At 46.7% G+C, this 144,179-nt stretch overlaps 1 long non-coding RNA gene across 1 annotated transcript; it reads right to left on the reverse strand.

The window, feature by feature from the left end:
• Positions 1–23,879: 23,879 nt before the first annotated feature.
• On the reverse strand, positions 23,880–83,327 carry LOC148538996 (uncharacterized). Its single transcript, XR_015871291.1, has 7 exons — positions 83,069–83,327; positions 60,047–60,158; positions 57,131–57,233; positions 52,505–52,632; positions 28,791–28,850; positions 26,573–26,672; positions 23,880–24,145 (listed from the first exon to the last, which is right to left on the reverse strand). It is a non-coding gene; the product is annotated as an uncharacterized LOC148538996 (long non-coding RNA).
• Positions 83,328–144,179: the final 60,852 nt, after the last annotated feature.

Below are 144,179 nucleotides of genomic sequence, written 5' to 3' on the forward strand. Positions count from 1 at the left end.
CAGGGTTGTGGATGGACACAGCAGCAGCCACTGGAGACAGAGAGAGGATGGACACAGCAGCAGCCACTGGAGACAGGGAGTGGATGGACCCAGCAGCAGTCACTGGACACAGGGAGTGGATGGACACAGCAGCAGCCACTGGAGGCAGGGAGTGGATGGACACAGCAGCAGCCACTGGACACAGGGAATGGATGGACACAGCAGCAGCCACTGGACACAGGGAATGGATGGACACAGCAGCAGCCACTGGAGACAGGGAGTGGATGGAACCAGCAGCAGTCACTGGACACAGGGAGTGGATGGACACAGCAGCAGCCACTGGAGGCAGGGAGTGGATGGACACAGCAGCAGCCACTGGACACAGGGAATGGATGGACACAGCAGCAGCCACTGGACACAGGGAATGGATGGACACAGCAGCAGCCACTGGACACAGGGAGTGGATGGACACAGCAGCAGCCACTGGACACAGGGAGTGGATGGACCCAGCAGCAGCCACTGGAGACAGGGAGTGGATGGACCCAGCAGCAGTCACTGGACATAGGGGTGGATGGACACAGCAGCAGCCACTGGACACAGGGAATGGATGGACACAGCAGCAGCCACTGTAGACAGGGAGTGGATGGACACAGCAGCAGCCACTGGAGACAGGGAGTGGATGGACCCAGCAGCAGTCACTGGACACAGGGTTGTGGATGGACACAGCAGCAGCCACTGGACACAGGGAGCAGATGGACACAGCAGTAGCCACTAGACACAGGGAGCAGATGGACACAGCAGCAGCCGCTGGACACAGGGAGTGGATGGACACAGCAGCAGTCACTGAACACAGGGAGTGGATGGACACAGCAGCAACCATTGGACACAGGGAATGGATGGACACAGCAGCAGCCAATGGAGACAGGGAGTGGATGGACACAGCAGCAGCCACTGGAGACAGGGAGTGGATGGACACAGCAGCAGCCACTGGAGACAGGGAGTGGATGGACCCAGCAGCAGTCACTGGACACAGGGAGTGGATGGACACAGCAGCCGCCACTGGAGACAGGGAGTGGATGGACACAGCAGCAGCCACTGGACACAGGGAGTGGATGGACACAGCAGCAGTCACTGGACACAGGGAGTGGATGGACCCAGCAGCCGCCACTGGAGACAGGGAGTGGATGGACACAGCAGCAGCCACTGGACACAGGGAATGGATGGACACAGCAGCAGCCACTGGACACAGAGAATGGATGGACACAGCAGCAGCCACTGGACACAAGGAGTGGATGGACACAGCAGCAGCCACTGGACACAGGGAGTGGATGAACACAGCAGCAGCCACTGGAGACAGGGACTGGATGGACCCAGCAGCAGTCACTGGACATAGGGGTGGATGGATACAGCAGCAGCCACTGGACACAGGGAATGGATGGACACAGCAGCAGCCACTGTAGACAGGGAGTGGATGGACACAGCAGCAGCCACTGGAGACAGGAAGTGGATGGACCCAGCAGCAGTCACTGGACACATGGTTGTGGATGGACACAGCAGCAGCCACTGGAGACAGAGAGTGGATGGACACAGCAGCAGCCACTGGAGACAGGGAGTGGATGGACCCAGCAGCAGTCACTGGACACAGGGAGTGGATGGACACAGCAGCAGCCACTGGACACAGGGAATGGATGGACACAGCAGCAGCCACTGGACACAGGGAGTGGATGGACACAGCAGCAGCCACTGGACACAGGGAGTGGATGGACCCAGCAGCAGCCACTGGAGACATGGAGTGGATGGACCCAGCAGCAGTCACTGGACATAGGGGTGGATGGACACAGCAGCAGCCACTGGACACAGGGAATGGATGGACACAGCAGCAGCCACTGTAGACAGGGAGTGGATGGACCCAGCAGCAGTCACTGGACACAGGGTAGTGGATGGACACAGCAGCAGCCACTGGACACAGGGAATGGATGGACACAGCAGTAGCCACTAGACACAAGGAGCAGATGGACACAGCAGCAGCCACTGGACACAGGGAGTGGATGGACACAGCAGCAGTCACTGAACACAGGGAGTGGATGGACACAGCAGCAGTCACTGAACACAGGGAGTGGATGGACACAGCAGCAGCCAGTGGACACAGGGAATGGATGGACACAGCAGCAGCCAATGGAGACAGGGAGTGGATGGACACAGCAGCAGCCACTGGAGACAGGGAGTGGATGGACACAGCAGCAGCCACTGGAGACAGGGAGTGGATGGACCCAGCAGCAGTCACTGGACACAGGGAGTGGATGGACACAGCAGCCGCCACTGGAGACAGGGAGAGGATGGACACAGCAGCAGCCACTGGACACAGGGAGTGGATGGACACAGCAGCAGTCACTGGACACAGGGAGTGGATGGACACAGCAGCCGCCACTGGAGACAGGGAGTGGATGGACACAGCAGCAGCCACTGGACACAGAAAATGGATGGACACAGCAGCAGCCACTGGACACAGAGAATGGATGGACACAGCAGCAGCCACTAGACACAGGAAGTGGATGGACACAGCAGCAGCCACTGGACACAGGGAGTGGATGGACACAGCAGCAGCCACTGGACACAGAGAATGGATGGACACAGCAGCAGCCACTGGACACAGGGAGTGGATGGACCCAGCAGCAGTCACTGGACACAGGGTTGTGGATGGACACAGCAGCAGCCACTGGACACAGGGAATGGATGGACACAGCAGTAGCCACTAGACACAGGGAGCAGATGGACACAGCAGCAGCCACTGGACACAGGGATTGGATGGACACAGCAGCAGTCACTGAACACAGGGAGTGGATGGACACAGCAGCAGCCAGTGGACACAGGGAATGGATGGACACAGCAGCAGCCAATGGAGACAGGGAGTGGATGGACACAGCAGCAGCCACTGGAGACAGGGAGTGGATGGACACAGCAGCAGCCACTGGAGACAGGGAGTGGATGGACCCAGCAGCAGTCACTTGACACAGGGAGTGGATGGACACAGCAGCCGCCACTGGATACAGGGAGAGGATGGACACAGCAGCAGCCACTGGACACAGGGAGTGGATGGACACAGCAGCAGTCACTGGACACAGGGAGTGGATGGACACAGCAGCCGCCACTGGAGACAGGGAGTGGATGGACACAGCAGCAGCCACTGGACACAGGGAATGGATGGACACAGCAGCAGCCACTGGACACAGAGAATGGATGGACACAGCAGCAGCCACTGGACACAGGGAGTGGATGGACACAGCAGCAGCCACTGGACACAGGGAGTGGATGGACACAGCAGCAGCCACTGGAGACAGGGAGTGGATGGACCCAGCAGCAGTCACTGGACATAGGGGTGGATGGACACAGCAGCAGCCACTGGACACAGGGAATGGATGGACACAGCAGCAGCCACTGTAGACAGGGAGTGGATGGACACAGCAGCAGCCACTGGAGACAGGGAGTGGATGGACCCAGCAGCAGTCACTGGACACAGGGTTGTGGATGGACACAGCAGCAGCCACTGGACACAGGGAATGGATGGACACAGCAGCAGCCACTAGACACAGGGAGCAGATGGACACAGCAGCAGCCACTGGACACAGGGAGTGGATGGACTCAGCAGCAGCCACTGGACACAGGGAATGGATGGACACAGCAGCAGCCACTGGAGACAGGGAGTGGATGGACACAGCAGCAGCCACTGGAGACAGGGAGTGGATGGAAACAGCAGCAGCCACTGGAGACAGGGAGTGGATGGACCCAGCAGCAGTCACTGGACACAGGGGTGGATGGACACAGCAGCAGCCACTGGACACAGAGAATGGATGGACACAGCAGCAGCCACTGGAGACAGGGACTGGATGGACCCAGCAGCAGTCACTGGACACAGGGGTGGATGGACACAGCAGCAGCCACTGGACACAGGGAATGGATGGACACAGCAGCAGCCACTGGAGACAGGGAGTGGATGGACCCAGCAGCAGTCACTGGACACAGGGGTGGATGGACACAGCAGCAGCCACTGGACACAGGGAATGGATGGACACAGCAGCAGCCACTGGAGACATGGACTGGATGGACCCAGCAGCAGTCACTGGACACAGGGGTGGATGGACACAGCAGCAGCCACTGGTCACAGGGAATGGATGGACACAGCAGCAGCCACTGGAGACAGGGAGTGGATGGACACAGCAGCAGCCACTGGAGATAGGGAGTGGATGGACTCAGCAGCAGTCACTGGACACAGGGTTGTGGATAGACACAGCAGCAGCCACTGGACACAGGGAGCAGATGGACACAGCAGCAGCCACTGGACACAGGAATTGGATGGATACAGCGCAGCAGGCACTGGAGGTGGAGAGGATGGACACAGCACAGCAGCCACTGGACACGTTAGCACACAGCACAGCACAGACTGTAGTCAGTGTGAAATGGCGCTCAAATCACCACAGGAGGAACTTATATGGAATCAGAAACCCGCAAGAATCCGACACTGGGATGATGACGTTTTGCCTCAATTTGGAAACTGAGCAAGGCGGGAAAACCTGAGCCACCGCTTGGGTTCACTTGGATCCAGGAAATTTGGCTGGGCTCGGTTGTCAGAAAACCGAGACTGCACATCTCTAATTTTTAATAACCAATAAAACTAAGGCCCATATTCAATTAGAACCGAAAAGCCGAGATCCGCGAAAAAGTATTGCCGATTGCGACTTTTCGCCAGGCGGAAACTTATCTCCGTATTCGATTCCATCCACTTTTCATGTATGTGAAAACGCAATGCACTGTAATAGGCAAAAAAGATTCACCTATGAATAGGTGGTGAAAGAAGTGCAAAATCGCTATTTTCGGGTGCAAAGGTAGGAAAACCACTCAGCACCCTTGGGACAGCCCCCCAAAGGATAACTACTGTACGTCAAAAAAAAAAACCCAAAAAGTGAGGAACATCCCAAAAAACCTCTTTGAAAAAGAGGGCAAAAAAGTGCAAAGTAGGGGCACAAATGAAAAAAGTAGCAAAATAAACTTTGGGGGGTCTGCAAGTATGGGGGAGGTGTTTTTTTGATTGCAGGTGTTTGCTGAAGGTGCGTTTTTTACGTTTCTTATAACTTCACAATAGCACTTTTAAATATGCTTGCACCCATTTTCAAGTACCCCAAATTTGACAGGAATACTTATTTTCTCCTAAAAATACTGCTTTATGCCATTCTTCACCATTTGTGCAAAGACGCTAAATAGTGGCAATTGTGGGAACTTAAATACCCCAGATTGTTTCATTACGGCTAATTGGGCACTACTACATTGATCCTAAATGTTTCCACAATCTTTTTTGGGGGTTCAGGCTGATTTCCCCGATTCTTACAACACTTTTGCCTGTTCTGACATCACGTGTCGCTGTTTTCGTGTCTTTTGAAATTGAATAGGACGAATTGCGGGTACCCGCGTGATAAGTTTCCGCGGCTAAAATACGTGATGTAGGCTAAAAGTCCAGCAGGTGAAAAAGTATCGCAGGTGCGAAACTAATTGAATACGGGCCTAAATGTTTATTTATCAAACTAACTCCGGGCCTGATTCAGATAGGTACATTAACTTCATCTCCAATGGAATGAGATCTACGCATGTGCAAATGCCTCACTGAGCAGGTGCAGATCTCTTTCTGCGACATCGCTCGCAGTTTCTTGGATACTGCAGCCTGATTAACAGGCTGTGGCCATTTGGGGTTGGGGGCGGCAATGGGGAGTGTTAGTCAAAAATGAGGGCGCATCAGCCCCTCTTTGTAGGCGTCCTTAGGCCAGGTTCTATGTCTTCCATCGCAGATTTACTGGGCTCTGCCGTGTGTATACACCGGACATCCTGAGTAACCTGATGGCCACGCAGGTGTTCAGATGCAGCAGTGGATGGCACAAGCGGATTACACAGGAGGCCTGCGGCTTTTGCATATTTAGCTTATTGTGTCTATCTCTGAATCTGGCCCGCTGTCCCTAAAACAGCCATTACCACATGCTTATGGCTGAATTAGGTTTTACACTGATTCATCAAAACTGTAAAGCAGGAGATACCAGAGTGCTCACAGCAACCAATTCCATAGTTTCTATGTCTATGTCTATTTACCAAGCTTAGCTTTTCAGAACTTGACTGCGGTAGCTTCAGTAATGCCATCTGCAGATGGTGTTAGCCCATTATTCCCTACAGGCAAGCCCTGCCGTTGTGGGATTTTGTGACCCCCCCACTCCCTTCGGTGGGCTGGAGTTACCGCGATGTCCATCACAACTTTTCCGCTCTGTATATGCGCAGTTGCATGGCTGGGCCTGCCCCATGAAAGTAAAGCGGTAGCATGTTGGACTTCATATTGGCATTTTTACTATTTCCACCAATGTACAGTTTACAAAATGATACACAAAATGGAAGTTACTCACATCAACTTATATATAGGAAGGGTTATCTAGACAGGAAAAACAAACACAAAAAAATCTTCGAGCACACCAGTCTAAAAATCTAGCATTCCATACTTTAATAAAATGTAGAAGTCTAAGGGCCTGATTCAGAGCCGGACGCTCTGACCAGAGCGCTCGCTCTGAATCAGGGCCCTCCTCCATTAAAATGGAGCGTCCTCCTGGACGCTCGTATAGCTGTGGGTGACCACCCACAGCATATACGAGCATCCAAAAAGATGGTCGCGATGGTCCTGACCATCGCGACCATCGGACTTGCGACGGAGACCCTGCGGTAGGGTCTCCCTGCCACAAGCCCTGGAGTGATTTTGGCTCTATCAGAGCCGAAATCACTCCCACTGACATCACTAGTGATGTCAGTGGGGCCGGCTTCAGACGGTAGGCGTTCCCATGGGAACGCCTCCGTCTGGCAGGCACGCCCCCGGCACGCCCACCAAAGGGGGCGTGCTGTCAGTCACCATCGACAGCACGCCCCCTTTGGTGCGAGACCCGGAGCGACAGCTTGGCTGTCGCAGTCCGGGTCTCGCGCATGCACACGACGGAGCTCCCTCCGTCGTGCGCATGCGCAGTGGGGAACATTGACCCACTTGCGAGCGTACTGCCGCTTGCGAGTGGGTCTGAATGACCCCCTAAGTACTGTATATGTCAGAGGTTCCCAAACTCGGTCCTCAACCGTTCAGGTAGTAGAGATATCCATGCTTGACCACAGGTGACTTAATTAGTACCTCAGTCAATTTGATTTAACACTTGTGCTCAACTATGGATATCTTTAAAACCTGAACTGTTGGAGAGCCTTGAGGACTGCGTTTGGGAGCCTCTGGTATATATAATATATCTGATACATAATATATCTGGAAGTCCACTTATGTAGACTTAACCCCGTGTTACAGGTGGTTACCAAGATATGGTAGAGTGTGCACCTTGGGTGGCATAACATATGATAAAAGTAATTATAAAAGTATTATCGTACATTTTAAAAGTGATGCTACAATTTAGGGCAATACATATCGCCCAACTTTTGGGATCTTCAAAGCGGGAACTCGCTATTGAATTAAAGTGTTGAATTTATAAATATGGAAAAAACTTTGTGTGAGGGATACAAACTTTGGTTTGTCTATTGGTGAATGTGGGGAATAATAAATCACGGATAAGATCATTCATTAATCTAATGCCCCCCTTCTGCCACTGTATAAAGGAAGTTGGACTACATCCTGGCCAGAAGTCAGGGTTGTCAAATAGAGGGATTATTGGGCTCAGGTGAGGGGCAATATGAAAACGACAGTTAGCAAAGTCCCAAACATGTAAGGTGTGGGATATAGCGGGATGATGCAAAGAAGCATTTGGTCGGATCAATTGAGGGAGCCACAGCAAGGAGGAGAACGAGTGTAATTTATGCGTTTCTGATTCAATTGACAACCAGACCCTCTCTGACTGTGGCTGGTTCCATAGTATGCATTAAGTGAGTTAGGCCACCAAATAATAAGACTTAAAGTTTGGGACACTTAAACCACCATTGGATGTACGCTTCTGCAAGATATACCGTCTTACCCTAGGACATTTTTTCGACAAAAAAAATTGTGAACTGATGTGTTGCAGATATTTAAAGACATATGGGGGAACCCTTTTGGGTAGAGTTTGAAATAAGTATAGGAGTCGTGGCAATACATTCATTTTAATTGCATTGATCAGGCCAATCCACGAGCTATAACAGCCACTCCAGTTGTCAATATCAGTTTTAAATTGTGCTAACAGCCAGAGCCGGCCCTAAGCAATTTGATGCCCTAGGCAAGATTTTTGTTGGTGCTCCCTAGCAAATAATCCCACCACCAAGCTTTGTGTTTATACATAGACACCAAAAACAACACTTTGGTTTATTGTATTTTGTTAAAGAAACACGTGCTAAACGCACATAATATACAACTATCCAGACATCCTCCATTTTTATGGCCTGCGGCACTGAGGTGAACGGCGTGAAATGAATCAGTCAGACTCATTATTATACTGCTGCCTGCTGCGGGTCCCTTTATTGCGACGGTCCTAGGTCTGTGCAATGTACCGGCTGCACCGCCACTAGTTCCGCCTCTGACCGAGCACCTTCTCCCTGTCTCCCAGCACAGCACCCATCACCCATCAAGCGCATATCACAGAGGCAGCCAACAACACCCATCACCCCTCTCCCACACAGCAATCCTCATCCAGCACACCACCCTTCACATAGAACCCCCCTGCCCTCTCCCAGTACAGCACACCTCACCCAGCAGCACAGATCACAGCCTCACCCATCACCCCTCACCGGCCAGCACATAGCACCAGCTCTCCTCACTACATGCTGAGCTGACTTTAATCAAAAGATTTTAAAACACAGTTATAGTGCTGTTTTGCAGCTCCAGCTGAATCCTCCTCACTGCGCTATGTGGGGGTGTCACTGGCAGACTACAGGGAGTCAGTGCAGTCTCAGCCTGCTGGACTCCAGAGACCAGCTGCCACTTTTGTTGATGCCCAGTGCCCACTGCCCCCACTGTGCAGAGCCTGCTAGTCTGCTCCAGCCTCCCTGGACCTGCTTGCTGGATGTGAGCTGCCTGCTGCAGCCCATTCAAAGCTGACAGCTCTGATCGCGGTCTACTAACAACTAGCAGAGCCCTGCCAATTAGGTGTGGCGCCTCCGCAGTCGCCGCTGGCTGTTCCGCTGCAGCCTGCCCGCTCACTCTTTGTTGCTGTTGGGCCAGATCGGAGCTCAACTGACAGCTCCGATCCGGCCCAGCAGGAGCAGACAGTGAACACTGTGAGCAACAGCTGCCCCAGCCGGCAGCAGGTGCCGCAGTGCCTGCCACAAACCACAGCTAATCACCAGCCCATGGCAATTGTTTAGTTTGTCTATGCCTAGGGCCGGCTCTGACTGACAGTGGGCATCTCAGTCCTTATCTCACAAGCGCTGGCATCCCCACAGTAAGTATTGGGGTTAGGGGGAGGGTTAGGGTTAGGCTGCAGGGGGGAGGGTTAGGTTTAGGGGTAGGATACTTACCAACAGGCTGGGCCGCCATCAGGGGGGGAACAGGGGCCCAGGTGGTAGCGGTGTAAAACTGCAGATATACACTGTAGACAGGGAGAAACAGTGCCAGCGGCGGCATTTCAAATATGGCAATGGCCACGAGCCTATCGCAGCTCGCAGACCGGCAGCCAATGAGGATTTGCTGATTGGCTGCCAGTCCGCGAGCTGTGTTTGGCTCACGGACGGTGTCATATTTGAAATGCCACTGCTGCTGAGGCTCACCTATCTCTTCATATTCATGTACAGCGGTCTGCAGCTACTTACCCCCATTTGGACCCGACCTGCCGCACCAAACTGCCGCACATTGGGAACCACATACAGGGATATTACATCATCTAGCCCTCTCCCACACCAGCGGACTAGAGGCCCCACCCATGAAATGCCGCAAGTGCTGTTACTAGCTGACTTCTGGTGCATATCTGCACCGCCACCCGGGCCCGCTCTCTCCAGACCAGCTGAAGAAACCAGATAGCATGGTAAGTACCACGGGAACTGAGACCACCCTGTGACTCTCCCCTACTCCAACCAAGCCTTCCCTGCCCTGTACCTCCCCCACTATTCCAGCCTTCCCCTCCCTGTGCCCCCCCACCCCCCAGGGGGCCCCACAATTTCTGGTGGCAGCCCTGCCAGCAGGTGCCAGTATCCTAACCCTGTCGGGATATTGGCGTCGGGATTCTGACCGCCAGGATCCTGAGCGCAACCAACCATACCCAACCCCCCAACAGACCCCACCTCCATTAGGGCTGCTTCCATAAATTTCCCGGGCTGGTTTTCCATCCCAATCAGCCCCTGGGTGGAAAGTATTCACTTGTGGTTATATAAAGAGACCTGGAATATAGCACTGTTAGGCTTCCCTGAGAACTAGAGTTGTAAAACACTATCCCCATATGTAGATGCAAGAAAATGGTTATTGTATGTTGACCAGCAGAAGCATCTAGCACAAACACAAAGGGTAGCCAGGGCCATAGAGAGCGGTTCTGGGCCTGGGTACTGTATGGCATGGCCACGCCATCTACAAAAAAAAGAACAAGAAAAAAAAATGGTGGCGCTGCAAAGAAGTGCCGCATGCCACACAGGAGGGCACATTGCACCCTTCACAGCCCAGCACACAGAAGCGTCCATGAATGATGATGTTTGTCCATGAAATATGATATTTTGCCTCTTTCTGAGACCCAATTTTTGGCGGAAAATCCGAATTTGGCAGGAAAATCCAAACTAATCCAAGTCTGCTCATCCCTAATTTTAACTACTACACTATACGCGCCTTTCTGTTTGTCGTCTTATTATTATATAACAGCAAATAATAAAGGCGGCCCTCGCAGAATCCAAACGTTGCAAAAAAGACAATTTGTTTTATTCCAACGTTTCAATAAATATAAGCTATTTTCATCAGGGACCAGCATACAAATAAGAATACCAGTTACAACTACCCAATTTCTCCACACATGAGAACAGAGAGTGGAAGTCATGGTGGCACTCCGGAACACAGAACACTACCCTTAAACTGGGAACACACTACATGATTTATTGTTCAATATATTGTACACATCATATAGTGCATATGCCCAATCCGTTGTTCCCACCCGTCGCTCACCGCATCATTCCATCTGCTGTGCTGCACGTCAGACTTGATGATGCGATATACAATGTGGTGCACATCGTGTATTGTGTATGCAGGACCGCACATAGGGCCTGATTCAGGGCTGTATGCTAATTTTACCACTTAGCAAATGCTAAAATGCTAATGCATCAACCGTCGGAATTCATATCGAGACGCCCACCGGAGCCCTCGCAGCTGCCTCCAACTGTGTACACATACGTAGCATCGGACGCAGATCCTGAAAACATTGACTCCTTGGGTGAGTCTATGGTCACTCAGAATGACTGCAGTGAGACGCTGGAGCTTTGCTCTCTGAGTGCCCAATTGCAGTTGTTGGCTAGTACATGCCCAGGAAACGGCCCAACGCGCCTTCATGGGCAATGCAGCTGTGGCACAAGCGCTGATCACCAATAATCGTTCAGCTGCTTGAAAATCGGGATATCGTCCATCTCTGAATCAGGCCCATAGTGTACGTGAGACATTATTTGGATACAATAGTGCCATCGTTTGGAAGATTACATAGTGTGTACACTCATTGGGGCCCATTTATCAAAGTGCATTTGAGGTAAATTCCCCGAAAACACCTGTTTTCAGGGGTTTACCTCAAATACTTAGTATCCCCCGAATGTATGAAGGAGGGACGCAGCAGGTATCGGAGATACCTGCTGCGATCCCTCCATTGCCGCCGGCAGCCGCCTCGCCCATAGGTTTCTATGGGGGATGCGATGCTGCCAAATGTATCAATATCAGGAATGTGAAGCATTCCCGATATTGGCCCCAGCAGCTAACGCTATCTAAAGATAGCGTTAGCCGCTGTTTCCTATGGGCACTTACTGCATATCAGCCGGTGGAGGGATCTGCCAGATCCCTCCGCCGGCAATGGGCGCCGCTCATGTGCAGTCCGCGGGACTGCGCATGCGCAGAAGCCCCGACTGCCCTCCGGAGACATCGCAGGGACGGGCTCTTTTCGGAGCCAGTCTCCCTGCATGTCCCGGATAATACATCCGGCAGATAGGATCGCATTTTGCAATGCGATCAGGGGCGATACTGCATGCCCTGATCGCATTGCAAAATGCGATCATTAATAAATGGGCCCCTATATCATGTGTTGTGGGATTTAGGGGTCTATTTACTAAGCTGTGTTAGGAGATAAAGTGAACGGTGATAAGGTACCAGCCAATCAGCTCCTAACTGCCATTTTTCAAACACAGCCTGTGACATGGCAATTAGGAGCTGATTGGCTGGTACCTTATCACAGTTCACTTTATCTCCTAACACAGCTTAGTAAATAGACCCCTTAGTGACATTCGGACTGCATCGTTTGTTACAGTGTATAGTGTGTCCCCAGCTTATATTAAGTAAGCAGCTATAACCCTGTAGGAAGAAAAAATAAACAAAAACAAAGTATAAGAAGGACACTGGGCCTGATTCAGTACGGATTGCAACTGTGATAGCGGATGCAATTACACACGCAGTCTCACCGCGATGACATGCTAATTCCCTGTGATCGCTGTGCCATCACAGCACAACATAAGGACGCCCACCTTACCTTACACACATCGGTAACATCGAGAACCATCGCAGCCTCACACACACTTGCACAAGCTTTGACCTTACTCAGGAATGGCTAAACTCATCACACGCTGCGTATGGCATCACAGCGGATAATTAATGCACACCCCTGCAACACCATTCAAACACACTGGCACACCTGCATTTCACTGACCACTGCCCGTCACCTCCTACAAACGGTACTTCCTGTCAATCACTCTGTCATGGGTCTGCGTAGTCACTGAGATCGCAGTCCCGCAACAATCACCCAGTTGCATGCGTAATTGCAATTGCGATCCTTGCTGAATCAGTCCCAGAGACAGTAGTTGTTATACAACATGAACAATCTGTAACACAATCCCAATATTACATTTACGTAAGAATGCAAGCACCAAAATCTAAACAATTAAAAAAATGACACATTATTATATTAAGTTGCAACTTTCTAGTTAAGTGCAAATTGATTAAAGTGAGAGTTTTTAGAAGTGGAGATGTTGCCCATAACAACCAATCAGATTCTACTTAACATTTAACTAGCACCTCCTAGAATATAATAGCTAGAATCTGACTGGTTGTTATGGGCAACATCTTCACTTCTACAAACTCTGACTTTGTACATTTACCCCTAGGTCTTTTCACCTTGAGAGAAGGAAGTGTATGTTAGGGTATATAGATCCCAGCGATAATCATCCTGACTGTTTATAATACTGGAAGCAGATTACCGGTGGTCAAAATGTCAACAAATCTCGATGGTGAGTATTTGGGTTATGCTGTGGGAGGGGGTGTGGTTAGTGTTAGGCTGTGGGAGGGGGCGGTTAGGGTTAGGCTGCGGGAGGGGGTGGTTAGGGTTAGAATACTCAAATTCATCATCTGCATTTTCACTGTCTGGAATCTGCTGCCGGTATTGTACCCAACCAGTATGTTAGTTAGAGCCAGCAGGTTAGGCTCAGTTCCTGCATGCACTGCCATTATTACTTCAGTCACCTTCTTACTGGTTATCAACACAACAAAACAAGGTGCCTTATTCTGAGCCGTACCTAATGCGTTTGCTATTTCATCTGCTTTATGCAATCAGAAATCTATGAGAACATCCACCTGTATTCTGTGTCATAGGCATCTATGCAACCACCATGAGCACCCTGCCCCCAGACCTCTACTTGTGAAAGCAGTTGTGTCCTTATGCAGGGGATTCAACAGAAGTTGGACAGAACCAGCACATGCTCACCTCCCGCAATTCCGTCTACATACCCACAGCAAACTTGTCCAATGTGCAAATGCCCTATTACTATCATGACGCCACCCACTAATGTCCACCCAGGACCGTAACTAGGGTGGTGGCACCTGTGCCATGACACAGGGCACCGCAGGGCAGGGGGTGCTGTTTGGGTCTGTCAATTTTCGTTCTAACTTGTAGCCTCCTCTTCTTTTAACCCCAGCATCCCCTGGCCTCCGCTATCTCTTCCCTTGTATTTCCCCATGGGCTCATGATCCCTTTTTGGGTATCCCTATTTGAAAAATGGGAGGGGGGGGGGCAATGCTCTTTCTGGCACAGGGCACCAAAAAGTCTAGTTACGGCTCTGTGTCCACCCAGCCACAAGTTAGACTTGTCGGCAGACCCCAATGTTTGCACAGTTTGATAAAATCATGAGATCCATATGCAGACAGAGCTGCGAGAGACTCCAAATCATCCCCAAGATGGAGATTAATGGTTAATGATTGGAAGAGCGCAATTATCTTTTTGTACATAACCTAATCACTAAGTAATTACAAAAGAAAGAGAGAGATAGAGAATTGTGATTGTAAGGTCTGTACTAAATGCTGTTTTGTTATTTTGTTAGTTGGACTCTAGGGGTTATATTTACTAAAGTGTGGGTTTTTATATGTGGAGATGTTTCCTATAGCAACCAATCAAATTCTACTTAACATTTTTCTAGCACCTTCTAGGAGATAATAGCTACAATCTAATTGATTGCTATTGGCAACATCTCCACTTCTAAAAACCCGCCCTTTGGTAATATACCCTCAAGTCCTTCTAGTTTGAGAGAGGGAATTGTATGTTACAGCCAGACAAGCTAGGATTATTTATGTTTTGTTTATCTTGTGCTGTCATATAAAACTATGTGTGGATACTTGTACCAAGACACTGGACGGGTGTGCAACTAATTGGCTGCTTCCTGCAAGGTACTGCCATTCACTCCAGGAAATGGCAACACACACCTAATATTGCGACAATATATACAATATACTGTATATACACGGTGCTCCATAAGTGTGGAAATACCCTTATAAAAAGGAAATGAGTAAGGAAATATTATTCCAGTGTCTACACATATGATATGGGAGTGGGGGAAAACTTTTTAGGTGTCACCAGTATGGTGGCCATCTTGTAGTCGGCCATCTTTGATGCAAATGTAATTTTTTAAATGGTAAGGTAGTCATGTGACATATCATGCAGATGCAGAACTTTATAAGAAAAACAATGCTGTTCTTCATTTTAACGTATATTAATTAATTCATGAGTTTTAACATAAAGGTTATAGGATGTTCGAAGTGCTGTCCTCCATGTTGCAGTGTAAGGCTATTCTCTTTTCCCATTCCTGATGAATGTTAACCAACATCTCTGGCTAAATCTGAACACAAGCAAAAACTTGAATATCGAGGCAATACTTACTAAGGGGGTCATTCAGACCCACTCGCGAGCGGCAGTATGCATCTGAAGCCGGCCCCACTGACATCACTAGTGATGTCAGTGGGAGTGATTTTGGCTCTGATAGAGCCAAAATCACTCCAGGGCTTGTGGCAGGGCGACCTACCGCAGGGTCTCCGTCGCAAGTCCGATGGTCGCGATGGTCAAGACCATCGCGACCATCTTTTTGGCCGCTCGCATATGCTGTGGGTGGTCACCCACAGCTATACGAGCGGCCAGGAGGCCGCTCCATTTTCATGGAGGAGGGCCCTGATTCAGAGCGAGCGCTCTGGTCAGAGCGTTCGGCTCTGAATCAGGCCCTAAGTACGCAATGACAGATTCCAAACTAGACAGTACTCCCAAAGGCACAAAAATAGCAAAAGCTATACCACCAATAAGCGAAGTAGAGATAGAGGATTCACCATATCAGAGTGCTGTTGGACATCTAATGTATGCAAGCATTGGAGTTTATCTAGACATCACACATGCTGTGAGCCAGTGAGCTAATTAACACCTGGAAACAGCCACTTAATGGCCAATTAACTCTTGGAAACAACACTAGACTCTAGTTAAAATAATCTTGAAATACTTATAGGGTTCAGCTTCCTTGAAATTAGAGTTTCCAAAGTCTGGAAATTTTGTATTGAAACTAGGGGTGAGCGGGTTCGGATTTCTGAAATCCGAACCCCCCGAGCCCCCCCGATCCGAGTCCGATCCGAGTCAGGCTCGACTTTTCCCGCCTGACTCGGATCTGACATCGAGGCAAAACGTCATCATCCCGCCTTCCGAGTCTCGCGGGTTTTGGATCCTATATAAGGTACCCGCGTCGGCGCCATTTTCTCACTCGGCTGTGGACAGTGAAGAGGGAGGGTGGGAGTTAGTGCTGTGTAGTGTAGTGTAGTGTAGTGCTGCTGTTGTCCACTACTTCAAAGTCCATAGGGGCTGGCTGTGTTGTGCTGTGCTGCTGTTGTTAATAGGGGCTGTGTCCACTACTTCAAAGTCCATAGGGGCTGGCTGGACTGTGTTGTGCAGTCAGTTCCAAAGTCCTGTGCAGTGTCCCAGTCCTAAAGGGGTGCTGTAGTGTTGTCCAGGGGGTGCTCTGTCCATCAGGGGTGCTCCCCCCAAGTGCTAAAAAAATAATATATTTTCTGTGTTTGTGAATTGTGTGCGCAGTAGCCGCACGTGCATCAACAAAGTAGTGCCAAGCGTGCGCCTGTGTCATAAGTAAAGGGCCGGCTGGCTTGACCGTTAAGGGTGCTGTAACCCCCGAAAGTACACTCCAGTCCAAACCAAAAAAAAAATTATTTTCTGTGTTTGTGAATTGTGTGCGCAGTAGCCGCACGTGCATCAACAAAGTAGTGCCAAGCGTGCGCCTGTGTCATAAGTAAAGGGCCGGCTGGCTTGACCGTTAAGGGTGCTGTAACCCCCGAAAGTACACTCCAGTCCAAACCTAAAAAAAAATTATTTTCTGTGTTTGTGAATTGTGTGCGCAGTAGCCGCACGTGCATCAACAAAGTAGTGCCAAGCGTGCGCCTGTGTCATAAGTAAAGGGCCGGCTGGCTTGACCGTTAAAGGGTGCTGTAACCCCCGAAAGTACACTCCAGTCCAAACCAAAAAAAAATTATTTTCTGTGTTTGTGAATTGTGTGCGCAGTAGCCGCACGTGCATCAACAAAGTAGTGCCAAGCGTGCGCCTGTGTCATAAGTAAAGGGCCGGCTGGCTTGACCGTTAAGGGTGCTGTAACCCCCGAAAGTACACTCCAGTCCAAACCTAAAAAAAAATTATTTTCTGTGTTTGTGAATTGTGTGCGCAGTAGCCGCACGTGCATCAACAAAGTAGTGCCAAGAGTGCCCCTGTGTCATAAGTAAAGGGCCGGCTGGCTTGACCGTTAAAGGGTGCTGTAACCCCCGAAAGTACACTCCAGTCCAAACCAAAAAAAAATTATTTTCTGTGTTTGTGAATTGTGTGCGCAGTAGCCGCACGTGCATCAACAAAGTAGTGCCAAGCGTGCGCCTGTGTCATAAGTAAAGGGCCGGCTGGCTTGACCGTTAAAGGGTGCTGTAACCCCTGAAAGTACACTCCAGTCCAAACCAAAAAAAAATTATTTTCTGTGTTTGTGAATTGTGTGCGCAGTAGCCGCACGTGCATCAACAAAGTAGTGTCAAGCGTTCGCCTGTGTCATAAGTAAAGGGCCGGCTGGCTTGACCGTTAAGGGTGCTGTAACCCCCGAAAGTACACTCCAGTCCAAACCAAAAAAAAAATTATTTTCTGTGTTTGTGAATTGTGTGCGCAGTAGCCGCACGTGCATCAACAAAGTAGTGCCAAGCGTGCGCCTGTGTCATAAGTAAAGGGCCGGCTGGCTTGACCGTTAAGGGTGCTGTAACCCCCGAAAGTACACTCCAGTCCAAACCTAAAAAAAAATTATTTTCTGTGTTTGTGAATTGTGTGCGCAGTAGCCGCACGTGCATCAACAAAGTAGTGCCAAGCGTGCGCCTGTGTCATAAGTAAAGGGCCGGCTGGCTTGACCGTTAAAGGGTGCTGTAACCCCCGAAAGTACACTCCAGTCCAAACCAAAAAAAAATTATTTTCTGTGGTTGTGAATTGTGTGCGCAGTAGCCGCACGTGCATCAACAAAGTAGTGCCAAGCGTGCGCCTGTGTCATAAGTAAAGGGCCGGCTGGCTTGACCGTTAAGGGTGCTGTAACCCCCGAAAGTACACTCCAGTCCAAACCTAAAAAAAAATTATTTTCTGTGTTTGTGAATTGTGTGCGCAGTAGCCGCACGTGCATCAACAAAGTAGTGCCAAGAGTGCGCCTGTGTCATAAGTAAAGGGCCGGCTGGCTTGACCGTTAAAGGGTGCTGTAACCCCCGAAAGTACACTCCAGTCCAAACCAAAAAAAAATTATTTTCTGTGTTTGTGAATTGTGTGCGCAGTAGCCGCACGTGCATCAACAAAGTAGTGCCAAGCGTGCGCCTGTGTCATAAGTAAAGGGCCGGCTGGCTTGACCGTTAAAGGGTGCTGTAACCCCTGAAAGTACACTCCAGTCCAAACCAAAAAAAAATTATTTTCTGTGTTTGTGAATTGTGTGCGCAGTAGCCGCACGTGCATCAACAAAGTAGTGCCAAGCGTGCGCCTGTGTCATAAGTAAAGGGCCGGCTGGCTTGACCGTTAAGGGTGCTGTAACTCCCGAAAGTACACTCCAGTCCAAACCAAAAAAAAATTTATTTTCTGTGTTTGTGAATTGTGTGCGCAGTAGCCGCACGTGCATCAACAAAGTAGTGCCAAGCGTGCGCCTGTGTCATAAGTAAAGGGCCGGCTGGCTTGACCGTTAAGGGTGCTGTAACCCCCGAAAGTACACTCCAGTCCAAACCAAAAAAAAAATTATTTTCTGTGTTTGTGAATTGTGTGCGCAGTAGCCGCACGTGCATCAACAAAGTAGTGCCAAGCGTGCGCCTGTGTCATAAGTAAAGGGCCGGCTGGCTTGACCGTTAAGGGTGCTGTAACCCCCGAAAGTACACTCCAGTCCAAACCTAAAAAAAAATTATTTTCTGTGTTTGTGAATTGTGTGCGCAGTAGCCGCACGTGCATCAACAAAGTAGTGCCAAGCGTGCGCCTGTGTCATAAGTAAAGGGCCGGCTGGCTTGACCGTTAAAGGGTGCTGTAACCCCCGAAAGTACACTCCAGTCCAAACCAAAAAAAAATTATTTTCTGTGTTTGTGAATTGTGTGCGCAGTAGCCGCACGTGCATCAACAAAGTAGTGCCAAGCGTGCGCCTGTGTCATAAGTAAAGGGCCGGCTGGCTTGACCGTTAAAGGGTGCTGTAACCCCCAAAGTACACTCCAGTCCAAACCAAAAAAAAATTATTTTCTGTGTTTGTGAATTGTGTGCGCAGTAGCCGCACGTGCATCAACAAAGTAGTGCCAAGAGTGCGCCTGTGTCATAAGTAAAGGGCCGGCTGGCTTGACCGTTAAAGGGTGCTGTAACCCACAAAGTACACTCCAGTCCGAACCAAAAAAAAATTTATTTTCTGTGTTTAGCCGCACGTATATATCAAATCGATATAACATAAATGGAGGACCAAACTTTCTCCGATAAAAATAAAATAGAGAAAGATCAAGAACCACTTCCTCCTAGTGCTGAAGCTGCTGCCACTAGTCATGACATAGACGATAACATGCCATCAACGTCGTCTGCCAAGGCCGATGCCCAATGTCATAGTAGAGGGCACATACAATCCCAAATGGCAAAGTTCAGGAAAATGACCTTGAAAAAGACATTTAAATCAGCTGAAGAGAAACGTAAACTTGCCAATATGCCATTTACGACACGGAGTGGCAAGGAACGGCTAAGGTCGATCCCTAGTATGTTCATGACTAGTGGTTCAGCTTCACATGACGATGGAAGCACTCCTCCCACTAAAAAAATCAAAAGAGTTAAGCTGGCAAAAGCACAGCGAAGAACTGTGCTTTCTAAGAAGATATCACAAATCCCCAAAGAGAGTCCAAGTGTGGTGGTGGTTGCGATGCCTGACCTTCCCAGCACTGGACGGGAAGAGGTGGCTCTTTCCACCATTTGCACGCCCCCTGCAAGTGCTGAAAGGAGCACCCACAGTCCACTTGCTGATATGCAAATTGAAGATGTCACTGTTGAAGTACAACAGGATGAGGATACTGGTGTAGCTGGCGCTGAGGAGGAAGTTGGCGAGGAGGATTCTGATGGTGATGTGGTTTGTTTAAATCAGGCTCCGGGGGAGACAGTTGTTGTCCGTGGGATGAAAAAGCCCATCACGGTCATGCCTGGGCAGAAGACCAAACATTCCACCTCTTTGGTCTGGCAATATTTCTATCCAAATCCGGACAACAACTGTCTTGCCATATGTACCATATGTAAAGGTGAAATAAGTAGGGGTAGGGACGTCAACCACCTAGGAACATCCTCCCTTATACGGCACCTGCAGCGCGTTCATAAAAAGTTACTGTCAAGTTCAGAAACTTTGGCTCAGACCGTAAGCAGTCCAGGGACACCTAAATCCCGTTGTCCTGTTGTATCCAAGCGCCTGCAAACCACACCGTCAACTCCCTCCTCGTCAATTTCCTCCTTAGTCAGGATCGGAAGTAGTCCTGCAGGCCATATCACTGGCATGACTGACTCTCCTATCCGGGATTCCTCCGGAGGATCCTGCATTGCTACGCCTACTGCTGCCGCTGCTGCTGTTGCTGCTGCTGCTGGGAGTCGTTCATCATCCCAGAGAGGAAGTAGGAACACCACTACTTTTACTAAACAATTGACCCTCCAACAGTCCTTAGCGAGGAGGATGAAGTACGACAGCAGTCATCCTGAAGCAAAACGTATAACTGAGGCCTTGACTGCTATGTTGGTGTTAGACGTGCGTCCGGTATCCGTCATTAGTGCAGTGGGATTTAGACAATTGATGGAGGTAGTGTGTCCCCGGTTCCAAATCCCGTCTAGATTCCACTTCACTAGGCAGGCGATACCGAGACTGTACAGAAACGTCAGAAAAAGTGTCCTCAGTGTCCTGAAAAATGCCGTTGTACACAATGTCCACTTAACCACGGACATGTGGACAAGTGGAACAGGGCAGACTAAGGACTATATGACTGTGACAGCCCACTGGGTAGATGTATCACCTTACGCAGCAACAGCAGCAGCGTCACCAGTAGCAGCATCTCAGAAACGCCAGCTCGTTACAAGGCAGGCTACGCTGTGTATCACCGGTTTCAGTAAGAGGCACACCGCCGACAACCTCTTAGAGAAACTGAGGGAAATCATCGCCCAGTGGCTTACCCCACTTAGACTCTCCTGGGGATTTGTGATATCTGACAACGCCACCAATATTGTGCGGGCATTACATCTGGGCAAATTCCAGCACGTCCCATGTTTTGCTCACACAATAAACTTGGTGGTGCAGAATTTTCTGAAAAGCGACAGGGGCGTGCAGGAGACGCTTTGGGTGGCCCGAAAAATTTCTGGCCACTTTCGCCATTCAGCGACTGCGTGCCGAAGACTGGAGCGCCAGCAAACACTCTTGAACCTGCCCCGCCATCACCTGAAGCAAGAGGTTGTGACGCGGTGGAACTCAACCCTCTATATGCTTCAGAGGATGGAGGAGCAGCAAAAGGCCATACAAGCCTATACATCCACCTATGACATAGGCAAAGGAGGGGGTATGCACCTGACTCAAGCGCAGTGGAGAATGATTTCCGTGTTGTGCAAGGTTCTTCAGCCCTTCGAACTTGCCACACGTGAAGTCAGTTCAGACACTGCCAGCTTGAGTCAGGTCATTCCCCTCATCAGGCTTTTGCAGAAGCAGCTGGAGAAAGTGAAGGAGGAGCTAAGACGGAGCGATTCCGCTCGGCATGTGGGACTTGTGGATGAAGCCCTTCATTCGCTTTGCCAGGATTCCAGGGTGGTCAATCTGTTGAAATCAGACCACTACATTTTGGCCACCGTGCTCGATCCTAGGTTTAAAGCCTATGTGGTGTCTCTCTTTCCGGCCGACACAAGCCTGCAGAGGTGCAAAGACCTGCTGGTGAACACACTGTCAGCTGAAGCGGAACGTGACACGTCAACGGCTCCTTCTTCATTTTCTCCCGCAACTGGGGCTGCCAGGAAAAAACTTAGGTATCCTAAGCAACCCGCTGGCGGTGATGCAGGGCAGGCAGGACCAAGTTTGGACATCTGGTCCGGACTGAAGGACCTGGCAACAATTTCTGACATGTCTACTGTCACTGCATATGATACTGTCACCATTGACAGAATGGTGGAGGATTACATCGGTGACAGCATCCAAGTAGGCATGTCAGACAGTCCATACCTGTACTGGCAGGAAAAAGAGGCAATTTGGAGGCCCCTGTACAAACTGGCTCTATTTTACCTGAGTTGCCCCCCCTCCAGTGTGTACTCCGAAAGAGTGTTTAGTGCAGCCGGGAACCTTGTCAGCGAAAGGCGTAGGAGGTTGCTTCCACAGAATGTGGAGAAGATGATGTTCATCAAAATGAATTATCAGCTCTTCCAGGGAGACCAGCCTCCAGAAGGTACAGAGGGACCTGTGGTGGTGGATTCAAGTGGGGACGAGTTAATACTTTGTGAGGATGAGGATGTACACACTGAAGAGGGTGAGGAATCGGTGGATGAGGAGGATGAGGATGACATCTTGCCTCCGTAGAGCCAGTTTGTGCAGGGACACATTAATTGCCAGCTTGTTTTGTGGGGGCCCAAACGAACCAATCATTTCAGCCACAGTTGTGTGGCAGACCCTGGCGCTGAAATGATTGATTTGTTAAAGTGTGCATGTCCTGTTTATACAACATAAGGGTGGGTGGGAGGGCCCAAGGACAATTCCATCTTGCACCTCTTTTTTTCTTTGCATTATGTACAGTTTGGGGCCTAGTTTTTCTAACTGCCATCCTGCCTGCCACTGCAGTGTCACTCCTAGATGGGTCACGTGTTTGTGCCGCCCACTCGTGTCGCTTAGCATAGTCATCCAGCTACCTCGGTGCAACCTTTTGGACATAAAAACACTATTGTGAGGTGTGAGGTGTTCAGAATAGACTGGAAATGAGTGGAAATTAAGGTTATTGAGGTTAATAATAGCATAGGAGCAGAAAAACCTACAAATTCTGTGATTTTAGCTGTTTTTATGCTTTTTTTCAAAAAAATACAGATCCAAAACACAAAACCCAGAACCCAAAACACGGAAGGGTGGTTTTGGCAAAACCAATCCAGATCCAAAACACGAAGAAAGATCCAGATCCAAAACCAAAACACAAAACACGAAAAGTGGCCGGTGCACACCCCTAATTGAAACCCTTTTGTGATGCCGACTGGAATCAGATGACCATCGTTCATATACGGAAAACCGGTTTGTACTAGCAGGTGCAGCCATCATATGGAAAACAGAAACCAACACAATGTTGCCCTATCCACTACTGAGGCAGAGTACATGGCACAGAAACTGCCTAGGAAGCCTTATGCCTAAAAGAGACTTTGGGGTAAATTTACGAACTGTCGGTTTTGAGTTTATTTCAAAACTAATGGTCAACGATGGGTATCAACATTGGCTTGCAGTCTTAAAACACAGCATTTACCATACATTGGTTTTGACTGGCATTTAAAATACTACATTGTTACCTGTCAGATTTCCAATCCCTATACCATATCATGCCTCCCTGACTGTGGGTCCTAGTACAGCAGCATGATTAATAGTGAGAGAAGATAATACCGAGTGCATTGATCTCTAACAGGTCTGACAAACATCACCTTCATGTATAAAGGTGTCCACACTTAGGGACATAGTAGCTCAAATACAAGGCAGGATTTTTACCCCTTTGTCCCTCTTCCCACCACCTCATCATTTTTCTATGTAGTGAGAGGAGCACGATCAGCACAAGGCTTCACAAATACACTCAACATATTTTATAAACACAAAGATCTTTCTTTATTCCATCAATTATATATAGGGAATAATTGTGTTTTAATTAATTAAAAACAAAATAAAAATGATGAATAAAAATAATAAATGATGCCAATTTTGCCCAATTATGCCAAATCATACCCGGGGGTGTTTTTTTTTTTTTAACGCTGAAATTTTTTAAGGAATTTAGGTGTCTTTAATTTCATTTTTTTTATTTTGGTAATTTTTGGTTTGATATTTTTGATGTTCATTTTCTTGATTTGTGCTTTTGCTGTTTTGCCAATTTTTGGTAATTTCTGCTTCTGCTTCTGCTGCTTTCCGACGGTGTGACTTGTTGTTTCAGTCTCTTCCTCAGAATGTTCATGGGCTTTTGATCCTAAAAGAAATCATGAGAAATATAAGTGCAGAATAGGAAAAACATGGATTATCCCGTTGATCGCGGGTCGTTATAGTAGTTGAGCACTACAAGGGCATTACTATAACGCACTACAGGGGGCATTACTATATATATATGGGCACTACAGGGGCATTACTATAAGGCACTACAGGGGGCATTACTATATATATATATATATATATATAAAAAAGGGCACTACAGGGGGCATTACTATTAGGGCACTACAGACGGCATTACTATAAGGGCACTACAAGGGTCATTACTTTAAGGGCACTACAGGGGGCATTATTATAAGGACACTACAGGCGGCATTATTATAAGGGCATTACTATAAGGGCATTACTATAAGGGCACTACAGGGGGCATTACTATAAGGACAGTACAGGGGCATTACTATAAGCGCACAATGGGGCATTACTATAAGGGCACTACAGGGGCATTATTAATAGGGTATTACCATATGGGCGCTGCAGGGGCATTACTATGGGGTCATTTCCATATGGGAACTACTACAGGGGCATTACTATGGGGACATTACTATATGGGCACTACTACAGGGGCATGGGGAACAGGGGTGCAGAGAGATGGCTGGGGAAGGGGGGAGCAAGGAATTGGTGTGGGGAGCTGGAGGAGGGGGGAGCAGAGAGATGGCTGCTGGTGCTCAAACTGTGTATTCACACATAGTGAATACATACAGTAAATATATACATTGTAATAATAAATATGGCCACAAAAAAAAACTGTAAAGGGGAGGCATTGGTAACAGAAAGGGGAGGTACCAATACAGGAAGAGGAGGAGTCATAGTCATTAGACGCCCCCCTAAAAGAACAGTCTAGATCCGCCCCTGAATTTCACATATTCCAGACAGATTTGAGTGTAAGAGGCATATTCATCATCAGAAGACAGATGACCCCTGATGAGTAAGTATCTAATCCCCATGGGTTGCGGCAGGGGATACTTAATTACCAGAGGAATTCAGGATTGCTCTGGTTCTGGGACAGCTGCCCTGAAAAGTAGCTGTTACCGCATAGCAGTGTTATTTACCATGGAATCGCCGGCTGACTATGCATGCGTAACCTGAAATCATGCATGTGCATTGCCGCAGGGCACTCAGTGCGTCCACAGCGGAGGGATCCAATTCACAACTCCTGACCTCCTTCCCATAGGAAGCAGCGGGTCTCTGGGAATCACCACCATCTAAAGATGACATTAGCTGCCACTACTAAGCTCTGGAGTACTTTGCAGTATGGAGCTTGGGTAATATGACAGTCAGGCAGCCCCATAGGGAGCTGCTTCTGCTGTCGGAAATATAGATATGTGTTGCGATCCCTCAATGTTACATTCAGGTGAAGCTTATTATTTGTAGGTACCCCCAAAAAAGGATGTTTTCAGTGGGATATCCAGCAAATGTTATTTGTTAAATAGTCCCCAAATACTCAAAACCTCCAAAAATGTTCACTCTCCACCCCTTGAAGTTTATTAGTATAATTTGTCCTACTACACAACGCCTGGTTATTACATCCGTGTACAGATATAAGTGCATTACTGCCATTAGCTTGCATGGAATGTCCTGATCCACCCACAATTGTTCAGCTCCTCTAATCATAAACACTACAATGAACTCCCGCCATAAAGGACTCCATCTTACCATCCTAATCCATATGTGTCTGTGCCATCATGTGTAACTGGCACATATAGGGATAATATGCCATGGGAAGCAGTCACTGACTCTTAGTTATCCATCTCCTGACAAGAGAGATAACATAATCTTATGCTGGTTACACACCTTACGGTGGTGCAATCTCGTGATGTAATGATACATTGCGGCGCCATACACACTACAAGCTTCGCCAAACGACAGCGCAACGTATTGCTACATTCTGCTTGTGACCACACTACACCTGCCATAGAATCGTCCCACGTGATGTGCAGTACGGCAGATGGCATGATTCAATGAACGAAGGCCGGGAACAATGGATTGGGCATACACACTATACGATGTGTACGATATATCGCTCTGAACCACCTCTGAAGGATATATTGGATGTTAGATCATATAGTGTGTACCCAGCTTAAATCTAGCAGATGTGTCCTCCTGTACTAGACATAATTAAAGTGTATCAGTCACCTATTTATATTGGAGGCAGCCATTTGATGGTTAAACCAAAATGCATGGGAATGCAGCCTATCAATTCATTGGGTACTAATGACATCACTGAGGCACCTCATGACCAATGGTCACAAGGCAATAGTTCCTGTTGTGTTAGGCTGCATCCTTATGAATATTGGTTAAATCTGCGAAGCGGTTTCCTCACTGTGTATAAGTGACAGGTGGTCTTACAGATATTTGAGGTTAGAGAGCCTATAAAATGTAATATAATGTGTAGAGACTGTTAGTAACTTACAAGATGCGGAAGAAAATCCATGCTCCTGAGCATATAGCGATGCCGAAGAAAAAGGTACCAGCCACCGTCACCTTTGCTAGGATTCTCCGATGCGGTATAACTGTTCAGGAAAGAAAGATGAGAGAGACATGTGATAAACTGCTACATGTGTATAGAGAAAATGGATATGGGAAAATATTACATATAGAGAGACACATCATATCTGTAAGACTGGGATTTGTGTAAGGTGCCTATATATGCTGTGACACTGCAGCTGATATCTGGCAGATGGCCTGGTACCGCAGCACGTGTAGCCTGAACCCAGCTGATGTGCCGATAATGAGAAGGTGGACAACGCTACTGTATCACTGCTGTCAGCCTATCGCGTGTGGTTATTTATGGCCAGTCTAAGAATGGCTGAATCTTGTGTAATTCAGAAACTGAACAATACTTGTCCAATTTTCGGTAGATCTGACTCCCGACTGACGAGTCTGCCCGACATTGGACAAGTGTGTACTTGCTGCCGACAGACCCGCAGATGTGATCCTGGATGCCTGTCGGGTCTCCTGGTTTTTAAAAATGCTTAAAAACTAGGAGACCCGACCGCCAACCAGGCAACCAATGGTGTAGTGTGTAGCTAGCGAGCAATCTCTAGCCCTGGGAACCCAACACACCATCAGCATAGCGGTGGTGCGGGATCCGGCGACGGTGCTACAGCGGCATAGCAGTGGTGGCAGCATGGGCAACGTCGTCAAACTCAATGCAGCGTGGCTTCCCATTTAAAAAATGATGTCGCAGTGCAATTTTTGAAATTCAAGATGGCCAACGTGAACCAGTCACGGCTCACCGTGTAATCGACCCGCTCCCTTGTGCCGGCTAATATTAGCCAGCGCAAGGCAGCAGGAGTCAGTCCGGAGGCAGAGAGGTAGCGAGGAACAGCTCCTGAAAGGTGAAATGCCAGGGAAGCCCCAGTTCGTTGGCAGACATGCAAAAGAGCTTAAAGGCCGTTGCCCTCCAGGTGAAGACGCATAAGAAGTCCTGGGTAGACAGCGGCCATGCAAAAGACCTTAAAGGCCCCTGCCCCTTAGGTGAAGGTGCAGTGAAATAAACTATTAAAACATTCAATGTTATGTTGTGTTTTCATTTTAATATTTTTTTACAGTGGTACAATAGGTACCAGCGTGCCTTTAATGCCACAATCTGCTGGTACTTGTAGTTCTCCAAGTACCAGCATTTGTGGAGGGTTCCTGGGACCTGTAGTTCCACCTGTATAAGACAATATTACACTTTTAGTAGTGGACTATCAACTCGGCACCCGTAGCCCAGGGGTGCCGGGGATAGCCCCAGGCTTCAGCCATGGCCTTGGGTGCACTGGGGAGAGGGCACCTCTTTATTGGGGGGGTCCCCACTTTCCCAGGAATCCCCATCCTGGGCTGACTAGTATGGGGGGGATGAATTCTTTGGCCAGAGGGACCTTGTCAAGTGTGTCCCCTGGCTGTGGCATTAACCCCTGCTAGCTGAACCTGGTGCTGATTCTGAAAGTATGGGGGACCCCTACTTGTTTTGTTCCTCATATTGTAGAACCAGTGCCAGCTCTAAGAGCCTGGTGCTGGTTCATCAAATATGGGGGACCCCTACACATTTTATTCCCTGCTTTTTTTAACCAAGACCAGCTCAAAGAGCCCGGGGCTGGTTATGCCTCTGTGGGGGGAACCCACGCAGTTGTATTTTGTTGTTTTTGGAAACCTGAAATATTGCCCCCATCCAATAGTCATATTATTAATTCTCAACCTCCTTCTCTTCACCATTATAATTAATTTAATTCCTCATTAATAAATCCCCTTTCCTGCACAGCCGAATGTATTTTTATAGTAGACTGTTTTAGCAGACACGGATTGGAGGTCTGCTGAAAAATTGGACAGGTGAGTAACGAGGATTGGATGTAGAATCTGCGAGCAGGTCTGCAGTAGGATTGTATAAACAGTCCGATCTGTGGTCTGATCTGCCGTGGATTGAACAAGTGTGTACCCAGCAGTCAGTGACATGTACAGACCTATGTGTACCACCTGTAGAGCTGGTTTGCTGCCTGAGGTGGCATCTACCATAAGCACCCATATAGGAATTATGTACAGTTTAGAGGACTAATAATGTAATTTCCAGCCAACAAGGTAAATATTTTCATTTAGACTTTTGCAGCAAGAGAACTGGGGCAGGGCAGAAAATAAAATAATTACTATACCTATATCCCAGTCCAAGCTCCTTTTTGTAATGGAATGTTCCACTGTATCTATTGCCGGTCCTTTAAAATAAACAGAAATGCATACATTATATACAAAGCTGGATTACTGACAAGGTGGCACAGGCAGGCGCTTAGGGCCTGGTTGTCCAAGGGGACCTGGTGCCCATCTGCTGACACCATAATACTTAATGCAATAAATGAATACATTGCACTCTCCAACCAATCCTGAAGTGCACAGGAGGAAACAACTACAGCACTAGAGAGGGGGAGAAGGAGCTTGATACTAAAATTGCAAAAGAGGATTCAGACTAGGATGGCAGTGCCAGTGCATTACTAGTCTGAAACCTTTTTTTGACATTGTAGTCACCTCTTTCTCACCCTCAGATGGCACCAATCACTGTTGTGTGGCTGATTCCAATCCCTAATTCCATCAATAACATGTCAGAACATAAGTGTCAGAGGAGTGTATGCTGAGACCTGATTGGAGGAGACCAATGTAAGCTTCCCTATCCCGTTACTTAGCCTGATGTGACTCACTGAGGATGAGAACAGCAGCCAGCAGACAGACTCAGAGACATTTTCTAGGGCTGGTCTAAGGCATTTACTTACATAAATCCTCTGGTACAGGATTTATGTAAGTAGATTTTAATATTGTATTTTATATTGTGATATTATATATGATTGTCTTTGCTTGTATTCACTTTTATTTAAATTTTTTTTTAAATTTACAACTAAATTTGATGTGTGTGTTGGGGGTTATGTGTGTGTGTATGTGGGGGGGTAGTATGTGTGTGTGTGGGGGGGTATGTGTATGTGTCAGTGTTAAAGGAAATAATAATTTAGTGGGCATGTATAGGGTACTATGTACTTTGGAAAAGCAGACAGCCATGAGGCCACACAGACCCTATGACTACTTGACATTGACTGAAACAAAGGTACAAAAATGCATTTCAGATTTCAAATGAGATGATCAGTGCCATTTTCCTGCACTAATTATATGGCACAATGATCCCTGTGGCATAGTGATCCCTATGGCTACATGCATTTCCAAATAAGGTTCCTTGTGGTCACTTATAGGGAACCACCTGTGAGTATAACACATCACATGAACAAGCCCTGAGAGCATCTCAGTGTATTTTCATCCAGGAGATCTTACTAAGTAACACCCTCAGGGGAAGGAGCTGCTAATACAGTGTATTCCTCATTGTGAAGGTTGTGATATAACCAGCTCATTGCCAGTTTACTATGTCCCAGACAACATATTGTATACAGCCACCATGTGATTGCATGGAAATTGCTGTGTAGGTGGGTTATATATGTTATGGGGATGACCAGGGCTGGACTGGCCATCTGGCACGTCTGGCAAATGCCAGAAGGGCCGATGCCCTGATCTGCTGGTCTAGTCCAAAAGCTTGGCTGAGCAGCTCCATCTCCCAGTGCTCTGCTCGGCCGGCATGAAGAGAGGCAGGGGTGTGCCATGATGCCACGCTCTGTGACTCACAACACTCTGTGACTCACGACATTGCCCCCATGATGTATGGCCCCAGCCCAGCGCATCCCTGCTGATGATTGTCATTTTTTCCCACCTGCATTTCAGAATCACATTGGTGAGGCATACTGGCCCAGGTCGGTAATAATAACATACTGCTTAGGCGGCCAGTCTTGGTGGTTTTGTATACACATTAGCAGCCTTGTGCAGGCGCAGAGGAAAGGAAATCCAATATTTGGATATTCTTTATAAAATAAAAGAAATTGTCAATATACAGTTTCAAAAATCGCTGCAATGCACCTACATAAACAAACATCACATATAACATTATATATTATACAGTATATATCATATGCAACTTATATATGTTATATTATTTGCTTAAATTCTTAACACTATTTTCTCTAATACTGCTCATACTTACCTACTTTTGAGGTTTCCTCTCTGGGAGAAGCCAGGAGAGAAGATGCATGTGGGCGCTGGTGGGGGCGAGGCCAGACTATGGTCAGCATGAGGCCCCGATTATCATAGAATCGCATCACTAGGCTCCTCCCCATCATCTCAGACCACAGATTCCAGGAATTATTCTCCCTATACTGCTCACTACATTAGGAAGTGGGCGGGCTGCGGGAGAAGTGCCTACTCATCAGCGGGTGCGGGGGGCTACCCAAAATAACATGAGCCTCTTGTAGCTTCCGGGAGAGTAGACAAGTATGATACATAAAATAAATCCTTATGACAGGAATAAAGCATTTGTAATGTGCTCTGGCAATGACATAATGGGATGGTGTTACCAGAACAGGAATTGCAGCGGTAATTGTATTGTAGTGACATGTAATGTGCTCTGGCAATGACATAATGGGATGGTGTTACCAGAACAGGAATTGCAGCGGTACTTTGTATTGTAGTGACATGTAATGTGGGTGAGTAAATGCTTTGATAGAGTTGTTTCATCAGCTATAGGGCTCTCCTATAATACATTGGCCTATTATACTATATAAAATAGTTTAGCAATCTTTACTAATAGAAATTCATAGAAATAATTACCTTTAGCTGGAATTGGACGGCCTTGGGTCCCCATGATGAGAAGTGTCACCAAAAGAAACCTCTTTACAATCATAAATGCCATAATGCTGCTCCAGTACTTCCTCCACTCCAGATAACCACGACTTCCTAACCCGTTATCAGAGTCTCCCCACACAGCAGCAGCCATTTATTCCCACCTAGTGTCTGTGATGTAATAATGGCACCTATGAGCTACTGCATGGAGCCAGCTGGCCTGGATTAGGCCCCATAGGATTATATGGTGTGATTTATAATTACATGCAAATATGTTTCTCATCAATCTGCTAAGTATTAGTTTAGTACAAGCAACATATGTGTCACTTATATTTCTTAGGGCTATGCAACAAATATATCCATACCTATCTTTTGTATCTAGATGACCTCTCATCATAGAGATAAGAGATATATAGATATATATATGGAAAATAATATAGACTCTATAAATCCTGATAGTAGCACATGGTTAGGTATGCTGCTTAGTCAGAAAATAATTGGATATTATCTAACAATACAAAATCCAGTGACACAAATGGTCTCTTTGTGGCAGATAGTGTTACCCAGTGGCGGCTCCAGAGGTGGGGCTGCAGCACAGTCCAAAATTCAAATAGGGGAACCCACCAACTGTCATATCACACGCTGCCAAACATAGATGGCTGCTACTCACTGGCAGTTGGTGAGGCTCCCCTATTTGAACTTTGGACTGCTCTGCAGCCCCACCCTTACCCCTACACTGGTCATTAATACATTGTATGAATAACTTACATTAATGACTAATACTTAAAAGGACAATTGATGCACTTTAAATGACAGAAGTGAAATATGTGACAACCAGGCAAACAGTTCATTAATACATGACACAGAGAGGTTATACGTATACTACAGATGTAACAAGCATTATCATGGCACCCGGCATATAATATTACTGCATCACACCATTCCCTATAATGTTGTATTGTAATAATATAACATACCTGTCTAAATTAGTATTTCATACATAGTACCATTAGTGTCATCATACCTATGGCTGCTGGAGAATTCTGAAACCTGGGGAACTACAAATGACAGCATTCCTTGGCAGCCATGGTATGCCGGAAACTGTACACAGTGTCTTTCAAAGCATATTTATTTAACCCCTTTATTGCTGAGGGTTTTCTCACCTTTGAGCTGAGGCCATTTTCCGACGTTAGCGCTCCTCACATTCCGACATCAGACTTTTTATATACCGTACCCACACACATTACACCTTGTTTTCTGAGAAGACTTTGTATTGTCAGAAAACACCATAAGTCTCTTTGGTTAATATAACACATCAAATAAAATGGTCAAATAGGCGTTTTTCTTTTAATTATCATTTCAAAAAGCGAATCCAAAAGCCAACGTGATTTTTATTTTTTAATAAACACAGATAAATACTTTGTTATTCTTGCTTTGGCATTATCCTTTTTGTTTCACAAGATCCACAATACGACTTACAGTAATATATCTAAAGATGAATGGAAGGCATTAAAAGATCTAAATGGATACAGAGACATTGTTGTGCGCCCTGCGGATAAAGTGGGTGGGATTGTTGTACAGGATATCCTGCTGTACACAAAAGAATTAATGTCCCAATTGTCTGTTGCAGAAGTATATATCAAACTTTATTCCAATCCAACAGGGGAATACAAGCAGGAATTGGATGGACTATTGGGACAATATTTTTCTAACAAGATTATTAATGAAGAAGTTTATAATTTCTTGAAAACAGATTATCCTAGAGTCCCCTTGTTATACAGTCTGCCCAGGATCCACAAGAATCTAGAGGCCTCCCCAGGACACCCGATCATATCTGCTCGGAAATCATTATACAGCAACGTTTCTAAATATTTTGACTTTTACATGCAACCATGCGTACAAGCACAGACAACGTATTTGAAGGATACAACGTCTCTTTTGAACAGATTAGAGGATCTTGGTGAAATTCCTAACAATATGTGGCTTTGCACATTAGATATAACAAGCCAATATACTAGTATTCCCCCTTGTAGGCAGTCTGGCAGCCACACAACAGTTGCTGTCCAATAGCCCTGAATGTATGGGTCCAGACCTTGATTTTTTTTCTCCAATTATTGGAACTGACTCTTACAAGCAACTTCTTTTATTTCAACTCAATCTTGTATGTCTCAACACTGTGTGTATTCAGTTCCTTCAATATCCCTCTTTCTTAGGAAGTATGACTCCTATCATAGAAAGAAAGTAGAAGGGGGATATGATAGTGTAAAACTGATTTTTATTTTGACAAACACAAGACTGAATCAATAAAAGTGCATACATAAAGTGCATTAAAAGATGGACTCCAACCAGATGTATTCGAGACAGAAATTCTCACACATCATTGGATACAGATGGTAAACCCAGGCAGTCCGCCACCTGAAGTGTGAATCTCTATCTTAGTCCTGGGTAGGGGTCCACTTATCTCCTCTGCCAACATGTTTCAACCACCTTGTGGTCTTTTTCCAGGTCTTGAAAGACCACAAGGTGGTCGAAATATGTTTTGAGACATACAAGATTGATGTATCCTGTACTGAAGAGCTTTTAAGAAAGACAACCAGAAGAAGTTCGGACCAAGTAACTTTATTGAATTCATTTCTGGACTTATTTTTTAACCTTTTTTCTTTTAGTATTTTTTTCTACATGAGCACCTATATGAATGACACTCACCTGATTTGTTTGTAAGTTTAGAAGAAGGGGCTATGCTGAAGCTGTACTTACTAAGGCGAAACAAAAAGTTGACTCTATTCTGAGGTCTCAACCCTTGAAAAAAAAGAGCATTAAAAGTTCTAATCTTGACAGAATACACAGGGTGCACAAATTTAATTCATCTCATAAAATTATCCAGAATTCTGTGAATACTTTGTGGCCTATCATTCAAAAAGACAAAGACTTGAAATGCTTCAAACAAAGAGTATTATGCCTTGCTACAGTAGAGGAATAAACATCAGGGACTGGACAGTCCATACGGACATCACTGGACATGTAACAGATTCTCCTTTATTGAAAAAGAAAAGCGGAGGTTGTTATAAAAGTGTGTCGGCTGTACAACCCGCTGACACATGATAGACAACAAGGTGTTTTCTCATCCTCACACAGGCCATAAATATTCCATTAATTTGGTTCTGACATGCACCAGTTCACAGTAATATACATGATCAAGTGCCCCTGTGGGCTATGTTACATTGGCATTCATTTAGAGAATGCATGGCTTTACACAGGTCATCCATCAGGTCAGCTCTAAACAGGAAACCCTCAGATCATCTGGTCCTCCCCTCCTTCCACCTCCCCTCTTGACCCTATCCCTTCCCGTCTCCTCTCCCACCTGTCTCCTTCTGCCTGTTCCCATCTGGCTCACCTTAATCTCTCCCTATCATCTGGCACTGTCCCTTCTGCATTCAAACATGCTCTTGTCTCCCCCATTCTTAAAAAACCTACCCTTGATCCTAACATACTTTCCAACTATCGACCCATCTCTCTTCTCCCTTTTGCTTCCAAACTCCTTGAGCGCATTGTCTACAACCGCCTTACCACCTTTCTTTCCTCCCACTCCCTCCTTGACTCATTTCAATCTGGCTTCCGATCTCTCCACTCTACTGAAACTGCCCTCACAAAAGTCAGCAACCACCTCCTTGCTGCCAAATCCAAGGGCCACTACTCTCTGCTCATTCTCCTTGACCTCTCTGCTGCATTTGACACTGACCACCCTCTCCTCCTGCAAATCCTTTACTCTCTCGGTCTACGTGACACTGCCCTCTCCTGGCTTTCCTCCTACCTCTCTGATCGTTCCTTCGCTGTGTCCTCTCATGACTCCTTTTCCCCTCCACTTCCACTAATAGTAGGAGTTCCCCAAGGTTCTGTTCTTGGACCTCTCCTTTTCTCCCTATATACATCCTCTTTAGGTGAACTCATTAACTCCTTTGACCTCCAATATCATCTGTATGCAGATGATACTCAAATTTACCTTTCCACCCCTGAGCTCACCCCTGAGCTCCTTACCCGTATCTCCAACTGTCTCTCTGCTGTCTCTTCGTGGATGTCCCAGCGCTTTCTTAAACTTAACATGTCTAAGACTGAGCTGATCATCTTCCCACCCTCTTCCACTACATCACTTTCCACAATTTCATTATCTATTGATGGCACAACTATCTCTAGCCCCAAAGTGCGCTGTCTTGTAGCTATCCTAGACTCCTCCCTCTCCTTTAAACCGCACATTCAGCACCTCTCGCGGTCCTGCCGTTTTCACCTAAAAAATATCTCCAGGATTACACCCTTCCTCACCCAGGATGCCACTAAAACCCTCATCCACTCACTGGTTATATCCAGATTGGACTACTGTAAGCTTCTCCTAGCTGGCCTCCCAGTCTCTCACCTCTCTCCACTAAAATCTGTTCTTAATGCTGCTGCTCGGCTCATCTTCCTCTCCAGACGTTCTACATCTGCTTCCCCTCTCCTTCAAGCCCTACACTGGCTCCCCTTCCCCTTCAGATGCCAATTTAAGGTTTTTACATTCGCCTACAAAGCCCTCACCAAATCCTCTCCCACATACATTTCTGACCTTCTCTCCCTTCACACTCCCGCCCGCCCACTTCGCTTAACTAATGCATACCGCCTCTCTTGCCAACTGATTACTTTCTCCCACTCCTGCATCCGAGATTTTGCCCGTGCTGCTCCCTACCTTTGGAATGCTCTCCCTCTCCCCATCAGACTCTCCACCTCTCTACAAATCTTCAAACGGGCTCTCAAGACCCACTACTTCATCAAGGCCTTCCAGCACTCATCCTAACCCAACTCATGCTCTTTCCTTCCTATCTTCCCCTTCTGTGTCACGCCTGTCTGTCTGCCCCTCCCTTTAGAATGTAAGCTCTCATGAGCAGGGACCTCTTCCCTCATGTGCTTCTCTTTACATTTTCTTCTACTCTCTACTCCCCATAGGGCACCTAACACGTGACTGCCAACTCCCGGCAGCTTATTGTGAGTGCTTTAATAACTATTTCAGCAATGTATATAAGTTGTGTCCTTGTCCTGCACTGTAATGTACTGTAAGTTACTTGTTTCTTGTTCACCTATTAGTTCTATGTACTATGTAAGGCGCTGCGGAACACTTGTGGCGCCATATAAATAAAGGATAATAATAATAATAATAATAATAATCAGCTGGTTGCGAAACACTTAGTGGAGGCTAGACAGTCTATTTAGCCTAAAACACATTATAAAAGACCATGTACCAGAAACCGTGAGGGAGGGGGGGTGACCGCAACAAAAGGTTGCTCCAATTAGAGTCTAAGTGGATCGTTACTCTTGATACGGTGAAGCCAAGGGGCCTTAATGATCAGTTATTCTCGACTATGTTTGATTAATCTTTTTTTTTTTTTTAAGACATTTGATTGATAAGTATTATTTCTCTTATTCTTTGAATATACCCTCTGGGAACCTCTTTTCGGATCTTTATTTTCAATATATACCATATTTCTGTTTGAAATATATTTAGGGTACATTTGGTACTTAATATATTTGGTCTAACTATGTGGGTAATATATAGTTGTTTTTATACAGGATTCTGATTGGGTTATAAGACGTTACAGTTTGTCTCTTTAACTATACTTAGCCTCTTCTCACATTATTTGTTTTACTTATATATGTGTTTTTTTGTTTATTTACAGTACATAAATTAATTATAATCATACAGTATATGCAGAAAATTAAATGTGTGCCCACAAATATTCGTAACCAGACCTTTACAGTCCTCTTACTGACACCCTGCACACAAATTACTGAAGCACTCTTTAAATGCACCAGTTGCCTACACACAGAGGAGGTAGCTCTTTTTGGGCAGAAACTATTTACTAGGATCCACCATGGCAGAAATCCTACTTGCCAATGATGTTGTTAGCCTCTGTGTGTGGCCATCATCTTATTTCTAACATGGGCTCTCTCAGCAAATGCTCTTTAGACCTGCCATGTAATAACATTTCCTTCTCAACACTCAAGTGTATGGTCATATTAGATACAGTCATCAGGCTAAACACTGGATCTCAACATGTCACATGATTGTGATGATGCAGAGGATGTAAACCCCCAAAAGAGTCAGCTCCTCCAGGACAGAATCCTGGATGCCAAAAAGTTAGTAAGATTAAAAGGGCAATCTTGATTCAACTAAATGATAACTATAAATGCCACTTCATACAACAAAAGTCACCACAGCTACTCTTTACATGGAATTCCATCATCAGACTGTCCTAACATTAATACCCTTATCTGTATGGGAGGTGGTATGTGAATATACTACAAACATGGTGTCTTCTACCTATACAAACGTGGTGTCCTCCACCTATTAACCATAGAAAAAGTACACATCCTGCGGGCCGACCCTCCAGATATGCCAATATGAGAATCGCAGCCCATGACTTCTTAGGTTACCTCAGCATGTTTGTTTAACTAAACCTGGTAACTGCCACCAGCAGAAGAATATAATGCTAAAGCATAAGGTGAGCTACTGCTCTCACCTGCACACACAATTATCAATACTTAGAAAAATAGGTAACATGAGCCATATGAGGCCTTGAGTCATAAAAACACAGTTCCAGAACTAGAATTAATGTTTAATTCAAGAATGTCTTCAAAGCTTATGTACAAAAAGTTACAAAGAATATAATAATGTTAAAAAATCACACAGTTACTAACACTTTCCAGAAAATAAAATAATAAAGGGAGAAAATATGAGATATGGTAAGAACTTACCCTTGTTATCTCTATTTCTACGAAGTCCATAGGGTTCCACAGGATACCTTGGGGTATAGGTGTGACGTCAGTCGCAGGGCACCAAAGAGTTAAGCTTTCAGCCTCCCAGGATGCACTAGGTCCCCCTCCTATACCCCGCCCCCGGGCCAAGGCACCTCAGTTAGTTACCAAGCCATAGGCCGGAGGAGGAGAAGGAAGAGAGAGAACAAAGATCTGGACACATACAAGAATCACATTCTCACCAGAGGGAGACGGAAAACCGGTGACCAGAGCAAAGCCCATCTGCAGCACAGGTGCGACAGGGCGGGAGTCCTGTGGAACCCTATGGACTTCGTAGAAATAGAGATAACAAGGGTAAGTTCTTACCATATCTCATATTTTCTACTTCAGGGTCCATAGGGTATCCACAGGATACCTTGGGGATGTCCCAAAGCAGTATCCTTTAAGGGTGGGGACGCTCCTGTGCAGAAAGGAGAATCCGCCGCCCGAAGGAAGCATCCTGAGAGGCGAAGGTGTCAAACCTGTAATACCTCACGAAGGTATGGACAGAAGACCACGTAGCAGCCTTGCAGATCTGAACTGCCGAGGCACCACGTCGAGCTGCCCACGAAGGACCCACAGACCTAGTGGAATGAGCCTTCAGAGAAGGAGGGACCGGTAGGCCTTCATGAAGATAAGCTTCAGAAATAGCCATACGGATCCAGGCTGCCAAAGTTTGCTTTGAAGCAGGCCAACCCTTTTTACAGAAGCCATAGAGGACAACAAAGCGTCCGACTTCCTAAACGAAGAAGTGCGGTCAACATAAGTCCTTAAGGCCCGCACAACATCCAAAGAGGCCTCACCCACGGAAAGACCCGGTGAGTTAAAGGCCGGAACAACTATTTCCTCGTTAACATGAAACTGGGAAACAACTTTGGGAAGAAGCTCGGGCCGAGTGCGGAGCACTGCCCTGTTCCCATGAAAAACCAAGAAAGGGGGTCTACAAGAAAGAGCCCCTAACTCAGAAACACGTCTGGCTGAAGCAACGGCCAGAAGGAAAACAGTCTTAGCTGTTAGCCATTTAATATCCACTGAGCCCAGTGGTTCAAACGGCGGTCCTTGGAGAGCCCTCAGGACCACAGCCAAATCCCAAGGCGCCACAGGTGGAACAAAGGGCGGCTGAATACGGAGAACACCTTGCATAAAGGTGCGCACATCCGGGATTGTAGCAATCCTACGGTGAAACTAGACAGATAGGGCCGAAACCAGTACCTTCAAAGAAGCAAGGCGAAGCCCATGATCTAGTCCCGCTTGCAGGAAGGCGAGAATCCGAGACAGACGAAACTCCCGCGGTGCATAACCTCTCGGTCGACACCACTGGAAGAACTTATGCCACACGCGATGGTATATCCTCGCGGAAGACGGTTTCCGAGCTCGTAACATGGTACGCACCACAGAGCTGGAAAACCCCCGGGACCTCAGCATGGCCGTCTCAACAGCCACGCCGCCAAAGACAGCCGAGTCAGGTCCGGGTGAAGACAAGGACCCTGAGACAGAAGGTCCGGTCGTAGCGGCAACCGCAGAGGACTGTCCACGGACAGACCCTGAAGGTCTGAGAACCAGTGCCGTCTGGGCCACGCGGGAGCTATCAACAGGAGCGTCCCTCCTTCCTGTTTGAATTTCCGGATTACCCGTGGAAGAAGGGAGACCGGAGGGAACAGATATGCGAACCTGAACGTCCACCGGACTGACAGAGCATCCACCAGAGACGCCCCTTCGTCTCTTGTGCGAGACCCGTACACCGGCAACTTGTTGTTGTGCCGGGACGCCATGAGGTCGATTTCTGGAAGACCCCACCTGTCCACCAGTAGTTGAAAAACGTCCGGGTGCAGGGACCATTCCCCTGGATGAACGTCCTGGCGACTTAGAAAGTCCGCCTCCCAATTTAGCACTCCCGGGATGAAGACTGCTGATATGGCCGGAAGATTGCGCTCCGCCCAAACCAGGATCCGAGAGACCTCTACGAGAGCCGCCCGACTGCGAGTTCCTCCTTGCCTGTTTATGTAGGCCACGGTGGTAGCATTGTCCGACTGGACCTGCACCGGGTGACCCTGGAGAAACCGCTGTGCCTGCAGGAGAGCATTGAAGACCGCACGGAGTTCCAAGATATTTATTGGAAGCTCCGCTTCTGTCGGCGTCCACCTGCCCTGGAACAAGTGTGGACCCGAAACTGCTCCCCAGCCCCGAAGACTGGCGTCCGTTGTCAACAGGACCCAATTTGGAACCCAGAACGGACGTCCCTTGTTGAGGTGGGTCGTCTTTAACCACCACGCAAGGGACAGGCGAACCTCCGGGGTGAGCACAATCGTCTGGAACTTCAGAGACTGAGGCAGCCCGTTCCACTTGGACAGGATCAGGTGCTGCAGAGGTCTGGAGTGAAACTGGGCGTATTCCACCATGTCGAACACCGACACCATGGAGCCCAGTAACCTCATCGCCGAGTGTAAGGACACCCGGCGGCTGTGCAGACAACTGCGCACCCTTGACTGTAAAGCAGAGATCTTGTCCTCCGTCACGAAGATCCTTTGCTGTCCCGAGTCCAATAAGGCTCCAAGATGCAGAATCCTCCGAGACGGGATTAGAGTGGACTTCTGCCAGTTGATTAGCCAGCCGTGCCGTTGCAGCAGTGCAATGGTCAGGTCCAAGTGGTGTAACAGGAGCTCTGGAGATCCTGCCACCAATAACAGGTCGTCCAAGTACGGCAACATGCGGACTCCTTGCAGCCGCAGAGAAGCCGCCATGACCGCCATCACCTTGGTGAAAACACGTGGTGCTGTCGCCAGGCCAAAAGGTAACGCCCAAAACTGGAAGTGGTCGCTGCGGATTGCAAACCGAAGGAACTCTTGATGGCGCAAAAGAATAGGGACATGCAGGTAAGCGTCCTGTATGTCCAATGACACCATGTAGTCCCCAGGTTCCAGCGCCAGAATGATGGACCGTAGGGTCTCCATCCGAAACTTCGGGACCCGCAAAGACTTGTTGAGTGCTTTGAGGTTGAGAATCGGACGATATGACCCATTGGATTTCTGTACCAAAAATAGATTTGAATAGAAACCCTGGCCCCTCTGGGAGAATGGAACAGGCACTATAACTCCAGCCTGGAGCATAGTGTGCAATACCTTCCGCAGCTCCGTAGCCTTGTTCCGGTCTGATGGTAGACCCGTGGTGAAGAATCGAGCAGGGGGTCTGTGCCGGAAGGAGAGGGCGTACCCGTGAGAGACCACCTCCAGAACCCAAGTGTCTGTCGTAGTGAACGACCAACACCGGGAGAACTGCAGCAGGCGGCCTCCCACCCTGGGATCCCCCAAGGGGAGACCCGGACCGTCAGGCCGCAGGCTTGTCATCTGGCTTGGGGGCCGGACGTCTGGTACTCCATGCCTGTTTCCGGGGCTTGACCGATTTCTTAGGGCCAGCCTGTCGAGGAAACGACTGTGGTTTGGGCCTGCCCTGGGCCCTAGATGACCGAAAGGACGATGGTCCAGAACCAGAAGGAGCAGCGGCCGATGGGAGACAAGCAGATTTGGCTGCCGCCAGCGTGGCCACAATCTTATCCAGATCCGGACCGAAGAGAACTTCTCCGGTAAACGGCAACGCTTCCAGACCTTTCTTGGAATCTGCGTCCGCCTTCCAGGATCGCAGCCACAAGGTGCGACGAGCAGCTACCGCTGCTGAAGAAATTCTAGACACCAGAGTACTAATGTCTAGAGCCGCCTCGTTGATGTAGGTGGCCGAATCACGGAGATTGCCAATCAACTCCGCCTGTTCGGCCGGACAGTCGGATTCAAAAGAAGCCTCTAATGAATCCGCCCAGCGCTCCATCGCTCTGGCAACCCAGCAAATGGCCATAGCCGGCCGTGCTGCCCCCCCTGCAAGGGAATAAGCGGACTTCAGGCAAATTTCTACCTTGCGGTCCGTGCATTTGACACTGACCACCCTCTCCTCCTGCAAATCCTTTACTCTCTCGGTCTACGTGACACTGCCCTCTCCTGGCTTTCCTCCTACCTCTCTGATCGTTCCTTCGCTGTGTCCTCTCATGACTCCTTTTCCCCTCCACTTCCACTAATAGTAGGAGTTCCCCAAGGTTCTGTTCTTGGACCTCTCCTTTTCTCCCTATATACATCCTCTTTAGGTGAACTCATTAACTCCTTTGACCTCCAATATCATCTGTATGCAGATGATACTCAAATTTACCTTTCCACCCCTGAGCTCACCCCTGAGCTCCTTACCCGTATCTCCAACTGTCTCTCTGCTGTCTCTTCGTGGATGTCCCAGCGCTTTCTTAAACTTAACATGTCTAAGACTGAGCTGATCATCTTCCCACCCTCTTCCACTACATCACTTTCCACAATTTCATTATCTATTGATGGCACAACTATCTCTAGCCCCAAAGTGCGCTGTCTTGTAGCTATCCTAGACTCCTCCCTCTCCTTTAAACCGCACATTCAGCACCTCTCGCGGTCCTGCCGTTTTCACCTAAAAAATATCTCCAGGATTACACCCTTCCTCACCCAGGATGCCACTAAAACCCTCATCCACTCACTGGTTATATCCAGATTGGACTACTGTAAGCTTCTCCTAGCTGGCCTCCCAGTCTCTCACCTCTCTCCACTAAAATCTGTTCTTAATGCTGCTGCTCGGCTCATCTTCCTCTCCAGACGTTCTACATCTGCTTCCCCTCTCCTTCAAGCCCTACACTGGCTCCCCTTCCCCTTCAGATGCCAATTTAAGGTTTTTACATTCGCCTACAAAGCCCTCACCAAATCCTCTCCCACATACATTTCTGACCTTCTCTCCCTTCACACTCCCGCCCGCCCACTTCGCTTAACTAATGCATACCGCCTCTCTTGCCAACTGATTACTTTCTCCCACTCCTGCATCCGAGATTTTGCCCGTGCTGCTCCCTACCTTTGGAATGCTCTCCCTCTCCCCATCAGACTCTCCACCTCTCTACAAATCTTCAAACGGGCTCTCAAGACCCACTACTTCATCAAGGCCTTCCAGCACTCATCCTAACCCAACTCATGCTCTTTCCTTCCTATCTTCCCCTTCTGTGTCACGCCTGTCTGTCTGCCCCTCCCTTTAGAATGTAAGCTCTCATGAGCAGGGACCTCTTCCCTCATGTGCTTCTCTTTACATTTTCTTCTACTCTCTACTCCCCATAGGGCACCTAACACGTGACTGCCAACTCCCGGCAGCTTATTGTGAGTGCTTTAATAACTATTTCAGCAATGTATATAAGTTGTGTCCTTGTCCTGCACTGTAATGTACTGTAAGTTACTTGTTTCTTGTTCACCTATTAGTTCTATGTACTATGTAAGGCGCTGCGGAACACTTGTGGCGCCATATAAATAAAGGATAATAATAATAATAATAATAATAATCAGCTGGTTGCGAAACACTTAGTGGAGGCTAGACAGTCTATTTAGCCTAAAACACATTATAAAAGACCATGTACCAGAAACCGTGAGGGAGGGGGGGTGACCGCAACAAAAGGTTGCTCCAATTAGAGTCTAAGTGGATCGTTACTCTTGATACGGTGAAGCCAAGGGGCCTTAATGATCAGTTATTCTCGACTATGTTTGATTAATCTTTTTTTTTTTTTTAAGACATTTGATTGATAAGTATTATTTCTCTTATTCTTTGAATATACCCTCTGGGAACCTCTTTTCGGATCTTTATTTTCAATATATACCATATTTCTGTTTGAAATATATTTAGGGTACATTTGGTACTTAATATATTTGGTCTAACTATGTGGGTAATATATAGTTGTTTTTATACAGGATTCTGATTGGGTTATAAGACGTTACAGTTTGTCTCTAACTATACTTAGCCTCTTCTCACATTATTTGTCTTACTTATATATGTGTTTTTTTGTTTATTTACAGTACATAAATTAATTATAATCATACAGTATATGCAGAAAATTAAATGTGTGCCCACAAATATTCGTAACCAGACCTTTACAGTCCTCTTACTGACACCCTGCACACAAATTACTGAAGCACTCTTTAAATGCACCAGTTGCCTACACACAGAGGAGGTAGCTCTTTTTGGGCAGAAACTATTTACTAGGATCCACCATGGCAGAAATCCTACTTGCCAATGATGTTGTTAGCCTCTGTGTGTGGCCATCATCTTATTTCTAACATGGGCTCTCTCAGCAAATGCTCTTTAGACCTGCCATGTAATAACATTTCCTTCTCAACACTCAAGTGTATGGTCATATTAGATACAGTCATCAGGCTAAACACTGGATCTCAACATGTCACATGATTGTGATGATGCAGAGGATGTAAACCCCCAAAAGAGTCAGCTCCTCCAGGACAGAATCCTGGATGCCAAAAAGTTAGTAAGATTAAAAGGGCAATCTTGATTCAACTAAATGATAACTATAAATGCCACTTCATACAACAAAAGTCACCACAGCTACTCTTTACATGGAATTCCATCATCAGACTGTCCTAACATTAATACCCTTATCTGTATGGGAGGTGGTATGTGAATATACTACAAACATGGTGTCTTCTACCTATACAAACGTGGTGTCCTCCACCTATTAACCATAGAAAAAGTACACATCCTGCGGGCCGACCCTCCAGATATGCCAATATGAGAATCGCAGCCCATGACTTCTTAGGTTACCTCAGCATGTTTGTTTAACTAAACCTGGTAACTGCCACCAGCAGAAGAATATAATGCTAAAGCATAAGGTGAGCTACTGCTCTCACCTGCACACACAATTATCAATACTTAGAAAAATAGGTAACATGAGCCATATGAGGCCTTGAGTCATAAAAACACAGTTCCAGAACTAGAATTAATGTTTAATTCAAGAATGTCTTCAAAGCTTATGTACAAAAAGTTACAAAGAATATAATAATGTTAAAAAATCACACAGTTACTAACACTTTCCAGAAAATAAAATAATAAAGGGAGAAAATATGAGATATGGTAAGAACTTACCCTTGTTATCTCTATTTCTACGAAGTCCATAGGGTTCCACAGGATACCTTGGGGTATAGGTGTGACGTCAGTCGCAGGGCACCAAAGAGTTAAGCTTTCAGCCTCCCAGGATGCACTAGGTCCCCCTCCTATACCCCGCCCCCGGGCCAAGGCACCTCAGTTAGTTACCAAGCCATAGGCCGGAGGAGGAGAAGGAAGAGAGAGAACAAAGATCTGGACACATACAAGAATCACATTCTCACCAGAGGGAGACGGAAAACCGGTGACCAGAGCAAAGCCCATCTGCAGCACAGGTGCGACAGGGCGGGAGTCCTGTGGAACCCTATGGACTTCGTAGAAATAGAGATAACAAGGGTAAGTTCTTACCATATCTCATATTTTCTACTTCAGGGTCCATAGGGTATCCACAGGATACCTTGGGGATGTCCCAAAGCAGTATCCTTTAAGGGTGGGGACGCTCCTGTGCAGAAAGGAGAATCCGCCGCCCGAAGGAAGCATCCTGAGAGGCGAAGGTGTCAAACCTGTAATACCTCACGAAGGTATGGACAGAAGACCACGTAGCAGCCTTGCAGATCTGAACTGCCGAGGCACCACGTCGAGCTGCCCACGAAGGACCCACAGACCTAGTGGAATGAGCCTTCAGAGAAGGAGGGACCGGTAGGCCTTCATGAAGATAAGCTTCAGAAATAGCCATACGGATCCAGGCTGCCAAAGTTTGCTTTGAAGCAGGCCAACCCTTTTTACAGAAGCCATAGAGGACAACAAAGCGTCCGACTTCCTAAACGAAGAAGTGCGGTCAACATAAGTCCTTAAGGCCCGCACAACATCCAAAGAGGCCTCACCCACGGAAAGACCCGGTGAGTTAAAGGCCGGAACAACTATTTCCTCGTTAACATGAAACTGGGAAACAACTTTGGGAAGAAGCTCGGGCCGAGTGCGGAGCACTGCCCTGTTCCCATGAAAAACCAAGAAAGGGGGTCTACAAGAAAGAGCCCCTAACTCAGAAACACGTCTGGCTGAAGCAACGGCCAGAAGGAAAACAGTCTTAGCTGTTAGCCATTTAATATCCACTGAGCCCAGTGGTTCAAACGGCGGTCCTTGGAGAGCCCTCAGGACCACAGCCAAATCCCAAGGCGCCACAGGTGGAACAAAGGGCGGCTGAATACGGAGAACACCTTGCATAAAGGTGCGCACATCCGGGATTGTAGCAATCCTACGGTGAAACTAGACAGATAGGGCCGAAACCTGTACCTTCAAAGAAGCAAGGCGAAGCCCATGATCTAGTCCCGCTTGCAGGAAGGCGAGAATCCGAGACAGACGAAACTCCCGCGGTGCATAACCTCTCGGTCGACACCACTGGAAGAACGTATGCCACACGCGATGGTATATCCTCGCGGAAGACGGTTTCCGAGCTCGTAACATGGTACGCACCACAGAGCTGGAAAACCCCCGGGACCTCAGCATGGCCGTCTCAACAGCCACGCCGCCAAAGACAGCCGAGTCAGGTCCGGGTGAAGACAAGGACCCTGAGACAGAAGGTCCGGTCGTAGCGGCAACCGCAGAGGACTGTCCACGGACAGACCCTGAAGGTCTGAGAACCAGTGCCGTCTGGGCCACGCGGGAGCTATCAACAGGAGCGTCCCTCCTTCCTGTTTGAATTTCCGGATTACCCGTGGAAGAAGGGAGACCGGAGGGAACAGATATGCGAACCTGAACGTCCACCGGACTGACAGAGCATCCACCAGAGACGCCCCTTCGTCTCTTGTGCGAGACCCGTACACCGGCAACTTGTTGTTGTGCCGGGACGCCATGAGGTCGATTTCTGGAAGACCCCACCTGTCCACCAGTAGTTGAAAAACGTCCGGGTGCAGGGACCATTCCCCTGGATGAACGTCCTGGCGACTTAGAAAGTCCGCCTCCCAATTTAGCACTCCCGGGATGAAGACTGCTGATATGGCCGGAAGATTGCGCTCCGCCCAAACCAGGATCCGAGAGACCTCTACGAGAGCCGCCCGACTGCGAGTTCCTCCTTGCCTGTTTATGTAGGCCACGGTGGTAGCATTGTCCGACTGGACCTGCACCGGGTGACCCTGGAGAAACCGCTGTGCCTGCAGGAGAGCATTGAAGACCGTACGGAGTTCCAAGATATTTATTGGAAGCTCCGCTTCTGTCGGCGTCCACCTGCCCTGGAACAAGTGTGGACCCGAAACTGCTCCCCAGCCCCGAAGACTGGCGTCCGTTGTCAACAGGACCCAATTTGGAACCCAGAACGGACGTCCCTTGTTGAGGTGGGTCGTCTTTAACCACCACGCAAGGGACAGGCGAACCTCCGGGGTGAGCACAATCGTCTGGAACTTCAGAGACTGAGGCAGCCCGTTCCACTTGGACAGGATCAGGTGCTGCAGAGGTCTGGAGTGAAACTGGGCGTATTCCACCATGTCGAACACCGACACCATGGAGCCCAGTAACCTCATCGCCGAGTGTAAGGACACCCGGCGGCTGTGCAGACAACTGCGCACCCTTGACTGTAAAGCAGAGATCTTGTCCTCCGTCACGAAGATCCTTTGCTGTCCCGAGTCCAATAAGGCTCCAAGATGCAGAATCCTCCGAGACGGGATTAGAGTGGACTTCTGCCAGTTGATTAGCCAGCCGTGCCGTTGCAGCAGTGCAATGGTCAGGTCCAAGTGGTGTAACAGGAGCTCTGGAGATCCTGCCACCAATAACAGGTCGTCCAAGTACGGCAACATGCGGACTCCTTGCAGCCGCAGAGAAGCCGCCATGACCGCCATCACCTTGGTGAAAACACGTGGTGCTGTCGCCAGGCCAAAAGGTAACGCCCAAAACTGGAAGTGGTCGCTGCGGATTGCAAACCGAAGGAACTCTTGATGGCGCAAAAGAATAGGGACATGCAGGTAAGCGTCCTGTATGTCCAATGACACCATGTAGTCCCCAGGTTCCAGCGCCAGAATGATGGACCGTAGGGTCTCCATCCGAAACTTCGGGACCCGCAAAGACTTGTTGAGTGCTTTGAGGTTGAGAATCGGACGATATGACCCATTGGGTTTCTGTACCAAAAATAGATTTGAATAGAAACCCTGGCCCCTCTGGGAGAATGGAACAGGCACTATAACTCCAGCCTGGAGCATAGTGTGCAATACCTTCCGCAGCTCCGTAGCCTTGTTCCGGTCTGATGGTAGACCCGTGGTGAAGAATCGAGCAGGGGGTTTGTGCCGGAAGGAGAGGGCGTACCCGTGAGAGACCACCTCCAGAACCCAAGTGTCTGTCGTAGTGAACGACCAACACCGGGAGAACTGCAGCAGGCGGCCTCCCACCCTGGGATCCCCCAAGGGGAGACCCGGACCGTCAGGCCGCAGGCTTGTCATCTGGCTTGGGGGCCGGACGTCTGGTACTCCATGCCTGTTTCCGGGGCTTGACCGATTTCTTAGGGCCAGCCTGTCGAGGAAACGACTGTGGTTTGGGCCTGCCCTGGGCCCTAGATGACCGAAAGGACGATGGTCCAGAACCAGAAGGAGCAGCGGCCGATGGGAGACAAGCAGATTTGGCTGCCGCCAGCGTGGCCACAATCTTATCCAGATCCGGACCGAAGAGAACTTCTCCGGTAAACGGCAACGCTTCCAGACCTTTCTTGGAATCTGCGTCCGCCTTCCAGGATCGCAGCCACAAGGTGCGACGAGCAGCTACCGCTGCTGAAGAAATTCTAGACACCAGAGTACTAATGTCTAGAGCCGCCTCGTTGATGTAGGTGGCCGAATCACGGAGATTGCCAATCAACTCCGCCTGTTCGGCCGGACAGTCGGATTCAAAAGAAGCCTCTAATGAATCCGCCCAGCGCTCCATCGCTCTGGCAACCCAGCAAATGGCCATAGCCGGCCGTGCTGCCCCCCCTGCAAGGGAATAAGCGGACTTCAGGCAAATTTCTACCTTGCGGTCCGTAGCATCCTTAAGGGAGGACATGGATGGCATCGGCAATGTGGCACTACGGACAAGACGGGTCACGTGAGAATCCACCTGTGGAGGGGATTCCCACTTAGCAAAATAATTATCCGCGAACGGATAAGCCACCGCCAGGCGTCTCTGCGGCTGGTATCTTTTGCCAGGTTGTTTCCACGCCTCCTCTAAATGGTCCACCAACTGACCCGAAAGAGGAAAGACTGTGGCATCGCCCTTCACATCTTTGAAAAAGGCATACTTAGATTTAGCCGCTGGGGGAACTTCGTCCTCAATCACCAAGGCTGTGCGGACCGCCCGAATAAGTCCAGGAATATATACTTTGGACTTAGCATCAGCGTCCTTAGTATGGAGAGGTTCCTGATCGTAAGGATCCAGAATCTCCCCATCATCAGACGTCCCTTCGTCATCCTCATAAGGAGCGGACAGAGACGCCACCGGCCTTTTATGAGGCCGCATCACAGACTCCCCTTGCAACACATCCGACAAGTGCTGTACAGAACTCGTCAGGGAGTTAACCCACGCTGGCTCCTGAGAACCCGGGAGCGGGGAAATAGGGAGACTGTGGGGTACCACCAATTGTCGTGGGAACCCCTGCATGGGTGACAACACCACAGACTGCTGGGACAAACCCATCGGAGTAAACGCGGGCTGCGGAGCTAACTGGCCCACTAAAGCTGTTAACGCCTGAGCGAAACAAGCCCAGGGCGGCTCCTGTACCGGTGCTGTAACCGTAATAGGCCGCGCCATGGACAAACACTGCCGGCAAAGGCCCTCCGCGCTACCCTCCCCCTCCGCTAACGGTACTTTGCACGTGGTACACTGTAGCCGGAGGGGAAAATCACTTTCAGACATGATGGCACCACGTATGTGACCTCTTTCACCAATTAAGTATTAAATAGGCGAGAGACCACCCTGCAGCACCGCACCGCAAGGGCTTTAGCAGAAAGAACAGGGACAGTAATAAAGCTGACAGTTTAGAGAAGAAAAGTTACAGGCAGCGCTAGCACAGTCACATACAATGCAGAGAAATAACAATTCCTGCACTAACAGCGCTGATCACTCAACTACACAGACACAGGGCCTGGTAGGACACAGCGCTGCATACACAGACCTGAGCCACAGCGGAGGAGAGGTATGCGGGGGGACCCAGACCACGATGCTTCCTTCCAGACTTCCAGCAGCGTTCACCATGCGTTGCAGAGAAGATGGCCGCCGAGGAGCAGAGAGAAGCTGGCCTGGGGGAGGAGCGCTGACACAGGACCAGTCAGCACAGTGCAGAGAGGGCTGTGTGCAGCGGGGGAGGCGCCGGCTGTGAGACAGGGAAGGCGCGCTCCCCTGGCATGTATTTAACCCCTGGGACGCCGCAGCGCTACCGCTCTGCTGCGGTCCGCTGTCCCAGGGGGTAGTGGAAGCGCAGGTTGGTCGCCTGGCTCCACGCTGCAGCCAGTCCCCAGGGAGCCCCCTGCCTGGGGACTTAGGACCATGTGATCAGCGGGGACCCACCGCGGGACCCCGCTGCTTACCTCTGTCCCCCTTGAATCCGGCCATAGTCCGGAGCATCTGGGGTCACCGCTAGCTGTGACCCCAGACGCCCACCAGCATCCCCGGATCAGTACCGGCGTTCTGGTACCGGCGGGGTGTAGGGAAGACAGCATGGACGTCAGGACTGACTGTCCATGCTGTTCATCCAGATGTGCAGCCACAGCTGCATGAAGAAAAAGCTTCAGGGGCTCTTCTAGCCCCCACTCCAACAGGTGCACCCGACTCCGGCCGGGCACCAAACTAAACTGAGGTGCCTTGGCCCGGGGGCGGGGTATAGGAGGGGGACCTAGTGCATCCTGGGAGGCTGAAAGCTTAACTCTTTGGTGCCCTACGACTGACGTCACACCTATACCCCAAGGTATCCTGTGGATACCCTATGGACCCTGAAGTAGAAACAAACCATTCAGGTCATGGCGGATTAAATGGTTCTGGGATGAGGCCTTCCCAGTGACGAACTCTGGATCATCTATATCCTTCAAAAGCTTCATGCAGGATGAAAAATGGACCAGGGTTGACACATATTTATGCCTACTTTTCCAGGTACCCCTCTAACCCCCTCCCTGGGGATGATTTTAACCTTTTTCAGCTGAGAGTGGGTTGCTTAGCTGGCTGAAGCTCAGGGTTCCTGGCCACCTGAACAGGGGTTCTTTAATTACACATTCAGCCCTATTTAAAGTTTGGGAAACAGGCCTGGGTTAATAAACGTGTCCAGTGACTAGGGGCCTGATTCAGACCCGCTCGCTAAGATGCATATTCTCGCTGCTGTCAATGGTATGCAGTGCGCATGCATATGTGCATGCCTTAGCGAATTATCACAATTCATTCGCTCGCTGCACATAGACAGCCCAGCAGAGTGAGTGACGGGAAGTCATTTATAATTGGTAACAGGGGCAGGCTATTAAAAACGGGGGAGTGGAGGTGCAAATGCAGGCGTGCCTGAGCATCTCAACGGCATTTTAAAGGGGTGCATAATTATAAGACAGCATCATAGTACATGTCACCTGGCTTGTTTTTACACTGAAGTGCTTGCAGTGCTTGCGGCAGGGTACGGTCAACCTCAAGTGCTGCGAGCACATCTGATGAACCAATGGTTGAATACACTTCCTGGAGAAGACATGCACAAGTGGGCATCTTAAAACAGGCTGGTGGGTGTCTACATACACTATGGGATCACTCTCTAAGAAATACTGGGCGTGCTAATGCATTGCTGTGCAATAGCACTGCCTACGCAATTTGCATACACATCGTGCGAGCGATCGCATCTAGCAAGCGGCTCTGAATCAGGCCCTAGGTGCGGAGATTCACACCTCCGGAGACCGAGTGTCTCCCTGGTCCATCCATTCTTTTGATCACTGTCCCCAAACAGAACACAGGACTCTTAATGACTGTTTTAGGAAGGGCCTGGCCAGCTGTCCTATAATTCTACAGACATATTTCTTCTATGCCATATACAGTGGGACATATTTATGGCTGATTCAAGAGGACAGACCTTCTTACAACCTCTCTTGGCCAGCTTCAAAGGGAACTAGTCACGAGACCTCATGCTGATTAGAGTACACAACCCTTACAAAGGATTCTTTCAACTGTACAAGAGGGAAAAAATACATGTTATTACTAATACAATATCATTTACAGTTATGCCCATTCTGATATGAAATGAGCTTTTCCGCTACAGTACCTAGCAATGCTACATAGGGTACTGTGATGTCTGATATTTAATGTAGTGAGCCAGAGATCCTTGAGATTGAACTTTAGTGAGAGGACATGGGTTGAGGAGGTGGATGTTTCAGGTTTCTAGAAGGCACAAATAAGTCTATATTGTGAGAGGTGGTAACTGATTTGTATTTTTAAATAAAAATTATATACGCACATAATATAAAAGCTGTCAATGTACAGGAGTCAAGGCTCCTAGAGACTGTCCATGAGTAAGAGCAGTAGGGTTTCGGAGGTAGATGGTTCAGGCTTCTAGAAGGCACAGAGAAGTCTATACGGTGAGATCTGGAGAAAAATACAGTATTATTAAATTACATTTATAAACCATATAATGTAGGAAAGTAAGTAAAGGAAATGGAAAAAAAGAGAAAAGAATAAACTGTGGAAGTGATGGGTGAGAAAATATTGTAGGGTCTTTGGAAACTGAGAGAGAGAAGGAAGGTATAATTAGATAAAGATATGTGATCATTAGGAGCAGAGGCAGATTGGGCTACCGGGAAAGGGGGAAAGTTCCAGCTGGGCCGGTCTCATGCTCTGCACTGCCAGGCCGTCTTACACTACCTGGGGGGCCCACTCATATTGCTCTGCACTGCCCGGCCGACTGCTGCACTTTTGGGATTTGCGTTCCACTGTGCAATGCAAATCAGAAATTGTCATCTACTCTGGCTAGCAGGCACTTCCAGTCACTGACTCCAGTGGCGGACATACAGCAAATACCACCCAAACCCCCGCCTCCAGGACATACTTTACTCCCTCCCCCCATCCTCCAGAACATACCCAGCCCCAGGGACATACCAAACCCTACTCCTCGGGCCCAAAGACATACAATACCTCTCTAGTCATCCCCCTGGCCCCAGGGGAGCAATACCCACCTGGCCACAGAGACATAAACTGCCCACCCTATCCCCAGACCCAGGTAGGGTCGTCTTAACAGCAGTGTGGGCCCTGGGCAAAGCAATTTACTGGTGTCCCTACCCACCACCCATTCACAGGAAAATAAATGTAAATGTTCAATATAATTAAACCCTCCTTCATGCCCATCAGACCTCCTACACTTGCAGAGAGACTCTGTCTCACTGGTCTGAAGCCGACGGATGAAGTGAAACTGGAACTGAGGTGAGTACTCATCACCGGGGGGGGGGGGAGGTTAGATCAGAATACAGTGCACCGGTGGCCGGCTTATAGAAATATCACAAATTTACGAACTGGCAGGGGGGCATGTTGGCGGGCCCCTACAAGCTTCGGGCCCTTGGGCAACTGCCCAACAAGCAAAATGGAAGAGATGGCCCTGGATCCAGGAATATACATACCTCATCCAGCCCCGGAGAAATAAACTCCCCACCCTACCTCTGGCCACAGGAACATACCATACCCACCTTACCCCACAGCCATAGAGACATACACTCCCCCAACCCCAGCTCTAGTGACATAAATTACCCATCCTACCCCCCAATCTAGAGATATACATTACACCCCTGATCCAGGGATATACACTAACCACTATACCCCCTAATTTTTCTGGAACATACACTACCCACCCTCCCTCCTGGCCACTGGGACATACACAACCCATCTTAGCCCAAGGGACATTAATCACCTGCCCTGCCCCACATCACCTGAGACTTACAGTACACCATCCCCCTGGCCTCCAAGACATACACTAAACATCATAGTGGATGCTGCCCTTCCTGTACACATGCTGTATCTCAGCCCCACATGCTGGCTATGCCCAGTCCCCACACACATATCTGTTCTGGAGGATGGGGTGAAATAGCATGTGCCTGCTCGGGGAGCTGCAGCTCTTCGCTATGCCTCTGGCCGGAAGATGGTCCACCCAGGAGCCTTGCAGTTTCCTTTATGACAGTGGCCCGCGGGCTAAATGTGGCCCACAAGGCAATTGGACCTGGCCTGATATATTCTGCAGCACCTGTGTTGGTACTGTTGCTGGCCCAGGCATCTCAGTGATCATAATAAACTACAGCTCCCAACAGCTCTAGTGCCAGAGGCTAAACAGTGCTCACCGGGGCGGAGCCAAGTATGTCAGCAAGTACTGCAGACCAGTAGCGGATTTACCACTAGGCAACATAAGCAGCCGCTTAGGGCCTGGCGGGACCCAGGGGGCCCGTTGACAGGGCTGTATGGAGGCCTGACTTTATAGTTCCATGCGGCCCCTGTAGACTGTCAGCAGCAGCTCATGATTGATTGGACAGCTGCCGCCAGGTGCCGCTCTGTCTCAATAAACCCTCCACTGCACTGTAGTGATGCGTGTGACCTGTTACGTCACATGCTCAGACTCTGAGAAAGGTGCCAAGAAGAAGTTCATCCGAGGTGCCACGCTGCCATCCAAAATTTCAGAGAGAGGGTACAAGAAAAAAAAAAGTGGGTGTCAGCAATGTTGGGTGGTGGATCATCGCACTTTAGTTCAGCTGCAGCAGCACTCACCTCCTCTATAGTTGCCGTGGGACGGGGAAGGAACGGCGGTAGGGGGTGTAGAGTCCGGCTGCAGGGGGAGGCTGCCAGCCGTGGGGGGTGCCGAAGGGTCGTGGCAGTGTGGTTCATTAGCTTCACCCACTCTAGTAGACAGGGGGGGGGATATCTGTACGGATTGTTTGAAATACTGTGGGGGGGGGCCCAAATCGGTGTCTTGCTTAGGGCCCCATAAGGTCTAAATCCGCCTCTGCTGCAGACAGGTCAGTCTTCTGTGGGGAACTGGGGCAATTATGTATGCTTTATATTTTTTCTGTGATGGTCAATGTGTTTTATTTTAATACTGTTGGAGACAACAATGTGTTATATTTTTTTCCTGTGGGACCCAATGTGTTTTATGTTTTTTTCCCGTGCGGCTAATTAAATGTGTTTTGTTTTTCCCCTGTCGGGGGCCATTGTGTTTCATTTTTTTTTTATATTGAGGCCAATGTGTTTTATTGTTTTCTGTAGAGGCCAAAGTGTTTGTTTTGTCTGTGGTGGCCAACAGTGTGTGTTTTCTTGTGGGGGCCAAAGTGTTTCATTTATTTCTTGTGCAATGTTTTTCGTCTGCACATGCATATGAGTTGCACCACGTATGCGTCCCAATGGTGTTTGTACAGAGTTGCAGTAAAGATTTAGACGCATGTACTAAGGAGTGTATTAGATATGTGATAGGTGGTAACAGGGAGTTGGCTAATCAGACGCAGATATAATGTAGTATAGGCGTGTTATTGGAGTTACATGGGCATGTTGCTGAAAGTGGTTGTGTACAAAGACGCTTCATCGCTCACATTGGAGGCCATACTCAGACGAATGAGCTGCTCCTAGCATAAGGCTGGTGAAAATTTCAGTGGTGCAACCAATGGTGGCGTCTTAAGGTGCACAAAGCATGATTGCACCACCTGTAGGCACTGAGCCCTAAGCAATTTGATGCCCTAGGCAAGATGTTTGTTGGTGCCCCCTAGCAAATAATCCCACCACCATACTTAGTGTTTATACATAGACACCAAAAATAACACATTGGCTTGTGGCTTATTTTATTTTGTTAAAGAAACACGTGCTAAACGCACAAAATATACAACTATCCAGACATCCTCCATTGTTATAGCGCTGAGGTGAACGGCATAAAATGAGTCAGTCAGACCCATTATTATACTGCTGCCTGCTGCGGGTCCCTTCATTGCGGCTGGCCCAGGTCAGTACAATGTACCGGCTGCACCGCCGCTAGTTCCGCCTCTGACCCAGCACCTTCTCCCTGTCTCACAGTACAGCACCCATCAAGCACATATTACAGAGGCAGCCAACAACACTCATCATCCCTCTCCCACACAGCAATCCTCATCCAGCACACCACCCTTCACATAGAACCCCCCTGCCCTCTCCTAGTACAGCACACCTCACCCAGCAGCACAGATCACAGCCTCACCCATCACCCCTCACCGGCCAGCACATAGCACCAGCTCTCCTCACTACATGCTGAGCTGACTGTAATCAAAACATTTTTAAAACACAGTTACTTTTTAAAGCTGGCTGTCTGTCTGCCTGTGCGTCCGCCCCTGCTGTTTTGCAGCTCCAGCTGAATCCTCCTCACTGCGCTATGTGGGGGTGGCACTGGCAGCCTGCAGGGAGTCAGTGCAGTCTCAGCCACTGCCCCCACTGTGCAGAGCCTGCTAGTCTTCTCCAGCCTCCCTGGACCTGCTTCCTGGCTGTGAGCTGCCAGCTGCAGCCCGTTCAAAGCTGACAGCTGTGATCATGGTCTACTAACAACTAGCAGAGCCCTGCCAAACAGGTGCCCCGCCTTCGCATTCGTCGCTAACTGATCCACTGTTGTCTGCCCGCTCACTGTTTGCAGCTGCTGGGCCCGATCAGAGCTCAATTGACAGCTCCGATCCGGCCCAGCAGCAGCAAACTGTGAACACTGCGAGCAACAGCTGCCCCAGCCGGCAGCAGGTGCCGCATTGCCTGCCATAAGCCACTGCTAATCGCCAGCCCTAGGTGGGCTTGGATGCCCATAGGCCTTCCAAATGCACTAGGCAACTGCTTAGTTTGTCTATGCCTAGGGCCGGCTCTGTTAACAGTTTAGGGTTATTAGCTTGAAAAAGTTAAGGATAGTTCTTAGCCAGGTAAATCCTTAAATATTTAATCTGCCAATGGTTCAATTTAAAAGGATAAGTGCATTCTAAAGTAATTTATGTTTGAGTTCTCGAGAGACATAGAAGTCCAAAACTTCCGTTTTCTGTGCATCCGTTGATCTTATATCCAGAGAAGCTGCCACATCCCTCAAGACCTAAAGCATTTTTAATGTAGGATTCCTTACCTGTTGTAATATTCATTTGTAATTGGTTTCACAATCTGGATATGGATGCTGATGATCTAACCAGTGCCTTGGAAACAATGAGTGCTTATTTCATCAATACGATCTGTAACCAGGAGAAATTGTCAACAATTTCCTGTGAACAATCATTGACATGTTCACACTCATTTTTGTAACATTTGTTTACATAGTGCCAGCATATATTGTTGCCATTTACAATTAACTGTTGCTGGTTTATAGTAGATCAAGCATTTCCTCCAACTATGGGGTCTATTTACTAAGCTGTGTTAGGAAATAAAGTGAATGGAGATAAGGTACCAGGCAATCAGCTCCTAACTGCCATTTTTCAAACACAACCTGTGAAATGGCAGTTAGGAGCTGATTGGCTGGTACCTTATGACCGTTCACTTTATCTCCTAACACAGCTTAGTAAATAGAGCCCTATATAAAGGTAAGTATGTGTATGAATTAAAATTCAGTTCTACAGTGATATACAAATCAGTGTCGTACTTGATAAAAGGTCAGTAAAAGAAAGGTGAGGGCTTTGCAGTTCCACCTGCTGGCCCAAAATGGTACTGCACAACCCACTTTTTGTAACAAACATTGCATTAAGTATGACTAGAATACCTTAGTCTACAAAAGTACAGCATGGAGGGTTATGGGTCTAATAGATTCCAGAAAATTAACTTCCAATGACTCCATTGCTTCTTATTTTTATATGGCAGACACAGTGTAAAATAGTACCACCATGGATTGATTGATTGATTAATTAATTAAATAATGAATGAAACATCAGTGTGTTCACATTGTTAAATCTTCCAGGGTTGATTTCCTCTATAACATTGTCACTATGAGCTTGTTGTCTCCACCCCATTCCCTACAGCTCTAGTTAGGTCAACACAGACCCAGGATGAATGTGGGCAGAGGATAGCATTGTGCCATCCACCCATCAAACTGGCTGAATAGCGCAGGGCTATTCCCAAACCTCCTGGGTTCTGTGGGTCTGTATTAATTAATAAAGTTAGGTCTCATGGAAATTCTGCTGCCCTGTCAGTCCTCTTATGATGAATATACAGTCAGGTGCATAAATATTGGGACATTGACAGAATTTTCATATTTTGGCCTCTATTCACCGCCACAATGGCTTTGAAATGAAACAAACAAGATGTGCTTTAACCGCAGACTTTCAGATTTAATTTGAGGGTAATTACATCCAAATCAGGTGAACGGTGTAGGAATTACAACGGTTTCTATATGTGCCTCCCACTTTTTAAGGGGCCAAAAGTAATGGGACTATCAACTCAAAAGCTATTTCATAGACAGGTGTGGGCTATGCCCTCGTTATTTCATTATCAATTAAGCAGGTAAAAGGTCTGGAGTTGATTCTATGTGTGACATTTGCATTTGGAATCAGTTGCTGTCGACTTTCAATATGAGATCCAAAGAGCTGTCACTATCAGTGAAGCAAGCCATCATTAGGCTGAAAAATCAAAACAAACCCATCAGAGAGATAGCAAAAACATTAGGTGTGGCCAAATCAACTGTTTGGAAAGAACGCACCGGAGAGCTCAGCAACACCAAAAGACCCGGAAGACCACAGAAAACAACTGTGGTGGATGACAGAAGAATTATTTCCCTGGTGAAGAAAAACCCCTTCACAACAGTTGGCCAAATCAAGAACACTCTCCAGGAGGTAGGTGTATATGTGTCAAAGTCAACACTCAAGAGAAGACTTCACAAGAGTGAATATAGAGGGTTCACCACAAGACGTAAACCATTGGTGAGCCACAAAAACAAGAAGACCAGATTAGAGTTTGCCAAACAACATCTAAAAAAGCCATTACAGTTCTGGAACAACATCCTATGGACAGATGAGACAAAGATCAACTTGTACCAGAGTGATGGGAAGAGAAGAGTATGGAGAAGGACAGGAACTGCTCATGATCTAAAACATACCACCTCATCAGTGAAGCATGGTGGTGGTAGTGTCATGGCGTGGGCATGTATGGCTGCCAATGGAACTGGTTCCCTTGTATTTATTGATGATGTGACTGCTGACAAAAGCAGCAGAATGAATTCTGAAGTGTTTCATGCAATATTATATGCTCATATTCAGTCAAATGCTTCAGAAATCATTGGACGGTGCTTTACAGTGCAGATGGACAATGACCCGAAGCATACTGCAAAAGCAACCAAAGAGTTTTTTAAGCCTAAAAAGTGGAATGTTATGCAATGGCCAAGTCAATCCCCTGACCTGAATCCGATTGAGCATGCATTTCACTTGATGAAGACAAAACTGAAGGGAAAATGCCCCAAGAACAAGCAGGAACTGAAGACAATTGCAGTAGAGGCGTGGCAGAGCATCACCAGGGATGAAACCCAGCGTCTGGTGATGTCTATGCGTTCCAGACTTCAGGCTGTAATTGCCTGCAAAGGATTTGCAACAAAGTATTAAAAAGTGAGTTAGATTTAGGATTGTTTAGTTTGTCCCATTACTTTTGGCCCCTTAAAAAGTGGGAGGCACATATAGAAACCGTTGTAATTTCTACACTGTTCACCTGATTTGGATGTAATTACCCTCAAATTAAATCTGAAAGTCTGCAGTTCAAGCACATCTTGTTTGTTTCATTTCAGAGCCATTGTGGTGGTGAATAGAGGCCAAAATATGAAAATTCTGTCAATGTCCCAATATTTATGCACCTGACTGTAGATCCTTTAGACTTTTACCCATATAGCAAACAAAAAAAAGGAGAGAGACAAAATGCACAAGAATAAATAAACTTCTGAACAGTGTATTAAAGAAAGAACAAAATAGATTTTTAATTTCATAAAGAGTGAATGTAGGTTTTGGATAGTCAAGCTTTTTTACACTATGAAAGTTTATTTGAAAATTGTGTGCAAGTGTGTTGTTTTTTTTACCTTTTGGTATAATGGATACAGGTCTTGGGAATCTCTATTCAACATACTGGGACTGCTAGAGTAGGAAAGATGTCAGTATCGGGGTCCCAATCTTTTCCCTGGCTACCACAGCCTAAGGGAGACAGGAAGGTCACAGTGCTTATTGCTGTCTTCTTCATAGAGGCAAACACCTTCACTAATGAGCCTGGGGCTGGTATTTACTGTGGCAGAAGGAACCCCACACTCATGGGCTCCCAGTTATAATGATAGTCAGCGCAAGCTGTCTAGTGATTTGAAAGGGGGCATTCTGACTCTTCATTAATTGTTTTTATTACAGGTGCCAATTCTGTTCGATCTGTAGCCCATACATCTGCAATCAATCAGCCCAGTTCTGCATTTTGCAGATGATTTTGTAAAAAATTGGACATGTTGGAGATGGAAATGCAGGGCAGCCATTTTATACTTTCAGCGAAGGAAGAATGCACAAATATGTTATACAGACTCTTGATTGACTTAAAAGTTATAGTGGAGCAAATGGCCAACCTCTATCAATAGATTAATTTGTCACTCACTTGCAGATACCACGCAGTGCCACAGACCCTCCAACATAATCCCCTCCACCCCATACAACATGCTTTGCTCCTGTATGCCGCACATTCATTAATTCAGCTCAGACAGTAGTAAATTGAGTGGGATGCTTGGAACATTGCTCTTTATACTAGGTAGAAGGGGTAAAGTTTGTGGGACTGTTAATAATAATATTATTATCATTATCTATTATTTCTATGGAACCAGCAGGGTTCTGTTGTGCCATACATAGGGGATACAACATACAGCAAAATTACTAAACTTATTGCAGACAATTTCACAGATTTCATAGAAGCATAATTTATAGACGCTACTTCTTTGATGCACGCGTCTTATTTGCTATTTTTTATATTATTGATTATGTTATATTACTTTTTTTTTTTTTATGGTAATAGAAATAATTACCCACAAATGAAGCATAATTACAGCCCTCGAATTACATAAATATGTAGCGGAAACTAAAAGAGCGTGCTGCTTGCAAGGACTTACCTTCTAGAGGGGATGTGGGTGGACCTTTGTAGGCTTGAATAAAGCAATAAATTGTAAGGGCACGTTTAAAGGGTTGGAGGCTGGAGGCAAGTTGGATTGAGGATAGAAGGGTATGCCAGAGGCTTTTAGCAGTGCGGGAGAAATCATGGCGGTGTGAGTGGAAAGAGATGATCAGGAAGGAGTCGAGACTGCAGTTATTGGAAGAGCATATTGGTTGGATGCGAGTGTGTTTGGAAATTAGACTGGAGATGTAGGGAGAAGAAGTGTGGTGGTTAAGTTGTTGCCAAGGTTCTATCTATCCTCTACTGCAGTGCTTCTCAATTCAAGTCCTTGGTACTCACTACCAGTGCATGTTTTCCATGTCTCCTCACAGAATCACAGGTGAAATAATTAGTAACACCTGTGGATCTTTTCAAATGTGTCAGTCAGTAATGACTACACCTGTGCGCCAAAAAGGAGAAATGAAACACATGCACTGTAATACCTCTTTTCCACCAAAAACCCAGGTCCGACCTGGGTTTTTGGACATGGTTCCAACCCTGGTCAGACCCAGGTCAGACCCATTTATACCCCTTTTACACCGGAGCTAAAACCCAGGTTTTTGAAGGGTTAACCCGGGCAGCTCCCTGGTGTAAAAGGGCAGAGAGTTGGATCGCCGGGTCGAGTGACCCGGTAATCCAACCCAGGTAACTAGCAGGGTTTAACACGGGCGTAGCCCGTGAAACCCTGCTGTGAGAACAGCGCACTCCGGGTCACGATGACCTGGAGTGCGCTGCTAGCCGGCCGATTGGTCCGGCTTCAGTGGCGCTTGGAGATGATGTCATCTCCAAGCGACCACTTTCACTCCGCAAAAGCCGGGTCTATGCATACCCGACTGCGGTGTGAGCGGCACTGACTCGGGAATATCCCGAGACGGCGCCGGCAAAATTCCGGGTCTGATCCGGATAGGAACTTTGTTCCAACTCCGGGTCAGACCCGGAATTTAGGTGGAAAAGGGGTTTAACACTGCACCTTCGATCTGGGTTACTCCCAGGTCAGCCCTGTTCACACTGAACTCAGGTTTGTCCTGCTAAACCTGTGAGGTCATAAAAAGTGGGAGGTGAATGCTCCACAACCACCAATCAGCTCATTTTAGGCATGACCCAGGTCAGATAACCCGGGTTGCACCTTTTACACTGCACCATTACCCGGATCCATCCTGGGTCCAACCCTGGTAGCTACCTGGGTTGGATTGCAGGATCACTTGACCCGGGATATTTTTCAGGGACCCTTTTACACTGAGCTGCGACCCGTGTAGACCCAGCAAAAACCGAGGTATTTGCTCTGGTATAAAAGGGGTATTAGTGTGCCCTGAGGACTGGATTTGAGAGCACTGCTCTACTGACTGGTGCCTTTGTAATTTCTGTTCTTTTCTCAACTTGACCCAAAATGCTCCATAACAAAGGGCACAGAGCACAGGGCCCTGTAGGTGACACTGCTGCTGCCCCATGGTCCCTGCATCTGGCTAGCAGTGGCACCCTGCAGCCAGAATCTCTGCAGCAGTGCCAGCTGGAGCATCCTTGGTACGCTGTAGATTTCTACACTGCTGCCCTTACAGCATCCTGAGGGTGCTCTGGGCATTGCTATCATTACCTGTGATCATGGCCCCGTCCCCTCTGCCTGACATCATATGCGCTTAGGGGGCATGGCCAACACATGGTGCCGATACACTCAGTTACTGCACTGCAAAGGACGCACGTTCCTGCATTTTACCCAGACATGGATATTTAAACAAAATGGGTAAATAATCTTTTCTATCCTTTGGCCCCAGTGCAAATGCACCAGCTGGGAGAGACTCTACCTTTAGACAGACATATCTGTAAAGTTGTGAAATTGGTATCCATACAATGTTGAAATGCAGCTAGCATTACACAGTACAAAAACAGTTGTTGTATCAGAGCCCATTTTAATCTTCTAACAAATATCCTTCAGCACCATTAATTTTCAATGGTGTACATGGAATCATGTCTTTTATGCAGACAGAGTGATGATACAGCATTGGCACAGCTTCACACCGTTAGCTCTGGCTAAATACACTCTACCAGAGTCTTTTTGGATGATCTCATTAAAATTGAGCAATGAATAAGCTTTGGCACTGTGTAGTAGTCTCTGCCAGAATCGAAGAGGTCACCAGTCTGAATTCTGCTTTACACGAGATGCTAATCTCTCTAATAAAGATTAAATGCATGCCAAGAATTGTACTTATACACCCCCATTAAATTATATGTACCACTGGACTGGTGCAATTAGTAGGACTGTTCCAAGGCATCACGTTTATAGTAAAATGAGTACTGAGTGCTGGAATGAGATAAAACAAAACTCCATTAAGGGCTGGCTTTGTGTTTGATGCCAAAATCCCACAGGACTTAAAGGAATAGGCATGCACCTTTGTAAGCCTTTGACAAAACTTACAAAAGCAGTTTAGTGAACCACTTGGATATGTCAAAGCTGAAAGTCAAAAAAATTCCAGATATTTCTCAGTTCAAGACACATGGCGTGACGGAAATCCTGGTTTTGTTGTATATAATGACATTATAGCGAGCTTTCCCCTGCCTGATGTTGCTGATTAACACCTTGTGCCCTATTCATGCTCACTAACAACCCTTCATTTTTATTTCCATTACCAGGCGAGTGATGATAGCTAATTAATGTGACCTGAAGGATCCGAGCACATGACTGAGCCACACATCATGCGCATCGTACGGTGCTGGGCAAGTAAATAGGGGCCGCTGTGTGCGGTATGTTACACTTACTGCTTTCTGATTTGAAGCACTTAGGATTAAACTGGGCTCATTCAACCACAAACAGCATTGGATGGGACAAGGAGGACAATGGTGAAGGCAAAAAGAAAAGTTGTCAGCTAAATAGATCCTAAATCACATTAATTAGCTGAGATTGTGCATAGTAACTGTATTAGGTACAACAACCTGATAGGGATTTGTTCCTCCATTAATCACTGTCCATTGTAGGTATATGCCTCACTGCTTTGAATGGCACTGTCTACATAGAGTATCTGATGCAGCCAAACATGGAAGAGGTGTAGCTGCACCCACTAATGCCACTGCACAGTACGAATGTGGTAAGTGGCCATAGCTCTTGCTTGTAAATCAAGACTGAATGTCATCTTTACTGATAGCCATAGTTCCTTAGCCATAATGTTGGAATGCCCGGCATCTCCAATTCTGTCAAGGGAAGTTTTACAGATATATTTTGGACTGGCATAAGTAGTTATTTTATATAGACAAATTGTATTTAGGGTTTAGTGGTCATTAAATAGTCAGTTGCAGAGACCGACACTATTCCAAAACCACATGTCAGAGACATGTTCAGCCCAAAATTAGTGCTTGGCAATGCCATGCGGGTGCTCTAACGTTACTCCACAGGATGAGGCAATGACATACTCTTGGAGAACATCCAATACCCAGTTTGTACTTTGTATGAGATTCCAGAACTCAACAACACTCTCTCTCAGCATGTGCTTTAAGACTGGTGTTTGACTAGAGTGCTAAGCATTGGCTCTTGCAACTGCTGATATTAAGGCTATGCTTGCAGGGGCTAACACAGAGAAAATGCTCTTATGTTTGGAGCTATAGATCTCATTAACAGACTGGAAGGCGTTCATTTAGGGAGATTACCACAGGTAAATTAATCATCACTAATACTTTGTTGGGAACTATATCGCAATTCTCGTTATATCCATTCCAAACCTTGTGGAGCCAGCACTAGAGTGAGATGGGAAACGGTCTGTGTCCAATCCAGGGAGATAAGGGCTGGCCAAGAGGTAGACAGAAGAGCTAGCTCTCTCCATGTAGCAGGAAGCCACATGTGTGGGAAATAGAGGATGCCCAGAGACTGCAAGATAGATCCAGTGATTCCAGCATAGAGATTGTGAAAACGGGTCTTGTGGATCTGTAAAATCGGAGTGACAGTGAAACGGGACCGTGTCCATGCTGGTAACTTCTCACGAGGAGCCTTGCTACAAAGGATCTAGCTTGAAACAGATCATCCAGGGTAGTCTAAGAGGAGACTGGCATCATACTGTAATTGGGTTCCCTGAGTGTTATGTTACAACTATTGTAGTGTGATTGATATAACCCTTTTATAGAAATGTTATATGTTGGCAATGTCTATTCAATTAACCTAAGCATGCTTTATTCAGGTATACTATATTCTGGGTATGAAAATCTGTTCCCACGTCCAATGAACTGGAGGCAGGTGAAATAGGCTGTGAGGCAGCCCAGTGCGGTACTGGTCTTTGCTGGCTAACTCCAGGTACAGTACACTCTCCACGGATCAGTGCAGACAAATAGCCTGATGGGTTCACAGTATTGTGACATGGGAGGCTTGCACTTTTAGATGACCATTTGATTTTTTTTGAGAATCTATTATATTACTGTAAATGTGCTAAAGTTAATACACTGCTTAATGGCAATAGTTGGCTTGCCTTGAAATGGGAAGGGTCATATTTGTCAAAAAATCTTTGTGGCATATCTCTTGGGGGCGACCTACAAATACAAATGATATCCTGAATGTATGTACAGGGGATAGAGATATCTGCTCTGATCCCATGTTTCCTACCACAAAAGCAGCTCCATAGATTTCTAAGGGGCTGCTACAGTAAAATGTCTAATTTTAAAACTCCGGAACGTAAAGCTTTTGGGGACTTGGATCAGATAGTTATTAGCCAGATAGCATTACCATTCTAGTCTATGGGCTACAGATCGCAAAAGTTTCCAGGAGAGAAATCAGTAGGACCCCTTCCCCGCACTCTGCACCCGTATATACGTTGTCTAATGACAGCACATGTGCAGTAATACGGCCGGGGTCCAAACCCAAAGTAAAGTGTTCACAGCCGTTGTCCCTGGATAGAATTATTCCTACATTCTTGTGATCCTTCATTTCCTATTGCCGCAATAAGCAGCGATGAGAAATCTAAATTATTGGAACTAATTCCAGATAATTAGTACATATGCCCCGAAGCTTCATACTGATGCAGAATAGTTGTCTTAGGGCCTGATTCATAGATGTACGCTAATGCAATCACTGATGCTATCTCGCACGGTTCACAATTGCGAAAATATGCTAATGTATCCAAAGCTTACCCGAGCATAGGGACATCCACTGCTGCGCCCGAGCATAAACATCAGTAACATCGACGCAGATCAGGCAGCCATGCAGCAAGTCTGATCTGTCTCACACACAGCGTCTCTCCTGACATGCAGAGAGCTCTCATGCTGAGAAGGAGAATGCAATGGCTAATTTATAAGTACGCCCATGAAACAGCGTTTAAATGGTCAGACAGGCCTGCATTTGCCTAGCCACCTCCCGTTACCTCCCCCAAACGCTGACCACCTGTCACTTACTTTGCGATTGAATCCTCTGTGCGAGCATAATCGCAAAACAATCGCTGCACATGTGCAGTGCGGCTTACACGCATGCGCAATGGCTAATAATCACTCGTTTTACATAAATAACGGCATTGCATACGTCTCTGACACAGGCTCTTAGGAGCTCATTCAGAGCGGACGCTATTAGCGCTCGCTCGTTCAGAAAAAAAAGGGGTGGCTATTCAAATGAACCGTTCGCTCTTTGAAATCTGTTCACGCCTCTAGGTCTGAACGAGCGAACCAAACATGCGGTAGTTTTTTGGAAAACTACGCCCCCTGGCCGCTCGCATCCTACGTCATGTCCGCTATTTATTAGATTAATCGAGTACATCGACCAGCGTATGAACTGCTCGCTATTCTTGTGGTTGGTTTTTCCTACCGCAATCTTGCGAGCAGTTCTGACTATAAAATAACCCAGTGACGTGGTCAATGACGCTGCTGTATTAATTATGCACACCCATAAAACGCCCGTTTTGACCTTTAAGCACGCCTGCACGTTTTGACCTTTAAACACTCCCCGTTTTCAAGCACCTTCCCCTGTTACCACCCACATACGTCTCCTCCTGTCACTCAAAATAGCAGGCATTCGCTATTTAGCGAACAAACGATTTTCGGCCGCACTGACTGGTTCGCGCATGCGTATTACGATCCGTATGCATGCGCAGTTGTGCAAACATCGCTCGGAACGAACGAGCGGCCGCTTACGAGCGGCTCTGAATCAGGCCCTTAGTTCCAGCAACAAAGATCCAGTGAAGATTGTGTGTAACTAGAAACATTCTACCATGGAGCTTTAAGATAAAGATATGAGAGTGCACTTTAACAGTATAGAGCGATCGCCCAGTGATAGCTTAAGACACAGCACAGCACACATCTGATGTCCCCCCAGTATATCTACTTAAATAATACTTAACTATTAGCTGTTGCTATACTGCAGCACAAACAAGCTAACTCAACTAGTGTCATAAAAGTAACAAGTATTACATTGCAAGCTCACACAAACAGGTCCCTCTATCTTCCTATATGTCCACTCCTACCTCATCCACCTGTATGTCCCTCTATTATGCCTCTTACATGCTATGCACTGTCACTTTACTATAGTTTGTCCTGTGCTATGCTCTCTGGGCCTGATTCAGAGCCGCTCGCTCTGAATCAGGGCCGGGCTTTTTCTTTTCTGGATCGGCCTCTTGGCCGCTCGTATAGCTGTGGGTGACCATGATGATGGTCGCGATGGTCAAGACCATCGCAACCATCAGGCTTGCGACGAGACCCTTGTGGTAGGGTCTCGTGGCCGCAAGCCCCAGAGAGATTTTGGCTCTAACAGAGCCAGAATCTCTCCACTGACATCACTCGTGATGTCAGTGGGGCCGCCCCCAAACAGCAGGCGTTCTCATGGGAATGCCTCCGTTTGGGCAGCCACCCACCAAAGGGAAAGAACTGTCACTCAACATCGACAGCTCGCCTCCTTTGGTGCGAGACCCGGCTCCGTCGTGTGCATGCGCTGTGGGCCACCATCGACCCGGTTGCGAGCGCTCAGCGCTTGCGACCGGGTCTGAATCAGGTCCTCTGTTTGCTCTGTATGTGTGTGTGTGTGGTATGATTTGTCGACATGAGAATGCCGACACAGTCATAATGTTGACTTTGACCATGTTATCATTCATCATGTAGACACTGATAGCCCAGCAATGACTTACTTGCTCCTGATGGCTACAGTGGGTCAAATGCGGCGGTCGTGGAAACATCATTCCAGGTCAGACCTGTGATCCTCCAGCATTCTGGTAAGTATTCTACTACTCACATTCAGAGAATGTCGACACAATAACAATGTCGACATCATAACTGTTGACATTGCGGTCGACCTAATGACTACAGGCCTGATTCAGAGTTGTATGCTTTTAGCATCGCTACAGCATCTTTGGATGCAGCAGCAATGCTAACATATGCTAATGCCGCAGGAGGCTTCTGAGGACAAAAGAAGCCTCCTAACGACATCGCAGATCCATGTGCTTTGTCTGAAGATGCAGCATTAGATCATCATCGCAACCATCGGTCACAGTATCAGCTATCTGAGTGAGCCTAGGTCTTTTCAGTATGACCATCACAGCTCTGTAACCAAGCACAATAAATGTGCGCAGACACTCTCCTCGTCACTCCCAAATAACGGGAGCGTCATGCCTCTGTTTTTGGGAAAGCTGGTCGTCACCACCCATTCTCCGTCCACAAACCGCTGCAGCATGTCAATCAAGCAGCGTTTAGGAGTACTGCGATCATAGTCACAAAAAGAGACCTACATATGCGTAGTGCAGATCCTGTGCATCCACAGATCTCCAACAATCGAGGTGGATGCAAAAACATCGGGTTTACGTACAGCTCTGAATCAGGCCCTACTCCCCGTATGTTGGCTATTACATCTTACGTATTATGTATATATTTTGCCATTATTCTAAAATGTTTTGTAGTTTGCTTTTCTAGTTCTGTTATTTGCTGGTTTAACATCTACCTTTTATGAAATTTCACAATTGACAGTTCTACAGAATTTTGTGATGCAATACAAAATTGATAATTGTAAGAGTAATAATAACGTACTTGCTTTTCATGCATGGTGTTTATGGAGCATTTTCCCTGCTGGTAAACTGACAGAAAGTGCTTTATTATCTGGTAACCCTGGATGGGTTGTTGATATTTCAATTGAAACACCCAGGGGTAAATTCACTAAGAATCTAGTCTGATCGAGTTTTTTTTTTTTTTTCAACTCGATTATCCTCGTCGAAACTCGGGTGATTTGAGGCTTCTGAAACTCACAAATTTACTAAGAAGTGAGTTTAGCTGAGAGTGAGTTGGTCGATTGTGAAGCAGATCGAGATTTCTCCCCCAAGTAGCAAGTTTTCAAGGAGATTACTCACCCGTGATTGTAGTGTCTTCTCTCTGCCTAGCTCTCCCAAACAAGCAGCCTCCACATATCAGTGAGCTATGTGAAGGCTGCCTGTGTTATACCTGTAAAAAAAAGGGTTAAATATTTTTTTAAAAATGACGTAGGGTCCTCCCCCAAAAGCATAACCAGCCCCAGACTGCTCAGACTGTCCTGGTTCCAAAAATGACAGGGAACAAAACCTGTAGGGTTCCCCCATAGTTTAGGAACCAGCACCTGGCTGCAGGGCAATTGCTGGTTTTAAATATAGGAGAAAAAATATTCGTAGGGGTCTCCCTATATTTAAAACCAGCATTGGACCCAAACTGACTGGGTTGTAATGCCACAGCCCGGAGACCCTGTAACCGGGTCTCCACGGCCAAAGCATTCACACCCCAAGCCAATCAGCCTAAGCCAGCGAGCTCAGGGGGAGTGGGGTCTCCCCAAGAAGCGCTCACCCTCTGCCGAAACCCCAGGCTTAGGCTGAAGCCCGGGGCTCTTCCCCACACCCCTGGGCTTTGGGTACGAGGGTAATAATGGTGAAAATAGTTCAAAATTATTGTATTTTACAGTGGAACTACAGGTGCCAGCATGCCTGCCCTTTTGCACTTGTAGAACTACAAGTGCCAGCAGGCGTCCAGTACCCATACCCCCTGTAAAATAAATAGTTAAAAAAACACAGTACACACACAGTCTAAAAGTACAACTTTATTACATCCACCTACCTCACTCACACATACTGTACTTACCTGCTGCCAGATGTTCACGTCCGCTTCTCCCGTAGAATCCAATGGGAATACCTGTGAAACAGATCCCATACTCATCTGCATCCTGGCACCGCTTTCCGTAGCATCCACGGGTCTTTCCGTAGCATCCCTGACCAGACACTTACACTGCTAACCGGCTCCTGACTGCTCAGTGTGAACTGTCAGGAACTTGCAGCCAATCTTTGGCTGCTAACTGTAGAGTGGCCGCTAATTGGCTCCGGATCCAGACAGTTCCCACGTGGGCTGGTCAATCAGGAGCCAGTGCCAATTAATGCTTTGGCCCTGGAGACCAGGTGATAGAGTCTCCTGGCTGTGACATTAAACCCTGGTTGGTTTGGGTCCGATGCTGGTTTTAAATATAGGGGGATCCCTACGCATTTTTTCCCCCTATATTTAAAACCAGGACTATCCCTGCAGCCAGGTGCTGGTTCCAAAATTATGGGGGATCCCTACACATTTTTTTCCCCATAATTTTAGAAACCAGGACTGGCTGAGAAGCCCGGGGCTCGTTATGCTTTTGGGGGGGCCCTATGTCATTTTTTTAAAACAAATTTACCCTTCCTTTACTATTTACAGGCAGAAACATATATGGATCACACTGTGTATGTTTATGCCAAACTCGCAGCTCACAAATTTTTACAAGAGTAATGTCCGTTCTCATGAGAGTTTAGAAACTCATCTTGGTAAATTCCCAAATCCTATCTTCGTTAGTGAAAAGTTACTTGAGTTTGGCCGATGGTGAAGTGAATAGAGTTTCCCGAAGCAAAGGAGATTTCTCTCCCGAGTTTGTCATTAGTAAATTTGCGAGTGGAAAAAAATGCCCAAACTCTCCAGAGAATGCTAACTCAACCAAACTCGAATCTTAGTAAATTTACCCCCCAGACTCCTTTGTCTTTTTATCTCAAGTGCCATGTTAGTAATAGAGATGAGCGGGTTCAGGGCCTAATTCAGGCTCGCAAGCAGGTCGATGCTGGCCAAGTGCACATGTGCACGACGGAGGCGGCTCCGTCGTGAGCATGCGCGAGACCCGAATAATGATGGCCAAGCCGTCGCTATGGGTCTCGCACCAAAGGGGGCGTGCAGTCGATGGTGAGTGACAGCACGCCCCCTTTAGTGGGCGTGCCGGGGGCATGGCTGCCCAGACGGAGGCGTTCCCAATGGGAACGCTTACCGTCTGGGGCCGGCCCCACTGACATCACAAGTGATGTCAGTGGGAGTGCTTTTGGCTCTGATAGAGCCAAAAGCACTCCAGGGCTTGCGGCAATGAGACCCTACCGCAAGGGTCTCGTCGCAAGCCCGATGGTCGCGATGGTCTTGACCATCGCGACCATCATTTTGGCCGCTCGCTACAGCTGTGAGTGGTCACCCACAGCTATGCGAGCGGCCAGGAGGCCGCTCTTAAATTCAGAGGACGGCCCTGATTCAGAGCAAGCGCTTTGTCAGAGAGTCCGGCTCTGAATCAGGTCCTCAGTTCCCTGAGAACCGAACCCACCCGAACTTCGGGGATCTGAGGCAGATACAAGTCGGCTCGGGTTTTCCTGCCTGACTCGGATCTGAAAAACGAGGCAAAACGTCATTATCCCGCTGTCGGATTCTCGCGGGTTTTAGATTCTATAAAGGTCCCGCGATTCGCCACCATTTTTCATTATGGCTGTGGAGAGTGAAGAGTTAGGGAGCTGGGAGCTGTGCTGTTGTTATATTGTCAATACTTAATACTTGTTACTGGCTGGCTGTTGTCTATAGAGGGGCTGGCTGGCTGTTGTCATGTCCATAGGGGCGGGCTGGCTGCAGTTGTCCTGTCCATAGGGGCTGGGTGTTGTACTTGTCCTATCCATAGGGGCTGGCTGGCTGTAGTGCTGTGTTGTCTTGGGGGTGCTCTGTCCTTCAGGGGTGCTCTTCACCCACCCGCAGTATGAAAATTGAAAAAAAAAAAATAGTGTTAGCCACACTTGTCATCAGTGCAGGGGTGCTGTGCTGCTGTCAAAGGGCTGCTGCCTCTTTTCAGGGGTTCACCCCAGTGTTAAAAAAATTAAATAAACAATTTTTTTGTGTGTGTGTGTCAGCCACACCTGGCTGTCACTGTCATCGGCATAGCTGTGCAGGGGTGCTGTGCTCCTGTCTGTAGTGGGGCTGCTGCCCAAAATAGTTAAAATAAAACCAACAATTTTTTTTGTGTGTGGTTGTGTGTGTAGTGAGTATGGAGGACAGTCACAAGACCGGAGAACAGGATCCACATACCAGTGTTGTAGTTGCCGGCAGCAGTCATAATGACGGCCGATGTACCAGGGCTTAAGTCAGGCCAAAAAGTCAGCCTAAAACAATCAACTTTTACCCAAAGCAAAAAAAATGTAAAGCTAAGTCAGCTTTAGAGAAACCAAAAATTGGCAATATGCCATTCACTACACAAAGTGGCAAGGAAAGGATAAGGCATTGTCCTGTATTTATGACTGATGGTTCTAGTGATAATTTAAGCCCCTCTGCTTGTAGGAGCGGTACAAAAAAAAACTAAAATTGTTAAGACGAGTAAGACACCGGAACCAACTGTGTGCTCGGAAAGATCAGAATTCCCAAAGGAGAGTCCAAGTGTGTCCGCGGTTGCCATGTGTGAGCCTGACCTTTCTAATACTGTACTTGAAGAGGATTCTCCTTCCACCATTTGTGTGCCTTCTGACGTAGAAATCGAGGATGCTTCTGTGGAATTGCACGAGGAGGATGAGGAGGATATTATTTATGTAGATGACAATAACAACAAGGATGATGAGGTTGTTGATGATTATGCGGATGTTGATGGAGAGGATGTTTGTGTAAAAACTGTAAATCAGGCAACAGTTGTTGTTGCCCATGGTGGGAAAAATCCCATTGTTGCCATGCCTGGGCAAAGGACGAAAAAATCAACTTCTCAAGTGTGGAATTATGTCCACCCAAATCCGGACAACCATTGCCAAGCCATTTGTAACCATTGCCAAGTAACAGTGAGTAGTGGTAAAAACCTTAACCATCTTGGAACCTCCTCCCTGTTACGTCACATGCAGCACATTCATCAAATTGGAAAGGGTATTTCAAATTCTAAAACTTTGGGGACAAAAAATAAACAATCAGTCCAGTGTCACCTAGCTGCTCCCTTCTATCTGGATCCAAGCGCCTGCAATGTCCACCACCAACACCTGCATCATCATCATCATCCTCATTCGTGATTGGAAGTAGTCCTGCATCCAATTTCATAAGCATGACTGACTCCTCTCCTATCCATGATTCCTCCGAAGGATCCTTGAGTGCTAGGCCTGTTGCTGTTGCTGGGGGTGGATCTTCATCCCAGAAAGGGACTAAGACTACTACTAGTAGTAATTAAAAAAAACAATTGACTATTAAACAGTCCTTTGATAGAGGAAGTAAGTATAACAGCTGTCACCCAGTTTCACAGCGGATCACTGACGCCATGACAGCTGTGCTAGTATTAGATGGTAAAATAATAAAAATGAGGATGATAGTGTGGAGGAAGTGCAAAAGCATGATGAGGGGAAAATTTGTGTCCTATCTGACGCTAATGTGGATGGTGAGGATGTGGTTTGCGTAAATCAGCCACCAGTGGCAGCAGTTCTTGCTAATGATAAAAAGAAAGCCAGAAAAGCAACGTCTTGGGTGTGGAATTATTTTAATCTAAATTCTGACAACATTTGTGAAGGCATCTGTTCCATTTGTAAAGCCAAAGTTAGTAAAGGTAGGGACGTTAACCATCTAGGCACCTCCTCCCTGTTACGTCATTTGCAGCAAATTCATGCAATTTGTTTAACAAAATAATAATTTGTAATTAATAACAAGCAGTCCAGTATCAGCTACCAGCAGTTTGGATCAGCACATGCAATCTCCACCACCAACAACCTCATCATCAACCTCCTCCTTAATAATTGAAGGTAGTCCTTCCAAAAAATGTTTTGTGGGGGCCCAAACAAACCAAGCAGCTCAGCCACGAAAGTGTCAGTCCTAGTGGCTAAAGTGCTTGGTTTGTTAAACTGTGCATGTCCTTTTTAATAACACACATAAGAGTGGGTGGGAGGAACAATTCCATCTTGCACGTATTTCCTTTACATTTGGCACAATTTGGAGCATTGCCGACTGACATTATTATAGTTTATTAAGCTGCAATCCTGTCTGCCACTGCTGTGTGGCAATGTTTCATAGATATCCTATATTTTTTAAACTGCCATGCGTTTGTGCCGCTGCTCTGTCGCTTACTTTAGCCAGCCAGCTCGCAGCCTTTGGCCTATATTGCTGAAAAATAGTGAAATCAATATTGTGAGCAGTGAGGTGGTTAAAAATGCCTAGAAATGCCTGAAAATGATTGTTATTAAAGTTAATATTACTGTAGGAACAAAAACAGGCTCAAATTATGTGGTTTTAGCTGTTTATATAATTTTTTTTGCAAAAATACAGATCCAAAACCAAAAAACAAAAACACCAAGGAAAAATATCCCAAACCAGATTCAGATCCAAAACCAGGGGAGATCCATATCCAAAACCAAAACACGGGGGTCGGCGCACATCTCTAATGCTAAGCGACACAAGTGGGCGGCACAAACACGTGGCCCATCTAGGAGTGGCACTGCAGTAGCAGACAGGATGGCAGTTTGAAAAACTAGTACAAACAGTGCATAATGCAAAAAAAAAAAAAAAAAGAGGTGCAAGATGGAATTGTCCTTGGGCCCTCTCACCCACCCACCCTTATGTTGTATAAACAGGACATGCACACTTTAACAAACCAATCATTTCAGCGCCAGGGTCTGCCACACGACTGTGGCTGAAATGATTGGTTCGTTTGGGCCCCCACAAAACAAGCTGGCAATTAATCTGTCCCTGCACAAACTGGCTCTACGGAGGCAAGATGCCGTCCTCATCCACCGATTCCTCACCCTCTTCAGTGCTGTGTACAGCCTCATCCTCACAGAGTATTAATTTGTCCACCACCACCACAGATCCCTCTGTACTTTCTGGAGGCTGGTCTTCCTGGAAGAATTGATAATTAATTTTGATGAACATCATCTTATCCACATTTTATGGAAGCAACCTCCTACGCCTTTCGCTGACAAGGTTCCCGGCTGCACTAAAATCTCTTTCGGAGTACACACTGGAGGGGGGGCAACTTAGGTAAAATAGAGCCAGTTTGTACAGGGGCCTCTAAATTGCCTCTTTATCCTGCCAGTACAGGTACGGACTGTCTGACATGCCTACTTGGATGCTGTCACCGATGTAATCCTCCACCATTCTGTCAATGGTGACAGTATCATATGCAGTGCCAGTAGACATGTCAGAAATTGTTGGCAGGTCCTTCAGTCTGGACCAGATGTCCAAACTTGTTCCTGTCTGCCCTGCATCACCGCCAGTGAGTTTCTTAGGATACCAAAGTTGTTTCCTGGCAGCCCCAGTTGCGGGAGATAATGAAGAAGGAGCTGTTGACGTGTCACCTTCCACTTCAGCTGACAGTGTTCTCACCAGCAGGTCTTTGCACCTCTGCAGGCTTGTGTCCACCTGGAAAGAGAGACACCACGTAGGCTTTAAACCTAGGATAGAGCACGGTGGCCAAAATGTAGTGGTCTGATTTCAACAGATTGACCACCCTCGTATCCTGGCAAAGTGAATGAAGGGATTCATCCACAAGTCCCACATTCCGAGCGGAATCGCTCCATCTTAGCTCCTCCTTCACTTTCTTCAGCTGCTTCTGCAAAAGCCTGATGAGGAAAATGACCTGACTAAAGCTGGCAGTATCTGAACTGACTTCACGTGTGGCAAGTTCGAAGGGCTGGAGAACCTTGCACAACACGGAAATCATTCTCCACTGCTCTTGAGTCAGGTGCATACCCCTTCCTTTTCCTATGTCATAGGTGGATGTATAGGCTTGAATGGCCTTTTGCTGCTCCTCCAACCTCTGAAGCATATAGAGGGTTGAGTTCTACCGCGTCACAACCTCTTGCTTCAGGTGATGGCAGGGCAGGTTCAAGAGTGTTTGGTCACACTCCAGTCTTCAGCACACAGTCGCTGAATGGCAAAAGTGGCCAGAAATTTTTCGGGCCACCCAAAGCATCTCCTGCACGTCCTTGTTGTGTTTCAGAAAATTCTACACAACCAAATTTATTGTGTGAGCAAAACATGGGACGTGCTGGAATTTGCCCAGATGTAATGCCCGCACAATATTGGTGGCGTTGTCAGATATCACAAATCCCCAGGAGAGTCTAAGTGGGGTAAGCCACTGGGTGATGATTTCCCTCAGTTTCTCTAAGAGGTTGTCGGCAGTGTGCCTCTTACTGAAACCGGTGATATACAGCATAGCCTGTCTTGGAACAAGCTGGCGTTTCTGAGATGCTGCTACTGGTGACGCTGCTGTTGTTGCTGCGTAAGGCATACATCTACCCAGTGGGCTGTCACAGTCATATAGTCCTTAGTCTGCCCTGTTCCACTTGTCCACATGTCCGTGGTTAAGTGGACATTGGGTACAACCGCATTTTTCAGGACACTGAGGACACTTTTTCTGACGTCTCTGTACATTCTCGGTATCGCCTGCCTAGTGAAGTGGAATCTAGACACACTACCTCCATCAATTGTCTAAATCCCACTGCACTAATGGCGGATACCGGATGCACGTCTAACACCAACATAGCAGTCAAGGCCTCGGTTATCCGCTTTGCATCAGGATGACTGCTATCATACTTCATCCTCCTTGCTAAGGACTGTTGGAGGGTCAATTGCTTAGTAAAAGAAGTAGTGGTATTCCTACTTCCTTTCTGGGATGATGAACGACTCCCAGCAGCAGCGGCAGCAGTAGGCGTAGCAATGCAGGATCCTCTGGAGGAATCCCGGATAGGAGAGGAGTCAGTCATGCCAGTGACATGGCCTGCAGGACTACTTTCGATCCTGACTGAGGAGGAAATTGATAAGGAGGGAGTTGACGGTGTGGTTTGCAGACTGCTTACGGTCTTAGCCACAGTTTCTAAACTTGACAGTAACTTTTTAGGAATGCGCTGCAGGTGACATATAAGGGAGGATGTTCCTAGGTGGCTAACGTCATTACCCCTAGTTATTCCACATTTACAAAAGCTACATATGGCAAGACAGTAGTTGTCCGGATTTGGACTGAAATATTTCCAGACCAAAGAGGTGGAATGTTTGGTCTTCTGCCCAGACATGACCGTGATGGGCTTTTTCATCCCATGGACAACAACTGTCTCCCCCAGTGCCTGATTTAAACAAACCACATCACCATCAGAATCCTCCTCGTCAACTTCCTCCTCAGCGCCAGCTACACCAATATCCTCATCCTATTGTACGTTAACAGTGACATCTTCAATTTGAATATCAGCAACTGGACTGTGGGTGCTCCTTACAGCACTTGCAGAAGGCGCGCAAATGGTGGAAAGAGCCATCTCTTCCCGTCCAGTGTTGGGAAGGTCAGGCATCGCAACCACCACCACACTTGGACTCTCCTTGGGGATTTGTGATCTTCTTAGAACGCACAGTTCTTCGCTGTGCTTTTGCCAGCTTAACTCGTTTCATTTTTCTAGCAGGAGGAGGGCTTCCATCGTCATGTGAAGCTGAACCACTAGTCATGAACATAGGGAAAGACCTTAGCCATTCCTTGCCACTCCATGTCATAAATGGCATATTGGCAGGTTTACGTTTCTCCTCAGATGATTTAAATGTATTTTTTAAGGTCATTTTCCTGAACTTTGTCATTTGGGATTTTATATGCCCTCTACTATGACATTGGGCATCGGCCTTTGCAGACGACGTCGATGGCATTTTATCGTCTATGTCATGACTAGTGGCAGCAGCTTCAGCACTAGGAGGAAGTGGTTCTTGATCTTTCCCTATTTTAATCGAGCACACAAATACAGAAAAAGATTTTTTGAGGTTTTTTTGGGATGGAGTGCACTCTGGGGGTAACAGCACCCTTCAACAGATGAGCCAGCTGGCTCTTTACTTATGACACAGGCGCATGCTTGGCGCAACTTTGTTGATGCATGTGCGGCTACAGCGCACACAAGTCACAAACACAAAAAAATATATATTTTTTTATTTTTTCCGCCCCTTGATTTATGACACAGGCGCACGTTTGGCACTGCTACTTTGTTGTGTGCGCATTAGCGGCACGTGCATCAAGTCACAAACACACAAAAAAATATATTTTTTGGAGCACTTTGGGGCTACACCACCCTTCAACAGACGAGCGAGCCGGCCCTTGACTTATGACACAGGCGCATGCTTGGCGCTGCTACTTTGTTGATGCATGTGTGGCTACAAACAGAAAAAAAGAATTGTTTTTTTGCACTTGGGTGGAGCACCCCTGATGGACAGAGAACCCCCTGGACAACACTACAGCACCCCTTTAGGACTACAGCCTTTATGGGACACTGCACAACACAGCCCAGCCAGCCCTATGGCTTTTGGAGTGGACACAGCAGCACAACAGAGCCCAGCCAGCCCCTATGACAGCAGCACAACACAGCCCAGCCAGCCCCTATGGACTTTGGAGTGGACACAGCCCCTATGGACAACAGCAGCACAACTCCCACCCTCTCTCTTCACTGTCCACAGCCGGAGTGAAAAATGGCACAGACGCAGGGACCTTTTACAGAATCCAAAACCCACAAGATCCGACAGCGGGATGATGACATTTTGCCACGATTTAAGGTCTGAGACAGGCGAGAAAACCCAAGCCTGACTCGGTTCCCGCATCGGATCGGGGGGGCTTGGGGGGGTTCGCTCATCCCTACTAAGAATACATACCTTGGAGTATGTAAGGAAAACACAGACTTGATATTCCCATACCATAAGGGAATAAGGGCCTGATTCAGTCCTGATTGCAAGTTCGAATAAGGATGCAGATCGAGCGATTGCTTGACATTGAGCATGCGTATAATCTGCACTGCATGTGTGCTGTGATCGCATTGCAATTACGGAATCCATCACAATGTGAGTGACAGACTGTCAGCATTTGGAGGTAGTGACGAGGGAGTGGTCTGAAAAACGCAAGCATGCCTGTCCATTTGAACGCCGTTTCCTGGATGTGCAAAAATTAGCCACTGAGATCGTATACGCAGCTTGAGAACCCACTGCGTGTGAGGAGACTTGCAGTGTCTGCCGCTGGTCAGACCTGCTGTAAATGCTGCATGAGTGGCCGATGTGCATCGATGGTACCAATGTTTACGCAGAACAGTGAGATTGAACTGATATGAGAAAGCAGCAGCGGGCGTCTTTATGGAGGCTGAGCATTGGCAAGCATTTGCATATTTAAGCAGCTGCGTTCCGTATGGATTTGCAGTTGTGATCGTAATTGTGATCTGTACTGAATCAGGCCCTATGGGGCATATTCAATTAGCAGCGGGGTCTCCCCTGCGAATAACTGCCAGCCAAAATCACCATGGCACAGGGAATAGCTATTCAATAAAATAGCCTTTTTCCCACGCCGAAAAATTTGGGATTCACGCGTGGAAACACAATGGAATCCGTGTAAGCTGCGGAATCAATGTTTTTTTTTCTCCGTGAGCTGCGAGGTTAAGTCCGACTGCAGGGACTCGCGTGCGGTGTCTCGGGGACTTGGGTGCGAAGAGTCCAAGCTAATGGAATAGGCTCGGTGTGGCAAGTAGCCGCAGGGTAAACCCTGCAGCTAATTGAATATGCCCGTATGTGTATGCAATTCTGTAGCTCCAAGAAGAGCAAAACGGCAAGAGAATAAATACATAATATATAGTGAGACTGAATGCTGAGTCAGGTGGATGTTACGTGCCGGCAAACCTTAAAAATTGTAAAGAACATTAAATAGACAGGCACAAATGTTTGGCATAGAAAAAGGTCACCATTTATTGATAACAAGACAAAATACGTATATGTAAAATACTTCAAATGGTGGGCCCAACTGGCAGGTTGGTGTCGTTGATCTACAGAAATGGTATCAGCCAAACTAAGAAAGTGTACTGAAATACTGAAAACAAGCACTACGATGGTCAGGCTGATACTTGTCAACCTGTCCAGCACCCACTCCACAACTCACTGCATACGAGGCACTGTCCAAATAATATCCAAAGCCCAACTCTCAGTTGTAAAAATTTGCAACTGAGAGTTACTACGAAGAGGCAAAACCAAAAAGGCCCCCATTAAATTATGCTAAAAAGGTGTCCCATAACCGAGGGTCCTGCTTCATTTCAGCTGATATCTGCAGGAAATTATGTGGCTTGACTGTTTCTGAAAGAATTCTCCTCTTATAGGGGTGCAGTATGATATGTTGATAGACATTATGTCAGCAGTCATCATGTAGACATCATAACTGTCGACACTGTGGTGCTGACATTGTCAAACTAATGACTAAATCCCCCTCATAGGGATCACCCTACAGGAAAACTTAAGCAGGCCAAGCAAAAACTGCACCAAGTGCAATCTCAACTTTCTCACAGCAACAGCAGAGACAATGGCGGTGTGGAAAGCCATGCTGGGATCAAGTGTCTGATCCCAGCATCGGCACAACTGCAGGGGCAGGCAGATGGGAAGTGTCCCCTGCGGGACACATCCATGGCCAGCGCTGGGACAGTATGTTTGTTTCAAGCGCCGGCTAAGCAGACGCCTGGGGCACCTGGTGAAGGGTCCTTCCACCAGTGCCAGCGGTACAGTGGCGTTGGGAGAAGCTTGGCTCTGGCAGCCAAGAAGCGGGGGCAGGTGTTTGGCTCTGGCCGCGAGCCACACACAGCTTGCGGGCCAGCAGCCAATAGGAGGCAGACGCAACGAGCCAATCGTGGCTCATCGCGTCATAGCCCTGACCACTGGTGGTGTCTTGTATTAGACACCGCTGAGCGGGAAACTTCAGTCCAGAGGCGGAGTGGGAGGAGTGAAGACTTCCCGAAGAGAGCGTCATGGCAAGAGTTCCGGTGGCCATGGAAGAGGCCAGAAGACGCCGTGAAAAAGAAGGAAGATAGGAGGGGCCGTCTGGACATGGAGAAGAAGAGGCGGCGCCATTGGCCAGGACGGGCCAGTGCGGCCGAAGAATGTGGCTGAGAACCGGAGAGAACTACAGGGGTGGAAAGAAAAAGCGCTAACGAAACTCCCCCCTGCAGCCACTTCCAACGTAGCAGGTAGGCCCTCCTTGAAGCCTACCATATACCCTAAGACCCTAAGGGTTGTCGGGCACTAGGCCCGTGGGCATATAGGCAGGAGCAAGGCCCGGGCTACATAGGGGGCATTAGGCCTCTTTATGGATTCTTTGCCCCTATTAGGTGGGATCTGAGGCCAAAAGTGCCAGTGATGATCTTCACTTAAAACCTGATTCTATTCCTCGGTTTGGTAGGGCACGTCGGTCGACGTGAGGAAGGACAGTACTCACATCATCTCCTCCCTCCTAGGCCATCGTGTCCGTGTTCTATTTGGGAATTCCAGGACCGTCTGCTCAACATACTCCCTGAAGATGAGAGGGTGCAATGCAAGGTAAGAAACAGAAGTACACCTGCATGGCAGTAGGAACTGCACCGCACCCCTCTTACAGCAGGTATTCACTACATTAATTTTCTCAGAAGTGAGGAGGCAGCAACAACGCGCTGTGTCAATTTTGACACCAAAATACAGCCTAGTGATTGGGCCCTCAGTCTTATTAGGTGTGATGGTGTAGTACCCAGGTGTAGTATGAAATGGTGACTGTAGCTAAACTGTTTTACCTGGTGAACTGGATTCTCATACAGATTCTTTCCACTTTTCAGAGAGGTAAGGAAGATCAGTCCAGACAAAGGGTAATTCAAACAGTCTGCTCTACAGAGAGCCGATTTATTAGAGATAACTGTAGTTTTGTGAATTTGAGTACTGAATTCCAAACTCAAGCTGCTTACTAAAAATAATCGGTTAACAATAATCTGGCTCATATCACAGCACTCAGCAATATAATATGCAAGTACAGTAATACATTCAATTCAAATATGGTAGGGCAATTAACTTCAGATATGTATTCACTTCTCTGTTAATACTGTAAACATTCAATAATTAATTACTTTGCATACTCTATAGGAAACAGCTACGATCATGAACAATATACTTCAGAGTGTCATATAAAATCAAGTGCAAAATAACATTTCCTATAAACACTACGATCTGAAAAGATTGGCAATAAACTACCGTGTTTCTCATTAGTGTGCCCAGGAATAGTGGGGGTCATTCAGACTTGCTCACGAGCGGCAGGACACTCGCAAGCGGGTCGATGTTCCCCACTGCGCATGACGGAGGGAGCTCCGTCGTGCGCATGCGCGAGACCCGGCGAGCGACGGGCTCACCATCGCTCCGGGTCTCGCACCAAAGGGGGTGTGCTGTTGATGTTGATTGACAGCACGCCCCCTTTGGTGGGCGTGCCGGGGGCGTGACTGCCAGACAGAGGCATTCCCATGGGAACGCCTACCGTCTCAAGCCGGCCCCACTGACATCACTAGTGATGTCAGTGGGAGTGAATTTGGCTCTGATAGAGGGCTTGCGGCAGCGAGACCCTACCGCAGGGTCTCCGTCGCAATCCCGATGGTCACGATGGTCAAGACCATCGCGACCATCATCATGGACGCTCGCTATAGCTGTGGGTGGTAACCCACAGTTATGCGAGCGTCCATGAGGACGCTCCAAGAAAAGGTAGGAGGGCCCTGATTCAGAGCGAGCACTCTGGTCAGAGCGTTCAGCTCTGAATCAGGCCCAGTGTCCCTAATCTTCACTGATCAGCATGTTGGAGCTCATTATAAGAATACCCAGGTATTAAATGATACTTTAAATGGTTACAGTCTTTGCAGAAAATCCACTTCCTATAAGATCAGTCTCTGTGATTGTGCAGTCCTTCTCCTGGCATGTAATACAATGCAAAGGATACCTGTCCAGATGCCAGCACGTGACTATCAGCATGTAGCACGTGACCTGCACACACAGCCTCTCCTCTCCTTGGGGCTGTAGTAAGACCAGTAAAACTGAGCACTTTCAAGCTCTCTTGTCTTCACATAGAGGGGGGTCTCCTCCTCACAGCCACTGTTACCCCAATCAGCTGCTGATCTCCACTCTGTGTGCCCTCAATCAAGGCTCAGTGCAGCACACACACTCCTGGCAGTTGCTTTTCTCCAACAGCTCACACTACACAGCTCCTGCCACGCTCCACATGGCTGCTTCTGCTCTGCCTTTTTCTAGTTTCACTTTCTATCCTGGGCTCAGCAGTGCTGCTGCTGCTCACAGGTGGCTGCTCCTGGGTCCTAGAATCAATCCTCAGCAACACTCACTGTGCACAAGAAAGGACTGCCAGGCTAAGCAGTTTCTCTGGGGGTGCCACAATGGGAACACATACTGTAGTTCTGCAAACACCAGAACTGAGAACTGGAGGGGAGAACAACCAGGTGAGCCAGCTGACCTAACACAAAGGAATGGAAAGATGGGTGGTTCCAGCACCTCTCCTACCTTACCGATAATAGGTCTCAGATACGATATGGTAACTCCAATGTCCAGAGAAAGACGGAGAACAGCAATAGTATCCTCTACCTTAGCTTGAGGAAGAAGAGGCCAGTGAAAGGCATAGGGGGAGATGTATTAACGGCGACATCGCCGTTGCGGTACATCCCCCCCGACTTCGAGTACATACCGCGGTTCATTACCGCGGTATGTACCAAGAATTTCGCAAAGGACAGCCCTCTCGATGAGAGCTGTCCTTTGCGATGCGGCCGGGCAGAGGGACTTCCGGGTTGAACACCCAGAAGTCCTTCTGCGCATGCGCAGAAGGACGCGGGCCGCGGGGGCTCATGGGAGGGATCCGATTGGATCCCTCCCGGCCCCGAGCGTCGCGCTAAGAAGCCCATAGGCTTCTATTGGGTAACGCCTCCTGAAAGTGGCGTTACCTAGCGACGCGAAGCAGCAGAATGCAGCGCATTCTGCTGCTTAATACATACGGGGAATGCGGTAAAACCCCCGAAAACGGCATTTTCGGGGGTTTTACCGCATTTTGCCGTTAATACATCTCCCCCTTAGTACTTTAGAGGGGTAATTTACCCTCTGCCTTTATTTCTTTTACATTCCCCTTTCCCCTCCCACATCTTTTATTGTTTTAAGGGCATTACTATTGCTCAGTTTTGCAGGACAGTACAGTTTTATGAGTATTACTAAGGCATGGCAAAACAGGTCAGTGGCATGCCCAAGCAGTAGGATGGACCAGGGTTCGGGGGAAGGGGGAGGTAGAGGCAGTGGCGTAACTATAAATTTTGCTCCCCCATGCCAAAAAAGTTTCAGGCGCCCCTTCCCCGCCCAAAGATCAAACACACCCAAAGACGACATTTAAGGTGTGTGGTTACATGATACAGTAATGTGCCTTACACATTATGACACACTAAGTAATGCCACTTATAACATAGTATGCCACACCGGAATGCCCCTTACAACACATTATGCCACACAGCAATGCCCCTTACACATGCCACACAATAATGCCACGTATAACACATAATGACATACAGTAATGCCCTTATAACAAATTTATGCCATGCTGTAATGCCCCTATTTCACATTATGCCACACTGTAATGCCACATACAACACATTATGCCACACAGTAATGCCCCTAATAGCACATTGTGCACACAGTAATGACAATTACACATTATGCCAAACAGTAATGCCCATTACATCCCACCCTGACAGATCAACTTCACCAACCCTCCTCTCTGCTCTTGCCAGTCTGTCACCTCAGCTTAAGACAGGTTGCACAGATTTTATGTCTGTGTAGAACCAGATTATTGGGAACATAGTTTATAACCTGTAAACTGCGTGTATCAAGTTAGTGCCCCTTATACAGTGCCCCCTATACTAGTGCCCCTTATGCAATGCCCCCCTGTAATAGTGCCCCTTATGCAATGCCCCCTGTAATAGTGCCCATTATGCAGGGCCCCCTGTAGTTGTGCCCATTAAAGTAGTGCCCCTGTAGTTGTGCCCCATATGCAATGCCCCCTATACTAGTGCCCTTATGCAATGTCCCCTGTAATAGTGCCCCTTATGCAATGCCCCCTGTAGTAGTGCCCATTATGCAGGGCCCCCTGTAGTTGTGCCCATTATGCAGGGCCCCCTGTAGTTGTGCCCAGTAAAGTAGTGCCCCCTGTAGTTGTGCCCCATAGGCAATGCCCCCTGTAGCAAGTGCCCCTTATGCAATGCCCCCTGTAATAGTGCCCATTATGCAATGCCCCCTGTAGTAGTGCCAATTATGCAGGGCCCCCTGTAGTTGTGCCCATTAAAGTAGTGCCCCCTGTAGTTGTGCCCCTTTTAGTAATGCCCCCTGTAGTTGTGCCCCTTCTAGTAGTGCCTCTTTTAGTAGTGCCCCCTGTAGTTGTGCCCCTTCTAGTAGTGCCCTCGGTAGTTGTGCCCCTTCTAGAAGTGCCCTCTGTAGTTGTGCCCCTTTTAGTAGTGCCCACTGTAGTTGTGGCCTCTCCTGTAGTTGTGGCCTCCCCAAACCTCTCTCCCTCCCCTCCCCCCCCCCCCTCCCTCACTTACCTGACTTTGCGCGCTGTCATCCGCTGCCGCGCTGACTGGATCTAAATAGATCCAGCATACGCGGCCGCGCAGGTTCCCCAGGTCGCGGGTGACGTCATGACGTCACCCGCGCACTGCATTACTGGGAACGCTGGCCTCTGAAGTGATCGGAGGCTTCCTTAGCCTCCGATCATTTCAGAGGCCAGCGCTCACAGTTGCAGTGGCATAACCACTGCCCCCGTCACCCCCAAGCTACCCGGCGCCTCCAAGCCACCGCGGGGGCTGCGGGGGCAGTAGTTACACCCCTGGGTAGAGGCTTAGGGATATATTTATTAAAGTGCAGGATTTTCGAACTGGAGTTCTTGCCTATAGCAACCAATCAGATTCTACTTATAATTTATCTAGCACCTTCTAGAAGATAATTGTTATGAAACATCTCTGCATATGCATAAGAATGCTAGAGCCTCCTACTGAGATCTTCTGCCTATAACAACAACCCATTGTTCCCATAGAGTTAAATACACTCACAGTTACTGTACTTAGGCGGTCGCCAGTTCTTAAGCTCAGGTAGTAGGGGCTTATACTATACAAGTCCGATCGCAGGATATTGGTTGGAGAAGATACTGATACACTAGAAGGTTAGGGTAATAGCAGAACTGGAACAAGCATCAACAGGGTTAATTGCAGGACAGATTATCTGGATAGCAGTCAGGTGGAATTAGCAGACAGCAACAATTATCCACAAAAGCAAGGCTTGTAGGTATAGCAACAGCACAGAATCCAACATAGTATATATATTGAATGATAGAGGTACTATAGCTCTAAGTTGGTAATAAGCAGAATAGCATTCACTGAGGCTCAGAATTTGCAGAGATAAACACCATGGATATACACATTTGAATCACATTATTATGACCACCAGCTAATAGCTAGAGTAACCTCCGTGTGCAGCACAGACAGCAGCTAGATGGGCTGACTCGGTAAGGTGCTGGTAGGTTTGCACAGGTATCTGGAGCCATGCTGACTGCAGTGCATCCCACAGCTGCTGGAGGAAGAGTGGTGGAGAATCCATAGAAGGAACACAACGATCGAGGTGGTCCCACAGATGCTCACTTGGGTTCAAGTCCAGGGAATTACGGGGCCAGGGAAGTACTTAGAAATCTTGGTTGTTCTTGACCAACCACTGTCGGACATTTCTAGCCGTGTGACATGTTGCATTATCTTACTGGAAGATCCCTTCCACCTCAGGGAAGAAAATCAGCATGTATGGGTGTACGTTCTCTGCAAGGATGGATTCATAACCAAATCAGTTGAGTGTGCCTTCCACATGGATGAGTGGGCCCAGAGAATGAAATGAAAACATTCCCCAGACCATAATGCTTCCACCACCAGCTTGTGTTTTTCCAGCAATGGTTGCAGGGTGTTTGTTCTCCAATGTTTCTCGCCAATCAGTGGAGGTCCAATTCCGATACAGGCGTAAAAATTGAAGCCTTTTCCGCTGAGGCACGTTTGTTATAGGGATGTGCAGGCTCGGATAGGTTCGAGTTTGCACGTGGAGTTCGGATTTTTCCCTCCAAAAAAACGGAACTCAGAACGAGGCAAAACGTCATCTTACATGGACGAACATCATCATTCCAGGTCTTTTGTCCAGGAATGATGATGTTCGTCCATGTAAGATGACGTTTTGCCTCGTTCTGAGTTCCGTTTTTTTGGAGGGAAAAATCCGAACTCCACGTGCAAACTCGAACCTATCCGAGCCTGCACATCCCTAGTTTGTTAGCATAGGTGCAGTGACCATCCGTTGGCTTCGGAGCCCCATACGCAGCAGGGTTGAACTCGTTTTAGACAGACTTCTGGTGGCCCCCTAGTTTCATTTTGACGGTGAGCTGCTCCACTGTAGAGTGTCGGTTGGCCCTCATGCACCTTCGTAGCCGATGTTCAACTCTCATATCAATGGCACGTGGTGCTCCGCAGTTTCCCTGTTGGTTATTCGCAATGGTGCCTTATGTCCAGTCACGATACACTTTCACCACAGCAGCATGCGAACAGTTCACAAACTGCGCTGTTTCAGATTATTGGCCCTAAAGCCAATAATCATCTTTTTTTGCAACTTGGATAAATCGCCCCTTTTACCCATGACAGCAACGAGTGATTTGTGTGCAGATGGCCTATCACACACCTTATATACCCACCAAGCCAGCACATGGTTCTCCAAGTACCAGCATGCGGGGGAGACTTGCTGGGACCTGCAGTTCTACTGTAAAAACAATGTTGTTAATTAAATTTTTAACACTACTCCTACACTATCAATCCGCTACCCACTGCCCAGGGGTGGCAGGGATAGCCCCGGGCTATCAGCCTAGGCCAGGGGTGCCCTGGAGAGGGAGTCCCCTTTATTGGAGGGGTCCCCAACTCCCCAGGGATCCTGGCCTGGGCTGACTAGCGGTCAGGGCTGATGCTGGGGGGCCCGGTGAAACGGCACCCCTGGCTGTGGCATCAGCCCCCCGCTAGAAAGGGTCCAGTGCTGGTTTTAATTTTAGGGGTACCCCTACGCAAATTTTTTACCCCTATAATTAAAACCAGGACTGGCCTTGCAGCCTACTCGTTTTGTTCCCCGTAATTTTAGGTACCAGGACAGGCTGGCAAGTCCGGGGCTGGTTAAGTTTTGGGGGGGGGACCTTATGTCATTTTTTTTTTTTAAATATTTAACCCATTTTTTACAGGTCTTAACAAACAAGCAGCTTACACATATCTCACTGATATGTTCAGGCTGCTTGGAAGAGAGAAAACACTGCAATCTCTGGTGAGTAATCTCACCTAAACTCTCCTTAAACTCTCCTTAAGCTCACCTTAAACTCATCTCTAAACTCTCCTCTAAACTCGCAATTTGGAAGAAAAAACTCGATCTGCTTCACCATCGAAAAACTCACTTTCAGCTAAACTCACTTCTTAGTAAATTTGTGAGTTTTATAAGAGAAAACACACCCGAGTTTTGGTGAAGCAAAGTGAGTTTAAAAACTAAAAAACTCGACCAAACTCGAATCTTAGTGAATTCACCCCTCAGCATCAGGATGCCGCTGTCGGTCTTTTGACAGCTGGCATCCTGAGTGCTGGGATTTCATACCCAAACCCTTGTAAACAGATCTTGGAATATATCCAAGGCTAGAATAACCTTTTCCTGTAATTACACATTAATGATGAGTTTATCATAATTTTCTCTGTTTCTACCGAGGTGCATTTTGTATTTGTCCATTATGAGAATGACAACACTTCACAACCATGCTGGGCAAGGCGGATTGTACATGCAGTCTCTATTAACATACTTTGGAAACCACGTAATGAAAGGGCTCTAACGTAGCAGTGAATTAAGGTGTAGAAATTCACCACTGGAATTTCAGATGGCATTCCATGGCTGTGGCAGGATCCTTAGTGCTATCATTCAGCATAAACCAATGGATGTTACTGCAGGTGATTTCACCAGCCTCTTCATATTAGCCTCTTACAAGTGACATTGTAAACCTCAGTTGTAATATCAGATGCCGTTTAGTCGGCATCCCAACAATCAGAATCCTGACACTCACTATACCGTCTGCGGGATCCTGATGGGTCAAAATGAAGACAACTTCAAATGGTAAGTATTAGGGGGAGGGTTAGGATGTGAGAGGGGAGGATTAAGGTTATGTTGCGTGGGGGGAAGTTAGGGTGCTAAAGGGATAAGGGGGGAGGAGGAGACGGTTAGGGTTATGATGTGGGATGGGTGGGTTAGGGTTAGCCATTTTCACTGTCGGGATTCTGTTGCCGTCATTCCGACCGTCTGGATTCTGACTGTTGGGATGTCGTTTAGAAGATGTATTTGCACAGGGGATGCGGTGGTTGTCACAGCATTAGCTGCCAACAAACAGCACTGAATATTACATACAACTTGTTACAGTGTTTGCGTAAATAATAGAATTAACTGTGAAACACTTTAATACAGGGACAAGAAAATATCCATTGCTTATTTTCCTCTCTATTGCTGCATTAACTAATATGAGTAGACTGTTATAGTGGCCCATTTACTGTATCTAGAGCCGTAAGTATACTTTTTGGTTCCCTGTGCCAGAGAGAGCATTGGCACCCCCTCCCCACATTTTGTAAATAGGGACATAAGATAGTGCACCTGAAAAAGGGACTTGGCCTCATGGGGAAGGGCCAGGGAAGAGATAGGGAAGGCCAGGAGATGCTGGGGATGAAATAAGAGGAAGCTACAAGTGAGAATGATAATAAACATGAAAATTGACAGGCCCAGACAGCACCCCCTGCCCTGCGGTGCCCTGTGCCATGGCACAGGTCGCACTACCCTGGTTACGGCCCTGCATTTATCACCCTGTTTTCGAGTGTTAATAGCAAATATTGTTTCACCCAGATGTATGACAGTGGTACAGTAGCAGATATCTCCGAAACCTGCTGCGACCCCTCCACTCTTTAAGATAAGTTACCCCTCATCTTCCATTTGCACTGCTGCAGTCCTTAACACTGAAAGGGTTCAATTAAAAAGTTTCCATTTTTCTTCCAAAAAGGTTTTAATCTGACCAAGGCAGTGGCAAACGCAGGATTTCTAGAGGGGGTGTTTCCAAATGCTTGATTTTAGAGCGAGTGTGGCCAGTCCATGAAGAGGGCATAATTAGCACTTAACCAGTTTTAATATGCGTCATACAAAGTATATTGTGTGTCATAATTCCAACATATAGAGGACCAGCAATCACAGTGAGCCATTAAATGCCGCAGTAGGGCCATCCTGCCTGAGCTGAATGTTTTTATTTTAGATGTAGGCACCATTCCAGAGCATTAGAGCAAGTCCGGGAGTCTGGGGGAGCAGCAGAATAATCTAGCACTGCCCTGAACATATATGTACATATTGGGCTCTATAGCAGCACATCCCTAACAGTGAATGTTTTCCAGATCTCCTAGTTGGCGCACAGGTTATTTATTACTGACTGATACACGGTAAACGTTCCACAGGTGGTGCTAATTATTTCATTTGTGATACTGTGAAGAACATGCAGCACTAGTAAAATTACATTACTATTTCTATTGTGGTCATGGTCTGGGCTGGGGAGGGGGGTTTCCAGGTAGACGGAAACCTCCACTGCGTTTGCCTATGCAAGGTGCTAAGGTTGTGGAGTTTGTATGTTCTCTGTTTCCTTCCAGAGTCCAAAAACATGGTGGTAGATTAATTAGCTTAAAATAGTTTTTGTGCTCCATGGGGTAGGGAATAACTTGTAAGCTAGAGTAGGACATGGACTGCTGTTAACAGGGAGATTTTTCAGGGCCTGGTACTAGAGTGATGTGATCCAAGGGCATGTGGGAGTGGCCACTCCTAGTTGTGAATACTGAGGCCCTGTTTACATGACTTGCTGCTGAAGAGGACATGACCAAATTATATTATGTTGGCTGTGTCTCCATGGCTGTCCTAGGTCTTCCAGACAGGCCAGAGCACGGGTACTTTGTACCACACCACACTTTTCGGCACACATAGCATTCTCTGTACCCTGCTGTGTACTATCTTTATTATATATTAGTAAATAGGGGAATAATAACTAATTACCTGATAGCATTACTTCTGATTTACCAGAAAAACAGTGTTTGCCCAGATGTAGACCTACCACAAGTTTTATTTGCACTGAAAATAAGATTGTGTTGATAGAGAATTGCTATGTCACCATACAGTCTGCAGTTCTCCATATCTCTGCCATCTGACAAGATGCTGCAGGTTACGGGAGGTGTTTTCCCCCTAATATTTTTTATTGATGTCTCTGCAAGTTCAGAAGTCCGTACAGCCAAATCTATTTCTGCATGATGAGTCTCTTGGTATAAACATACAGCACAGTGACTTTCCTTCCTTCCTGTAATTAAGCTGAATAAGCTCCTGGATGGGCTCTGTAGATAGCATCACTTTTTGAGCAATACATCACTCGGCAGATATGACACTGATAGGCTCCCTGATGTTAAGCATTGACTTAACCATGTATCCTGCCAGATGGTCTGATAGCAAATTAAAAAATATGTCTAGAGCAGAAGAGGAGGAAAGGAAACAGAAAGAAGGTCACATTTAGAAATGCTTCTAGACAGGGACAGGAAGCACAGAGGTTAATTATAGCGTTGTCATTAGACCTGCCACATTGCCCTTTGGAAGCTGATGCTTATAAATGATCCAAACTTTCACAAGAGCCCAAAGTGAGGGTAACATATGACAGAATACATATAGTCCTGTTGGCTATATGCATAGTTGATAATGCATTATTATAACATACCAGTAGGTTAAGTTTAGGTGAGGAATCAGTATGTCATTAAATGGGATCGGTATGATCGCATGGCCGGCGGTTCAAATCCCGACAGTGGAAACCCGACAGAGATGAAGATACAGACTGTGCTACAGGTAAGTATAAACTAACCTAACCCCCCTAACCTCCCTTAGGGGTGCCTAACCTCCCCCCCCAATTGACTAACCCTAACCCCCCTCTAAATGCCTAAACCTAATCCCCCCTTTCCCGCTGCCTAAACCTAAGTCTCCCGGGGGGGTGCCTAACCCCCCCCTTCCCCTGGCCTAAACCTAACCCTCCCAGGGGGCTGCCTAGACGTAAGTCCCCCCCCCCGGGAGCCCCTAACCTAACCCTCCCCCCCTTGCGGCTGTCCGCACCCGGTGCCCAGCTTACCTTTGATCGGGAAGTCGGGCGTTGGTCTCCCGGCGTAGGTAAAATGACAGGCGTCGTGATTTCGACACCTGTCATTTAACCCTTGCTGGGAATAGGCAGTCAGAAAGCCGGCGGTCGGGATTACATCCGTCGGCTTCCCAACTGCTTCCCCATTAAATTAGGTTTAAGCATGGCATAATTGCATGACCTTCTACACTAAAACCCCAGGTCCAGCCCAGGTCATTGAAGAGGGGTTTCAAGCTGTGTCACTGCAGCCTGAAACCCTTTCACACTGCAGGCTCTACCTGGAATATTGCCAGGGCTGGTGCTTGAAGATGACATCATCTCCCAGGGTCGGAATGTGGCATTTTGTATGCAGTTAATGGGCCCGGGTCGGATGACCTGGGACACCTGTTTACACTGCCCCACAACAAATCCCTGTCCCAGTCCAGTATCCAGATCCACCAGTTTCAGCCCAGTGTCCAGCTCACGTACCACGGGTCCCAGCCCAGTGTGGTTATCCCTTTTACACTGAGCAGCAATCCAGGTTAACCCAGCAATAACCAGGGCTTAAACTGCAGTGTAAAAGGGGTATGATAACCCTTTTACAGTGCCGCTTTGATCCGGATTATTGCCGTGTCAACTCAGGTCGCTTCTCAGTGTAAAAGTGGCCAGGGTTGGATTCCCAGGTCGAGTGACCTGGGAATCCAACCTGGGTAGCTTGCAGGGTTTAAATGACCTGTGTAACCATGCATTGTAAATGGGCAACCTGGGTTGTCCAACCTGGATCCCGTTTACAACATGAGGAGTGTTTGGTGTGGGAGCAGTATGCCAAGGCCAGTCTTGTAGATGCTTATTTAATTCACCTTCAGTAATATATCAGTTAAAGCTAAATATAAAGACTAAAACGTCAGCTGATATGTTGCTGCTGAATTGAATAAGTATATAAAAGTCTGGATAGTGCTCTCATTTTTGTATGTGAGGTAGACTGAAATGTTTTTGTAGAGCACCTCAGAGGATCAAATTGGTTTATGTGAGTGCATGTGATATGGATATATATGCAGACGTGAACAATGTATCTGTACCCTTCCACAAAAAAAGAACTGATGTATTCTCTCTAACAACTCTAAAAGTGACAAAAGTAATTGGCACCCATCATTGCTTAGTCCCTATTTAATAAAACTCAGACTAGGCATTTAATTTTTCATTCAACAGAATATATTAAATAATAAAACAAAGGAAATGTCATGGATAAAAATGATGGGATCCTTAGCCTAATATTTTGTTCCACAACTTTTAGAGGAAATCACTGCAATCAAGCAATTTCTGTATCTCTCAATGAAATTCTGCACCTGGAAGTTTGGTCCACTCTTCCTGAGCAAACTGCTCCAGCTGTCTCAGGTTTGATGGGTGCCCTCTCCAGACTGCTTGCCTGATTCAAAGTTGCTTGCAATTCCATGTTCACATGGGTTGGGTATGGGATGCCGGCGGTCGTGATTCCCGGTGGGGAGAATCCCGGTGCTGGCATCCTGATAGTGTTAAGATACCGAAAGCTGTCGGTTATTATCTTAACCCTTCCCCTCCTCCTAAACCTAACCCTCCCTCCCGGCACCTTATACATAACTTCCCCCCTAGTGCCAAAACCTAACCCTCCCCCCTTGTGCCTAACCCGATCCCTCTCCCTAGTGCCTAACCCCAGGGCCGCAACTAGGGGGGGGCTAGAGGTGCACGTGCACTGGGTGGGGATTGCGGGGGGGTGAAAAAGCTGACTCGGCCATCTGAAAATGGCCACCGCCGAAGAGGAGACTAATGCTAGAGGTCCTTACTGGACCTCTAGTGTCTGTCTCTTCCTTAGCGGCGGCCATTTTTGGATGGCCATTTTCAGCAGATTCCATGCAGACTAGCCGTCTGCATGGACTCTGCTGAAAACAGCCATCCAAAAATGGCCGCCGCCAAGGAAGAGACAGATGCTAGAGGTCCTACTGGACCTCTAGTGTCTTTTAGCAGAGCGAAATGCACACAGCATTCCCAGAAGTGCCGGGAACGCTGGTGCTGCAGGGAGAAGATGCTGAGAGCTGCATCTTCTCCCTTCAAATCCCCTGGCAATGAGTATAAACCCCCCTGGAAACGAGCATAAACCCCATGGCAACGAGCATGTAACTCCTGGCAACGAGCATGGAACCCCATGGCAACGAGCATGGATCCCCATGGCAACGAGCATGAAACCCCATGGCAACGCGCATGTAACTCCTGGCAACGAGCATGAAACCCCTGGTAACAAGCATAAATCCCCTGACAACAAGCATGAAACCCCCTGGCAATGAGCATGTAAGCCCTGGCAACGAGCATAAACCCCCATGGCAACGAGCATGAAACCCCATGGCAATGAGCATGTAACCCCTGGCAACAAGCATAAACCCCCTGGCAACGAGCAGGTAATTTTAAAGTAATTAGAAGCATTACTGTGGGGCATAAAATGGTGTCGGGCAAATATGTAAGTGGCACTTTGGTAATAGGCATTACAGTGTGTGGCATAATGTGTAATGGGCATTATGGTGTATGGAATCATGTAAGTCACTATACCAGGGACGTCTGAGTAGTGCACTGCTTTATGGAGGAGCAAGGATAAACCCCAGGTACAGGTAGGGAGGGGGCGCAAAATTGCTGGCTTGCACCGGGTGACAGATATCCTAGTTTCGGCCCTGCCTAACCATCCCCTAGGGTCTAACCCTAACACCTAACCCTTTCCTAGTGCCTAACCCTAACCCCTAACTCTCCCCCTAGTGCCTAAGCCTAACACCTAACCCTCCTCTAGTGCCTAACCCTAACACCTAACCATCCCCTAGTGCCTAACCCTAACCCCTAACTCTCCCCCTAGTGCCTAACCATAACCCTCCCCTAGCCCCACTACTTACTGTCAGGATGCATTCCATGGGCATATTATGGGAGTGTTGTGGGTGTGTCAGTGAACATGGCAGCGTTCTCGGGACCAGGGCTGCAGCCACAGTCTTCGATGTTCAGACAGAGAGACTGCACTCTACCTTTCAGCTGGTGCAAGTGGCAATGAACCACCGATGATGTTACATCATGCAGAGACGCTTAAAGTGGCCATCTCCGTGCTTGCATTCAGGGGTAGGCTGAAACTAGCCTTTGCATATTATTGCTGCTGTCCGAGACTCCACAAACAGATGCACCAGCAGATTCAGCAGCGCCCACCTCTGAATCAACTCCTGCATGATTCAGCTCTGCCCATAGATGTTCAATAGGATTCAGATCAAGGCTCATACAGTAGAAGGTCACTTCAGAATAGATCAATGTTTTGTTCTTATCCATTATTGGGTGCTTTTAGCTGTCTGTTCTGGGTCAATAACCTGTTGGAGGACTCATGACCTACAACTGAGACAGAGGTTTCTGGCACTGGGCAGTATGTTTTGCTCCTAAATGCCCTGATAGTCTTGATATTTTATTGTGCCCTGCACAGAGGCCCTGATTCAGAGACGGACGCTCTGACAGAGCACTTGCTCTGAATCAGGGCCGTCCCTCTGAATTTTAGAGCGGCCAAAAAGATGGTCGCGATGGTCAAGACCATCGCGACCATCGGGCTTGCGACAAGACCCTTGTGGTAGGGTCTCGTTGCCACAAGCCCTAGAGTGCTTTCGGCTCTATCAAAGCCGAAAGCACTCGCACTGACATCACTTGTGATGTCAGTGGGGCCGGCCCCAGATGGTAGGCGTTCCCATGGGAACGCCTCCGTCTGACCAGCCACGCCCCCGGCGCGCCCACCAAAGGGGGCTTGCTGTCACTCACCATCGATAGCACGCCCCCTTTGTAGCGAGACCAATAGCGACGGCTTGCCCGTCGCTATCCGGGTCTCGCGCATGCGCACGACGGAGCCGCCTCCGTCATGCGCATGCGCACTGGCCTAACATCGACCCGCTTGCGAGCGCTCGCGAGCGGGTCTGAATTAGGTCCAGATTTCATGCCAGGTGCAGCTAAACAGCCCCAAAACATAACCATAACCAAGTGTCACAGTAGCTATGGTGCTTTTCTCTTTGAAAGCTTACTTTTTTCATCTGTGAACATAGAGCTAATACGACTTACCAAAAATCTTCACTTTTTTTATGTTTTGTTTTTCTTTTTCAAAAGTGGAGTCTTCCTGGGTCTTCTTCCATGGAGCCCACTGTCTCTCAAGAAAACATTGGATGGTATGATCAGACATTGGCATACGTTGACCTTGGAGTTCAGCTTGTATCTATTTGGAAGTTTTACTTGACTCTTTTTCTACTATACTCACTATCTCATTTAATCTTGGGTCAATTTTCCTCTTTTGACTGCATCCAGGGAGGTTGGCTACAGTCCCATGGACTTTAAACTTCCTAATAATGTTTGTAACTGTAGTCACAAGAACATCAAGATGCTTGGAGATGGTCTTATAGCCTTTAAATTTAACATGCTTGTTTATAATTTTCTTTCTGATATAACTCTCTACCTTCTCTGGTCCATGGCCCTGATTCAGAGCCGGACACTCTTTCAGAGCGCTCGCTCTGAAACAGTGCCTTTTTTTTTTTTTGGAGCCGGCCTCCTGGCCGCTCGCTAAGCTGTGGGTGACCACCCACAGCTTTTGCGAGCGGCCATGTGATGGTCGCGACCATCGGGCTTGCGACGAGACCCTTGTGGTAGGGTCTCGTTCCCGCAAGCCCCAGTGAGCTTCCTGCTCTAATAGAGCAGGAAGCTCACTACTGACATCACTCGTGAACGCCTCCGTTTTGCCAGCCTCCCCCCCCTCTCCACCTACAAAACGGGGCGAGATGTCGATCAACAATGACAGCCGCCCTGTCTTGTAGTGAATCCCACAGAGAGTGATTTCTTGCTCTCTGCGGGGCTCGCGCATGCGCAGTGTGCACACCGCGCTTGCACACTGCCCGGCCATTGACCCGCTTGCGAGTGGGTCTGAATCAGGCCCCATGTTCAGCGTGGTGCATGCGATGATACCAAACAGCAGAGTGACTACTTTTCTCCATTTAAATAGGCTGAATGACTGATTAGAAGATTGAAGACGTGTCATTCTAATTTAAGTATTAATTAGTTTCAAATGTCACTATAATCCAATTATTCATTATCTTTTCTAAGGGATACCAACAAAGTTCTTTGGACAATAAGCAATATAGTGATAATTCTAGGCCCTGCACCAGACTGTTAAAAGGGCACTAGCACTCCTGAAAAGGGGGCAAGGCCCTGAGAAAAGGGGTTGTATCCTTAAGAAGTGCCTCCTTTTCATCACTTTTGGGGCATGCCCAGCACTTACGGCCATGCTGGGCTGCCCCCAAGCTCTCCACTCACTGTGAAAAGATGCTGTGTGCATGCGCACGGCATATACTCACTGGCGGTGAGTGCTGCACTGCAACTTTTCCCCCCATGGGACATTGTGGCCCATGTATGGGGATGGAACCTGGGAAGCTGTTTCAGCAGGGTGCCGACATAAGTGCAGGACACATTTTGCCATTGTAAAATCGGGCAGGGTGCGGTGCCCTACTAAAACAGCCTAGCAGGAACACTACAATAAATTATCTCTTTCACAATTTCTTTGGCTTATTCTATCACATACCAAAAACATGCAGGTACTGTACTGTATATATGAGACAATGGGGGCGATGTAAGAAGCGCCGAAGCGGTATCAGCACACATTATGTGCACTGATACCGCTTCTCCCTGATGTATGATTGGGGGGTTTGTCTGTAAATGACAGATGCGCTATACGCCCCTGTCATTATCGGCACTTCTATCTACAAAATAGCAGCGCCGATAGCCTGGGCAATGTATGAATGGTCAGTTCGTCTGACCGTTCCGTCCGCTACAGCTGTCGCTATTGACAGCTACAGCCTGGCGATGCCCTATCCCCACAGCAGGAACAGCGCTATCCCTGCTGCGGGGGCTGCCGGCTCCAGGGCTGCACGCGGGATCTCACGATACTTGCAAGATCCCGTGTATGCTCAGTCCCTGCTGGGACAGAGACACAGCACTAGGCTGATGCGATGTGTACTCAGGCAGGGATCGCCGGTGGGGGGAGTTAACACTCCCCCACTCCGGCCGATGAGATGTTAATATATCTAATTGTTAGTGCTTCCTGCTTCGCCTCGGTTAACGTGCCGCTATAATACATCACTCCCAATGGCTCTTAATTTCATCACTTTTCTGGAGAAATGAAGCATACAGACCTGTAAGGATGCCTACAGTCCTGTGAGGGCACTGACAAATTTGTGCACATCTGTATATTATACCATGTTAATGATCAGATCATACACAGTGTTCGTGCTTGAGCATAGCATCTGTCTAGAGGCCTATGATGTTATTATTACTAAGCTGGTGCTGGTTGCTGCATAGCCATCCCACCAGATAACCACTAAGGAGATGATTTGGATGCAAAACGGCTGTATTTGCAGGCAGGCATGGTAGCCAGATTTACTACCTAATGCAAGGAGACGTGCAACTGCAAGTGGGAGGCCGTGCCATCCACTGATTTTACTCCAACCGCTGCAATTGTCATTATTAGCATCAACTTTCACACTAGCCGCATGCTAGGTGCAAGAGATCCATCTGAAACAAGCTTCACTTCCCGATACACATAACACAGAATTGCACGGAACCCCAGCTACATGCCCACTCCTATGATGCTCACACAAGTCAGGACAGTTCTGTACACTTCCATTATCGCCACCCAGTTCCCACCCTAAAATGTCCAATTTCATGGAAAGACAGATCTGGCCAAGATTAGGAAGGATATAGGCAAGAATGCATGAATTCGATCTGTGCATGCGCTATATGCATAAACTCGCTAACAATTGAAAAGGGGTTTGCGATCGCTGTGCTTCTCAGGGTGGAGACTGGGGGGTGACCTAAAGCCTAAAGTGATTGCAAAAAGGGGCCATTTCATGGGCGTGTTATGTGAGTGTCACGAGCATATCTGGGAAGCTGCTGCGATCCCAATCGCAAATCTACAGCATAGAGCCCATGTTTAGTTGGACTAGGGGACTCGATGGGGCCAATTACCAAGGGTAAACCATCAGTTATGGTTACGTGGAACCTGAGGCAGAAAAGGCTTTCAGGCATTGAAGTTAGCGTTGTGCACCCAACCAGTTTTGATGACATCTAACTGTAAAAATGAATTTGTTGTGCAAACAGATGCATCAGATGTAGGGATAGATGCTGTTTTGTCTCAGAGCAAAGCTGTTTAAGATCATACTCTTATTTATTTAAGTAGAAAATTCAATATACAGGAGAGAAATTATGTCACTGTCAAAAAAGAAGCATTGGAAATTAAATGGTCATTAAGGCCCGTACACACTGGATGACAAAAGTGAACGATATGAACGATAACTATATTGTTCAACGATATATCATTCATATCGTCCAGTGTGTATGCCCTGAACGAAGGACCGTTTCTAGGGGCAGGCGACTCGTGCAATCGCATGGGTGAGCCGCCTCTGAAACAGCCTGTGAATTTCTGGGCGCCCGGCGGAGCAGTTACCAGCCGGAGACGCAGGTCTTCTGTCCGTCTGTCTTACCATACATAATACTTATACTAATAGCGGGCGGCACAGTAGAAGGCTCTCCAAGCCCTCCCTGCGCTGCAAGGTTTCTCAGGGACTCCTCCGCGCTGTGTGACATCACACAAGCGCCACTACACCACCGCAGCCAAACTGCTCAGCTCCGTGAAGGCGGTGACCCGGGATATAGTTACAGGGGCCGTGCTGTCCTGCTGCTGTGCTAGTGTGCTGTCCTCGCTCTGATCAGGTAAGACCAGCTGGCTGCTACTAATCATGGACGGCCAGGGTGTCCGTGCCCTGCAGCCTTATATTGTTTAATTTGTGATCATATATCCCTCCCAATCACGTGTGTGTATGTGTAATATATATATATATATATATATATATATATTTGCATTTGCAAATGGATGTTCTGACTCTCCTTGTTTCTACATTGCCATTATATTCCAAACACTTTTGCCTATCTGTGACTCTGGTGTGTGCTGTTAGTCTCAAATTCAACTATATATATATATATATATATATATATATAGAAAAGACACAATCTGCCGGCACTCAAAAGAATAAAGGGACAACTCGCTCCGGTGCATCCAGTAGCAAAAACAATATCCAGAAGGAGAAAGAACTGGCACTCGGAGACAACAACAAGGAAAAACGATGTATACATCATTTTTCCTTGTTGTTGTCTCCGAGTGCCAGTTCTTTCTCCTTCTATATATATATATATATATATATATATATGTAATCCTGAAGTGGCTTATTTCAGTGTATTTTATGTGGATCTGGCTTATTTCAGTGTATTTTATGTGGACCTGGCTTATTTCAGTGTATTTTATGTGGATCTGGCTTATTTCAGTGTATTTTATGTGGATCTGGCTTATTTCAGTGTATTTTATGTGGATCTGGCTTATTTCGGTGTATTTTATGTAGAGATGAGCGGTTCGGATTCTGTGGAATCCGAACCGCTCCGAACATTGGGGATCCGAGTCCACCCGAACCCTGTTCGGGTGTTCACCGCCTGACTCGGATCCCCGTTCGGGGCCGAACGGCGGCCGCCTGATGTCGGATTCTCACTAGAGAATCCGACATCAGGTCTCCTCGCGTGTAGGGCAGAGCGCAGTGATAGCGCTCTGCCCTACACAGACACAGACACACAGCCGCCAGCGGCAGCTGTGTGTTTGTTACAGCAGCCAATGAGAGTCACACAGACTCTCATTGGCTGCTGCACGGAGGGAGCCGGCTGGAGCTCACACATGAGCTCCGTCTTCCGGCTCCCTCCTCAGCGTGTGACAGAGCGGACGGCGCGGGAGCGGGGATACAGGTAAGTTTTATTTTTTTAATTTTTTTACTTGTCAAAGGTCCGGGGGCGCTACTGGGGGGGGGGGGTCTGCACTACTGGGGGGGTCTGCTACTGGGGGGGGCTATACTACTGGGGGGGCCATACTACAGAGGGGCCTGCTACTGGGGGGGCTATACTACTGGGGGGGTCTGCACTACTGGGGGGGGGGTCTGCTACTGGGGGAGGCAATACTACTGGGGGGGCCATACTACAGAGGGGCCTGCTACTGGGGGGGGCTATACTACTGGGGGGGGTCTGCTACTGGGGGGGCCATACTACTGGGGGGGATCTGCACTATTGGGGGGCCATACTACAGAGGGGCCTGCTACTGGGGGGGGCTATACTACTGGGGGGGGTCTGCTACTGGGGGGGGGCTATACTACTGGGGGGGTCTGCACTACTGGGGGGGGTCTGCTACTGGGCAGGGCTATACTACTGGGGGGGCCATACTACAGAGGGGCCTGCTACTGGGGGGGCCATACTACTGAGGGGCCTGCTACTGGGGGGGGCCATACTACTGGGGGGGCCTACTACAGGGGGGGCCATACTACAGGGGGGGCCCATACTACAGGGGGGCTACTACTGGAGCAGCCTACTACTGGGGGGGCCTGCTACTGGGGCAGCCTACTACTGGGGGAGCCATACTACTGGGGGGGCATACTACTGGGTGGCATGCTAATGGGGGGCATACTACTGGGGGGGCCTGCTAATGGGGGACATACTACTGGGGGGGCCTGCTAATGGGGGGCATACTACTGGGGAGCATTCAACTGGGGGCACTGCATAGTGGACCGTACTACTAAGGGGACTGCATAGGGGGCACCACTGCTGGGGGACATTGTGTAAGGGACACCGCTACTGTGGGCATTGTGTAAAAGGGTCACTACTGTGGGCATTGTGTAAAAGGGGCACTACTGTGTGTCGTAACATAAATAAGAGACACTACTTTATGGTGTAATGTGAATCAGGCCCTATGTGCGGTGTAATGCTAATAAGATTGTGCACTGTGACTCCTAGGGCCGTAGCCCACTTTGTAAACAAGTACTGTGACTCTGCTGGCCGTACCCCACTGGGTGGGTGCACTACTTTTCATTTCTGCCACTGCTGTGTGGCAATGTGTCATAGATGTGCTTTATACTGTGGTGTCTGTGTCGTTGTGCCGCTGCTTTGTCGCTTAGTAACCAGTCAGCTCACTGCAACCTTTGGCCAATAATGTTGAAAACAATATTATAAGCTGTGATATGGTCTAAATTGACTGGAAATTAATGTTATTGAGGTTAATAATACTCTAGGAAGAAAAAAAAGACCAATTTATGTGATTTTAGCTTTTTTTGTCAATTTTTGTAAAAAAATCCAAATCCAAATCCAAATCCAAAGCCAGTCACCGCAGTTTGGCAAATCCAAATCCAAATCCAAAACCGGACGACGAATTAGAACCAAATCCAAATCCGGCAAAAATGGTCCGGCGCACATCCCTAATTTTATGTGGACCTGGCTTATTTCAGTGTATTTTATGTGGACCTGGCTTATATTTTCAATGTGCTGGGCTTGCCCCAACACGACTAAAAATGGGTGTGATACAAGGTCATACTCTTGCAAATGTCACCCCAAAGGCGTGCACACAGAAATGCGGCGTGGGCTTGTGACAGCTAGGCCACAGGTCTTTGATTTAACTACATATATTTTTCAGCGCTTTGCCTCTGACAGGTTAGCCAACCCTGAGCTCAGTAGTCACAGTGGCTGATATTCTGTGGTCTTTCGAGACCACGCTCCCTTACTGTGATACCACACCCCCTCACGATGAGGCCACGCCCACTCCGAAATATTGCTGCTTCTTGGGGGGGGGGGCGCATTTTGACTGCTCGCACTGGGAGCCTCAGACCCTAGAAACTGCCCTGCATGAACGATCGATGATGCACCACGGGACGGTAACGATATCCCTCGTCGACTGAACATACAGCTCCATCTGCTCAGCTCATCTTCCTCTCCAGACATTCTACATCTGCTTCCCCTCTCCTTCAAGCCCTACACTGGCTCCCCTTCCCCTTCAGATGCCAATTCAAGGTTCTTACACTCGCCTACAAAGCCCTCTTTCTGACCTTCTCTCCCTTCACACTCCCGCCAGTACCACTTCACTCAGCAAATGCATGCCGCCTCTCTTCCCACCCTCACTCTCTATGCATAACCCCAGGAACCCTTAACTGCCTTTTACTAAAGCCCAAATGTCTATCAAGTCTGTTTTGATATCACAGGCATTTTTCTGGGGTTTTAATACATATAGGTCAGAAATCTGGGACAAATCTATTTTGTTTCGACTTGACAAGACAAAGCATTTGTTTTGGCCAGTTGGCTTCCTGGCCTGTGCTCTACTGAAAATGTAAAGTTTGTAATGCCAAGAATTATCTTGTTAGGGCACTCCATTGTTTTGGTATCTGGCCTGCAGTTCCTTGGTGCTCCCAGAGGTGCTGCTGTGACTTTCTGACATTTCCCCATACTGCATGTGTTAATCTGCTTTTCTCTGTAATCACATGCACCTGTCTCATTACTTCATATCCCTGCCTTTCACTATGCACAGTGCTGGTCATTATTTGTTATCCTTGCATTGAATATGGTCTGTGTTCTAGTTCTGCCTGTCTAGTCATTGGAATCTTCCTGTCTGCAAAGCTGAGGTATCCATGCAAGTTCTCTTTGTTCCCAGCATATGGCTGTCTCTTGACTTGTGTTCATGTGAACTATAATATCAGTCAAGATCAGTGATTTTCAACCTTTTTCAACTCACAGCACATCAAACAAGATTTTAAAATTGCTAGGGCACACCATCAGTCCCCCACAGGAAAAACACAAAAACATTGGCCCCCAAAAGAAAAAAAATACACATTGGACCCTACAGATAAAAACGGAGACTATGGAGTAAATTTACTAAGGGTTCTGTGCAAGTGAACTACAGGTACCAGTGGGCCCTTAATGCCCCGTATGCTGGTACTTGTGGTTCTCCAAGTACTAGCGAGCAGGGGTGGCTTGATGGGACCTGCAGTTCTACTGTAAAGACTATGGCCCTCATTCAGAGCCGTACGCTCTGAGCAGAGCGCACGCTCTGAATGAGGGCCGGCCTCCATGAAAATGGAGCGTCCTTCTGGACGCTCGTATAGCTGTGGGTCACCACCCACAGGCTATACAAGCGTGCATTTTGATGGCCGCGATGGTCGAGACCATCGCGACCATCGAAATTGCGAGCCGGAGCCTGCGGTTGAGGTTTTCAACCACAAGCTCCGGAGTGATTTTGGCTCTATCAGAGCCAAAATCACTCCCACTGACATCACTAGTGATGTCAGTGGGCCGGCTTTTGACGGGAGGCATTCCCGTGGGAACGCCCCCGTCAGGGAGGCACGCCCCCGGCACGCCTACCAAAGGGGGCGTGCTGTCAATCAACATTGACAGCACGCCCCCTTTGATCGAACACAACGAGCGAAGGACTTTCCTTCGCTCGTCGCGTCTGGCGCATGCGCACGACAGAGCTCCCTCCGTCGTGCGCATGCTCAGTCCAGAACATCGACCCACTTGCGAGCGGACAGCCGCTCGCGAGTGGGTCTGAATCAGGCCCTATGTTTTGCTTATTCTATTTTTACACTACATTTACACAATCAACCCACCTCCCAGGGGTGGTGGGGATAGCCCTGGGCTATCAACCTAGGCTAGGGGTGCCCTGGAGAGGGGACCCCTTTATTGGGGGGGTCCCCAACTCCCCAGGGCACCCTGGCCTGCGCTGACTAGCGGTCAGGGTAGATGCTGCAGTTGGGTAGCCTGTGAAAGGGCTCCCCTGCCTGTGGCATCAGCCCCCCTGCTAGAAAGGGTCCAGTGCTGGTTCTTAAGCTTACCAGGGATCCCTACACAATTTTTTCTGCTGTAAGTCCAGAACCAGGACTGGTTACCAGAGCCCAGTGCTGGTTGTACTAATTACAGTGGAACCCTACACAATTTTTTCCCTGTACTTAGACAACCAGGACTGGCTTTGAAAAGTCCAGGGCTGGTTCTGTTTAGGGGGGTACCCCACGTAATTTTTTTTGTAAATTTAACTCTTTATTTGCTTTATACAGCCAGATACATGCATGCATCTCACTGATGTCTGCATGTATCTGTGTCAATCTGGCCTGCTCATGCTCAAATCAAAAGCATGAAACAGGTCTATTCAATTTGGTATTTAAAGTTCGATTTTGTGTTTGATTTCAAATCGAATGATAGTAAATAAGGGATTTGTGTGTTGGTCTATGTAAAAGTACCGATGTTTTACCAATGTTTGATTTGAGGTCGATTTTACTAAAATTCGATTTGAAATTCGATTTTACATTCGATTTGGCCATTAGTAAATACCCAGAAGCAAAATCGAATTTAAATCGAATGACAAATCACTCAAAATTCTAAATCGACCTTTAGTAAATTTACCCCTATGGCTCCCACAAAAAATAAACACACAAATTTCCCCCCACAGAAAAACAAGCACACAAAATATAGAACACAATGGCTGCCAAAGAACAAAACAAACACATTGGCCTCCACAGAAAAGAATATAAATTACAATGGGCCCCAACAGAAAAAATACTCATTGGCCCCATGAAAAAGTTAATCACATTGGTTGTCCCCCACAGAAAAACAAACAAACAATAACATTAGCTCCCACAGAAAAATCACACTCATTGGCCCCTAACTGTCGTCACTGTCTGTATCTCATCTATTGGGGTTGCTCAGTCACACTCGGTGCAGAGCAGGGAGCAGCGTGTGGGTATGCAGAGGAGCTGCCTACAGGTGTGCAAGCAGGCAACGTGGCATGCGTGACCTATGATGTCATGCCGCCATATCTCCATAGGTCAGAGCCTAAAGTCAGCTCTGACTGCACTGACCCCATGGTACACCTGACAACCGCTTAACGGCACAGCAGTTGAAGAATGCTGATCTTGATTAAGGAACTTACCAGTCTGCCATCAATTTCTCTGCCTTATACTGGGCATACACTATACAATTATCTGTCAGATATCTGTCCAATCTGGCTGGTTGTAATGAAAATCTGGTAATGTATGGGAGCAAATGACAATCGACCATTTAACTGGCAAACACAAACAGACAAAAATGGTTGTTCAGACAAATTGGTTAAAACACACAAATTTAACCAATTTGAACAATAGTTTTTTGCCAGTTTTCTAGTGTTTAAAACCATATGATCAACTGTCATTTGCTCCCATACATTACCAGGTTTTCATTCCAACCAGCCAGATTGGACAGATATCTGACAGATAATGGTATAGTGTATGCCCAGCATAACTCAGAGCGAAGTGTTTCTGCTATCCAGCTACGCCCAAAGTTTGTTTCTGTATTTCTAGTTCTAGTACTGTTTCAGAATATACTACATTGTTATTTTGCATTTCAAGTTCATCTGCATTACCCTGCCATCATTTTCAAACACTAATAAACCTTTTGTATTTTACTGTTCTATTTTGTGACCTTGTGATTCTACTGCACTCCAGGGGATACATTTACTAAAGTGAGAGTTTTTAGAAGTGAGTTTTAGAAGAGATGTTGCCCATAGCAACCAATCAGATTCTAGCTATTATTTTCTAGAAGGTGCTACTCAAATGTTAAGTAGAATCTGATTGGTGGCTATGGGCAACATCTCTTCTAAAACTCACTTCTAAAAACTCTCACTTTAGCATATTTACCCCCTTGTTGCTCTCTTTTTGCTCAGACATCCATTTTAAAGGTGCATGATCGGTGATCAACCAGAACTTCCTTTCCAACAGGTAGTACCTGAGAGTTTCTAATACTCAATTGATTGCCAATGCTTCTTTTTCAACAGTGGCATAGTTTCTCTCATCTACATTTTACTTTCTGCTTAAATAAATAAGAGGATGCTCTTCACCCTCTTTCTTCTTGGACAGGACCGCTCCTATCCCTACATCTGATGCATTAGGGCCTGATTCAGAGCCGGATGCTCTGACCAGAGCCCTCGCTCTGAACCAGGGCCCTCCTCCATTAAAATGGAGCGTCCTCCTGGACGCTCGTATAGCTGTGGGTGACCACCCACAGCATATACGAGCGTCCAAAAAGATGGTCGCGATGGTCTTGACCCTGCGGTAGGGTGTCCCTGCCACAAGCCCTGGAGTGATTTTGGCTCTATCAGAGCCAAAATCACTCCCACTGACATCACTAGTGATGTCAGTGGGGCCGGCTTCAGACGGTAGGCGTTCCCATGGGAACGCCTCCGTCTGGCAGGCACGCCCCCGGCACGCCCACCAAATGGGGCGTGCTGTCAGTCACCATCGACAGCACGCCCCCTTTGGTGCGAGACCCGGAGCGACAACTTGGCTGTCGCAGTCCGGGTCTCACGCATGCGCACGACGGGGCTCCCTCCGTCGTGCGCATGCGCAGTGGGGAACATCGACCCACTTGCGAACGTACTGCCGCTTGCGAGTGGGTCTGAATAACCCCCTTAGTCTGCACTACAAATTTACTTTTATAGTCAGGTGTCATCGGAACTGGCTGGGTACACAATGCTACCTTCAACTCCTGAAAAGCCTTTTCTGCTTCAGGACTCCATTTAATCATACGTTTCTGTTTGCGCTTGGTAAGGTCCATCAGTGGGACTGCAATGGTGGCAAAATTGGGTATATTTGAGTATAAACCTTCTATAATACCCCGTGATTCATAAGAAAGCTCTCACCTGCTTCTTATTCAGGGGTCATAGCCAATTTTGTATTGTCTCAGTTTTATTAATATGGGGCTTATCAAATCTCTGCCCATGGTGTATCCGAGATACTTTACTTCTTCCATCCCTAAACAACATTTGTTTGGGTTGGCTGTCAATCTTGTCTAACTGATGGAATCCAACACAGCTTGTACTCTGGGTTAGTGAGACTCCCAATCAGGACTATAGATGACTACATCATCCAATTAGGCAGCAGCATAATGTCTATGGGGCCTTAGAAACTCCGCCCATTATCTTGTAAGGTGGCGGATGCCCCATGTAACCCAAATGGCAACATCTTGTATTGGAACAATTCTTCCAGTGCAGAGAAAGCTGTCTATTCTTTGGTATGATCTGCTAATGGCACTTACCAGTACTCTTCAGTTAAGTCTACAGTGGTTAATTACCTTGCTGTTACTAGTCTTAAAAAACAGCTTTTACTATGCATTGTGTGACGGCCCTAGTGTGTATGTGTGCGCGAATGTGATAGGGAATATAGATTGTAAGCTCCACTGGGGCAAGGTCTGATGTGTGTGGCCAAATAATCTCTGTAAAGCGCTGCGGAATATGTGTGCGCTATATAAATAACTGGTAATAAATAAAATAAAATAATGCATTGGTTTTGACTGCTGTTTGAAATACTACATTGTTACCCATCGGATTTCAAACCCAGCATGTATAGTAGGGAGAGGTCTGACAAACAACACCTTCATGTATGAGCGGGTTCGGATTTCTGAAATCTGAACCCCCCCCGAGCCCCCCCGATCCGAGGCCGATCCGAGTCAGGCTCGACTTTTCCCGCCTGACTCGGATCTGAAATCGAGGCAAAACGTCATCATCCCGCCTTCCGGGTCTCGCAGGTTTTGGATCCTATATAAGGTACCCGCGTCGGCGCCATTTTCTCACTCGGCTGTGGACAGTGAAGAGGGAGGGTGGGAGTTAGGGCTGGCTGGGCTGTGTAGTGTAGTGTAGTGTAGTGCAGTGTAGTGTTGTGCTGTGCTGCGTTGTGCTGCTGTTGTCCATATGGGCTGTGTCCACTCCTTCAAAGTCCATAGGGGCTGGCTGGACTGTGTTGTGCAGTCAGTTGTCCATAGGGGCTGTGTCCACTCCAAAGTCCTGTGCAGTGTCCCAGTCCTAAAGGGGTGCTGTAGTGTTGTCCAGGGGGTGCTCTGTCCATCAGGGGTGCTCCCCCCAAGTGCAAAAAAAACAAATATTTTTTCTGTGTTTGTGAATTGTGTGCGCAGTAGCCGCACGTGCATCAACAAAGTAGTGCCAAGCGTGCGCCTGTGTCATAAGTAAAGGGCCGGCTGGCTTGACCATTAAAGGGTGCTGTAACCCCCAAAGTACACTCCAAACAAAATAAAAAAATAGTTTCTGTGTTTGTGAATTGTGTGCACTGTGGCTGCACGTGCATCAACAAAGGAGCAGCGCCAAGCGTGCGCCTGTGTCCCATTAGTAAAGGGCCGGCTGGCTTGTCCGTTAAAGGGTGCTGTAACCCCCAAAGTACACTCCAAACAAAATAAAAAAATATTTTCTGTGTTTGTGAATTGTGTGCACTGTGGCTGCACGTGCATCAACAAAGGAGCAGCGCCAAGCGTGCGCCTGTGTCCCATAAGTAAAGAGCCGGCTGGCTCATTTCTTAAAGGGTGGTGTAACCCACAAAGTGCACTACTCTCCAGCAAAAATAAAAAAATATTTTCTGTGTTTGTGTGCGCCTTAACCGCACGTATATATCAAATCAATATAACATAAATGGAGGACCAAACTTTCTCCGATAAAAATAAAATAGCGAAAGATCAAGAACCACTTCCTCCTAGTGCTGAAGCTGCTGCCACTAGTCATGACATAGACGATAACATGCCATCAACGTCGTCTGCCAAGGCCGATGCCCAATGTCATAGTAGAGGGCACATACAATCCCAAATGACAAAGTTCAGGAAAATGACCTTAAAAAAAACATTTAAATCATCTGAAGAGAAACGTAAACTTGCCAATATGCCATTTATGACACGGAGTGGCAAGGAACGGCTAAGGTCTTTCCCTATGTTCATGACTAGTGGTTCAGCTTCACATGACGATGGAAGCCCTCCTACCGCTAAAAAAATCAAACGAGTTAAGCTGGCAAAAGCACAGCGAAGAACTGTGCGTTCTAAGAAGATATCACAAATCCCCAAGAAGAGTCCAAGTGTGGTGGCGGTTGCGATGCATGACCTTCTCAGCACTGGATGGGAAGAGGTGGTTCTTTCCACCATTTGCACGCGCCCTGCAAGTGCTAAAAGGAGCACCCACAGTCCACTTGCTGATATGCAAATTGAAGATGTCACTGTTGAAGTACAACAGGATGAGGATACTGGTGTAGCTGGCGCTGAGGAGGAAGTTGGCGAGGAGGATTCTGATGGTGATGTGGTTTGTTTAAATCAGGCTCCGGGGGAGACAGTTGTTGTCCGCGGGATGAAAAAGCCCATCACGGTCATGCCTGGGCAGAAGACCAAACATTCCACCTCTTTGGTCTGGCAATATTTCTATCCAAATCCGGACAACAACTGTCTTGCCATATGTACCATATGTAAAGGTGAAATAAGTAGGGGTAGGGACGTTAACCACCTAGGAAGATCCTCCCTTATACGGCACCTGCAGCGCGTTCATAAAAAGTTACTCTCAAGTTCAGAAACTTTGGCTAAGACCGTAAGCAGTCCAGGGACACCTAAATCCCGTTGTCCTGTTGTATCCAAGCGCCTGCAAACCACACCGTCAACTCCCTCCTCGTCAATTTCCTCCTTAGTCAGGATCGGAAGTAGTCCTGTAGGCCATGACTGACTCTCCTATCCGGGATTCCTCCGGAGGATCCTGCATTGCTATGCCTACTGTTGCCGCTGCTGCTGTTGCTGCTGCTGGGAGTCGTTCATCATCCCAGAGAGGAAGTAGGAACACCACTACTTTTACTAAACAATTGACCCTCCTTAGCGAGGAGGATGAAGTACGACAGCAGTCATCCTGAAGCAAAACGTATAACTGAGGCCTTGACTGCTATGTTGGTGTTAGACGTGCGTCCGGTATCCGCCATTAGTGCAGTGGGATTTAGACAATTGATGGAGGTAGTGTGTCCCCGGTTCCAAATCCATCTAGATTCCACTTCACTAGGCAGGCGATACCGAGACTGTACAGAAACGTCAGAAAAAGTGTCCTCAGTGTCCTGAAAAATGCGGTTGTGCCCAATGTCCACTTAACCACGGACGTGTGGACAAGTGGAACAGGGCAGACTAAGGACTATGGCCCTCATTCAGACCCACTCGCAAACAGCAGTACGCTCGTTGCGTTCCGATGTTGAATAACCGCGCATGCGTCGGTGTAACAGTGCGCATGTGCGTACGGCAGATTGCGAGCTTTTTTGGTCTCGTTCGTCAAATAGCGTACAGGAAGTGACCTGTCAAATGTGATTGACAGAACAGGGCGTTTTTGGGTGTTGACGGGGGTGGAGATGGAAAAACGCAGGCGTGGCGAGGCGTTTTTGGGGCGTACATACATTAGCAAATGCGAGCGTAAAATGTGTTCGGACCGACTCATACGTCACTGGATGATCCTCTTTCCCTTCAAAATGCTCGCACAGCTTAGGGTCTGGATTACTCGACCACATTGGCGATGGCCTTCTCCGTCCCGGGACTCCTCGATGTTGTTGCGATTAATCGCGGGAGGGCTGAAAAGCAATTAGTGTTGGATTGAAAACCGACTTGGTATGTGTTTGGAAATCAGTTTTTTGGGATAGCACAAAACCGTACGCAGGTGGAAATCAGAGCTGCTAATGTCAGGATGACACAATCAATTTGCGTACATTTGTGAGGGTTTATTTTGCCCTCAATTTGGTGGTTAGGGCCTATTGTAACAATAATGTCATCATGTTTTAATTTTCGCACCATTTTATTTTTGCCTCTTGAATTTGCCTCGTTATATGATTTTTTTAAACGTTCCTTAAAGAGCCCTTTTTTGTTTTTTGTTTTTTTGTTTTTTTTCCAGTTTTTGCCTTTTGGTCCAGGATTCAATTTAACCCATTTGTACAATAATTTCACAATCCAATGTCAGATTTTTTGTTTCAATTTATTGCTCAAACAAAATTAAAAAAAATTAAAAATTTGGGATCATCTTTTTTTGCCAAAGATATGTCCCAAAATCAAACAAATTGGCCCAACATAACTGTTGACATAAACATACAAAAAAAATTTAAAAACATTTCACAAGAAAGGAGAGGGAAGTTTTGACCAGAAAGGAATATGAGCCAAGCACAGAAGGATTGTGGGAAAAGTCACCATTGCTGTCATCGTTTTTTCACCCGTTTGGATGGGGGAGAGAGGGCGCCAGACCGGGTCCGGGATGTCATCGGGCTGGCCTGTCCAGAGGCAGATGTTGTGGCCTCTGGACTAGGCACATTTGGAGGATTGGCTGATGTTGTGCCAGAGGTGAAGGATCCTGATGTTCCGGCAGGAAGGGAGGTCGGCTCCACCATGTGCTGGTGAACGAGCTGCTCCAGGGCATTGGCGATGCAGATGTTGGCCCTGGTATTTTCCGCCAGGGCCTGACCAATGGTCACGTTGGCCGCAGCATTTTGCTCCAGGGCCTCAGCCACCCGTAGCAGACTGGCGTCCATCCTCTGCAGAATCTCCGTATGGAAATCCGATTTGAAATTGAGTTCTGTGAGGAGGGACACTGCCTGCGAGGGGGATTGCCCTGGACTGGCTTCTGCAGGGTCCTCTGCCGGATGTACTGGTTCCTCCCCTGCCGAGCCAGCAGAAATTCGGCGGCCAAGGCTCCCCTCTGGAACAGACTCATCCGCCTGTGTCTCTGTTAGGAAAAAACAGAAAAGCCTCACATTAGAATCTACATATTGGCACAATAACATTTCATAGTTGATAACATCCAAAGATTTACCTGGGACAACATGAGGAGCCGCAAAGTCTGGCATGTCCATATCCATGTTGGACACGCCAAACACCTCCACAGGCTGCACACACCCCTGTGCCAGCTCTTCTAAATCGGTCAACTCCAATGACACAGGGGTGGGACCCCCACCTGTCCCCCTTGCATGCCTAGCCCTGTCCGCGATTTTTTGCTTTAGGCGATATTTGAAGTCGCCCCATCTGTGGGAAAAAATGGAAGCCATTATCCTTTTGTTTAAAATGGTGTTTGTTTTTAGGGGGGGCAAGTGTTTACTTACCGCCGTTTGACATCCCGGGCTAGACGGACATAATCACCCACCCTATTGACAGCAACGGCTACCTCTTCCCACATTCTCCCCTTCTGGCTTAGACTCATATTCCTGTCTGCCTGTGGCAGGATGTCCACACACTTCTGTATCAAAACCTCCATCTGCTTTCTTGTGAAATGTGGCTGCCTTTTTTTTTTGGCAGCTTTGGCCGGAATACTGGGCCCGGCAGCCTCTTCCATGTCATCCTCCTCACCTATTTGTGTAAATATTCAGATTTCTCAAAATCACAACTTGCCCAATCTTATGTTTCAAATAAATCATTGATACAAAATGCATGAAAGACTTACCGCCTGACTCTTGGGCATTGTTTCCCTGGTCTGTCGGCATGTCTGAGGTCCAATCCAGAAATACCCCAGAATTTTAATGTGTTTTCGTGACGTATTTATACATGCGTCCTTATTTTGCGGCCGTATCATTGATTGTGCGTTCCTATGATCCCTCCTTAATTTGTGCGGGAAACAAAACACTATTTATGGCTTGGTGTGTCTCGAGTCGAGGTTGCGTTTTTGGATTGTTGGAGGATACCTTGGCTGGAGTTTATTGTTTGCGTATAAAGGAGTTGGCGGTTGGAGATTATTTTGTTTGGTAGATTTGCGTTTTTATTTTCCGTTCTCTTTTTTGTTTTTTATTTTTTTTACCTCGTTTCTTGATTTGGTAAGTTTTGTGAAGTCTAACTTTTGATCAATTGTTGTTTCATTGTGTTTCTTCATTTTTGTAAATTTTGGATCAATAATTTCATATATTTTATCTTTTGATTAATTTCGGACCCAAAGACCTTTTGATTTGGACTCTTATATATTTGCTCTTGGTAAGTCCATTTTTTATCTTGTATTTGTGAACTAATTAGCGCATTTTTCACAGCTTGTATAGTGACTTGTATTTGCGAACTAATTAGCGCATTTTTACTACTTACTATTGTGACTTGTATTTGCGAACTAATTAGCGCATTTTTACTACTTACTATTGTGACTTGTATTTGCGAACTAATTAGCGCATTTTTAATACTTACTATTGTGACTTGTATTTGCGAACTAATTTGCGCATTTTTAAATGCTTATTAATAATTTATTTTTTTTTGAGGTTGCCCTTTCGCTTTTTGGGCAAACATTTCAACCCATTTTGATGTACTGTGTGCAATGTCGTTTTGCTCTTTTGCCAAATGTGTGTTTCGCATATTTTAAGTTTGGTCTATCACAAAATTTAGAAACAAAAATGCACAGAGTGAAATTTTTCAAATAATTTTTGTGTTTAATTTCAGTTTGGACGTATCATGACAATACCCCGGCATGTAAGCAGCAATGGATGGTATCATCAAGCTAAGTTGTTTTGAATTTTCTTTTGGGGTGGGTCCAAAGCCTTACATTACAATCTTGCCATTTCAGGTTGATCTAGGGCGGATTGTTCTGGCCATGCTCCCGGAAGCCGACCAACCTCAATCTCGTCCCAGGCGTAGGCATCGTAGGCGTGCAAGGCCCCAGATATTTCGAACACGTGTCACCCTTTTTGGAATGCCCGATGATGAGGTTTTAAGACGCTACCGTCTTCCTCCCAAAATCATCATAGACACTCTCTCATTAATAGAGAGTGATCTGGAGCGGCAAATTGACAGTCCTACAGCAATACCACCACTTACGCAATTTATGGCGGTGTTACATTTCTGTGCCTCAGGATCGTTTCAAACAACGGTGGGAATAGTGGCGGGCATCTCACAATCCTCCTTTTCCCGGATCCTGAGGGCAGTGATGGAGGCACTTTTCAAGCACCTCCACCATTTTATTAAAATGCCTTTGGATATGGGTGTCCTTAGTGTGGCCAAGGCCAATTTTTACCAAATAGCTGGCTTCCCACACATCATAGGGGTTGTGGATGGTACTCACATACCACTTCAGCCTCCAGCACGGCTGGAGGCCATATTTCGAAACAGGAAACACTATCACTCCCTGAATGTAATGGTGGTATGTGATGCCTCCCTCCAGATCCTGTCCCTGAATGCAAAATTACCAGGAAGTGCACATGACTCCTTCGTCATCCGGCAATCAGGGATATGGCACAAATTAAACAACCTACAAGCTGGTGATGCGTGGCTTCTGGGTAAGTGGAGACCTTTAGTACATAACAATGTTAAGCTTGATACACAGTGATCCTGATGTTGTCTATTCTTTTTCACAGGAGACAGTGGATACCCTTGCATGCCCTGGCTGCTCACTCCTTACTTGGCTCCCACACCAGGTCCACAAAGTGAGTTTAATACCGCACTTACAGCCACCAGGCAAGTGGTGGAGCGCTGTATCGGCCTCTTAAAAGGCCGATTCAGATGCCTCCACCGCTCTGGTGGCGAGCTCATGTATTTGCCGGATATGGTTTCGAAAATTGTGGTCCTGTGTGGGATCTTTCACAACATCGCCATAAGGAGTGGTGTTCCAATGCAGCCAGAGGATGCCTTACCTGAGGATGGCCCCCCCGAGGTTGGTCGGAGGTCAGTATGTGGGAGGGCCATACGCGATGATGTGGTGGCCCGATATTTTAAGTAATTATTGATCAAACAACAGTGTGCATACCCAATGTGTTACGGTTTTTTAACGTTCATCTTTTTTTATATTAATTCTTGCACCATCTTCTGTTTGTTTGCATAATCTTTGGCACTCCCACGATGACTACTTCCTGCTACCCTTCAAAAACCTTTCTGTGGAAACTTCGGGAATATATTCTGACACCAATATTGCAACGCCATATTTGTGAAATCATGTGGGCATGGACCTTTGTATTTTGATTTCTGTTGTGAATAAATATTTGGAGAGTGTAATTTGTTTCCTTTTTGGGCACGTTAGAAGCAAGTGTAAACAAAATCCCAAACGTTAATTTTACCTAAGGGGTAACCCAGTAATGAAGCAAGTGGAGCTAAAATGTAATATGTTTTTCGGGGTACTAACCAACACAACAAGGAATCGTGTACAATCAGTTGCCATCGTAAGATTGTCCTAAGCAGTTTGGCCACCAAATAGGAACCTGAAAAATGGTGTAAACTATCATGTTGACCACCACAAAAAAGGAAAATGACATTGGTACTGGGAGGTGTTTCTTGTGCCTGTTTGCATTCAAAATACAACACACAATCTGTAGTGAGTTTCTGGGGCAAACCTTGCTTGAAGAGTCTACTTATGTCAGTGTAAAGAATCTTGGATTTACTCCAAATGCATGAGACAGAGCTTGATTTTAAACATATTTATTAAGAAACAATTTAAAAAAAAATAAAAAAATTTAAAAAAAAAATTAATTCCGAAGGAGGACCAACAGATGGTCAAGGGCCTGCATTAGCCCGGTGACCTGCTCCCGCATACGGCCCACACAATTCTCAATCTGTTCCCGACGCCTCTGTTCCTCTGTGAGTGACAAAAGTTTGGGGATTAATAAATCGATAATGAAGCAACATTGTCAAAAAACAAGCAAACACAAACTTACAAGCTTGTGGGCCAAAAATACATTACACGGATAAAACCCAGAAGCCCAAAATGTCGTATGCCAAAAATACAAGGGCCCTCAAAAAAGGCACACAGGTGTGATATGTTTATGGTGACATCAGCAGGAACAGGTAAAGACAACCCCCAAAAATACCCTAAGGCGAAAAAAAAAAAAAAAAAAATGGGGACGACACATGATTACATACAAACAGTGTCCAAAATAAACTTTAAAAACATACCGTTCTCCAAAACGAGAGAGCCAGAAGCCACTCCCTGGACCACCTCGGAGGTGGCTACATTCCCCAACCCGAGGGGCATGGTGTTTTCGCCATCCTGGGAGGGGGTATTTGGAGGAGGGATGGATGGAGGAGAGGGGGAATTGGGCTGGAGGGGAAGTAGGGCAGAAATTTCGGCCACAGGGTCTGGGGAGGAGGGGGGAATAGAGGAATTGGGGGTTGGAGAGAGGGGACGGGACCGGCGTCTTGTGTGGCGATGCCGCCGTAGTGTTTGCTGTGCCCCTAAAAAATGACCAAAAAATTGTTGTTAGTTTCAACAGGAAACAAACAAAAAAAAAAAAATATAGGACAGACATGAAAACATGCACATGCAGATATGACTACAATGACTCAATAGGACAGACATGAAAACATGCACATGCAGATATGACTACAATGACTCAATAGGACAGACATGAAAACATGCACACGCAGTTAGGGCCCACAAGATAAACTTGAAAACCACAGTCCAGAACACTTACTTTCCGCAATCTGCATGCGAAAGCATGCCAGCAAGCGGGGCGTCCGCCGGTGCAGGTCCGACCACCTGCGCTCCAGCTGGCCAATATGTCGGCGTGAGCCGAAGGAGCGCAGGAGTGGACGTACCGCCGCATATGCGGAACGCTTGCGCCTGTTGGAGATGGGTGGAGGCTGACTGGTGATCCTCCTGTCCATCACCTCCGTCAGCACCAGCAGTTCGCGCCTGGTGAATGCGGCGGATCTCATGATGGCAATGGTGTTTTTTTTACAAAATATTTTTAATAAAGCACCACAAAAAAATTTGATTGGCTAATGTATTTGGGAAATTAACAGGACAAATTCTATTGGTTAGTGTATGAGTCATGTGTTCGACAGGGCCACAAATCTCTGGAGAGTTATGATTGGCTTGATGCAGTGACATGCGTAAGCAAATTTAAATAAAGAAATGAACCACAGAAAAATTGTGGGGAGACAAACAAATAGAACAATTGTTTAATTGGGGTTAACATGTCTTTGGAACAATAAAAGCGAAGGTTTCAGCCGTACGTATTCTGCGAGCAAATACAAACACGGACAAGATTAAAGTTTATTGCATTGTGTTGAAAAAAAAAAAACAATTAAGCTAATTGATACATTGATTGGCATGATACGATTGAGGGAGGTAGGCCGAAAAAACGAGCAGGTAATCGGAATCTGACAGTCCCACTTCCGGTTTGTACTTGTGCGTGCGTTCCCTTCAAGCCATTTCGGGGATGTACGCTCGCTATTTGGCACGCTCGTTAGTCAGAGGAGGGGTCGCCTGAGTTTGGGGCGGATTTTTAGCTGCGTAGGAAAAAACGAGCGAGTGCTTGAATTTAAATATTTTTTTACGTACGGCGAACGTGTGTACGCCCACTTGCGAGTGGGTCTGAATGAGGGCCTATATGACTGTGGCAGCCCACTGGGTAGATGTATCACCTTACGCAGCAACAACAGCAGCGTCACCAGTAGCAGCATCTCAGAAACGCCAGCTCGTTCCAAGGCAGGCTACGCTGTGTATCACCGGTTTCAGTAAGAGGCACACTGCCGACAACCTCTTACAGAAACTGAGGGAAATCATCGCCCATTGGCTTACCCGACTTAGACTCTCCTGGGGATTTGTGATATCTGACAACGCCACCAATATTGTGCAGGCATTACATCTGGGCAAATTCCAGCACGTCCCATGTTTTGCTCACACAATAAACTTGGTGGTGCAGAATTTTCTGAAAAGCGACAGGGGCGTGCAGGAGACGCTTTGGGTGGCCCGAAAAATTTCTGCCCACTTTCGCCATTCAGCGACTGCATGCCGAAGACTGGAGCGCCAGCAAACACTCTTGAACCTGCCCCGCCATCACCTGAAGGAAGAGATTGTGACGCGGTGGAACTCAACCCTCTATATGCTTCAGAGGATGGAGGAGCAGCAAAAGGCCATTCAAGCCTATACATCCACCTATGACATAGGCAAAGGAGGGGGTATGCACCTGACAAGTGCAGTGGAGAATGATTTCTGTGTTGTGCAAGGTTCTCCAACGCTTCGAACTTGCCACACGTGAAGTCAGTTCAGACACTGCCAGCTTGAGTCAGGTCATTCCCCTCATCAGGCTTTTGCAGAAGCAGCTGGAGAAAGTGAAGGAGGAGCTAAGATGGAGCGATTCAGCTCGGCATGTCGGACTTGTGGATGAAGCCCTTCATTCGCTTTGCCAGGATTCCAGGGTGGTCAATCTGTTGAAATCAGACCACTACATTTTGGCCACCGTGCTCGATCCTAGGTTTAAAGCCTATGTGGTGTCTCTCTTTCCGGCCGACACAAGTCTGCAGAGGTGCAAAGACCTGCTGGTGAAAACACTGTCAGCTGAAGCGTAACGTGACACGTCAACAGCTCCTTCTTCATTTTCTCCCGCAACTGGGGCTGCCAGGAAAAAACTTAGGTATCCTAAGCAACCCGCTGGCGGTGATGCAGGGCAGGCAGGACCAAATTTGGACATCTGGTCCGGACTGAAGGACCTGGCAACAATTTCTGACATGTCTACTGTCACTGCATATGATACTGTCACCATTGATAGAATGGTGGAGGATTACATTGGTGACAGCATCCAAGTAGGCATGTAAGACAGTCCGTACCTGTACTGGCAGGAAAAATAGGCAATTTAGAGGCCCCTGTACAAACTGGCTCTATTTTACCTGAGTTGCCACCCCTCCAGTGTGTACTCCGAAAGAGTGTTTAGTGCAGCCGGGAACCTTGTCAGCGAAAGGCGTAGGAGGCTGCTTCCACAAAATGTGGAGAAGATGATGTTCATAAAAATGAATTACCAACTCTTTCAGGGAGACCAGCCTCCAGAACGTACACCTGTGGTGGTAGATTCCAGCGGGGATGAGTTAATAGTCTGTGAGGATGAGGATGTACACAACACTGAAGAGGGTGAGGAATCGGTGGATGAGGACGACATCTTGCCTCCGTAGAGCCAGTTTGTGCAGGGACAGATTAATTGCCAGCTTGTTTTGTGGGGGCCCAAACGAACCAATCATTTCAGCCACAGTCTTGTGGCAGACCCTGGCGCTGAAATGATTGGTTTGTTAAAGTGTGCATGTCCTGTTTATACAACATAAGGGTGGGTGGGAGGGCCCAAGGACAATTCCATCTTGCACCTCTTTTTTTTCTTTGCATTATGTACTGTTTGGGGCCTAGTTTTTCAAACTGCCATCCTGTCTGCCACTGCAGTGCCACTCCTAGATGGGCCACGTGTTTGTGCCGCCCACTCCTCTCGCTTAGCATAGCCTTTTGGACATGAAAACACTATTGTGAGGTGTTCAGAATAGACTGGAAATGAGTGGAAATTAAGGTTATTGAGGTTAATAATAGCATAGGAGCAGAAAAAACAACACATTCTGTGATTTTAGCTGTTTTTATTCTTTTTTTTTTTTAAATACAGATCCAAAACACAAAACCCTGAACCCAAAACACGGAAGGGTGGTTTTGGCAAAACCAATCCAGATCCAAAACACGAAGAAAGATCCAGATCCAAAACCAAAACACGAAAAGTGGCCGGTGCACACCCCTAGTATAAATGTGTCCACACTCAGAAGGGAAATAGTGGATCAAACACTGGGGTGTTTCAGCTTTGAACGGAATTGCAAAGCTGCACGCAGGCAGCTTTGCAATCTGACCCTGCTAATATGTAAATGCAACAGGAGGTGTATGACACCCCAGTACTGCGACCGTCCACCATTTGTCACGATGGTGGATGGCACCGGGCCAACAGCTAGCTAAGTAAGACTCAGCTTACTCAGGCTGGTGGCTTTCGAGGCCAGGAAACTGTGTCCGTGGACGCAGTCCTTGGCCTTGCCACTTTCGTAAAATGGGGTCGAACGCTCCCGTTTCCAGGAACTGTGGCTGTCCCCTCCCCCACACAGCCCTTTAAAAGGCATAGAAGGGGCTGCGTGCAATCACGCAGGACCCGTTCTGCACATTCGTAGAATGGGTCCTGCGCCGGCACAGATTCCCAATAATCGGGAATCTGTGTTCAGCATTGCAGATACGTGCGATGCTGAATCAGCCCTAGTGTACAAGGCAGAGGTTTTACCCTTTTGCCCCTCTATCTACCATTTCCTAATGTTTCTATGTAATTAAAGGATCACAGTCAGCACAAGGTTTCACAAATACTCTCAACATATTTTATAAACACAAAGGCCCTCATTCAGAGCCGTACGCTCTGAGCAGAGCGCACGCTCTGAATGAGGGCCGTCCTCCATAATTATGGAGCGTCCTCCTGGACGCTCGTATAGCTGTGGGTCACCACCCACAGCCTATACGAGCGTGCAGTTTGATGGCCGCAATGGTCTTGACCATCACGACCATCGCCACTGCGTGCCGGAGCCTGCGGTTGAGTTTTTCAACCGCAAGGCCCGGAGTGATTTTGGCTCTATCAGAGCCAAAATCACTCTCACTGACATCACTAGTGATGTCAGTGGGCCGGCTTCTGACGGAAGGCGTTCCCTTGGGAACGCCCCCGTCTGGGAGGCACGCCCACCAAAGGGGGCGTGCTGTCAATCAACATCGACAGCACGCCCCCTTTGATCAGACACAACGAGCAAAGGAAAGTCCTTCGCTCGTCGCGTCTGGCGCATGCGCACGACGGAGCTCCCGCCGTCGTGCGCATGCGCTGTGCACAACATCGACCCACTTGCGAGCGGACAGCCGCTTGCGAGTGGGTCTGAATCAGGCCCAAAGATCACTCTTTATACCATTATTATAGGGAAAAATTGTGTTTTTAATTAATTTAAAATAAAATAAAATAATGAATAAAAAATAAGTAATGCCAATTTTTCCCAATTATACCTAATTATGCCCAGTGGTTGTTTTATTTTACTTTTTTATCGCCAAAATTTTGTTTATTTAGGGGTTTAATTTTTTTCATTTTGGTTTGATATTTTTTATGTTCAGTTTCTTAAATGGTGCTTTTGCTATTTTGGTATTTTCTGCATCTTCTGCTTTCCGATGTTGTGCCTTGTTTTCTCAGTCTCTTCCTCAGAATGCTTATGCGCTTTTGATACTAAAATAAATGATGAGAAATATAGGTCAGAATAGGAAAAACATGGAATATTTTAGACTAAAGGTGCATACACATGTAACGATTCTTTGAACGATTTGTCGTTAACGACATCGTTATCGTTCAAAAAATCGTTCAGTTTCTGAATTATAATCGATGAACGATAATCGTTCAAGCGTGCTTCCGTTTGTAGTTTGTGGTTATCGTTCATCGTCCATTTCAGACTATCCAACATAACGATTTTCATTAAGGGAAGGAACATTTTTCATTCATCGTTGTAAAAATCATTCATTACACTTCAAAAAATCGTTCACTTTTTCAAGTGAAAATCCGACAGATAATCTGACAGAAAATCATTGGTTACAAAATCGTTACGTGTGTATGCACCTTTAGTTATGGAAACTCTGAAAACAGGTAGGGTTTTATCATGTTTAATATAAGGCACTACTCTAATATCACATTCCCTGTCACTTTTGCACAGTAATATATTTAAAGAGCAAAGTATATCACTCTGTCATGATAAATATAAAGATCAAGATAGTGTTAAAATACACCTCCAGTACTAACGTGTGTGCATACTGTGAATATATATAATATATATATATATATATATATATATATATATATGTAATCTATATATAGATTAGGGATGTGCAGGCTCGGATAGGTTCGAGTTTGCACGCCGAGTTCGGATTTTTCCCTCAAAAAAACGGAACTCAGAAAGAGGCAAAACGTCATCTTACATGGACAAACATCATCATTCCTGGACTTTAGGAATGATGATGTTTGTCCATGCAAGATGACGTTTTGCCTCTTTCTGAGTTCCGTTTTTTTTGAGGGAAAAATCCGAACTCGGCGTGCAAACTCAAACCTATCCGAGCCTGCACATCCCTAATATAGATCTCTCTCTCTCTCTCTCTCTCTCTCTCTCTCGCTCTCTCGCTCTCTCGCTCTCTCTCTCTCTCTGTCTCTCTCTCTATATATATATATATATACACACACACACGCACTGGAGGTATAACTGATCTATCATAAAAACATTATTATACTACCTTCTTTTCACTATCTTGCTCTTTGCATTTATCATGGCAGAGTCATATTGTTAGGATCTGGGTTTGTTGTGTATCCGGGGTGGAAATAGGAGCAGACACCTGAACAGATTTAGCTGTTACTCACCATCAACAGCTGCCCTGTCTTGTAGATAGCCCCGCAGCAACTGAGCTTCAGTCTCACGCTGGGGCTTGCGCATGCACATGCCGGAGGCGGCGCATGCGCAGGGGGAAAACATTGACCCGCTTGTGAGCGCTGTGCGCTTGCAAGCGGGTCTGAATCAGACCCTCAGTGTAGAAACAGAGAGCTAGGTAAATGGAGGCAGTGTAGGTTCAGGGTAACTGTACACACAGGTCATCTGGCAGGGAAATGGTAAGTAGAAGGTGCAGGTTGGTTCCAGCAGGAGACTGGGAGCAGGCAGAGTGGTGCAAGCCACTTGGAAGCCGGGATCCAGCAGGAGCACAGACGAGCACACAAACAGGCAGGTTTACAGGAGTAGAGGAACTCTCACAGCATACACTGTGAAACACGTTGCACTGGCATCTATGGGAAGCTCTGAACTCCCCTTAGTACCCAGTGCAGAATCATGATAGGTCAGAGAGCATGTGACACGGCAGGATTGGAGCAACTAAGTCACATGACCAGAGGCAAGATGGCGGCACCCATATCAGAGCGGAATGGAAACACCACCAGGCCTACCCCAGCCAGAATAACACAGTGCCTGCGGAACACCTCGCACAGCCAATGCCTGCCACCAGACACAGGCCCCTCCACCAGAAGAACCATGTCAGAGCGCCCTTACAGTTAATACCCGTCGTCCCTTATGCCGAGAAACTCTGGTCGTGACACATATATTTAAAAGCATGTGCCTTTATATATGCATCATGGCAGTAAGAGAAGCAGGAAGACACAACCAGAAGACCCAGGAGAACGTTAAGTGGAACCGGAGGGATGCAATTGCTGGCCAGAGACACAGAGAGGGGGACTGGCAGGTGACATAAGAGGCTGGCTGCAGAGACAATAGGTGCTGGCCGGACAGACAGTAGCTGGAAGGAGACACAATAGGGTCTGGTGGGAGAAAGAGAGTGGGACTGGCAGGTGAGGCAGTGGTGGCTGCCTGGAGAGACAGGTGGGCTGGCAGGTGAGACGGGGCTGGCAGTGGGGGCTTACTGGAGATACAGAGGGAGGCTGGCAGATGAGACACAAGAGTGCTGGCTGGAGAGACAGAGGGGGCTGGCAGGAGAGACAGATAGGGGCACTGGTAGGTGAGACAGTGGGTGCTGACTGGTGAGACAGTGTGTTCTGCCTTAAGAGTCAGAGAGGGCTGGCTAGAAAGACAGAGGGGAGCTGACTGTGGAGACACTGGGGGATGGCTGGAGATAGAGACACACAGTGGGGTCTAGAGCAAGCTGGAGTCTGGGAGGGGGGGCACCAAAACTTATTTTGCCTCCAAGAGCCTGGCATGCTAGGAGGTACTGCATGCTGTATGTGCTACTGTATCTTAGCTGGCAGAACTGTAAATTATAAACACAGTAATAAAGAATTGAATTGACAAAATAAATCCTCCCTCTTACTGTGCATCAGGACTATTCAATAGGGGAGAGCTCACACAGACACACACACCACACCAAAAGATGACCAGCCCAATGCTAATATTGTAAAAATAAGAGTGCAAGCATTCATGGCACTACAAGTATCAGCATGCACTGACAAAAACATACTGGTTAGACTGAATAGCTTTTGTTAAATAAATTGATCCTAATATGTGTATTTGTGGGGGTGGTAAAACATATAGACTGTAAGCTCCAATGGTGCAGGTAGTGATGTGAAGGATTGTATAGAGTAACTGAGGGTGCCCAAGATGGCTGCCTTACCCCCTGCAATAATGCAAAGCACTTTCCGTCCTATTGGGAGAGATGTGTTATGTAAATAAATGTACAGAACTATTACTGACAATTGTAGTGATAACAAGTATTGGCTCCCTTAGTATAAGAAATACCTAGTAGTGACCACTTTGTAGAAGAAAGTAATTATTATTATCTAGTTTAGATAACTGGTGTTCTAGCGTTGCCTCTATGTCCAAGTTGTGGTCTTCCTGGCAAATGTTCGCACTTCTCATACTTTTTATTGAGACGTTCATTTAGCGCTTTGAAACTAAATTGTAAAAATAATGAGAAGCTGTCAGTTGCTAATAGCAGCACTACACAGCCCAGAGACTTGTTCCCCCAGTTTATCCATGACTGAGCTATAATCTTACTCTCAGTATCTTTGTGTTCTACTCAAGTTCTACCTTATTCATTGTCTTACTCATTGTCCTATTGAAGTTCTGCAATGCCCACAATGACATCTTCATCGGAGGTGATTATAATATATTGATTTTTTTTCTAATTTTCATTATTCCACCGCAATAAGTGGTCACTTATAAAACCCCAGTAATAAAATGTATAGTGAGAATTACATGCTATACACAGAATACAGGTAATTGTGATTTGCAATTGAGGAAAATGAAAGACAATTGGTGACTTTGATAAATCCATTAATTTAATTGGCTAACGACATCCATTTGTGCTTCATAAAATATAAAATCAGTGAACACACAAATATATATGTTCATCTTCCTCACAAAGATATACAGATTAACAAAATAAGACAAAAAATTGTGAGATTCTATGATTTGCAGCTTTACTATAATTTCACATATACCAGACATATTTGAGTATAAGGGGCATATTCATCATCAGAAGACAGATGACCCCCGATGAGTAAGTATCCAATCCCCACAAGTTTGCGGTGGTGGATACTTAATTACTGAAGCCATTCAGTATTGCTCTAATGTCAGGACAGCTGCCCTGAAAAGCAGCTGTCCCCATAATCAGTAACAGTGCCACCAAAGTAGCCGTGTTATTTACCATGGAAGTGCCGGCCAACTGTGCATGCATTGCCTGAATTCAGTCACCTATTGATATTGGAGGCAGCCATTTTGAGAGTTAAACCAAAATGCATGGGAATGCAGCCTATCAGTTCATCAGGTACCAATGACATCACTGAGGCACCTCATGACCAATGGTCACAAGGCATTAGTTCCTGTTCTGTTAGGCTGCATCCTTATGAATATTGGTTAAATCTGCAAAATTGGTTTCCTCACTGTGTGTAAGTGACAAGTTCTCTTAAATATTTGAGGTTAGAGAGCCTATAAAATGTAATATAATGTGTAGAGACTGTTAGTAACTTACAAGATGCGGAAGAAAATCCATGCTCCTGAACATATCGCTATACAGGTTGAGTCTACAATATCCAAATATTCCGAAATACGGAATTATTTTGGCATGACTGAGATAATGAAACCATTGATTTTTGATGGTTCAATGTACACAAACTTTGTCTAAGGCACAAATTATTAAAAATATTGTATAAAATTACTTTCAGACTGTGTATAAGGTGTATATGAAACATAAATGAATTTCATTTCTGTACACAAACTTTGCTTGAGCCACAAAATTATTGAAAATATTGTATCAAATTACTTGCAGGCTGTGTGTATAAGGTGTATATAACACATAAATGCATTATGTGTGTATATTTGGGTCATATTCCCAAGATATTTCATTATGGTATGCAATATTCCAAAATACAGAATATTCCGTTATCCAAAATACCCCTGGTCCCAAGCATTTTGGATATGGGAGACTCAATCTGTACCAATGAAAAAGGTACCAGCCTCCATCACCTTTTAGGATTCTCCAATGCGGTGTAACTGTTCAGGAAAGGAAGAAAGATGAGAGAGACATGTGATAAACTGTTACATGTGTATAGAGAAAATGGATATGGGAAAATATTACATATAGAGAGAATTCATATCTGTAAGACTGGGATTTGTGTAAGGTGCCTATATGTGCTGTGATAGTATAGCTGATATCTGGTAATTGGCCTGGTACCACAGCACATGTAGCCTGAACCCAGCTGAGGTGCCGATAATGAGAAGGTGGACAATGCTACTGTATCAATGCTGTCAGCCTATCGCGTGTGGTTATTTATTACCAGCCTAAGAATGGCTGAATCTTGTGCAATTCAGAAACTGAACAATAGTCCTGTCACAGGATGTGTAAGAGACAGTGACGTACACAGGGCCGCAACTAGGGGGAGGCTAGAGGTGCACGTGCACCGGGTGCCGGAATGCAGGGGGTGAAAAAGGGATGACTTACGGTGGCTTGGGGGCTGGAGAGTCAGAAAACGGCCATCTAAAAATGGCCGCCGTCAAGGAGGAGACAGATGCTAGAGTTCCTTACTGGACCTCTAGTGTCTGTTAGGCCAACGCAAGTGCCGGGAGATGATGCTGAAAGCTGCATCTTCTCCCGTGAAACCCCCTGGCAATGAGCATGAAACCCCCTGGCAACGAGCATGAAACCCCCTGGCAATCAGCATAAACCCCATAGCAACAAGCATGTGACCCCTGGCAACGAGCATGAAACCCCCTGGCAACGAGCATGAAACCCCCGACAACGAGCAGGTAATTTTAAAGTAATTAGAAGCCTTACTGTGGGGTATACAATGGTGTCAGGCAAATATGTAAGTGGCACTTTGGTAATAGGCATTACAGTGTGTGGCATAATGTGTAATGGGCATTATTGTGTGTGGAATAATGTAAGTCACTATACCAGTGACGTTTGACTAGTGCACTGCCTTATGGAGGAGCAAGGACAAAATCCAGGTACGGGAAGGGAGGGGGCGCAAAATTGCTACCTTGCACCGGGTGACAGATATCCTAGTTTCGGTCCTGATGTACAGACCTATGCATGGTGACTATAGAGCTGTTTTACTGCCTGAGGTGGTATCATACACACTACCATAAGCACCCATATAGGAATTATGTACACTTTGGAGGACTAATAATGTAATTTCCAGCCAATAAGGTAAATATATTAATTTAGACTTTTGCAGCAAGAAAACTGGGGCAGAGCAGAAAATAAAATAATTACTGTACCTATATACCAGTCCAAGCTCCTCTTTGTTATGTAATGATCCAATATATCTATTGCTGGTCCTTTCAAATAAACAGGAATACATACATTATATACAAAGCTGGATTTCCGACAAGGAGAGACAAATGGATGCCTAGGGCTTGGTTGCCTTAGGGGCCATGGTGCTTACCTGCTGCCAACATAATGATTACTGCAATAAATAAATAGAGCCCCCCCCACCAACATCAGGGTGGAGGAGAATTGTTTTAATTTTATCTAATTCCTGCCCCTGGGCTGGCACCTGCCAGGTTAATGGCAGGCCCAGTGGCTACACTTGCAGAGCAATCGCCAGGGACTGTGGGGGAGGAGGGGGTGTGACACTCTTCAACCAATCCTGAAGTGCACAGGAGGAAACAACTAGAGCACTAGAGATGGGGAGACGAAGGTTTAGACTAAAATTGCAAAAGAGGATTCATAGCAGGATGGCAGTGCCAGTGCTTTACTAGTCTGAGACCTCTTTTGCTATTTTAGTTTGAACCTCTTTCTCTTCCCCAGATGGAGTGTGGGAGATTCCAATCCCTAATTCCCTCAATCATGAGTCTGAGCACTAGGGGTCAGAGGAGTGTATGCTGAGACCTGATTGGAGGAGACCAACGCATGCTCCTCTATCCCTGTTGCTGTTGATGAGAGCAGCAGACAGGACTCAGAGACATTTTTGAGGACTGTACTGAGGATCAGAAAAATTCTACAGGGACAACTATACAGATGCCGCTGTGCAAGATATCCATCCGGCAGGACAGTCTCATAAATGGTAATGGTATAATGTCACTACTACCATTGAAAAAATCCTTATGACAGGAATAAAGCATTTATAATGTGCTCTGGCAATGACATAATGGGATGGTGTTACCAGAACAGGAATTGCAGCTGTACTTTGTATTGCAGTAACATGTTATGTGGGTGAGTAAATGCTTTGATAGTTAGTGTTGTTTGATCAGCTATAGGGCTCTCCTATAATAGGCCAGTTTAGCAATCTTTACTAATAGAAATTCATAGAAATAATTACCTTTAGCTGGAATTGGACGGCCTTGGGACCCCACGATGAGAATTGTCACCAAGAGAAATCTCTTGAAAATCATAAAAGCCATAATGCCGCTCCAGTACTTCCTCCACTCCAGGGGGTATATTTACTATGGTTCGATTTTGTTTTCTGTTTGATTTTGCATTCGATTTTGGTTTGATTTTTTTCTGAAGGGATTTACTAAAGGTCAAATTGAATGTCAGATCGAACAGAAAAAGGAATTTGAAATGAAATCGAATTTCTGAAAAATATCGATGTTTTCACATAGAGGACAATAGTATCCCTCAATTTACTAACATTCGATTTGTAAATCGAATGAAAAACTAAATCAAACTCGAACTGCAAATCCCCAAATGAATAGAAGAACTTCTGCATTAGTTTTCAGCATGATCAGTTCGATTTCACACAGATACATGCATACATCAGTGAGATGCATGCATGTGTATTACTGTAAAAAGCTTGTAAAGAATTACTGTTAAAAAAAAAATAATTACGTGCCCCCCCCCCCATTAAATTCACAACCAGCCCCGGACTTCTCATCGCCAGTCCTGGTTGTTTAAGTACAGGGGAAAATTGCAAAGGATTCCCCTGTACTTAGCACAACAAGCACCAGGCTCTGATCCGGTGCTGGTTATGGAATACAGGGGAAAAATGCGCTGAGTTCCCCTGTAATTTCCACAACCAGCACTGGACCTTTTCTAGAAGGGGGGTAATGTCACAGCCAGGAAAACCCTATCACTGGGTTCCCCAGCCGAAACATTACTCCTGACCGCTAGTCAGCCCAGGCCGGGGATCCCTGGGGAGTTGGGGACTCCCCGAACAAAGGGGTCACCCTCTTCAGGACAGCCCAGGCCTAGGCTGATAGCCTGGGGCTATCCCGCCACCCATGGGCTGTGGTGGGTGGTGGGTTGATTGTGTAAGTGTAGTGTAAAAAGAGAATAGTAAACATTGTCTTTACGAGTAGAACTGCAGGTCCCAGCAAGCCTCCCCCGCATGCTGGTACTTGGAGAATCACAAGTACCAGCATGCAAGGCATTAAGGGCCCGCTGGTACCTGTATTTCACCTGTAAAGAAGTGTTTAAATAAACACAATACACAGACATTGTGACAGTATAGTTTTAATACATACATACATACACACATAGTCACCTACATTACCTGGACTGGTCCCCTTCTCCCTGTAGGCATCCTTGGTATTGGTAAAATAAAAAATTAGAAAACCTGACCCACAAAACAGGTACCAACCATGATCGTTGTTACCACCCGAATGAAGCACTCAGACGCTGCTTTTCCCTTTGTAAGTCCATTTTTGAGCGTTTATTGGCTGAGAGAGGTCAGCCCCCACCTCTCTCAGACAATGAACGGCTCGCACCACTGAAGTCAATAGTGGGAACCGCAGAATCACTTTTAGTAATCCTGCGGGTCTTACAAGCAGGGCCCTCTACCTCTTGTGCTTCTCCTTCTCTACTTTCATCTACTTCTCACTTCCACTAGGGCACCTAACACTTGGTTGCTTTGCTCTGTTGCTTATCTGGGTGTTATGGTCGCTAATGTAGCAAGGTATATTATCCATGTCCTTGTCCTGTATTGTATTGTATTTTACTGTAAGTCACTGGTCAACTCATTTGTTTGTTACTTTGTAAGGCGCTGCAGAACACTTGTGGCACCATATAAATAAATAATAATAATAATAATTACAGGGAGGGTCCCCCATGAGATTTCCTGATGCTGCCCGTCCAGAATTAACAGCAATCCAGGCTCCGGACAGATCTTATGCATATAGGCGGCACTCCAAAATATCTTCCACTTAACACAGCATCATATGCAGCAACGTTTCAGCTGTTTATTATTCCAGTGCTTTCATCAGGCACAGCAGTACTGTGCCTGATGAAAGCTCTTGAATAAACAGTGCTGAAACGTTGCTGCATATTTTATTCATGATATCCAGCGTCCCATTGGTAATTGAGGAAGACACCCAGCTAAATAAACCACAACTGCAGATGAAGTGAGTGCTGGACTACTCTATCTACTATATAAAAGCAAAAATTTGTCCTTCTGTCTATCTATACAAATCCACAGTTTAAAAGCTACGATCGTGAAATTTTACATACAGTACGAGCGTATTAAAACACGGCGGAGGCCACTAAAATTAATTGAAATCAAAATGAATTACTGTTGATTTTGAATTAATGAAAAACCGCAATTTTTGCATAGTATTTGCCCTCTACAGGTCAGGTACGGAATTACAAAAGGATTTAGCTTATCTACTATTTTTGCTTTTCTATCTTGTCTACTAAATCAAAATTAATTACTGTTAATTTTTAACTAATTAAAAAACACAATTTTTGCATAGCATACGCCCTCTACAGGTCAGGTATAGAAATAGAAAAGGATTTAGCTTATCTACTATTTTTTCTTTTCATATAAAAGTGAAAATTTGTCCTTTTGTTCTTTTGTCTTTCTATACAAATCCACAGTTTACAAGCGAAGATCGTGACTTTGTACATACAAGCATATTAAAACACGGTGGAGGCAACTAAAAATGTTTTCAATGGAAATGAATTACTGTTAATTTTTAATTAATTAAGCAACACAATTTTTGCTGGATGCTCATTGTGGGGCCTCACGGCATATGGGGAGGGCATCGGAGTAAGCATTTTGTGTTGTCATGTTTTGTCATGATCTTAATGTTTATCATCGTAGAGAGCTTTAGCAGGCTTTGCCAGCATTCTCAGCTCTTTGACTATAAAAATTACGCAACAACATTCACTTCTTCCAACTGTGTCAAAAGGATGACTTTGCAAGGACCCTACTGTACTGTGAGCTACCAAAATATTACATATGGAATGCTTCTCCAAAAGTTTTACTGAGCAGAAAACAGGGAGTCACTGTAGATGGTCATCCTGGTATCAGAGCAACAGAAGCTCTTAGCCATGTTTACACTGTACATCCTACAAAACTTTAATGCTTCTATCTACACCATTACAGGTCCTACTTCCTTCGAAGACCTTAGGACTGTTGATGGGGAAGTTTGTCACACTTTTTGTGAGGCGTGCCTAAGGAGAGGTTGGCTGGAGGATGATGTGTAAACAAACATTCTTAAAATCCCGGGCAACGCCGGGTACTCCAGCTAGTTTCATATATATATATACATATATATATATATATATATAGAGAGAGAGAGATGTGCGGTTCGGTTCTCCAGAGATCCAAATCCACACGAGTTTCATGAATCCAGACAGATCCAAGTCGCGGTTCTGATCTTCTGAGATCTGGACAAATCCAAATTGCCATTCTGATCTTCCCACGGTTCGGAATTCAGATTTTAAATCCGAAATTCGTGTTTTAGTTTTGGCGTGTCAGGTGTGCGATATTGCAGTCATTGTTGTGGCTATATATGTTTGTTTGACTGTTCATTTATGTGTAAACTGCTGTACCTGATGAAGGGGGGAACTCCCAAACTTTGGAATGTAATAAAGGACCAATATAAAAGCTACTACAAGTAAGACTATTGGGTGCCGCCCTATTGCATATATATATATATATCACACTTGCTCGCTCTGCACTCACCTAATTACACTGCAAACTGTATTTCATTTAAATATTTCTCTGAGACAAAAATAGAAGACACACATGAAATGGGGTTGAGTTATGTCACGCACATGTACTTACGATTTGAGTGTTAGGGATGACAATTGACCATTGATAGTTTTAAAACATTGATGGTTGGTACCTAGTACCCGATGGTTTTACCATCAATGGTGGAGAAGCAAATGGATTTCTGCCATTGATGGTATCCATTTGGCCGATGGCGATGGTTTCTATTATAAGGCCGTTGGCAGGCACTGTCCTGTAGCACCGCTGGCTGCAGCTTACACTGGGGGGAATTCAATTCAATGCGTATTGAATAGCGATGGGAGGGAACTTCCAGAGCTATTTAATTCAGTATGCGGAATTACTGACTTCAGGGTGTAAAGGTGCGAGAACCAGCATTCTCTGACTAGTGCCGGGCGTGCGACTGTTAGCACCGAGCTAAGCAGGAAAACAGCTGCGCGCCCAGCACTTTTCTCGGATTTCTCCTCACATCCCCAGGGGGGTGCGAGAACAAATCCTTAGCAGGCCCAAACACCTTGTTGAATTGAATAATTGAATGCCCCCACTGTTGTTGTTGTTGTTCCACTTCCGGGCTGGTGGGCCTGTTCCTTCCACTTCCAACTCCCCCTTCACTTCCTTGCCAGCCAGTATCAGTGAAACTGAATGTTCATGAAGATTTGTGCCGTGATTGGTGGAGAGTGTGCTGTCCCGCTTCACTGACTGGCTAAGCAGCTTGAGCTCAGTTGTCAGTCAGCCCCGCTCCCCCCCCCCCATGGCACGCCTCCAACTAAAAAAAAATCCACCTGCAGTATCACTTGAATAATAGCAGTGAATACTAGTAGTTTAACATACCTGTGTGTCGGGATTCAGGGTGGATGGCTGCCGAATGGATCTGCCCATATTCTTTTTCTAGAAACCACTATACTGCTGCTGCGTGCTGACTGACTTCTGTTGACAAGGCAAAGCGGCAGAAGAGCAGACATTACCAGCAGTCAGAGTCACTGTCAGGCTGCTGTAGCAGAAGCCAGCCACCAGTGGCACCACGCAACGCATGGCAGAGGAAACTATTGTTCACTGAATGTTTCTTCTGACTTCAGTCAGTGGTCAGTGCGGCAAAGTCTCTTCTACGCATGCGCGGGTATGCTATAGAGGAAACCATCAGTGGTAGATGGTCGCATAGTTTCTGACCATCGATGGTTTCATCTAGAACTACCGTCGATGGCAACTATCGATGGGGAGTGTACTGATGGCCATCCCTAGTGCTGGGCTGAGTGGTGCTGCTGGGTATTCCTTATGCAACTAGCAGCCAATCAGAGGCAAACATGACGGAATCCATATGTGAGGAATGCTGGGAATTGTAGTGCTGGGAGATGACAATGAATGACAGCAGGAAAGGGCTACATACCTCAGAGTGCACTGCAGGAGACCGATCTGGGAGGCTGACGGGGCCAGAGATTAGTAAAGTACTGCAGTCACAGTGCAGCAGTGTGCTGAGTGCTCTGACTGGGGGGAGGGGACTTGAGAGAGTGAGGCCCGGGGCACCGTGTCCCTGCGCCCACCCGCCATTAATCCGGCTCTGGTTGGAGTAATGTTTTTCATCTGCATATGTGTCTGAGTTGCACAGCGCATACATCCTGATGGTGTTCAGGAAGTGTATTAGAGTTGTTCTGGCTGGACCTTTTTCAGGGCATTACCACTTAATTCACATAGATATTTTTCATCACTTTTCTAATTGTTTATTATTTATGTAATTTTAATTCTTTCACATTTCAATAACACTTATTGATTTATCTTTAAACATCTATCCTTTACACTTCACTATCACCTTTTTTCCCCTTTTCGTGTGATGCCCTGGGGATGGTCCTTGGCTGGAATTTTTTGGGGTACCTTGCTTATCGGATGTAAACCCGTTAATGTTAGGGATGCCAGTATAGAGGAGCCTTGACAATGACCCAGCACTTATTCATATATTTGCAAATGTATGTAACTAATACCTCTGAATCTCTATTATCATGTAGGATTTAAGTATTTTTTGTTGATCTGGCTACAGTGTGCTGGAGGGCAAATCCCTTTTTTTCTGTGTTCAGTGTAATCCCACCCTTTACAAGCACCTGTGCTATGTCATTAAGCTGATATGAGCAACCACCATACTTTTTGTTTGAAGTATTGTTACTACACCTAGCCCTATTCCCCCCCTAACTCTAACCCTCCCTTAGGGATGCCTAACTGTAACCCCCCCCTAGTGCCTAACCCTAATCCCCCTGTAAGTCCCTAAACCTAACTCCCCCCTTCCCCGCAGCCTAAACCTAACCCTCCCGGGGGGTGCCTAACCCTAACTTCCCCCTGGGGGTGCCTAACCCTAACCCCCCCTTCCCCTAGCCTAACCCTCCAGAGGGGGTGCCTAACCCTAAGTCCCCCCAGGAGCCCCGAAACCTAACCCTCCCCTCCCGCGGCTGTCCGCGCCCGGCTTACCTTCGTTCGGTATTTCGACGCCTGTCTATAGTCCCCTGTCGGGATTAGACAGTCGGGAAGCCGGCAGTCGGCATTTCGACTGTCTGCTTCCTGCCTGTATTCTGCTGATCCTTCACTGCAAAAGCTACTATTTGTTCCTCTTATGGATGAATGGGCCATAACTGATATTACAGTATGTTCTAATTGTCAAATGGACTGTTATAAAAAGAAGAATCTAGTGTCTTGCAACCTCAATGTACTAGGGACTCATGCAAAACCAATAAGATGCAGAACTTTACCAATTAGAACCATGCTTATGGCAATATGCGGATGTATTCGGCTTGTTAGCTCCATCTATATCTACTGTACTCTAGTTTTACTCAATTACTGTCAAATACTAGTTTATCTTCAGCCACAACTCATTAGAGTGGCCGTTTACTAACAAAGTGCAAATATACAGTACATTAATCCATAGCAAAGAAGCAACGATCAGTGTTTGATCAATCTAGTTTAAATTATAAACTTAAGTCTGTGTTTTTAGTAAAACTGATCTTTGCTAAGTTGGCCACATATGGACTGGTTCCTGCAGGATGGGATGGCATTTGGGATACGTCTAATTTGGTTGCATATGGTCCGAAATTCAGACCACTTGTACAAGGTGTAGGGAGGGTGGTACCAGCTGTATTTACTCTTCACTGCAACCCACCCCTTCCTTTGGTTCATTGCTCCCACATTGTGTGGGGAGAGACATGAGGTCTTCTCCCATTGTGCCGTAGGATTTGTTCTGTCACTTGGAGCTTCTGTAGGATGCTCTGAGCAGCAGGCTAGTGCTCCAGAGAAGACTCTCCCACCGACACCTTGGGAAGCTCAGTTATGATGGCTTGAGCTCCTCCTAGGGGCCGTGTGCAAAACAGGGACCAGCGATACCCTGTTACGGGGCTGCCCTTGTACCTCGGCCCGTTCACTAATCAAGAAGAATGTGTGTACTTGTTTTTATGAATGTTGTGATGTTTTTACACTTACTTGAGCATCTGATCGACATTCTCTGGCTCTTGAATACACACAGGCATCGGCATTCCTAAACTGTGCACACACAGCCAAGATTCCCATCGATACAGATTATAAAAGCATTTATACTTTCTGCTTTTAAACTTACACCTGAACTATACACACATTCCACCTCGTTCCATATGAACTTTTCTTTCGAAAAGAAAATTTCCGCCATTTTTTTCCCATCAAGTTAATGTTTGCCACGGCTAATGGCCTTACAAGATGTCTCCAGGAGGAAGCTGGCATAAGTACTCCTTTCCGAAGCACTCACTTTCTCACATAACTCGCATATCGTACGTTTTATATTGTGAGCAAGTACCGTATGATGTCATGTGAGGAAATGAAACAGATATGCAATCCCCATGCGGCTGACATGTTTTACAGATCATAGACCATCTGTCCATTGGGGTTAGCAGAAATATTAGCACAATGTTACATGAGCACTTAATAACCCTTTATATACCGACAAGACCTAAAATGTCCCTGGAGAGCATCTGAAATTATATTACATTTTCAGCTGAATTTAAAGCTCTCTATAATGTGACATGGTTGATGAATTTCACGGTAAGCTTGATGAATTTCACAAAATTACAATACATTGTTCACACTATTTCTATGTAAACTGAGTAAATAGTGATCGTGAGGATTAAATATGGCTCTTTAATTCCCTCATACACATATATATATATATATATATATATATATATATATATATATATATATAAAATATAGATTACCAGCAGTAGCTGCAAAGTTCATTGTAGCATTGTTCCATAGGTAATAATTAAGTGCAGTCAGGTAGTATCTTATTTCTGTTTGCTGTGAACTTGGGATACAACTAAATTACAGGAATATATTCTGTGCCATGGTACGCGGCTCGGTATAAAAAACCCTGCTTCATCTGTATCATAGTTGCCAGCCATCCCTAACTTCCAGAGACAGTCAAACATTAGAAAGATTTGTCATTTAAAATGTTCATTCCTCAAAATGACTAGAGGTTTCCAAACATGGTCCTCAAGGCACACGTGATAAAATCGAAACATGACTGAGATACTAATTAAGTCACCTATGGTCAAGCATGGATATCCTTAATACCTGGACTGTTAGGGTGCCTTGAGGGCGGAGTTCAGGAACCTCTGCTATAGAACTTATGAGTTGATGATATGTATAAGAGAGTATTCAAAAAGTATATCAAGTCCTATAAATATAACATAGTGGGAATAGGAGTTCTATAAGGAATCACATGTAACAAATTGAACTTAGATGCAACTCAATACAGTGTTTCTGGAAATTATTTTCAAGTATTAAAATATATGTGTGTAATTTATATGTATATATTTACTAGTTGCACCTCATTTGTAGATCAATTTTAATGACTACAAGTCCTCTGAGAATTTAATTGGCTTTCATATATTAATATTTGTATTGAATTTTTTGATTATAGTCAACTGCTAAAAGTTGATTGGTTACTGTCTACCAATGTGTCAGGATCTGCCTGGGATTGGCTGTTACTTAGCGCAGCGCCGGCTTCCCCTCGTTAATCTGAGCAGTGAGACATCAGGTGCAGTGGTAGGTGACTTGCTGATTATTCTACCCGGGGCCCAAATGACTCCCTCGCAATCCTCCATATCGGAGTTCCTGCGGCGATGGTCATGGGCGCAGCCATCTTGTCACGACCAGGGTTTCCTGGCATAGGGGACGACGGGTATTACCTGTGAGGGCGCTGTGGTGTGGTCCTTCCAGCGGAGGGGCTGGTGTCTGGCAGCAGGCATTGGCTGTGCAAGGTGTTCCGCAGGCACTGTTTCATTCTGGCTGGGGTAAGCCTGGTGGTGTTTCCATTCCATTCTGGTATGGGCGCCGCCATCGTGCTTCACGTCACGTGACTTAGTTGCTCCAATCCTGAAATGTCACATGCTCTCTCCGACTATTCACGATCCTGCACTGAGTACTTAAGGGAGTTCAGAGCTCCCCATAGTTGCCAGTGCAATGTGTTTCACAGCACATGCTGTGAGAGAGTTCCTGTGCTCCTGAGACCTGTCTGTTCCCTTCTCGCCTGTGCACTTGCTGGATCCCAGCTTCCAAGATCCATCCCCAGCAACAGCAGGCCTAGCTCTGAGGAATCCTGAATAGGGAAGGAGTCACCTAGCCTTAACAAATTGGATGTAGGACTACCTTCGATCATTACTGTGGATATTGAAGATAAAGGTGTTGGCGGCAGAGATTGCAGGTGCTGGGATCTAGTTGAACTTGAGAGAAGGGAGCTAGCTAATGCTGGACTGCTTGGTTTTTTTTTAGCACAAGTTTCTGATGTATTTAAAACTTTCTATGAGTTTGCTGCAAATGATGTAACAGGGAGGAAGTTCCTAGATGGTTAACGTCCCTACCTCTACTCATTGTAGTTTTACGATATAGATGGCTTCACAATTGTTGTCAGGTTTTGGGTAAAAATAATTCCACACATAAGAGGTGCATTTGTTGGTTTGTCATGCCCAGGCATGACAATGGCCTTCTTATCATGGCCAAGAGCTGCTTGCACTGGAGCCTGACTTACACAAACAACATCCTTAACATTTCAACTAGGCACCAGACCTAGAGTGAACACTAATCCTCATCCTCATTAGCGACGCTGTCAGCTACACAAATATCCCCTCATCTTGCACTTCCTTGGTGGCATCCTCAATTTCTATGTCATCAGCTATATTTATGCTGCTCATCTCCACATTTGCAGAGGGAGCAGAAATAGTGGAAGATGGCTTCTCTGCATGTACAACAGTATCAGAAAGGTCAGGCTCACACATCGCACTCGTGGACACACTTAGACTCTCCTTAGGGATTTGTAACATTTCTGTTTCTGAACACACACTTTGTTCAACTGCCTTAGTGGTTTTCATTTTTTTTACACTTCTTCTACACTCTGAAGGCCTGATTCAGCAAGGATCTCTATTGCGACCGCAGCTCCATAATCCACTGCAAAAATATGCTAATGATTGCAATCGCAATGTCATCGCAGCCTAACATAAGGACGCGCACATCTGTAATACTTCGCTAAATAACAAAACCATCATTACCATCAAGTACCATCAGCCCCTCACTGAGAATTACAGCAGCCCTGACCTTACTTAGAAATTGCTAACTTTATTGCACGCAGCGGGAGCTCAAGCTGCGTATCTTATCGCAATGGCTAATTTATGCATGCCCATGCAACAGCGTTCAAACGCACTGACACGCCTGCATGTTTATGACCATCCCCCCATCAACACCACGAAATGGCACTTCCTGTCAATCACTCTGCGATGGGTCTGCATGGTCACTGCGATTGCAGTCCCGATTGCAGCGGCTGGTTTGCGAGACACACACTGCGCTGCATGTGCAGTATGCAACAATTGGCCAATTGATTGCGTATTAGCAACTGCGATCCTTACTGAATCAGGCCCTGTGTGATAAGGTCTTGCATTGTCATGAGAGGCAGAGGAAGATGCCTCACTGACACTTGCAGAACCACCACTCATAAATAAAAGCCAAGGCCTCAGTCTTTCCTTGCCAGTGCATGTGGTGAATGGCATGTTGGCAATTTTATATTTTTCTGCACCACACTTTTGCTTTATTAGATGTGTTTTTTTGTTTAGCACTGTGAATTTATTTTTTTTATTTTAGATGTCCTGGCTTAGACCCTCTATGCCCTTGAGTATCGACTTTAGTAGATAACGTTGAAGGACTAGCGTCGTCATCATGACTGGTGGCAGCATCTGCATGCGACAGTATTTAGTTGCTCTTCATTATCCATTTATCAATTCGCAGATCACTGCGTGGTTTTTATATACACGTGAACAAAGCACACCAAACAGCTCTATTCCTGTGTGGACTGAAGCCACAGGCTTATATATGCAGCACGTGAGCAAAACAAAGTGCACAAAACAATACAAACAATACACTTATTCATTTTTTTGCTGGCGCAGCTGTATTCCTGTGTGGACTGGACCCACAGGGCTTATATACGCAAATGAGCAATGCGCACAAAGCAGTACAAACAATACAATTGTTATTATTATTTTTTATGGCACAGCTGTATTCCTGTGTGGACTGGAGCCACAGGGCTTATACATGCACGTGAGCAAAACAAAGCGCACAAAACAGTACAAACAATACAATTATTTCATTACATTGTTGATGTGACAGGTGCAGCTCTATTTAAACAGCGTGGAGTGGAATCACAGGGCTTATATATGTACGTGAATGTCTTACTGATGGACACAGCACAGCCAATACAGCAGTGTACAGCACAGCATACAGCAGTGTGCACTCCCTATACACATTGACTAAGTGGAACAGCCACTTGTGAGTGTGGACACAGCCAATACAACAGAATACAGCACAGCATACAGCAGCATGCACCACTATACACATTAACTAAATAGCTCAGCCACTTGTGACTTGTTGTGAGCAGAGTACAGCACAGCAGTGTGCACCCCCTATATACACATTAACTAAGAAGCACAGCCTATTATACAGCAAAGTTAAGCGCATCACACTTCAGCATGCTTGACAAGGAAATGGTGCAGAGTCCCGTCCATGGCACCTTATATAAAACCCAAAACCCGCCAGAGTTCGACGCCGCGATGATGACGTTTTGCCTAGAAGTGGAATCCGAGTCAGACGGGAAGATCCGAGCAGCGCTCGGATTTACTCGATTCCAAATATTGGGCGGGTTCAGATTCCAAATAAACCGATCTACTCATATCTAGTCAAAACAAGCACAATTCTAGCATGGTTAACATACGCGCACGCAGGGGGGGTTTCCGAGCACCTAAAAAACCCCCCTGTACGCCACTCCATCGCAGCACAGCTTAAAATTATAGATTTTTTTTTTTTAAAGATCCTGAACTGTTGCTGGCTGAGCTGGCTGTAGGGGGAGCTGCAGCGGTAGCGCGCAGCTCCTCCCGGGCAGTTCCCATGGTACCCTTGTCATTGTGGGAGGCTGAGAGATCGGAGCCTGCTGGGTGAGTCACACAATGACCGGCACTCTCTTCCAGAGCAGCACCGCAGGTGGGTTTAATGCATTACACGTGGGGGAAGCCAGTGGGGGAAGCCAGTGGGGGCGGAGAGGTGATCTATAAATAGCCATGCCAGATCTGTATTTACAGTATATGGCTGATTAGTGTTATTAAGTGAGAGGTGTGTTTGTGTCAGTGTGTATTTCAGTGTGTGTCAGCCCTTTCAGTGTGTATGTGTGTGTCTAGGCTTTGTCAGTGTATGTTCGTGTGTCAGTGTGTGTGTGTGTGTGTGTGTGTGTGTGTGTGTGTGTGTGTGTGTGTGTATACTTTGTCAGTGAAGTGTGTGTGTCTTTGTCAGTGTGTGTGTGTCTAGGCTTTTATCAGTGAGTGTGTGTGTGTCTGTGTGTATAGGCTTGGCCACTGCAGTTTGTGTGTCTGTCAGTGTGTGTGTGTATGGGCTTTGCCAGTGCAGTGTGTGTGTCTCTGTCAATGTGTGTGTGTCTAGGCTTTGTCAGTGTGTGTATCGGCTTTCTCAGTGTGTGTGTCTCTGTGTCAGTGTGTCTAGGCTTTGTCAGTGTGTGTGTCGGCTTTCTCAGTGTGTGTGTGTCTCTGTGTCAGTGTGTCTAGGCTTTGTCAGTGTGTGTGTCGGCTTTCTCAGTGTGTGTGTGTCTCTGTGTCAGTGTGTCTAGGCTTTGTCAGTGTGTGTCGGCTTTCTCAGTGTGTGTGTGTCTCTGTGTCAGTGTGTCTAGGCTTTGTCAGTGTGTGTGTCGGCTTTCTCAGTGTGTGTGTCCCTGTGTCAGTGTGTCTAGGCTTTGTCAGTGTGTGTGTCGGCTTTCTCAGTGTGTGTGTCTCTGTGTCAGTGTGTCTAGGCTTTGTCAGTGTGTGTGTCGGCTTTCTCAGTGTGTGTGTCTCTGTGTCAGTGTGTCTAGGCTTTGTCAGTGTGTGTGTCCAGGCTTTGTCAGTGTGTGTGTGTCTGTGTCAGTGTGTGTGTGTCGGCTTTGTCAGTGTGTGTGTGTGTGTGGGCTTTATTAGTGTGTGTGTGTGTGTGTGTGTGTCTGTGTCAGTGTGCGTGTGTATGTTTGCGGTGCTGCTTTTTATTTCTTGGAGAATCTGAAAAGCTCCACATAAATATAGTCAAGTAGACTGACACTCCAAATAAAAAATCTCAACGGCCGGGGTGCAGATCTTAAAAACCAAGCAGACCGCTCAGCCTTGAACATATAATCAGATACAGGCAGCGCTCCTCGGGTACTCAATAATCCAAGCTTGTTAATCCATTACTGTGCAACGTTTCAGATGCAATTATTACATATTTCGTCATTGACGAAATATGTAATAAATTAATCTGAAACGTTGCACAGTAATGGATTAACAAGCTTGGATTATTGAGTACCCGAGGAGCGCTGTCTGTATCTACTGAGATTCTTTGCCATTGGTTTTGTACCCAAGTATTGGAAACCACCCTTTCAAAATCCTGCGTTTGCCACTGGTTAAAATGCTTCAAGTAGTATTACAACCGTGTCTGCATATTGCTGCAAGCATTGTGCTTTTGGCACAGTAATTGTCGACAAGTTGACTGTATACCATAATAGCATCTACAGTACCCAAAAAACATACTTTACTTATGACATCGTTAAACGAGAAACAGTTGTAGACCACCAAGATCACAGAAATATATTCCACACATGAACTTTACAGGGCAAGAATGCACAAAATTTTATCAAAGCATCTTAACATCTCTATGCAGAGGTCAAGGCTCAGTTAACATTAGTATATTGTCTTGTAAACTAAATATGCTTCGTCAATGTCTTTGGTTATCTAAAGAATTCACAAATCTCTGCTTATTTTGCAAAACAAAGCTTTATCCCATCCAGAGTGCTATTCTAATCATTATGCATTAGGCCATTCTTATTTTACGAATATAAACAACTCTCCCTAACATGTCATCTTAGGCATCTAGGGAATTCCTGTACTCTGAGCTCTTGAAACCTATCACTTACTAGGCAGAGGGAAAGCTAAGCTACTTGGTGGCTAAACAAATACAAGGAAAGCCCAAGCTTCCCGTTTAACTTGACGTTGGAGAAAATTGGAATTATACAAAAAGATAAATAAAGTCTAAGTTATTCAGATATATCTGATTCATTAAATCTGCCAAGTACTGAGGGGATGAAGCTGAGTTGAATACAAATGCAAAAAAATAAGCTCCCCAAACCAGCTAGTAATAATAGCGAGTTTATGCCCTTATGCAGAGTCCATCACAAGATGAACCCAGTTCTACGCCAGTGGCATATGTTCCAGGTTTACTGTATGTCAGATGTACTAATGCCCAGATACACTTATACACACAGCCAGGTCATAAGCTCAAGAAATAATTGTTTGCCCTTCTTTTCACAGTGAAAGAGCACCCGTCAGCCTCATAGGGGAATTCTCATTCAACCAAATAGAAGCAGCTACCTAGTGTGGTCACTTATCATCAATAGCAAGTATTTGCACTGGCTATCAGGCTCCAGCCTGGAACTGGCTACTGACAGTCATTTATGTGTCTCCATATGGATCCGCCACAGTTCAGATTCCCAAAATATACCCTTATGGTGGGTACACACTACACGATATGCTCCCTGAGCGATATTGTGTAGTGTTGTCCCCGGCAGGCTGTGCTCAATGTGGTTCATGACATTGAGCACAGCCGCTGAACAATATCATTAACGATATCGTTCAGCGCCGGGCTCTTTCCCCCATTCCCTGACATGCAGCAACCTGACGAGATCATCAGGTTGGCCTGCATGTCAGCCCGATGAACGATGATGACGAACGACCCGCGGGAACGCGCGTCGTCGTCATCGTTCATCTTTTTGGTGTTAAAAATGGACGATAAAGTGGACGACTGAACAATAACGATATCGTTATCATTCAGTCATCCACTTTATCGCCTAGTGTGTACGCACCATTACTGTATTCAGCCTGTGTTTGCATACTCCTTCCCTC

This window comes from Taudactylus pleione, unplaced genomic scaffold (genome assembly GCF_031769625.1).
Source record: "Taudactylus pleione unplaced genomic scaffold, aTauple2 ptg000032l, whole genome shotgun sequence".
In the NCBI taxonomy this organism is placed as follows: Eukaryota; Metazoa; Chordata; class Amphibia; order Anura; family Myobatrachidae; genus Taudactylus; species Taudactylus pleione.